General features: G+C 45.3%; 1 protein-coding gene and 1 pseudogene across 2 annotated transcripts; both read right to left on the bottom strand.

Annotated features, from left to right (window-relative positions):
- Nucleotides 1–46425: 46425 nt before the first annotated feature.
- Nucleotides 46426–106780, bottom strand: LOC137346305 (interferon-induced very large GTPase 1-like). 2 transcript variants are annotated; one of them, XM_068009790.1, is made up of 4 exons: nt 106730–106780; nt 89312–89393; nt 73178–73285; nt 46426–55822 (listed from the first exon to the last, which is right to left on the bottom strand). In XM_068009790.1, the coding sequence occupies exons 2-4, from the start codon at nt 89367–89369 to the stop codon at nt 50811–50813; spliced, it is 5178 nt and encodes a 1725-aa protein (XP_067865891.1). In that variant the 5' UTR covers nt 89370–89393; nt 106730–106780; the 3' UTR covers nt 46426–50810. The 2 variants fall into 2 exon arrangements, with proteins under 2 accessions (XP_067865891.1, XP_067865890.1); XM_068009789.1 differs by lacking the exon at nt 106730–106780 and adding an exon at nt 104694–104959.
- Nucleotides 106781–136555: 29775 nt separating this feature from the next.
- Nucleotides 136556–144179, bottom strand: part of LOC137345851 (zinc finger protein 91-like) — a 19649-nt pseudogene continuing 12025 nt past the window's right edge.

Genomic DNA, 144179 nt, shown 5'->3' with positions numbered 1-144179 from the left:
CCCTCTAGGAAAGACAAGACTGAGAGATGACCTGATAGATGTGTAATGTTTGATAGGGTAGAGAAAATGTTTCCACTTGTAGGGTCTGTTGCGATTGGTTAGGGAGGAGGGAGTGGTCTCCCCACAGCCGGGAGTGAGGGTCTGATGTGATGGGGTAGGGAGGAGGGAGTGGTCTCCCCACAGCCGGGAGTGAGGGTCCGATGTGATGGGCAGTGAGGTGGGACTTGTCTTCTCACAGTCGGGAGTGAGGGTCTGATGTGATGGGGTACGGAGGGGGAGTGGTCTCTCCACAGTCGGGAGTGAGGGTCTGATGTGATGGGCAGTGAGGTGGGACTTGTCTTCTCACAGTCGGGAGTGAGGGTCTGATGTGATGGGGTAGGGAGGAGGGAGTGATCTCCCCATAGTCAGGAGTGAGGGTCTGATGTGATGGGGTAGGGAGGAGGGAGTGATCTCCCCACAGTCGGGAGTGAGGGTCTGATGTGATGGGGTAGGGAGGAGGGAGTGATATCCCCACAGCCGGGAGTGAGGGTCTGATGTGATGGGGTAGGGAGGAGGGAGTGATCTCCCCATAGTCAGGAGTGAGGGTCTGATGTGATGGGGTACGGAGGGGGAGTGGTCTCTCCACAGTCGGGAGTGAGGGTCTGATGTGATGGGCAGTGAGGTGGGACTTGTCTTCTCACAGTCGGGAGTGAGGGTCTGATGTGATGGGGTAGGGAGTGGTCTCCCCATAGTCAGGAGTGAGGGTCTGATGTGATGGGGTAGGGAGGAGGGAGTGATCTCCCCACAGTCGGGAGTGAGGGTCTGATGTGATGGGGTAGGGAGGAGGGAGTGATCTCCCCACAGCCGGGAGTGAGGGTCTGATGTGATGGGGTAGGGAGGAGGGAGTGATCTCCCCATAGTCAGGAGTGAGGGTCTGATGTGATGGGGTAGGGAGGGGGAGTGGTCTCTCCACAGTCGGGAGTGAGGGTCTGATGTGATGGGGTAGGGAGGAGGGAGTGATCTCCCCACAGCCGGGAGTGAGGGTCTGATGTGATGGGGTAGGGAGGAGGGAGTGATCTCCCCATAGTCAGGAGTGAGGGTCTGATGTGATGGGGTAGGGAGGGGGAGTGGTCTCTCCACAGTCGGGAGTGAGGGTCTGATGTGATGGGGTAGGGCGGGGGGGAGTGGTCTCCTCACAATCGGGAGTGAGGGTCCGATGTGATGGGGTAGGGAGGGGTGACTAGTCTTCTCACAGTCGGGAGTGAGGGTCTGATTTAGATTAGATTAGATTAGATTAGAGATACAGCACTGAAACAGGCCCTTCGGCCCACCGAGTCTGTGCCGAACATCAACCACCCATTTATACTAATCCTACACTAATCCCATATTCCTACCAAACATCCCCACCTGTCCCTATATTTCCCTACCACCTACCTATACTAGTGACAATTTATAATGGCCAATTTACCTATCAACCTGCAAGTCTTTTGGCTTGTGGAGGGAAACCGGAGCACCCGGAGAAAACCCACGCAGACACAGGGAGAACTTACAAACTCCACACAGGCAGTACCCGGAATCGAACCCGGGTCCCTGGAGCTGTGAGGTTGCGGTGCTAACCACTGCGCCACTGTGCCGCCCTGTGTGATGGGGTAGGGAGTGGTCTCCCCATAGTCAGGAGTGAGGGTCTGATGTGATGGGGTAGGGAGGGGGAGTGGTCTCCTCACAATCGGGAGTGAGGGTCCGATGTGATGGGGTAAGGAGGAGGGAGTGGTCTCCTCACAATCGGGAGTGAGGGTCTGATGTGATGGGGTAGGGAGGAGGGAGTGGTCTCCTCACAATCGGGAGTGAGAGTCCGATGTGATGGGGTAGGGAGGAGGGAGTGGTCTCCCCATAGTCAGGAATGAGGGTCCGATGTGATGGGGTAAGGAGGAGGGACTGGTCTCCTCACAATCGGGAGTGAGGGTGCGATGTGATGGGGTAGGGAGAAGGGAGTGATCTCCCCATAGTCAGGAGTGAGGGTCTGATGTGATGGGGTAGGGAGGAGGGAGTGATCTCCCCATAGTCAGGAGTGAGGGTCTGATGTGATGGGGTAGGGAGGAGGGAGTGATCTCCCCACAGTCGGGAGTGAGGGTCTGATGTGATGGGGTAGGGAGGAGGGAGTGATCTCCCCACAGCCGGGAGTGAGGGTCTGATGTGATGGGGTAGGGAGGAGGGAGTGATCTCCCCATAGTCAGGAGTGAGGGTCTGATGTGATGGGGTACGGAGGGGGAGTGGTCTCTCCACAGTCGGGAGTGAGGGTCTGATGTGATGGGCAGTGAGGTGGGACTTGTCTTCTCACAGTCGGGTGTGAGGGTCTGATGTGATGGGGTAGGGAGTGGTCTCCCCATAGTCAGGAGTGAGGGTCTGATGTGATGGGGTAGGGAGGAGGGAGTGATCTCCCCACAGTCGGGAGTGAGGGTCTGATGTGATGGGGTAGGGAGGAGGGAGTGATCTCCCCACAGCCGGGAGTGAGGGTCTGATGTGATGGGGTAGGGAGGAGGGAGTGATCTCCCCATAGTCAGGAGTGAGGGTCTGATGTGATGGGGTAGGGAGGGGGAGTGGTCACTCCACAGTCGGGAGTGAGGGTCTGATGTGATGGGGTAGGGAGGAGGGAGTGATCTCCCCACAGCCGGGAGTGAGGGTCTGATGTGATGGGGTAGGGAGGAGGGAGTGATCTCCCCATAGTCAGGAGTGAGGGTCTGATGTGATGGGGTAGGGAGGGGGAGTGGTCTCTCCACAGTCGGGAGTGAGGGTCTGATGTGATGGGGTAGGGCGGGGGGGAGTGGTCTCCTCACAATCGGGAGTGAGGGTCCGATGTGATGGGGTAGGGAGGGGTGACTAGTCTTCTCACAGTCGGGAGTGAGGGTCTGATTTAGATTAGATTAGATTAGATTAGAGATACAGCACTGAAACAGGCCCTTCGGCCCACCGAGTCTGTGCCGAACATCAACCACCCATTTATACTAATCCTACACTAATCCCATATTCCTACCAAACATCCCCACCTGTCCCTATATTTCCCTACCACCTACCTATACTAGTGACAATTTATAATGGCCAATTTACCTATCAACCTGCAAGTCTTTTGGCTTGTGGAGGGAAACCGGAGCACCTGGAGAAAACCCACGCAGACACAGGGAGAACTTACAAACTCCACACAGGCAGTACCCGGAATCGAACCCGGGTCCCTGGAGCTGTGAGGTTGCGGTGCTAACCACTGCGCCACTGTGCCGCCCTGTGTGATGGGGTAGGGAGTGGTCTCCCCATAGTCAGGAGTGAGGGTCTGATGTGATGGGGTAGGGAGGGGGAGTGGTCTCCTCACAATCGGGAGTGAGGGTCCGATGTGATGGGGTAGGGAGGAGGGAGTGGTCTCCTCACAATCGGGAGTGAGGGTCTGATGTGATGGGGTAGGGAGGAGGGAGTGGTCTCCTCACAATCGGGAGTGAGGGTCCGATGTGATGGGGTAGGGAGGAGGGAGTGGTCTCCCCATAGTCAGGAATGAGGGTCCGATGTGATGGGGTAAGGAGGAGGGACTGGTCTCCTCACAATCGGGAGTGAGGGTGCGATGTGATGGGGTAGGGAGAAGGGAGTGGTCTCCTCACAATCGGGAGTGAGGGTGCGATGTGATGGGGTAGGGAGGAGGGAGTGGTCTCCCCACAGTCGGAGTGAGGGTCTGATGTGATGGGGTAGGGAGGGGGAGTGGTCTCCCCATAGTCAGGAGTGAGGGTCTGATGTGATGGGGTAGGGAGGGGGAGTGGTCTCCCCACAGTTGGAGTGAGGGTCTGATGTGATGGGGTAGGGAGGAGGAGTGGTCTCCTCACAATCGGGAGTGAGGGTCCGATGTGATGGGGTAAGGAGGAGGGAGTGGTCTCCCCACAGTCGGAGTGAGGGTCTGATGTGATGGGGTAGGGAGGGGGAGTGGTCTCCTCACAATCGGGAGTGAGGGTGCGATGTGATGGGGTAGGGAGGAGGGAGTGGTCTCCCCACAGTCGGAGTGAGGGTCTGATGTGATGGGGTAGGGAGGGGGAGTGGTCTCCTCACAATCGGGAGTGAGGGTGCGATGTGATGGGGTAGGGAGGAGGGAGTGGTCTCCCCATAGTCAGGAGTGAGGGTCTGATGTGATGGGGTAGGGAGGGGGAGTGGTCTCCTCACAATCGGGAGTGAGGGTGCGATGTGATGGGGTAGGGAGGAGGGAGTGGTCTCCCCATAGTCAGGAGTGAGGGTCTGATGTGATGGGGTAGGGAGGGGGAGTGGTCTCCTCACAATCGGGAGTGAGGGTGCGATGTGATGGGGTAGGGAGGAGGGAGTGGTCTCCCCATAGTCAGGAGTGGGGGTCTGATGTGATGGGGTAGGGAGGGGGAGTGGTCTCCCCATAGTCAGGAGTGAGGGTGCGATGTGATGGGGTAGGGAGGAGGGAGTGGTCTCCCCACAGTCGGAGTGAGGGTCTGATGTGATGGGGTAGGGAGGGGGAGTGGTCTCCTCACAATCGGGAGTGAGGGTCCGATGTGATGGGGTAGGGAGGAGTGAGTGGTCTCCCCATAGTCAGGAGTGAGGGTCTGATGTGATGGGGTAGGGTGGGGTAAGGCCATGGAGGGATTTGAAAACAAGGATGAGAGTTTTTAAATCAAGGTGTTGTTTAACTGGGAGCCAGTGTATGTCAGCGAGCAGAGGGGTGATGGGTGAATCTGATTTGATGTGATTTAGGAGACAAGCAGTGGAGTTTTGGATGACCTCAAGTTTACGGAGGGTAGAATGTGGGAGGCCGGCCAAGTCCTAAGTTAACAAAGGCATGAATGAGGGTTCCGGCAGTTGAAGAGCTGAGGCAGGGGTAGAGTCGGGTGATGTTACAGATGTGGTAATAGGCGGGCTTTGTGATGGTGTGGCTATGTGGTTGAAAACTCATCTCAGGTCAGATGTGAGAGTGAGGTTTCAAACAGACTGGCTCAGCCTCAGACGGTTACCAGAGAGAGGGCTAGAGTGGGTGGACAGGGAGCGGAGTTTGTGATGGAGATCAATGAAAATGGCTTCAGCCTTCCCAATATTTAATTGGAGGTACTTTCTGCTCATCCAGTACTGGATGTTGGATAAGCAGTCGGATAACTTAGAGAGAGTGGAGGGGTCGAGAGAGATGGCGGTGAGGTAGAGCTGGGTATGTGAAAACTGACATTCCAAAATACACCGGCAGGTTTGTTAAACACAAACACGAATACAGACAGTTAATGGGAGTGAAATACATAACAGGATCCCCTAACCAACCCCTAAAGCAATCCCCTATTATCAAGGCCTCACTCGATATACTTTTATAACAGGAAATGATTCAGAAGGAAACGTTCATGTCAAATTCTCCAATCAGGCCTGTGATTCAACTTGAAAAATCTTCGAGACTGACCGTAAACCACAGGCAACTTCATTCACTTACCCTCAACTTGTTCTCTGGGTAACCAAAACCCTTTAATCCTCGCTCCCAGTGAAGGCAGAACGGTTCTCCACCCTGGATGTTTGAACTGGATTCTGGAGTCAGTATAAATTTACATTTGATGCACAGCAGTACACTTGGAAATGTTTGCCTCAAGGATTCCACAATTCACCAACAATATTCCACAAAAGGATGGCACAGCTGGGAAGAATATTTCCCATTCTGAGTTTATGTTGCAGTACGTGGGTGATCTGCCCTTCGCAACTGAGACAGGAGATGAACACAAACAGCTCGCATCGGAGCTCCTGCGTCTCACAAGCCACTGGACTGAAAATGAAGCTGAGGAAAGGCTCAGTTGTTCCAGCAGGAAGGCCAGTTCCTGATACTATGGTGTCACCGGAAGGAAGCAGCTCCATTCAGCAGAAAGTCCACATTATTCACCCACTCTCTCTTCCCACATCGAAAACCACTTTGCCATCATTCCTGGGATTGGTGGGATATCAGAGAATGTTCGTCCATCAGTTTGTAGAAATCACCATACCACTGTCTGGTTTATTAACAGTGAAAGGATCGAGAACGAGAGGGCACAGATTTAAAGTAATTGGGAAAAGGAGCAAAAACGACATGAGGAAAAACTTCCTCACGCAGCAAGTTGTTAAGGTCTGGAATGCACTATGTAAGAGTGTGGTGAAGGCAGGTTCAATTGAAGCATTCAAAAGGGAATTAGTCTGTGATAGGAAACGGAAGAATGTGCAGTGTTACGGGGAGATGGCACTAGGTGAAATGCTGTTTCGGAGAGCTAGTGCAAACATGATGGGCCAAATGGCCTCCTTCTGCACTGTAACAATTCTGTGATTCTTCTGTGAGTCGCAGATGATCAAGTAAGACAGTGGTGGAGTCAGGAAGACACAGAAACAATACAGCAACTGAGAATGGGAATAATGCAAACTACATGTCTCATCTCCCCACAACCAGACAAGCTGTTCCACATTGAAGTGGCTGTCACTGATTGAAGTCTTACTGCAGTGTTATGTCGAGAGATCCACGGTCGGCTACAATCAAATGCCTACATGTCACGTACCCTCACTGGTGTCGAAATGAGTTATAATGACAGTGAATGACACATGCTCACTACCTTTTGGGCGATCAAGCATTTTAGGATTCCAAAATGTTACCTGCACTCCACTCACACACTGCTGAATTTGTTATTGAAACCTGGTAACACCATGGTATCCTCGGCCAGGTTAAACCATTGGACTCTCTTAAGACAGGCTGGATATTTAGACGTCACAGCAAAACATACCACACTCCTTCCTGACCATCTATTATACTCAGGAGAACCACATCAATGTACCCTCCCAGTCATTTATATTGACAATACCTTTGTACAGTCTGACGAGATAGTGGGTGGCCCAAATGTCTACATCATACCATGACCAAGGCTGCTCTTACACGGGATTTGCTGTGTGTTTACCTGATCGGGTGGTCTCACATATCCGCTTCATTCTTCCACTGGTCATATGGTTCAGACTCCAAGAACACCGGAGGGTAATCATACGCTAATAATTTACACTTGCTTTCTGCCTTTCTTTCTGCTATATTTTCTGCGATAGCACTTGAGATTTTAGTTTTCTATCCAAAAAAAAAGTGTTTCTATTTTCCAACCTTCAAGCTTTAGGCAGCCGTTGTCTGCTGCCATGTTAAATTCCAGAAAGCTTGTTATTGAAGGATAATTCTGGAGCTTATATTTACTCAGTTTCACATTTATTGTGCAGAATAAAAGGATTACAAACATGTAGCTCCTCACTCAGAACCCATCACGAGTCTCAGTGAGTGTCTGCTTATAAGTGCTCAATTAAAACCACAATTAACATCCTTCACCTGCATGTCATCCAGCCGTTGACACACAATTAACAGATTAACACATGTTCTTTGGAAGCCGGGTTGACTAATCCTTTGTTCCCTTCACTGTCAGGTCAGACTACCTGAAGGCTGAATCAGAGAAAGCTTAAGGCATAGAAAGAGGCCGCTTGGCCCATTGTGTGTGTTGTGAAGGTGCTGGGAATATGATTTGGAGGGGCTGGGGAGTGTGCCAAAAACTGAAAGGGGTGAGCAGCCATGGTGAAACGGAAACTGGTCATTTGGGAGCAGCGCTCCCTCTCCATTGCCAGTAAGAAACTGGTCATCAGGTTCGAGGTGCTCTCAGTATTGCTGTACGTGGCGCAGTTCTGGCCCATACCCCACTCCTGCGCTGTGGCGGTCACCAGAGCCAGCTACCGCTTTATCTGAAAATTGAAAATGGACTGTGTCTGCAGGGATGTGATTTTCAAGCCTCTATATAAAGGAAGAAAAAATGTACCCAATGTCCCCCTCATCCTGATGGCCAACTTTATCGGTGACTGCATCAAGCCGTGCGTAGACCCCCGGTACGCAAAAACTAAGTGTTACTACGTGCTGTGGTTCTATTTGTCCATGGTCTTATGAAGGATGGGTCTGGCCATGTTGCTGCGGAATGCTCCATTGATTTGGACCGTGTCGTACCATCCATCCCTCATGGAAATCTTTGTACTGAAAAACACCTTTGATCACAAGTCCATCAGGCAGTGGTCTGCACGGAACATCCTCAAGACCTTGAGGGAAAAGGAGATGGTGGATCCCGTCGGATGGTTCTCCAAGCAGACTTTCAACCTCATTTGACAGAATGCCTCATTGCCAGAACTTTCAAACAAGCACCAAGACATCGATTGACTGGTGGTGAGAAGGGCCCTCCCTGTAAGATCCTTCCTGCACGACCAGAGTCTCACCACCTCCGCACACTGCCCTCAAGGCGGCTGTGGTGGGGAAGGGACCATGGCCTACCTCCTTCTGGAATATACCTTTGAAAAGCAGGTCTGGAAAGAGATGCGGTGTTTTTTGTCCGGGTTCATCCCGAGCAGCTCCATTATGCAGGACTCAGTGCACTATGGGCTGTTCCCAGGGACTCACACTGAGATAAACATCAACTATAGCTGGAGGATCATCAAGTCAATGAAAAACACACTTTGGTCTGCCGGAAACCTGCTGGTCCTCCAATGCAAAGAGCTGTCCATGACCGAGTGTGGCAGACTGACACATTCCAAGGTCCTGGACTATGTGCTGAGGGACGCACAAAAGCTTGGGGCAGCTGCTGCAAAGGCTCAATGGGAATAGGCCACTGTGTAAGGCCCTGCCACCATAGCATACCGAGGGGATGGAAACTGTGTAAAATCCCTCGGGCTGTATGACCAGGGAATGTTTGACGTGTAATGTAAATGTACATTGTTGAAATACCTGAAATGGCAAGAGAAGTGAGGTACCGCAGGTAGTGTATTGAAAGAAACTGATCTGTATCACACTTAATTTATTGTCAAATTTAAAGTGGTATGTAATATATTTGTATAAATTGTATGAATAAAATATATTTGGGGGGAAAAAAGGTGGTCAAACCTGGGTCCAAGGACTCCGGGGGGTCTGTAAAGACTTTCCAGGGATCTGTGAAATAACTGAGCAGCAGCTGGAGACAGGCTCGTTGTGAGCTGGGAGGCAGGAGTGGAGTGCGACTGCCCCATATGGATTGCTGAGTGGGTTAACTGTCTCATTGAGAAGGGGAATGGGCACTGAGAAGCACTGAGGGCAGCAGAAAGATTGTCAACTAGACCCACAGGTACCAAGGCTGGCGATGGGCATCAGGTGAGTTCAGCCTTGTTCTAGAGAGGGGAACTTTTTAAATATTTTACTACATGCTTTGTAGTGAGAAGCAGGCACACCCAGATCACTGATAACTGTAAACAAATACCTGTTTAATTAGAAGCATTATTAAAACACTCGTTACATGCAGAAAGTTTATATTATGAATATTATATAGTGCCACACATACTGGAAGTGCAATGATACAACAATCATGGACTAACTCTGGAGAGTTATGAAAATGAACCTTTATTTTAAAAAGTGAACAATGGTCCAAAAAGGCCACAGAAGAAAAAAGGGATAAGTGTCAACTGAACCCATCATACACGTATCCTAAAACGTTCCAGAATTGAATGTCTTCCTCTGAAACAAAGGAGCGGGAAGTAGCCACGTCCTGGGCCATTGTGTGATCACCATGGGAAACAGACCAGAGAGTCTGCTAACAGGAGGTGAGAGATAACAGCTTTGCCTTAAAAAAAAGACACGAGAGAGTGAGCAAAAAGTAACATCCTACAAGTTTGTGTTCCGGCCAAGCCAACAAAAGCACATGCCCCGTTGCAGAATCCAACATCTGCATTATACAGCAGTGAGACTGAGAAGTTACCCATCATCTTCAATTGAACTTTTACTCAAGAGAGAAATCTACAATCATCTCAGGTCTGCATCCACTGAGAACTTGATTTTCGAGAGACTTCAAAAGGTATGTCATAACCTTTCCACCCACTAAAAGCTACCTTCCTTTTTCGTGTGTGTGTGTGTGTGTGTGTGTGTGTGTGTGTGTGTGTGTGTGTGTGTGTGTGTGTGTGTGTGTGTGTGTGTGTGTGTGTGTGTGTGTGTGTGTGTGTGTGTGTGTGTGTGTGTGTGTGTGTGTGTATACAAGTGAATGCGTGAGTGGATGTGGTTGTGAGAGTTTTGGGATAAGGCGTATTGATCAATATGTATTTGACTTTATGTTTTTTTAAAACCTGCAAGAAAACCTCTCGCTGTCTATTTGAAAAATAAAACCCCAAGGAGCTAAACTCTAATACAAATACATTTGCTGTGATCAGTTGGGGAGTTGAACAGTGGGAATCACCCACCTCATGCCACATGGTCCTAACAAATTGGGTGCTCGAAGCCAGGAACTGAATCGTCAGATAAACGAGAGATTTGGCAAACGGGAGGAAATCTGACCTCTAAAAATTGGAGTATAAAAATTGGCAAGTCATGCTGCAGCTGTACAGAACCTTAATTAGGTTACACTCAGAATATTGCGTGCAATTCTGGTCGCCACACTACCAGAAGGACGTGGAGGCTTTGGACAGGGTACAGAAGAGGTTTAACAGGATGTTGCCTGGTCTGGAGGGCATTAGTTATGAGGAGAGGTTAGATAAACTTGGATTGTTTTCACTGGAACGACGGAGGTGGAGGGGCGACATGATAGAGGTTGACAAAGTTATGAGCGGCATGGACAGAGTGGATAGTCAGAAGCTTTTTCCCAGGGTGGAAGAGTCAGTTACTAGGGGACATAGGTTTAAGGTGAGAGGGGAAAAGTTTAGAGGGGATGTGCGAGGCAAGTTCTTTACACAGAGGGGGGTGAGTGCCTGGAACTTGCTGTCGGGGGAGGTGGTGGAAGCAGGTACAATAGCGACGTTTAAGAGGCATCTTGACAAATACATGAATAGGATGGGAATAGAGGGATACGGTCCCCAGAAGTGCATAAGGTTTTAGTTTAGGCAAGCATCAAGATCGGCGCAGGCTTGAGGGGCCGAATGGCCTGTTCCTGTGCTGTACTGTTCTTCGTTCTTTGCAAAATTGTGGAAAAATAAACAAACAGGTTTTCTTGTATTCCTCTGTTTTTTCTCTATGGTTCTTGAAGCAAAAGAGATGGCCACATTTAATGCTAAGGAGTTTATAGAGCAGGGATGTCCCATGATAGGATAAACAAACTAAGTGTTGAAGATTTAAAAAGCTTAGCTAAAGCGGTAGAATCACTTTCAGACAAAAAGCAAAGAAACCTGAACTAGTGAAAAGTCTAACCAACCATTTTAAACTTGGACACATGGAAGCAGAGACTTGAAAAAAAATAATTCTAGCTAGAATCCAGTTGCGGATGAAAAAGGAAGAAATACAGTTGCAGAAGGAAAAAGAAGAAAGACAGTTTCAGTTACAAAGTGAAAAAGAGGAAAGAGAGTTTCAGTTACAAAAGGAAAGAAAGGAGGAGGAAATATAATTACGGAGGGTTCAGTTACCGAGATTGCAAACCCAAAATGAAAATGCTACCAGCTACTCAAACTCCAATTCAAAGTAAAACTTTGAGGCACTGAGACACTCAAGGCTGGTGCCAAAATTTAATGAGGAGGAGGCTGAGTCCTATTTTATCTCGAATAGTTACCAGGCTAAAATGGCAGAAAGAATTTTGGCCTCTCCTCTTACAAGGCAATTTCGTGGGCAAGGCTCGTGAAACCTTTTTCTGTTATCAGAAAAAAGTTATGAACAAACTAATATTGCAATTCTAAATGCATATGAGCTTGTACCTGAAGCATATAGACAGAGATTCTGAAAGACCCGGAAAAGACCCACACAGACTTGCATTGAATTTGAAGGAATTAAACATATCGCTTTTGATCTCTGATATGATCTCTCAAGCTAGAACGCTCATATTAAAAATTGAGAGAAGTGATGATACTGGAAGAATTTAAAAATAGCATCCCAAGTAGTATAAGAACCCACATTGCAGAACAAAAAGTCACAAGAGCAAAGGAAGCAGCTAAAATGGCAGATGACTATGAATTAATACACAAATCCCTAACGCCAAATAAATTTGGGTCTAGTAACTCGCAACAGCTAAGGAGAGATAGCAGGGATGCTGAGGAAGCAGAAATGGGTTCGAGAGAAAAGGAGAGCAGGGAAGGAAAACCAGACCAGTCTCCAACTTTTAAAAGAATAAACCGATGGGATAAATCAGTAGGGGTCTGCCCGACATGTTTCCAATGTGGCATATCTGGGCAAGTCCAAGCCAATTGTTGGTATGCCAAAGAAAAACAGCAGGAGGCGCTCTAGCCATGCCTGTATCTGCGGCTTTGAAAGTGGTAAGCCTGTGTTCTAATATAATGAAAGAATAGAGCGTATATAAGAACTTTTTGCACAAAGGATAAATGACTCCTTTTGTGTCCCAGGCACCGGACAAGGAGAGAACCATCCTCAGGAATACCAGTTGTTTTCAAACTCTACAGGCAGGCAAACTGACAGAAATGCCACTGGAAAGCAGAACAAATATCTAGTTGACATCCTTCCATCTATGAAAGATGATGGGCATGTCGCAGACAATTCATTTAGGTGGGGTGTCTTCTCTTGGTGAACCTTTGTTGATGGCTGTGAAGGCCAATTCTTGAGAGGCAGGTTCTGCCACAAGTGCTGCACATGAAGCTGCCAAGTGATGCCATGAGTTGTTGTTTTTGACATTGGCGCCTGTTGCCGAGCTGCTGTAGTAACTGGTCATCGTGGTCGTGCACACCAGCCCACAGGATGTGTCGCCATTTCCCTCTTTCGCCAGCTAGTGACTCCCAGGTGCGATAGTTGATGTTTAGGGCCTTCATGTCATGCTTGCAAGCATCTTTGAAGTGGAGCTTTGGTGCTTCACTGGTCACCTCACCCCGGCTGCCTCACCATACAGAAGGTCCTTGGGTATGTGACTGCCTTCCATCCTGTGGACTTGTCTGATCCACCAAAGCTGCCTCTATTTGATTAGTGCCAACACAACAACTTGGGAATTCTGCCTTTGAGAGGACTGTGAATTTGTGATTTTGTCCTGCCAGGATATACACATAATGTGCCACAGACAGCGAAGATGGAAATTATTGAGCTTCTTGTCCTGGTAGCTGTAAGTCACCCATGTTTCACAGCCATACAGCAAGGTGCTGAGACAACAGGCTTTATAAACCATCAGCTTGGTCCTAAGGGTCAGCTTGATGTTATCCCATGCGCATTTCGCAAGTCGACAAAAGGTGGTAGCTGCTTTCTCTGTGCGAGTATCGAGCTCTGCATCAAGGGACAGATTGTCTGTCACCGTGGATCTAAGGTAGCAGAATTTGCCACTGACATCCAGTGGGATATTATTTAGTGTGGTCAGGGACAGAGATGCAACACCTTATCCCATGTCCACAGTTTTCTTGATGCTTATAGTCAAGGAGAACAAGTTACAGGCACGGGAGAGACAGTCCATGAGTTTTTATAGCTGAGAACGACTAGCACAGCATCATCAGTGTAGAGGAGTTTTCTGATCAGGATGTGATGTGTTTTTGACTTTGATTTCAGCCTTGATAGATTGTAAAGCTGGCCGTCTGACCTAGTGTGCAAGTAGACTCCTTCCATATCTGCAGGGAAGGCGAAGGTCAGGAGAATGGAGAAGAAGATGCCAAACAGAGTGGGGACTAGGACACACCCCTGTTTCACTCCATTCTTCACTCTGAAACTGTACAGTGCAGTGTATGTTGTCATGGAAGGAGCGGATGAGATTGAGGAGCTTTAGTGGACAGCCAATTTTTCCCAAGATCTTGTAGAGCCCTGCTCTGCTGATAGTGTCAAATGCCTTAGTGAGATCTACAAAAGTAAGGTAAAGGGGTATACTCTGTTCCCTCACTTCTCTTGTAGCTGGCAAATGGAGAGGATCATATCCATAGTAGATCTGCAGACATGGAAACCGCACTGCGCTTCCGAGTACACTCGGCCTGCAAGGAAATGGCGTCTTTTAAGTATGACCCTAGCAAAGGCTCCCTGTGACACTGAGAAGTGAGATGCCCCTATAGTTGTTGCGGTCTCCTCTGTTGTCTTTGTTTTGTATATTGTCATGATTTAGGCATTGTGCATCTCATATGGAACACAGCCTACTTTCCAGCAGGGAAGGAGAAGGGCATAAAGGTGTGGCAATAGATGGGACCTTCCATGCTTGATCGGCCGGGATTCCGTCCTTTCCCATCTGTTCGTGAGGCGGTCTATGGCCTTCTCAAGCTCCAATGATGAGGGTTCTTCGTCTAACTCATCCATGACAGGAAGTTGTGGGAGAGCATTGAGTGTAGACTGGGAGTTGTCCGACTCACAGGAGTATAGGTCACAGTAGTGTTCAGCCCAGTCGGACAACTGTTTACTTCTGTCACTGAGTACGTCAACAGCTGCTGACTTCAGGGGAGCAACTTTGGTGATCAAGAACCCTCTTGATCTCTTCATAAGAGCTCGTAGATTTGTTTTGTCACATGCAGTTTTGGATTTCTTGACATAAGCTGCTCAGTGTTTGTTTGCACAAGTATGTCCTTCGCTTTTGCACTGCTGTTTGACTACTTTCAGATCATGCCGTGTCTTAGCTGTTGGTTTTTTGTTGTGCATCAAGGCTCTGTTTTTTGCATCAATGATAGAAAGCAGAACAACTACCACAATATTAGTGAAAAGGCTTATTGGAAAATTCTTGAAGGTTCCCTTCATTAAAATTTACCTACAGAGTAATTTGGTCACTGGGGTTGTGACAGTCGGAATCATTTCGAGCTTACCCATGCAGGGGGTGAGACCTATTGCTGGGCAGTGACTTGGCAGGAAGCACAATATTGTACCCAGAGGGTCCAGAACAGACCATAGAGACTGGAGAAACTGAGGGGAATAAACCAAACTCTGTATAACTGCAAAGGGCTGAGGAGGTCCCAAAAATTCCATAGGGGCCAATACAGTCAGAGGGTCCAGTTAAGTCAAAAAGACTTAAAGGAGCTAAAATAAAAGCTGCAAAAGTTGACGGAAAAGCAACCGAGATATGGTTAGCTGAAACCATTTTTAAAAGATTTAAATAGGGACAAGGAAAGTTCCCAGACAGGAAAGCCAAGAGTGAGGGAGATGCCTCACCTAGTTGAAGTGCCACAGGGGACTGCAGTGGAAGCTGGACTACCACTTGCAAGCAGTAATATCCCAAAGGACATGAGGCAGATAAGGGAAACACCTATCTCTGAAATAAAAGGAATAGAGAAGGTAAAATACCCTAAAGTGAACCACACTTGTGAAAATCACAAGAAAACTGAAAGTGAGGTCAACAAGGATCTACCTCATGATGAATCAAACAATCAGGTTCCAAATCCAAAACTAAGCAAATCCAAACAATTTAGAGTCAGAATTCAGCAAGAACAAGGGGAAGGAAGAAATCCTAGATGCCTCTCAGGGGCTAAAAGACAATGTATCACCCATTATCACCTTAAAATAAGAACTATCAATGTGCCAGAATCTGAATGGTGAACACCATGTCTTGTGGAAGCAGTAGTTAAAGGTTTAAAGTTTGTATAAACAGGGACCCTTACAACAAGCAGTAGTAGAAATTTGCATACTACAAGCTTCACCAACACTCACACAGTCCTGGAGATTAATATCCCTAAAGTAGTACAAACTGATGCGAGAGAAACTACAACCCCATTTGACAACACACTACCCAAAAGAAATGCAATTTTTTGTTGATACCTCATCCAAAGGATGAAAAAAGCTTGAACTTGAACCTCAAATGGCTGCTATATTCAGGGGTGAATGAAATGACTATGTAGAGTTGTGTGACCCTAAACTTTCTTACCGTTTTCTTCCATCTTTCTGAACCCAACAACCAACATAAAAATGAAGTCCAAGGAATTTCATTTTTTCCCCTTTTGGGGGAGGTGTCACCCACACCGGAAGTATGATTATACAACAATCATGGACTTACTCTGAAGAGTTATAAAAAATGGACTTTGTCTTTAAAAAATGAGCCTTTATTTTAAAAAGTAGACGATGGTCTAAAATGGCTGCTGAAGGAAAAAAGGGATTTGCTTTTTGTGTATTTAAACTGTCTGACAAAGGCAAAGGACAAATCTTCAAAGCTAAGAGGTGTCAAATGAACCCATCCTACATCTATCCTACAACATTCCAGAATTGAATGTCTTTCTCTGAAACAAAGAAGATGTGAAATGGCCATGTCCTGGGCCATGTCCAGGGCCATTGCGCAATCACCATGAGGAAGAGACCAGTGCGTCTCCTAACAGGAGGTGAGCGATAACTGCTTTGCCTTAAAACAGACAGCAGAGGGAGAGAGAGAGCAAGCAAGAATCAACGTCAACATCCTACAACTTGTGTACTAGCCAAGACAGAAAAAGCACATGCCCTGCTGCAGAATCCAACATCTACATTATACAACAGTGAGAGCTAAAAGTAACCCACCATCTTACAGTCATAGAGTCATTTACCGCACAAAAGGAGGTCATTTGGCCCATCGAGTCCATGCCAGCTCTCCTAAAAGCTATGTTGTCAGTCCCACTTCTCAGCTCGATCCCTGTAGCCCTGCAAGTCTATTTCTCTCAGGTGGCCATCCAACTTCCTCTTGACATCACTGAGTGTCTCCGCTTCCAGCACCCTTGTGGGCAGTGAGTTCCAGGTCATTACCATCCGCTGCACAAAAAAAAGTACTTCCTCATATTCCCCCTGCATCTTTTGCCCCAAACTTTCAATCTGTCTCCCCTAGTCCTTGTACCATTTGTTAATGGGAACAGCTTTTCCTTCCGTCTTCAACTGAACCTTCAATCAAGAGAGAAAGAGAAATGTACAATCATCTCAGGCCTGCATCTATCAAGAATTGATTTCCAAGAGAATTTAAAAGGTTTTTCGTAACCCTTTCCCCCCTACTAAAAGCCACCTTCCTTATTCCCTTCTCTACCCGTTTCTTCTTGTGTGGGTGTGCGGGTGTGAGAAAGCGAATGTGTGAGCAGATTGTGACAATTTTGGGATAAGGTGCATTGATCAAGAAACAATTGACTTTATGTTTTTTTAAAAAGCAAAAATGACATGAGGAAAAGCTTTTTCGCGCAGTAAGTGGTTAAGGTCTGGACTGCGCTGCCAGAGAAAGTGGTGGAGGCAGGTTCAACTGAAGCATTCCAAAGGGAATTAGACATTTATATGAAAAGGAAGAATTTGCAGGGTTATGGGGAGAAGGCAGGGGAATGGAACTGAGGGAATTGCTCTTTCAAAGAGTCAGTGCGGACACTATGGGTCATAACAATTCTGTTATTCTGTGAAAACCGACAAGAAATCCTATTGCAGTCTGCTTATTTAAAAAATAAAATAACAAGAGGCTAAACTCTAATACAAATACACTTGCTGTGGTCAAGTGGGGAGTTGAACAGTGGGAACCACCCACCTCACACCATGTGGTCATAACAGTAGTGTTACAATTTAGATGGGAGTTTCTGATCACTAATGCATTTGAAAAGAGGCCCTTCAACTGAAACAGTTTGAGAAGCACTGACCTAATTTCGCGGCACAGTGGCGTAGTGGTTAGCACCGCAGCCTCACAGCTCCAGCGACCCGGGTTCAATTCTGGGTCCTGCCTGTGTGGAGTTTGCAAGTTCTCCCTGTGTCTGTGTGGGTTTCCTCCGGGTGCTCCGGTTTCCTCCCACAGCCAAAAGACTTGCAGGTTGATAGGTAAATTGGCCATTATAAATTGTCCCTAGTATAGGTAGGTGGGAGGGGAAATATAGGGACAGGTGAGGATGTGGTAGAAATATGGGATTAGTGTAGGATTAGTATAAATGGGTGGTTAATGGTTGGCACAGACTCGGTGGGCTGAAGGGCCTGTTTCAGTGCTGTATCTCTAAATCTAAAATTTATAATGTTAACATATTTTGATAGGTTAGTTACAGAAAAATGATATGCTCCATTGAACAGCAATGCCAACCTCACTGTCCCATAAATCAGCAGAGAAATCATTTTCAAAATCAAGAGTGTTAAAGCCAGGTGGTAAAGGGTGTGGGTGGTTCCCACTATTCACCTCCCAGCTGACCACAGCATGTGCTTTTGTTACTGGAGTTTTAACCCCTTGTGTTTTATTTGTCAAATAAGCATAGAGTGATGGGATTTCTTGTAGCTTTAAAATAGAAGTTTAACTATTTATTGAGCAATATTCATTCCTGAAATTGTTGCAATCGCACCCAAACATGCATTCACTCTCACACACACACACACACACACACACACACACACAAGAATAAATAGAAAGAGGGGAAAAGGGGTTTGAAGTGAGGCAGGTTTTCAAGGTTTACAGTAAACCTGTTAAATCTTCTTGGAGGACAATTTCTCTTTTAAAGTTGCAGGCCTGGGTCGTTTGTAGATTTCTCTGGTGGTTGAGTCTTCAATCTGGAGATGGGGATTACTTCCAGTTCTCTGCTGAACAAGTTGAAGTAAAGCATTCACAGCAGGCATCTTCTTTGGCTTTTGCTGGATCTCTAAGCTCTTTGCTGGTCAGGCTTTGATGGTGCTGTTCTGATTCTCTCTCTCTCTCTCTTCAGAGAGTTGCTTTTTAAGGTCAAAATGTTGCCATTGTTGGGAGACACAGAGTCCACTCCCTGTGGTGACCCACAATGGACTAGGATGTGGCTACCTCACAGCTTCTTTATTTCAGAAGAACCAATTCAATTCAAAAATGTCTCTTGAATGGTTCAGGATGGATGTAATTGACACCTCTTAGCTTGAAATGTATCCTTTGGTTCTTAACAGACAATGAGACAGTTTGAATATACAGGGCCAAGTTGTTTGACCTTTGGTGGCAATTTTTCAGCACATTGTCCAGTTTTTAAAAGGAAATGTCAATTTTTATAACTCGTCAGTTTGGGTTCTGTATTTTCAGCTACTCCATGTGGGCGTTACAAAAGATTAGTATAAAAATCATGAATTACTATTTTTGTCAAACATGAGCTAATATAGATTGACAGTTGATTTATTATCCTCATTAGTGGCCTATTTAATCTCTAACAGATGACTTAACCTCACAGTTTATCCTTGGGTAGAAATGCAGACCCAGAGTTTGATGCTTAAATATTCTTGATTTGCATGCAGCCCTCTCCCCATTTAATGTTGTTCCAGCTTCCATTGTGTACTAATGGTGAATAACATTCCAATAAGGAATGAAATCGAGCTCCATGCTTTTATATTTGTTTGCTCTGCAGTTTGGGTCACCGGAGAGTGAGCGCTGTGCATTGTCTCATTAGGTTAACATTGATAAAACTGTCTCCCTTATCCTGGCAGCTGATTTATAGATTCAGATTTTTATGGACCCATAATTCTATTGCTGAGATTACAGTCAGATATTTTAAAATGTAAATACAGGAAGTCAAAGTAGGGGGAGGGGAGGGGGCTGACGGGGGAGGGGGAGGGGAAGTGAGTGAGTGGGGGGAGGGGGGTGAGTGAGGGGGATGGAGTGAGCAAGCGGGGAGGGGATGAGCAAGGGGGTGAGAGGGGGCAGGGGGGATGGGGGGGAGGGGACTGAGTGGGGGGAAGGGAGTGAGTGGGGAAGGAGTGAGTGAGTAGGGGGGGAGTGAATGAGCTGAGGGGAATGAACGAGGTGAGGGGAGGGGAGTGAGTTAGTGGGGGGAGTGAGTGGGAGAAGGGGAATGAGTGAGGGAAGGGAGTGAGTGGGGGAGGGGGGTGAATGGGGAGGGGAATGAGTGAGTGAGTGAGGGGAGTGTGAGTGAGGGGGTGAGTGGGGAGGGAAGCGAATGAGGGAGGGGAGCAAGTGAGGGAGAGAGTTAGTGAGGGAGGGGAGTGAGTGAGGGAGTGAGTGAGTGGGGGAGGGAAGCGTGTGAGGGAGTGAGTGAGTGGGGGTGGGGAGAGAGTTTGGGAGTGTGAGTGGGGGAGGGGAGCAAGTGAGTGAGGGAGGGGAGTGAGTGAGTGAGTGAGCGAGGGAGCAAGTGAGTGAGTGAAAGAGGGGAGAGAGTGAATGAGTGGGGGAGGGGACCGAGTGAGTGAGGGAAGGGAGCAAGTAAGTGAGTGAGTGGGAGAGCAAGCAAGTGAGTTTTTTAAATTAATTCATGGGATGTGGGCGTAACTGGCCAGGCCAGCATTTATTGCCCATCCCTAATTGCCCTTGAGAAGGTGGTTGTGAGCTGCCTTCTTGAACTGCTGCAGTCCATGTGAGGTAGGTACACCCACAGTGCTGTTAGGAAGGGAGTTCCAGGATTTTGACCCGGCGACAGTGAAGGAACGGCGATATAGTTCCAAGTCAGGATGGTGTGTGAGTTGGATGGGAACATTGCAGGTGGTGCTGTTCCCATGCATCTACTGCCCTTGTCCTTCAAGGTGGTAGAGGTCGCGGGTTTGGAAGGTGTTGTCTAAGGAGCCATGGTGCATTGCTGCAGTGCATCTTGTAGATGGTACACACTGCTGCCACTGTGCGTCAGTGGTCGAGGGAGTGAATGTTTGTAGATGGGGTGCCAATCAAGCAGGCTGCTTTGTCCTGGATGGTGTCGAGCTTCTTGAGTGTCATTGGAGCTGCACCCATCCAGGCAAGTGGAGAGTATTCCATCACACTCCTGACTTGTGCCTTGTAGATGGTGGACAGGCTTTGGGGAGTCAGGAGGTGAGTCACTCGCTGCAGGATTCCTAGCCTCGGACCTGCTGTTGTAGCCATGGTATTTATATGGCTACTCCAGTTCAGTTTCTGGTCAATGGTAGCCCCTATGATGTTGATAGTGGGGGATTCAGCGATGGTAACGCCATTGAATGTCAAGGGGAGATGGTTAGATTCTCTCTTGTTGGAGATGGTCATTGCCTGGCACTTGTGTGGCACAAATGTTACTTGCCACTTATCAGCCCAAGCCTGGATATTGTCCAAGTCTTGCTGCATTTCTACACAGACTGCTTCTGTATTTGAGGAGTCACGAATGGTGCTGAACATTGTGCAATCATCAGCGAACATCCCCACTTCTGACCCTATGATTTAAGGAAGGTCATTGATGAAGCAGCTGATGATGGTTGGGCCGAGGACACTACCCTGAGGAACTCCTGCAATTATGTCGTGGACCTCAGAGTGAATGGGGGAGGGGAACGAGTGAGTGAGTGAGTGGGGGAGGGGAACGAGTGAGTGGGGGTGGGGAGCGAGTGAGTGAATGAGTGTGGGAGGGGTGCGAGTGAGTAAGTGGGGGAGGGGAGCGAGTGTGTGAGTGGGGGAGGGGAACGAGTGAGTAGGTGAGGGGAGCGAATGAGTGTGGGAGGGGTGTGAGTGAGTGAGTGGAGGATGGGAGCGAGCGAGCGAGTGAGTGGGGGAGGGGAGCGAGTGAGTCTAATCCCCAATTTAAAGGGATAAATTACCCTACTGAGAAATGGCGCACCAATTGCAGGCACGTATTCCACTGGCATCCTACCCAACCAATATGGCATCTACCAGCTCAGGAGATGGATTCTGATCAAGCCCGAGGATGGAGCCACCTATTCCTGTCGGTCTGAGCAGAACGGAAAAGGAGTGGAGACCTGAGACTGGGGTAAGAGGAAAAGTGACTGTTTCTTATCACCTCTCCTCATTCTGTCCTCCAAAATCAATCACCTCACACTTCTCTGCATTAAACTGCATTTGTCATGTTTGCCCATTTCATCAGTCTATGTCCTCCTGAAATCTGTTCCAATCCTTCTCATTGTTTACTGCATTTCTGAGTTTTGTGTCAACTGAAAATTTCTGAAATTATGCTCTTGTGGCCAAGTCCAGCTCATTAATAATAAAACAGGAAGTGCTGGAAAGACTCAGCAGGTCTGGCAGCATCTGTGGAGAGAGGAGCCGAGTTAATGTTTCAGGTCAGTGACCTTTCATCAGAACCCTGAAACGTTAGCTTTGTTTCTCTCTCCACAGATGCTGCCTGATCTGAGTATTTCCAGCACTTTCTGTTTGTTTTTCAGATTTCCTGCATCTGCAGTATTTTGCTTTTATCGAGGTCATTAAAGGCTGTGTTTGCTGACTCGGTCACTCCCTTCCCGCTTGCCTCGCTGCTTCCCCTTGTGCCCACTCACCCGGCTTCACCGCTTCCTCCCTCTCGGAGGCTCTCTCCCCACGTCGCCCCGTCACCCTTCGGCTGCTTGCTTCACCCTTGGTGGCTGGTTCCCCCCCACTTCTCCGGGCGGCACGACCGGGAACCATCAGCCGGGTGGGGTGGGTGTGGTGAATGAGCCGCTGAAGCGGCAAGGCTAAGAGCAAGCAGCCGAGGTGGGGGAAGCAGTGAGGCCAGGAGCGGCGACTGCAGGGGGAAGCAGAGAGGCTGGCAGCAAACAGCCGAGGGGGTGGGGGGTGGGGAGCATTTTGGTGGGGTGGTGGGGGGTGAAGCGACGAGACCAGGAGGGTGCAGCCAAGGGGGTGGTTGTGATGGGGGGGGGGGGGGGGTGGGCGGTGGTGTTGGAATATATTTCAAAGAGATGTAGTGCTCATACCAATCCCTGGGGAACATCCATTGTATTCTTCCCTGCAGACTGAAAAATAATCATTCACCATTCCTCTCTGATTTCTTTCCTGAGCCAATTCCATATCCACTCTGACACCATCCCTCCAATCCCGTTGTCTTCAAATTTACTACAAAGTCTATTTTTGATCAAATGCCTTTTGAAAGCCCATGTACACAACATCACCCACACTTCCCTCATCAACTCTGTCCGCCTATTCATCAGAGAACTTGATCAAGTTTGCCTTTAACAATTCTCTGCTGGCTTTAATTCATTAACCCATATTTTTCCAAGTGACATTTTTTGTCCCGAGCTGTTACATTAATGAGAGGATCTAGGTAAGGGAAAGCAATCAATGGAGACTCCGATGAGAATTGATAAATAAGAAAGGACTTAAAGCTGTAATGGGAGTTGGCTACAGGTGTCCTGATAACAGCTGTGCAGTGGTAAATCTCCTCTGCATCCTCTCAAGGGCCCTCACATTTGCCTGAAATGTGGTGACCAAAACTGGAGGCAGTACTCCAGTTGGGGCCTAACCAGAGCGTTATAAAGGTTCAGCATAACTTCCCTGCTTTTGTACTCTGTACCTCTGTTTATGAAGCCCAAGGTCCCACATGCTTTGCTAACCATTCTCCCAATACGTTCTGCCACCTTCAAAGATCGATACACATGAACCCCAAAGTCCCTCTGTTCCTGCACTCTTTAGAACTGTGCCATTAAATGTCTATTGCCTCATCCTATCCGTTCTGCCAAAATGCATCAACTCGCACTTGTCAGTATTAAATTTCATCTGCCACCACTCTGCCCATTCTACTAGCCTATTTATGACTTGTTGTAGGCAGCTCATACTATCCTCACTGTTTGCCGCACCTCCAAGTTTGATATCATTGGCAAATTTTAAAATTCTACTGTATTCCTAGATCCAAATTATTTATGTTGTTACGAAAGTGCTTCCGTTTAAAACATTTTTGAAGACTCATATTTAAATGATGGAAATGGATTTGATTTTGAAAGGCTGAAGATTTCATAAATGCTGGACTTTGTTCTGTTGTTGACCGTTCACTGAGATGTTGTGTTTGAAAGCAACCTTTACTGTATGTTACATGCCTTACAATAAATAAACAGAAACCTTGGTGACCTGGAGAAGATGTTCACAGAGAAGTGACATGTCAAGATTTATGACGTCAGGAGGTTCTGACTAGTTGGTGTGGTTTCACTTCTGAGCTATTGTTTTGATTCAGTTGGGGTTTGGACTGTGTTTAAAAAGCAGTTTCACCTGTCAAGGAAAAAACAGCCAACTCCTCTCTTTCCTCCTGTCGCTGAAAAACACTGCATATTCAATGTGATAACCAAAGCTCTTGATGCCACATTTCTCCTGAGAAGCCGGAAAAAACCTGTTAGATTAATTCTTGATGCCGCCTGACAAGAACTGCTCCAGAAAAGCTCCCAGTAACCAGTCTATGTCTACTCGGATGCCAGATCAAAAGGGAAACTGACAGCTTCTCATATCTTTTCTGTTCTGTTTGAGAATTACCATGTACTTTGCCAAAGTATTCTTTTTTTTCTTTGTAATGGCTCTGCAGAGAGAATTTCTTGGTTTGGGGGGTTTTTAAAAGAGGGACTTTCATATTTCAATCTGTGTTAATGCTTTGGTCGTTGCTGGATAAGTCTTGTTTTTACAATAAACTGATAATTTTGTTGTTTATTAAAGAAATCTGGTTGGTGTATTTTATTCCGGGATAGAGAGTAGAGCATACAATTGACCGAATCAGTAACTGGGTAAACAGTTAAAAATATATGTTGTGACCTGCGGCCAAGTAGGACTAGAAAAACTGTGCACTCCTCCCACCTTGGTAGTAACAATATATAGCCCAAAAAGCACTGACCCTTGGGGAATACCACTGTCTACCATCATCTAGTCTGAAAAACAACCATTTACTGTGACTCACTGTTTTCTGTACTTCAGCCAATTTTTTTTTATCCAATTGAATGCTGACCCTGTTATATTCCAGAAAGCTTAGTAATGAAGGATTATGCTAGGGCCAATATTTACTCAGTCTTGCATTTATTTCACAAAGTAAAAAGATTACAGCTCTCACTCAAACCTTCACCCAGTTTTAATAAGTGTGTCCATATATATACTCAAGTAAGACCCCAATTAACATCCTCCTCTTGCATATGATTAAACAATTAACAGAACCTCCTATTCCTACCCAGCCTTTTTATGTGGTACTTTATCAGACACTTTCTTAAAATCCATGTAGACAACATCCACTGTATTCCCTTCAGTAACCTTCTGTTACTTCATCAAAAAATTCAATTCGATTAGTCAAGCATAATCTGCCTTTCACAAATCTGTACTGGCTATCCTTAATTATCGCAAATGCTCCAAGTGCCTGTAGATTTTTTTTTTCTCTCTGATCATTGTTTCTAAAACCTTACCTGCCACTGATGTGAAACTAACCGGCCTGTAGTTGCTAGACTGTCCTGACACCCTTTCTTGAATGAGGGTGTCACATTTGCCACTCTCCAATACTCCGGTACCTTCTCCATATGTAGAGAAAATTGGAAAATTATGGCAAGCCTTTCTGCTGTTTCCACCCCCACTTCCTTTAGCAACCTGGGATTTAAGCTATCCGGACCAGGTAACTTATCTACCTGAAGCGTAGCCGACCTTTTCAGTACCTCCTCCCTCTGAAGTTTTACCCGTCCGTTGTCTCTACTCTCTCTGCTTCTACCGATATTTTGTCAGATTCCATTTCCTTAGTAAACACTGATACAAAGTACTCATTAAGTATTCTAGCCTTGCCCTATACCTCTAAGCATATATCACCCTCTTTGTCCCACTGCAGTTCTTACTACTCACTAACTATTTACATGCCGGTAGAAGATCTTTGGGTTCCCTTTTATGTTGACTGCCATTCCAGTCTGGTATTCTGTCTTTGCCAGTCTTATTTTCCTCTCCATCCCCCCCTCTCAGTTTATTGTATATGGCCTGGTTTTCACTTGAAGAATTCACCTGACATGTATCATGCAGCCTCTTTTTTTTTGTTTTATTTCATCATAATCTCTATTTCCCTCGTAATCTAAGGAGACCTGTTTTTGGTTCACCAACCTTCCACCCTTGTTGGAATGTACCTAACCTCCAGCCGTAGCATCTCTTCCTTAAAGATAACTCATTGTTCTGTTACAGTTTTTCCTGTCAGTCTTTGGTTCCATTTTATCATGGCTAGATCCCTTCCTATCACATTAGTCCTCTTCCAATCTAGCCATTCTACCTTGGATTGTTCCTTGCTTTTCTGTATTATGAGTCTAAACCTTCTGATACGATGATCACTCTTACCCAACTGTTCCCCCACAGGAACTTGGTCCACCTCATTTCCCACCACCAGATCCAGCAATGCCTCTTTTTTAGTTGGATCAAGAACAAACTGATCAAGGAAATTCTGAACACATTTCAGAAATTGCTCCCCCTTCTTACCCTTTTCTCTAAAATTATCTCAATCGCTATTTGGGTAATTAAAGTTTCCCACCAATATCACAAAACTATAGTTCTTGCACATCTCTGTCATTTTTCCTGCAGATCCCTCATTCACTCACTCACTCACTTCACTCACTCCTTTTTTCTTCTTAACTCTAACCAAATGGATTCTGTCATTGCCCCCTAAAGGATATCTCTCTTTCCAATACTACAATGTCTTCCTTAATCAGTACTGCCACTGCACCTCCCTTTTATTCCTTCGCTATCTTTTCTGAGCGCTTTGTACCCTTGTATGTTAAGCGCCCAGTCCTCACCATTTTTAAGCCACATTTCTATTGTTGCCACTACTTCATATTCCCATACTGCTTTGTCAAAAGCCTTAATGTCCATATATGCAACATCTACTAAGTGACCTTGATCAACCTTCTCACAGAATTCAATCAAGTTAGTCAGACACGATTTTCCTTTAACAAATCCATGCTAGGTCTCCTTGATTAACCCATGCCTTTTCAAATGAAAGTTTGTTTTGTCCCTGATTACAGTTTTCCAGTAACTTTCCCACCACCAATTATCAGCTGATTGGCCTGTAGTTTCTTGGTTTATCTCCCTCCCCTCTTTCTTGAATAGTGGTATAACATTAGCAACCCTCCACTTGTTCAGTAGTACTCCCGTATCCATTGAGGATTGAAAGATTACACAGGATTATGCAGGGTATACAGCACAGAAATAGGTCATTCAGTTCAACCAGTCCATGCTGCCGTTTATGCTCCACTCTAGCCTCCTCCCATCTGCCCTCAACTAAATCTATCATCATAGCCCTCTATTCCCTTCTCTCTCCTATGCTTGTCTAGCTTCCCCTTAAAATCATCTATACTTTTACCTTCAACCACTCCCTGTGGTAGCGAGTTCTACATTCTTACCACTCTCTGCATAAAGAAGCTTCTTCTGAATTCCCTATTAGATTTCTTAGTGACTATCTTATATTGATGGCCTCTAGTTATGTTCCTCCTCACAAGTGGAAACATTCTGTAACCACTCTGGCAAATCCTTTCAGAATTTTAAAGATCTCCATTAGGTCACCCCTCAGCCGCCTTTATTTCAAGAGAAAAGAGAGCCAGCCTGTTCATCCTTTCCTGATAGGTGCACCCTCGCATTTCATGTATCATGCTTGTAAATTTTGTTGCATAATAAAATCAGAAAGTGCTGGAAATACTCAGCAGGACTGGCAGCATCTGTGGAGAGAGAACTGAATCTGAAGAAGAGTCATATCTACCTGAAATGTCAACTCTGTTTCTCTGTCTCTTTCCACAGATGCTTTTCAATTCTATCCTCTAGAAATGAATCCTAGGGCTTGCTTTGCTTTTTTTTTAATGGGCTTGCTAACGTGTGGAGCAACTTTTAGTGATTGGTGTATTTGTTCTTCTACTGCACCCAGACCCCCATCTTCCAAGTAATGTGACCTTCCTATTCTTTCTACCAAAATGTGCTACCTCACATTTATCTATGTTGAACTTCATTTGCCAATTATTTGACCATTCTGCAAGTTTATTCATGTCCTCCTGTAAGAGGAATTGAAGGAAATTAGCATCAGTAAGAAGGTTCTATTAGAGAAATTAATGGGTCTAAAGGTTGATAAGTTCCTAGGACCTGATATTCTCCATCCTAGAGGTAGCTATGGAGATGGCGGATGCATTGGTGATCATCTTGCAAAATTCTATAGATTCTGTAACGGTTCCTGCAGATTGGAAGATAGAAATGTCACCCCACTATTTAAGAAGGGAGGGAGAGAGAAAAAAGGGAATTACAGACCTATTAGCCTTACACCAGTAGTAGGGAAAATGTGAGAATCTATTCTAAAGGATGTGATAAATGGACACTTGGATAATAATGATCTGATTGGGCATAGTCAACATGGATTTATGAATGGGAAATCAAGTTTGACAAACCTGTTAGAGTTTTTTGAGGATGTTATCAACAGAATTGATAAAGGGGAGTTGGTGGACGTAGTCTACTTAGATTTTCAGAAGGCTTTTGATAAAGTCCCCCACAGGAAATTCATTCATAAAATTAAAGCACATAGGATAGGAGATAATATACTGGCATGGATTAAGGATAGGTTAACAGGCAAAAAACAGAGTAGGAATAAACGTGTCATTTTCGCGTTGGCAGGCTGTGACTAGTGGAGTACTGCGGGGATCAGTGCTTGAGCCCTGGCTGTTCACAATATATATCAATGATTTGGATGTGAGACCAAACGTAGTATTTCCAAGTTCATGGGTGACACAAAACTAGGTGGGAATGTGTGTTGTGGGCGGCTTCAAGAGGATTTGGACAGACTTAGTGAGTGGATAAGAGCATGGCAGATGGAATATAATGTGGAAAAATGTGAGGTTATCCACTTTGGTAGGCGGAATAGATGTGCAGAGTATTTCTTAAATGGTAAGAAATTAGAATGTGTAGATGTACAACGGGACCTGGTTATCCTTGTCAATAAGTCACTGAAAGCTAACACGCAGGTGCAGCACACAATTAGGAAGGCTAATGGTATGTTAGCCTTTATCGCAGGACAATTTGAGTACAGGAGTAGTGAAGTCTTCCTTCAAGTGTATAGAACTTTGGTTAGACCGAAACTGGAGTACTGTGTGCAGTTTTGATTCCTTACCTTAGGAAGGATATTATTGCCATAGAGGGTGTGCAACGAAGGTTCACCAGACTTGTTCATGGGATGGTGGGACTGTCCTATGAAGAGAGACTGAGAAACTGGGCCTGTATTCCCTAGAGTTTCGAAAAATGAGAGGTGATCTCCTTGACACCTGCAGAATACTTAAAGGGATACACAGTGTCATGGTCCTGTAGTTTTTTTTTTCCAGGAATATGCGGTTTGCCTTTAAGTCTTGCAAAAGATCAGTATTGCTTTGAGAACCAGCAAGCCTCAGAAGTTATAGGAAGGTGCATTTTCGTTGCCTTAGAAACAGCCATTTGGACACTGCGATTCAAAGGGTGCATTCTCGTTACCATAGATACAGCCATTGAGAGTGAGTCTTAAGCGATACATTTGTTACAATTCAATTTTGAACTGGCTTTTTAGTTGAAGAGTTTGTTCTAACAGGACACAGAGGACACACGGACACAGACAGCTGGTGTTAGCACCTGGAAAAAGAGCACTCAACCATTTAAATTGAAGGAATTGGATTTTAGTCTGTTGAATTATTACCTCTCAAAATTCTAAAAAAGGTCAAACCAAAACAGAGATCTCCGGTAATTTAAATTGAAGAAAAGGAAGTTAGACTGTAACAATCTTTCATCCCTCAAAAACTCTAAAGTCAGCTTGATTCTATTGAAAGTGTTTTCAAGTTGTTAATTGTTGAAATTCACTGGAGAAGGAAAGCATTACCTACTGTTGGAGTTAGACTGTGGACTGTTCTACTCTGGAAGAACCTTTTTTCCCCATATCAGACAACTTTGAGGACTTCAAGCCACATTCTGTGAGGACTTCAAGCAATGTTGGACTGTAAATTTGCAAGGGCTCTATTTTTTTCTATTTTAAATGTTGTTTATATCTTCATAGTGCTTAAGAATTTAGTTCTTTTAATTAAACAGTTAATTTGTTGATTTAAAGACACCTGGTTTGGTTAGCCTCATTTGGGGGTTAATAGATGGTACAATTTGGCTGGGTCTTTCTTTTATTTTTATTTTTTTTAAAGATACAGCACTGAAACAGGCCATTCGGCCCACCGAGTCTGTGCTGACCAAGAAATACCCATTTACACTAACCCTACAGTAATCCCATATTCCCTACCTACACTAGGGGCAATTTACAATGGCCAATTTACCTATCACCTGCAAGTCTTTGGCAGTGGGAGGAAACCGGAGCACCCGGCGAAAACCCACGCGGTCACAGGGAGAACTTGCAAACTCCGCACAGGCAGTACCCAGAATTGAACCCGGGTCCCTGGAGCTGTGAGGCTGTGGTGCTAACCATTGCGCCACTGTGCTGCCCCTTTAATTTGGAAAGTTTTAAATGATATGTTAGGTGATCTGTGGAGTGACGGGACTGAATTATCAGTGGGTTTCTCCTACCAGAATCAGAATCATATACTTTGATTGGGGGCTTTGACTGGAGCAGTCAGTCATAACATATTTATTGGGGGCTCGTCCAGGGATTTGAATAACATATTAATTGGGGGCTCACTCAAGATTTGAATTACATATTAATTGGGTTTCTCGGGATTTGAATCATATCTTGATTGGGGGCTCATTCGCAGTTCAACCATATTTAATTCGGTGGCTCGCATCTGGGATCAGAATCAGACAAATTTGGAGGGCTTACATTTGGAATCATAGTAATCACTCATCCCTGGGATAACATATTTTAAATGGGGCCTTGCGTTTGGCATCAGATTAATTGATCTTGAGTCTGGGATCTTATTAAATGGAAACTTAATTGTTGGGATCTAAATCTGACACCAATTACAAAGAAATTAAAAGAACCAGGCCTTTTGTATAATAAGGTACAGTCTATACCATTGTTATGGCACTAGCGGTTGTAGCAGAGTTTTTGGGAAAGCAGAATGCTTCCCTGAGTGACTTGATAACTTTAACTAAGAACAAATTAAAAGAATTGGCAACGAAATTGAGGTTGGAATTGAAATCAGATGCCAAAAAAGCAGGGATAATTAGCAAGATAGCCGAACATCTGGAATTAGTAGAAGATGATGATGATGATACAGATGAAGGGCAACACGAGGAACAAGAAAGGGAATATGAGACACATGAAGGTAATAGGTCCAAGACTGATGCAGTGGAATTGGATATGATTCAGTTAGAAATGAAAAATCTGGAGCTTCAGCGGGAAAAAGAATTAAGAAAACTTGAATTGGAAAAAGAGGAAAGGGAGAAAGAGAGAGCATTTCAGAGAGAAAGTGAAAGAGATTAAAGGGAATTTAAGTTAAAAGAGATGGAACTAAGAAAAAGGGTAGTCTTAAATCCAGGGAAAATTCGGGTCAGGAAGAATCTGAGTTTAGATCAGGACCCAGTGAGAAGTTGTTTAAATTTATACAGGCTCTTCCTAAGTTCGAGGAAAGGGACGTAGAGGCATTTTTCATATCTTTTGAAAAAATAACCAAACAGATGAAACGGCCAAAAGAAAGCTGGACATTGCTCATGCAAAGCAGTTTGGTAGGCAGAGCTCATGAAGCTTATACCATGCTTCCGGAAGAGGCTTCTGCAGATTATGAGATGGCAAAAAAGGCTATTCACGCTGCGAATGAGTTAGTCCCTGAAGCTTACCGTCAGAAGTTTAGGAATTTACAGAGATTGACTGGGCAGAAATATTTAGAATTTGAGAGGGTGAAGCAAATGAATTTTGACCATTGGATATGGGCACTGAAGATGGAAACCACATATGAGAACCTTTGAGAATTGATTCTCTTAGAAGAGTTGAAAAACTTCATTCCTTCAGTAGTGAGAACTCATATAGATAACCTGAAAGTTTTGAAAGCTAGGCAAGTAGCGGAGATTGCTAATGATTTTAAGCTTGTGAATAAGCCAACCTATTTTGTCCTTCACCCCCATAAATCCGAGAAGGATAGAAAGTGGGGAAGTGAAAGGAAGGCAGGTAGCCAGGGACAAGAAGGAACAGTTGGGAATGCCCCAGGATCACCTCCTCAGGTCAGAAAGGAAGGTGCTGAGGGTAGAAGTGAGGTTTGCAAGCCAAAGTGTTATCATTGCAACAAAACAGGTCATCTTGGTTCAGAGTGCTGGAAATTGCGAGGTAAACCCATAGGACTTGTTGGGGTACGCAAAGTTAGTGCAGAGGAAAAGACTCTGACTGAGGGTATGAGAGACCAGGCTATAGCTTTAATGACAGCTGTGAATATGAAACCAGATACTAAAACTAAAACGAGTGTAGAGGTTAAGAATCAAATACCTGAGAGTTATAATGATTTTTTTTGTCAAAGGGGAGAATAACTCAGTATCCTGTAAGTGACGCAGGAAAACCTATCATTATACTCAGGGACACAGGAGCGACCCAAATGCTCTTACTGAGGAAAGATATGAGGTTTCCAACAGAGAGCGGCTTGAACACTAAAGTTTTAGTTAATGGAATTGGCGGGGAGTGTATGCCCATACCTTTGTATAAAGTATGCCTAGAGAGTGACTTAATATCTGGGATAGTAACTGCAGGTGTTGTCCACAGTTTACCAGTAAAAGGAATTGATCTACTCCTAGGAAACGATTTGGCTGGATCAAAAACATCAGTTTCTCCTACAGTTACAGAGGAAACATGTGCAATTAGGAAATGGAGCAATTACAGGAGCAAGTTCTGGGAATATTTCCCATGTGTGCAGTTACCCGAGCAATGGCTAAACAGGATCCACTGTCAGAGGTAAAAGGGGCACCACAAATAGATAATCAGGCATCTGAAACCTTATTTAGGGATTTAGATAATCCAGATGAGATGTTTAACAGATTGTCCATCATTGCAGCACAGCAAGCTGATCCAGAGATATACTGAATAGAACAGATGGCTCTGACAGAAGCTGAGATGAAAGGAGTTCTGGAAGGCTATTATATGGTAAATGGGGTTTTGAGGAGGAAATGGAGACTGCCTCATAGACCTGCCGATGAAGACTGGACAGTTGTTGAACAGATAGTGGTACCACCGAAATATCAACAAGAATTATTAAGGTTAGCACATAACATTCATTTTGCAGGACATAGGGGAATTCGGAAGACCAAATCAGACATACGCAAACATTATTACTGGCCAGTTCTTACAAAGGATGTGAGACAATTTTGTAGGGCGTGCCATACCTGTCAAACGGTGGGAAAACCAAAACCAACCATAAAATCAGGGGATGAAGTATTAATGTTGTTACCATCACAGGGAGAACCAGTGAAAGCACAGTTCAGTGGCCAATATAGAGTGATTAAAAGAGTGGGTAATGTAGATTACTTGATTGACAACCCTGATCGCCAGATGAAGAACTGGTTGTGTCACATAAATGTACTCAAACCATGTTACCACAGGGAGGAGGATAAGCCAATGCAGGTATGTCAGGTAATCGGGACTGTTGAGAAGGAAAAGGATAATGAGGATGAGGCAGAAGTAAGCCTAGGAAATTCTCAGATTGAACCTCCAACTATCCCATTAGCGAATGCAGAATGGCTAGGAAAATTAAACAATAGGTTTTTACACTAAGAGGCAAAACAGCGTGAAGTCCTAACCAGGGTTTTCACAACATTTCAAAATGTTTGTAGGGATAAGCCAGGATGTACAACCTTAGCCACAAATGATGTGGGTATTGGGAGAGCCATTCTTTTAAAACAACATCCTTGTTGCTTAGGTCCAGACAGACAGGACCAAGTGGAAGCAGAGGTACAATGCATGCTGAAGGGCAGCTTAGTTGAACCTAGTCAGGACAGCTGGAATTCGCAGATGGTCTTGATATCTAAACTGGTGGGACGGCTCAAACTTGCATAGACTCTAGAAAAGTCACTGTGGTAAAGAACGCCGACTCCTACCCAAATTCGCATTTAAAGGACTGTATGGACAGAGTGGGCAACACAATGTGTCTTAAAGAGACAGATGTGTTGGAGGGATACTGTCAAATTCCTTTGACACCCCAGGGTAAGAAAAAATCAGCTTCTGTTACACTGGACAGGGTTTTTCCAGTGTCAAGTGATGTCACATATTTTAAGGGGTACTCAAGAAACTGCTCAGAGAATAGTGAACCCAGCAGTGTTCAGTACTCCTAGCTGTGCAGTTCACCTGGCTGAGGTGATCGACAATAGGGACACCTGGAAGGAAAGCACAAAACAATTGGAACCATAGCAGAAACATAGGAAATAGGAACAGGAGTAGACCATTCGACCCTTCAAGCCTACTCTGCCATTCATTATAATCATGGCTAATCATCCAACTTAGTCACCTGCTCCCACTATCCCCCCATATCCTTTGATCCCTTTCGCCCCAAGGGCTATATCTAACTCCTTCTTGAAAACATACAATGTCTTGGCCTCAACTGCTTTCTGTGGTAGCGAATTCCACAGGCTCACCACTCTCTGGGTGAAGAAATTTCTCCTCATCTCAGTCCTGAAAGGTTTACCCCGTATCCTTAGACTATGACCCCTGGTTCTGGACTCCTCCACCTGCATCTACCCTGTCAAGTCCTGTTAGAATTTTATAGGTTTCTATAAGATCCCCCCTCATTTGTCTGAACACTAGAGGATATAATCCTAACCGACTCAATCTCACCTCATACATCAGTCCCACCATCCCAGGAATCAGTCTGGTAAACCTTTGCTGCACTCTCTCGAGAGCAAGAATATCCTTCCTCAGATAAGGAGACCAAAACTGCACACAATATTCCAGGTGTGGCCTCACCAAGGTCCTGTATAATTGCAGCAAGACATCCTTGCTACTGTACTCGAATCTTCTCACTATGAAGGCCAACATACCATTTGCCTTTTTTACCGCCTGTCGTACCTGCATGCTTACCTTCAGCGACTTGTGTATGAGAACACCTAGGTCTCATGGCTTTGTGAGGGGCAGGTCATGCCTCACAAGCCTTATTGAATTCTTTGAAGATGTGACAAATCACATTGATGAAGGAAGAGCAGTGGATGTGGTGTACATGGATTTTAGCAAGGCGTTTGATAAGGTTCCCCATGGTAGGCTCATTCAGAAAGTAAGGAGGCATGGGATACAGGGAAAGTTGGCTGTCTGGATACAACATTGGCTGGCCCATAGAAGTCAGAGGGTGGTAGTAGATGGAAAGTATTCAGCATGGAGCTCGGTGACCAGTGGTGTTCCACAAGGATCTGTTCTGGGACCTCTGCTCTTTGTGATTTTTATAAATGACTTGGATGAGGAAGTGGAAGGCTGGGTTAGCAAGTTTGCCGATGACACGAAGGCTGCTGGAGTTGTGGATAGTGTGGAAGGCTGTTGTAGGTTGCAACAGGACATTGACAGGATGCAGAGCTGGGCTGAGAAGTGGCAGATGGAGTTCAACCTGGAAAAGTGTGAAGTGATTCATCTTGGAAGGTCGAATTTGAATGCAGAATACAGGCTTAAAGACAGGGTTCTTGGTAGTGTGGAGGAACAGAGGGATGTTGGGGTCCATGTCCATAGATCGCTCAAAGTTGCCACCCAAGTTGATAGGGTTGTTAAGAAGGCATATGGTGTGTTGGCTTTCATTAACAGGGGGATTGAGTTTAAGAGCCACGAGGTTATGCTGCAGCTCTATAAGGTCCTGGTTCGACCACACTTGGAATATTGTGTTCAGTTCTGGTCGCCTCATTATAGGAAGGATGTGGAAGCTTTAGAGAGGGTGCAGAGGAGATTTACCAGGATGCTGCCTGGACTGGAGGGCATGTCCTACGAAGAAAGATTGAGGGAGCTAGGGCTTTTCTCATTGGAGCGAAGAAGGATGAGAGGTGACTTGATTGAGGGGTACAAGATGATGAGAGGCATAGATAGAGTGGATAGTCAGAGACTTTTTCCCAGGGTGGAAAGGGCTATCACCAGGGGGCATCATTTTAAGGTGATTGGAGGAAGGTTTCGGGGAGATGTCAAAGGTAGGTTCTTTACACAGAGAGTGGTGGGTGCGTGGAATGCGCTGCCAGCGGTGGTAGTAGAAGCAGATACATTAGGGGCATTTAAGCGACTCTTGGATAGGTACATGGATGATAGTAGAATGAAGGGTAGGTAGTTAGTTTGATCTTAGAGTAGGTTAAAGGTTCGGCACAACATCATGGGCCGAAGGGCCTGTACTGTGCTGTACTGTTCTATGTTCTATGTTCATTGCGTATTCCCCTCTCTCAGTTTATAGCTGAACAGATAATAATCTGCCTTCCTGTTTTTGCTACCAAAGTGGATAACCTCACATTTATCCACATTATACTGCATCTGCCATGCATTTGCCCACTCACTCAACTTGTCCAAATCACCCTGAAGCCTCTCTGCATCCTCCTCACAACTTACTCTCCCACCCAGTTTTGTGTCATCTGCAAATCTGGAGATATTACATTTAGTTCCCTCATCTAAATCATGAATATATATTGTGAATAGCTGAGGTCCTAGCACCGATCCCTGCGATACCCCACTAGTCACTGCCTACCATTAGGAAAAAGACCTGTTTATTGCTACTCTTTGTTTCCTGTCTGCCAACCAATTTTCTATCCATCGCAATACACTACCCCCTATCTCATGTGCTTTAATTTTACACGCTAATCTCTTAGGTAGGACTTTGTCGAAAGCCTTCTGAAAGTCCAAATAAACCACATCCACTGGCTGTCCCTCATCAACTCTACTAGTTACATCCTCGAAGAATTCTAGTACATTTGACAAGCATGATTTCCCTTTCGTAAATCCATGCTGACTCCCCGATTCTACCACTGTTCTCCAAGTGCTCTGCTATAAAATCTTTGATAATGGACTCTAGAATTTTCCCCACTACCGACATCAGGCTGACTGGTCTATAATTTCCTGTTTTCTCTCTACCTCCCTTTTTAAATAGTGGGGTTACATTAGCTACCCTCCAATCTGTAGGAACTGTTCCAGAGTCTATAGAATCTTGATAGATGACCACTATTTCTAGGGCCACTTCCTTAAGTATTCTGGGATGTAGATTATCAGGCCCTGGGGATCTATCGGCCTTCAGTCCCATTAATTTCCCTAATACCATTTCTCTACTAATACTGATTTCCTTCAGTTCCTCTCTCTCACTAAACCCTGTGTTCCCCAACATTTCTGGTATGATATTTGTGTCGTCCTTTATGAAGACAGAACCAAAGTATGCATTCAGTTGGTCAGCCATTTCTTTGTTCCCCATAATAAATTCCCCTGTTTCTGATTGTAAGGGACCTACGCTTGTCTTCACCAATCTTTTTCTCTTCACATCCCTATAGAAACTTTTACAGTCAGTTTTTATGTTCCCCGAAAGCTTGCTCTCATACTCTATTTTCCACTTCTTAATCAATCCCTTGGTCCTCATTTGCTGAATTCTAAACTGCTTCCAATCCTCAGGTTTGTTGTTTTTTCTGGCAAATTTATATGCCTCTTCCTTTGATCTAATGCTATCTCTAATTTCCTTTGTAAGCCATGGTTTGGCTACCTTTCCCATTTTACTTTTGCGCCAGACAGGGATAAACAATTGTCGCAGTTCATCCATGCGCTCTTTGAATGTTTGCCATTGTCTATCCACAGTCATCCTTCAGGTAATGTTTCCCAATCCGTCATGGCCAAGTCGTGCCTCATACCTTCGTAGTTTCCTTTATTAAGATTCAGGACCCTAGTCTCAGAATCAACCACGTCACTCTCCATCTTGATGAAGAATTCTATCATATTATGGTCTCTTATCCCCAAGGGGTTTTGCATAACTAGATTGTCAATTATTTCTCTCTCATTACACAATACCCAGTCTATGAGGGCCTGTTCTCTAGTTGGTTCCTCAACGTATTGGTCCAGAAAACCATCCCGTATACACTCCATGAATTCCTCCTCTACGGTATTGTGACTAATTTGATTTGCCCAATCTATATGCAGATTAAATTCACCCATAATTACAGATGTTCCTTTATCGCATGCATCTCTAATTTCCTGTTTAATGCCATTCCGAACATCACCACTACAGTTTGCGGGTCTATATACAACCCCCACTAACGCTTTTTGCCCCTTAGTGTTTCTCAGCTCTACCCATACAGATTCCACATCGTCATAGCTAATATCTTTCCTACCTCAATGGGCCGAATGGCCTCTTTCTGTGCTGTTTTGACTATATGACTCTATCTCTCTGTGTCTTAGTCATAGTCATAGAGATAGAGATACAGCACTGAAACAGGCCCTTCAGCCCACCGAGTCTGTGCTGACCAACAACCACCCATTTATACTAATCCTACATTAATCCCATATTCCCTACCACGTCCTCACCATTCTCCTGCCTACACTAGGGGCAATTTACAATGACCAATTTACCTATCAACCTGCAAGTCTTTGGCTGTGGGAGGAAACCCACGCGGTCAGAGGGAGAACTTGCAAACTCCACACAGGCAGTACCCAGAACTGAACCTGGGTTGCTGGAGCTGTGAGACTGTGGTGCTAACCACTGTGCCACTGTGCCGCCCCCACAGAGTGTCTTGCTCTGTCTCTTTCACACTCTGTGTTTCGTGCGCCCGCTCTGTCATTCACATGCACCATGTCGTAAAGTGACTGTGTGATAGAACTCTTTCCTTTTCATAGCTGCTGAAAGAGTGCAATCATCCTCAAACTCATCAGTCTCGGCCTGAGCTCTGCAGTCACTCACTGCAGTTTAACAGTAGCAGCTGAACAAGCACCAAACTGGTTTATAAGCAGCAGTAACTGTGAGGTCAGGGTATCGGAAGGGACTGTACTGAGTTTCACCACTGGCTCGCTGTGTTTTCACTTGTTTATATAAATTTCTCGCACAGTGTAAGTTGAGTTTCATGAGCCAGTCTGTAAGAGACACAAGCTCCAATGGTAAAGTGACTAACTCTGATAGTCGTGGCCTACCATTGATCAACTCTGGTTTAATACACAGGAGTTCCATCAATATCAGCTGGTTTTGTGACAAGGAGCAGTTTTTTTAACCCACCATCAGTATTGAGCAGGTCCAGGTCTGGTCAGGTAGAATGAAGCTGTCCTCCTCAATTTAACCTCGAGTCACCTCCTTTCATTCTCCTACTGCTCCTCACCATTCATTGCTGCTCTTCCCCATCACAAAGATATACTTGTATATTACAAACCACAGGGAGGCCATTCAGCCTCTCTGGCTCCTCCTTGCTCAGACTGCTATGATTCCTCACACTCCCCCATGTCTAACTGCTGTCCACGTCTCTATCCAGAGACCAGTCTAAGTACTGCTGACTTGTTCTGAACTTGTCTTGTTACTTTGTACCCCTGGTCCTGCACTGATGGTGTAACATGAACCTCCTGGGATTCTCTTGTTCTGTTAAATGTGCCTGACCTGCATCCAGTTCCCTTGAGCCAATGAATTAAACGTACAACTGTTTTGGACCAATGGGAGGTCAATATGTTGGGAAGGGAGCAGGTGATTCCAGGAGTGTGACTGGATTGTGCAGGTTAATATTCCAGGCAGCAAAGACATGAATCACATGGAGAACTGGAACTTTCTAAAGCTGGGCTGGTGAGCAACAAACTTCCGGATGCTGTCAGCTGTTTAGTGAGACACTGCAGCTGTTTAATATACTGGAGGATGGGATCTGTCACCTGGAGAGGGGGAGATAGTTGTGCTGTGTACGTGGGGACAGAGATTAGACTTCATTTTGGAGCCTGGGTCTTAGACTGATAGATTGTGCAGTGAGCCTGGTGATCCTGTGCTGGGACACTCGATCTTCACTGAGATATGGTGCTCCTGGAGAGGTTTCAGGGGATGGATTACGGACTGGGGGCAGGGATTGTGGTCTGGGCTGGGCTGGGCTGGGCTGGGCTGAGCTTGGCTGGGCTGGGCTGTGCTGGGCTGAGCTTGGCTGGAGCTTTGAAGTGTGGGCCCAGCCACATCACTCTTTACTTGTGTCTAAAGGAGGCCTCCCAGTGACCTAACACAGCTGCCATATCATCACCCCAGTACTACAGTGAAAACTAATATTAAAGAATTCTTAGCACTGCACTTGGAAAATCATTGTATGATTAGAACAAGTCAACATGGTTTTACTAAAAGGAGATCCTGTTTGAAAATTTATTGGAGTTTTTTGTGGATGTAACTGGTAGGTTAGGTAAAGAGGAACCAGTCGATGTAGTATACCTGGATTTCCAAAAGGCATTCAATAAGGTGCCACACAAAAGATTAGTTGGCAAGATAAGGGCTCATGGTGTTGGGGGTAATATATTGGTTAACCGACGGGAAGCAGAGAGTTGGCATAAATGGCGCATTTTCAAGTCGTCTGGCGGTGAATAGTGGGGTGCCGCAAGGATCAGTGCTGGGGCCTCAGCTATTTACACTCTAGATTAATGTCTTGGATGAAGAGACAGAGCAATGTATCTTAAGTTTGTTGATGACACACAGCTCGATGGAAAGGTAAGCTGCGGGGAGGACATAGAGAGGCTGCAAAGAGATATAGAACAGGTTAAGCGAGTGGGCAACAAGATGGCAAATGAAGTACAATGTAGGGAAGTGTGAAGTTGTTCACTTCGGTCGTAAAAATAGAAAAGCAGAATTTTGTTTTCAATGTGTGAAACTCTAAGTGTTGATGTTCAGCAAGACTTGGGTGTACTCGTACAAGGAACGCTTAAAGTTAACAAACAGGTGCAGTAGGCTATTCGGAAGACAAATGGCCTTTATTGCAAGGGGATTGGAGTACAGGAATAAAGAAGTCTTACAGGGCTTACAAATTTTACAGGGCTTTGGTGAGGCCGCACCTGGAATACTGTGTGCAGTTTTGGTCTCCACATTTATGAAAGGATATACTTGCACTGGAGGCAGTGCAGCGAAGATTTACTAAATTGGTCCCTGGGATGAGGGGGTTGTTCTATGATGAGAGGCTGAGTAAATTGGGCCTATATTCTCTGGAGTTCAGAAGAATGAGAGGTGATCTAATTGAGACATACAAGATTCTGAAAGGACTTGATAGGAGAGAAGCTGAGAGATTGTTTCCACTGGTCAGGGAATTTAGAACATGGGGACACAGTCTCAGGATAAGGGGTCAATCATTCAGGACTGAGATGAGGAGAAATTACTTCACTCAAAGGGTTGTGATTCTTTGGAATTCTCTACCCCAGAGGGTTGTGGATGCTCCATCATTGAATACATTTAAGGCTGGGATAGATAGATTTTTGGTCTCGCAGAGAATCAAGGGATATGGGGAGCGGGCAGGAAAGTGAAATTGAAGACCAAGATCAGCCATGATGGTATTGAATGGAGCAGGCTCGATGGGCCATCTGGTCTACTTCTGCTCCTATTTCTTGTGTTCTTGTACCAGTGTTCCAACGACATTGTGGAACATATGATAGCACTGTCGAGTCATTGATCGTCAAGTGCCAGCAGACGGGTCAGGATCTGAACATTAACATGCTCCACCTTCGTTCAACTCCACTAAGTTCTACACTTGCGTCTTCAGCTGAACTCATGGTTGGATGTCAGGTTCGTACGGATCTTCCCAGTTTCCACCGATCTGTTTATGCGGAGGTTAGAGGTGTTCTTCTGGAACAACGCAGGAAAATGAAAAAACTGCATGACAGTCATGCTGGGAGTGAACTTCCTAAATTAGCTATTGGTCAGCAAGTTACCATCCAAAACCCTATCACTGGTACATGGATGTAGGGGGAGAAAAAGGACTAGGACAGTGAACAAAGGAGAAGGCCCGGTGAACCACCAGATGTTAGGATGATTTGAACCAGGTAAGGGGCAAGTATGTTCCATGTGTACATGCCTGAGGGTGATCAAAGGAGGAGGCTTGATGTCTCAGGAGATAAGGGTCAACTATGTTTTATGTATACATGCCTTCGGTTGAACAAAGAAGGCTTGATGCTGTCAGGAGTGACAACTCTCTAAGTTTCATGTGTTCGTGTCTTGCTAATGATTGGATAGTATAATCTATACCTGCTTAGAATGTAATAGGGTAACCTAGCTATGTACAAGGAGACACAATTAGATAGAAATAAGAGAGTGTAACCGATTGATTGGTAAATGCAAACGAACTGTTATCTGTAAAATGGTATAAGAATGATGTTTAGTAACCACTGGGGGAGTTGGTACACCATCTTGTATGGGTACGGTCTCCCTTGCATATGCTTGCAATAAACCGCTGAACAAAGAGCTTGAGTCTCATGTGGTCTATGGCGGAATCGGAGGGTGACTGAACTCCCTTTCAGTGGCATAGTCGGCAGGATCCACCTGGCCCTCTGTGAAGGCAAAAACATGATGTGGTGAGTGTTGTTTCATTTGAAAGAAGACTCTCCTGTTGTTTGCATCAGACTAGAACGGAGGTCCACAGGGTGGGTCCGAACATTAGACCTGAGACTCAGGTGGAGGGGGCGGCGGGGGGACTAGGATTCCGGGGGACGACTGCATCCCCGAGTGCACGGGTAAGTTGGGACGAGTGTGTCCCGGGGGACGACTGAATCCTGGATTGAAGGGAGAGTGCGCTCAGAATGGCGACGGCCGAGAAAACGGACCTTGAGTTTGTGGCGGAGCGGGGAGGTGAAGAGACATTGCCCAAAAATTTAGGAAACTGATCAGTATCACAGAATAATACAGTGCTGAAGAGGCCCTTCGGCCCAACGAGTCTGCACCGATGCATTAAAGACACCTGACCGGTCTACCAAATCCCATTTGCCAGCACTTGGCCCATAGCCTTGAATGTTATGACGTGCCAAGTGCTCATCCAGATACCTTTTAAAGGATGTGAGGCAACCCGCCTCTACCACCCTCCCAGGCAGTGCATTCCAGATTGTCACTACCCTCTGGGTAAAAAAGTTCTTCCTCAAATCCCCCTTAAACCTCCCGCCCCTCACCTTAATCTTGTGACCCCTTGTAACTGACCCTTCAACTGAGGGGAACAGCTGCTCCCTATCCACCCTGTCCATGCCCTTCATAATCTTGTATACCTCGATCAGGGCAGTAAATGAAAAAAACAAGGCTGGCAGCCCAGCGATTTGCCACAACGCTCTAAGGAGTGGTGGAAGGCGCAAACAAGTGATAAGACTGAAAAAGGCTATGATACTCATCTTAAGCCAGTACTAACAGCAAGTAAAAATTATCCAAAAGCAAAACGGATGAACAACCCACCTTCAGCCCCAATTGTGGCGGTAGATCAATTCCTTCCAGGAAGCGTAAATACAGCCAAATGGGACGATGGGGAAAAAGGGGACAGACTGCCCCCGTACCACGGGTCCACTGCTTGACCAAACCCGGTACGAATGGCCCCGCATCAAACAATAGGTAAGAGTAGCCGGAACCCCTGGCAAACAGCTAAAGATACAGTAGTAACACGGTTTACCACCACTGAGAGGCATATGTTACTGAAAGAACTACCCACTCCCAAGAGAAGCAGTGGGAACACAGACTTCTGGTTAAAGGTAGACGAGTTAAGGGAAACCCACGCCCTGACCCCAGGAGATTGCCATGTCCTGGTAAAATCAAAAATAGACCGACGGACGTGGGATAACGTATCACCACGGGTGGGAGAGGGAATAGATTTGACCCGAGGTACAGAGTAACGGGAACCCAAGACCGGACGATTGGAAATCACAGATATCAAAGAGGTGAGGCATTGGGGGAGGTGAGACCAAATTGGGGAATTATAATGGGAATAGCACAGACAGAAGGGGAGTCACCATTTGAGTTCAGGAAAAGAAAATGGGAAGACTATAAAGATCATAGCGGGACAAGATTTCCCACCGAGGGTGATTTAGTATTCTTAAATATGGTTAAAGAAGGCTTAGGCGAAGACTATCAGAAAAATCTGGCCACAGGATTGGGGAATGGTCAAGAGGGAATGGGGCCCAAACAACAAGGGGACAAGGAAGGCAGTGAGGGTCGCCAGCAAACAGGATCTGTCAAACTTACAGAAACTCTTACAGCTGAAATAGGGAGCATCGGGCCCCCCGGGAGCTGGAGAGACAGGGATCGGAGGATGTTTATTAACGCGGTGTTGGGGAACCGGCATTGCAGAATGTTAATAGACACAGGGGCATCCATCTCTCTTACAAAGGAGGAAATACCCACGACTAAACAGACCATACTAATACAAGGGGTAGAAGGGGGAAAGAGTGGAGGCAATCCGAAGTGAACGTGTACAGTTAAAAACAGAAGGTATGGAAGTACCAGTAAAAAGTTTAGTTCTGCCCAAATAGTGAGGGGAAGGCTGCATTTGCTGACAAGGCTACCGCGAGGTGGCGCTGCTGTGGCACATGCGCAAATGCAGCATGTGCCACTAAAACGTCACAGTCTGCGACTTTAGGCAGCTGCCAGGGCTAAAGATGGCGCTGCCCAAATAATCACACGGAGGCAACCTAACAAACACATGGCAGCACACAATGGCGGAGTGAGAGAGCAAATGAGCGGGGCCGGGGAGGGGGAGGGGGAGCGGGGGCGGGGAGGGGCGAACGAGCGGGGTCGGGGAGTGGTGCTGGGTGGGTGAGGGGGGAGCGGAACGGGCGGCGAGTGGGTGAGCAAACTGGCTGGTGACAGAGGGAAGCGGTGCAGCCGGAGACAGCAGCGGGGGGGGGGGGGGGGAGGAGTGCGTTTTTCTGCCCATGCGCCATAAACTTGCAACGGCAAAAGACACACCGGCCAATCCCCGCACCCGGCGACACCAAGGTCTTCGGCCGCTCGCTCCTCGCGGCTCTCTACGGCCTCTCGCTTCTGGCCCTCTCCATCCAGCCGTTCCCACCAGCTGCAGATCCCCCATCCAGCCGCTTTCTCCCCTATTTCTCAACTGTACTTCAGGCATTGCAGCTGTCTGGTCCCTGCCTTTTGCATCCCTCTCTTCAGGAACTTCTGAATTTAACTTCCTCCCACTACACCCCCACACCCGTCTCCCCCGATCCCCCTCTACCTCTCCCCCTCCCCCTCCCTCTCTCTACCTCCCACCCCCTACCTCCCCCATCCCCCTTCTCTCCCCAACCCCCTCCCCTCTCTACTTCCCACCCACCCCGTCCTCCCCCCCTTCTCCCCCTCCCACCCCTAACCCCCCACCCCCTCCCCCCCTCCTCTCCTCTCCTCCCCATCCCCCTCCTCCTCCTCCCCATCCCCCTCCCTCCTCCCCATCCCCCTCCCCCTCCTCCCCCCAGCCCCCCTCCCCTCCACCCCCCTTCCCCTTCCCCCCATTCTTAATGTCTGGAATTGCTTTGGGGTTAGCCCATTGAATTGGAAAAACAGTCCATTCCATACTAATGACCTTTATCTGCAGGAATGGAGCTAACAAAGATTTTTGCAGACAGACTGACTCCAAAGCCAGGGCCAAGATAATAGATGTGAAATAAAACCATGATATCGAAATGGACCACTTCAGAGGCCATTATTGTGTCAATAATTCCCATCCTGGAAGATTGTATCAACACCCCGGGTGGGAGGGCGTGTATGTTTGGAGTCACTTGATTAAAACCGAAACCTATGAAGTTTTTACCTTGAAGGAAGGTATTTCTCTCAGGAACAGACAGAAGAAAACAGAAGTCAGAAAGCCAACTCCACTGAGAGAAGCTGTGAGGTCAATCCAGCTTAGGAACAGACCCGGCCTGCAAAACAGCTTTAAACTATCTAAACAACAGAGGCAGAGACCACAAAGGTGACCGAAAAAACTCCCCATCTGTGAAATTGAACTGGGACTTCCAAACCCAACTTCAGATTGAGTTTTAACTAAGGGAGTCTGTGACATTTCATCAATTCCAAGACAAAACACCATGCTTACAACACTTATAAAATTTCCTCCTGGAATAATTCTGAAAGTTTTAAACAACAAATTCTTGTACAGCAATCAAACTTTAATTGCATGGTCCTCTCTTTCTACTCACTATCTTTTCTTGTATATGTGTGTTTGTGTGAATGCATGAGTGGGTGAAGTTGCAGACATATTTGGTGATTGTGTTTAATAAATATTCATCTTTCTGTTTTAACCCACGAGTAAACCTGTCATTTGTCTGTTTATTTGACCCTAAAAACACTCAGGGACCTAAACATCATTTTTTAAAGACCGCAATTGTTGACAACGCGATCGGTAGGTGGCGCTGTTTTGGCACATGTGCAGTTACAGCATGTGCCACGAAAACGTCACAGCCTGCGACTGTTGCAGCTGCCAGGACGAAAGATGGCGCTGCTCAAAAAATCACAGAGATGAAACATGCGCAGGGGGCATGAGACCGTGTGCGCATGTGCGCACCGCGGCGCATCCTGATGACGTTCTCCGATGAAGTAGCGTTGTCATGAATTACTTTGTTTTTAAAAACGCTACCTGCAGTCAGTTGGGAGGTGAAAAATAGAAGACACCCACACCATATTCCCATCTGTCTGAAACAGCACACATCCTCCAGTCACTTATTCTCTTTTTATTTATTTGTTTCATAGGATGTGGGTGTCACTGGCAAAGCCAGCATTTGTTGCCCATCTCTAATTGCCCTTGAGAAGACGGCGATGAGTTGCCTTCTTGAACCGCTGCAGTCCATGTGGTCTGGATACGCCCACAGTGCTGTGAAGAAGGGAATGCCAGGATTTTGACAGTGAAGGAACAGTGATATAGTTCCAAGTCAGGTTGGTATGTAGCTTGGAGGGGAACTTGCAGGTGGTGATGTTCCTATGCATCTGCTGCCCTTGTCCTTCTAGTGTTAGAGGTCGCGGGTTTGGAAGGTGCTGTCGAAGGAGGCTTGGTGATTTACTGCAGTGCATCTTGTAGATGGTGCACACTGATGCCACTGTGTGTTGTTGGTGGAGGGAGTGAATGATGAAGGTGGTGGATGGGGTGCCAATCAAGCGGGCCACTTTGTCCTGGATGGTGTTGAGCTTCCTGAGTGTTGTTGGAGCTGCACTCATCCAGGCAAGCGGAGAGTATTTCATCAAAACCCTGATTTGTACCTTGCAGATGATGGACAAGCATTGGGGAGACAGGAGGTGGGTTACTCACTGCAGAATTCCTCTGACATGCTCTTGTAGCCACAGTATTTATGTGGCTGGTCCAGTTCAGTTCCTGGCCAATGGCAACCTCCTGGACGTTGATAATGGTTGTTAGATACAAAGCTTTGTCCAGGTATTTAATTGTTATTAATGATGACGCTGAGCTGGATTAATTCATTTGTTTTATTGACAAGCAGGTGATAACTGATTAAAGTTTATATGGTTTCAAAGCAAATCACTTGATAAAGTACAGTTGAATAATGGAATAGAGAAACACTTCTTGCAAACTTATAGAAAATTCTATTAAATTGTGGAATTAAAAGTCCAAGCGATTACAATAAAAATTTCAGAATAAAGTCTTGGTATTGTTTTACATTATAGTTTTAAAATTTTGGAAACAGAATAACATTCCCAGGAATCATATATTGTCCAATAATTGAACACAAGCAACATAATTTGTAACCCGCTATTTCATTATTTGAAGAAAACATCTGAAACCATTAAATGATAAGATATAATGATAGGAATAGCCTAGTACAAATGTTAATTTAATGTTTAACCTCTCTGTATTACAGCATTAAGTTCACTGTTAGTGAAACTCGGTAAAATCAATACGGTCAGCTGGAAAATTCCTCAGGGTCGCTCCCGCTCCCACGCCATAACCTAGCAGAAAGGGAAGGGTTTCTGGCAAAGTTAGAGCAGCAGAGCAGGAGTGGCTCCAAGGAATATGCAGCCCACATGGGGCTGACATTCACATCAGATGGTGAAGGGGCTGCTGTGATTGAGGCTCCGGCAGGTGAACTTTGGGTGTCAAACAAGGATCCGGATGCAGCCCATGAAGTAAGACCGGCTGATCTCGGCACCAGCAGAGCCCCGCGGGCCGGTTATCAGAGAAGGAGCAGGTATAGCTGGCAGAGCCCCCAGGATAGGTTCCGGAGCGGGAGCAGGTATGACTGGCAGAACCCTGTGGGTTGGGTGCTCCCTGAAGGAGGGAGGGTTTGTAAAGCAGCATGGGTAGGTATGATCCAGCCCTCTAATTATTTTGTAGACCTCGATCAGGTCATCACCAAGCTGCTCTAAAGTAAACAGGCCAAGCTCCTTGAGCCTATCTATGTAGCTGAGGTTGTTTGCCCTGGGAATCATCCTTGTAGCTCTCCTCTTGGAGAATACAGCAAGGGTATAAGCAGCTGACAAAATAAAGGTAAGTGGAACACCATCTGTTCCATGCACTCAGAAGTGAAAGTCAGTCCCAATGCGTTATCAATTGAGATGCAGTTCTGAAGTGCAAGTTTGTATTTGCATTTCAAGCAGTAATACCGCATCAGAATGTATTAAGTAACAGATCTTGGACATGTCAGGATATGATAGTTATAATGAAACATTCGCTCTACGTCTTGTACTTGGTTGAAGATACCCTCACTGTTATTTCCCTCAGACTGCCATTTCCCAGCTCTCCTTTCACTAACACAGTGGATCTATACTCCATTAAACTTCCCAGGAACTCAGGTCCTCATACAGAGCAGTGCAGGTTGCTATTTTCCGGTTTACTCATGGACCGGTTCCCATAAACCCAAAAATGATGACATTGGAAAATACTCCTGTTGTGAGGAGAACTTCCTCAGATTCCCTTCTCCTGCTCGTTTCTATGGAGTATCACAGGAGCTGCCTGGTGAGCCTATTTAAAAAGACTGAGATCGGTCGAGTTTGGTTGGATATGGGGATTGAGGGATATGGAGCAAAGGCGTGGAAATGTAGCTGAGGTAAAGATCAACCGTAATCTAATTGATTGGTGGAAAACACTGAATGGCCGACTACTATTCCTGTGTATTCTTCCCATTAATTTTCTCCATCTACGACTCAGCAATGACCACCTATTGCAATTGTGTGAAGCGGAATGCAGACTGGTTTCAATCTCACATTGAAGAGCTGGAACCTGTCATAGCCGCTAAGCGCATTGCACTGCTGAACTACAAGAAAGCCCCAACGAGTTAACATCCGTAGCCCTTAAAGCTGCCAGAAGCACTGCACAAAGAACAGCCAGGTGCTGCGCAAATGACTACTGGCAACACCTATGCAGTCATATTCAGCTGGCCTCAGACACCGGAAACATCAGAGGGATGTATGATGGCATTAAGAGAGCTTTTGGGCCAACCGTCAAGAAGATCGCCCCCCCACTCAAATCTAAATCAGGGGACAAAATCACTGACCAACACAAGCAAATGGACCGCTGGGTGGAACACTACCTAGAACTGTCCTCCAGGAAGAATGTTGTCACTGAGACCGCCCTCAATGCAGCCCAGCCCCTGCCAGTCATGGATGAGCTGGACGTACAGCCAACAAAATCGGAACTCAGTGATGCCATTGATTCTCGAGCCAGCGGAAAAGCCCCTGGGAAGGACGGCATTACCCCTGAAATCATCAAGAGTGCTAAGCCTGCTATACTTTCAGCACTGCATGAACTGCTTTGCCTGTGTTGGGATGAGGGAGCAATACCACAGGACATGCACAATGCCAATATCATCACGCTCTATAAAAACAAAGGTGACCGCGGTGACTGCAACAACTACCGTGGAATCTCCCTGCTCAGCATAGTGGAGAAAGTCTTCGCTCGTGTCGCTTTAAACAGACTCTATAAACTGGCTGAGCATGTCTACCCTCTCGAGCAGAGAGATCGACCGTTGACATGCTGTTCTCCCTTCACCAGCTACAGGAGAAATGCCGTGAACAACAGATGCCCCTCTACGTTGCTTTCATTGATCTCACCAAAGCCTTTCACCTCGTCAGCAGATGTGGTCTCTTCAGACTACTAGAAAAGATCGGATGTCCACCAAAACTACTAAGTATCATCACCTCATTCCATGACAACATGAAAGGCACAATTCAGCATAGCGGCGCCTCATCAGACCCCTTTCCTATCCTGAGTGGCGTGAAACAGGGCTGTGTTCTCGCACCTACACTGTTTGGGATCTTCTTCTCCCTGCTGCTCTCACATGCATTCAAGTCTTCAGAAGAAGGAATTTTCCTCCACACAAGATCAGGTGGCAGGTTGTTCAACCTTGCCCGTCTAAAAGCAAAGACCAAAGTACGGAAAGTCCTCATCAGGGAACTCCTCTTTGCTGACGATGCTGCATTAACATCTCACACTGAAGAGTGTCAGCAGAGACTCATCGACAGGATTGCGGCTGCCTGCAATGAATTTGGCCTAACCATCAGCCTCAAGAAAACGAACATCATGGGACAGGATGTCAGAAATGCCCCATCCATCAATATTGGCGACCACGCTCTGGAAGTGGTTCAAAAGTTCACCTACCTAGGCTCAACTATCACCTGTAACCTGTCTCTTGATGCAGAATTAAACAAGTGCATGGGAAAGGCTTCCACTGCTATGTCCAGACTGGCCAAGAGAGTGTGGGAAAATGGCGCACTGACACGGAACACAAAAGTCCAAGTGTATCAAGCCTGTGTCCTCAGTACCTTGCTCTATGGCAGTGAGGCCTGGACAACGTACGTCAGCCAACAGCGACGTCTCAATTCATTCCATCTTCGCTGCCTCCGGAAAATCCTTGGCATCAGGTGGCAGGACCGTATCTCCAACACAGAAGTCCTCGAGGCAGCCAACATCCCCAGCATATACACCCTACTAAGCCAGCGGCGTTTGAGATGGCTTGGCCATGTGAACCGCATGGAAGATGGCAGGATCCCCAAGGACACATTGAACAGCGAGCCAGTCACTGGTATCAGACCCACCGGCCATCCATGGCTCCGCTTTAAAGACGTCTGCAAATGAGACATGAAGTCCTGTGACATTGATCACAAGTCGTGGGAGTCAGTTGCCAGTGATCGCCAGAGCTGGCGGGCAACCATAAAGGCAGGGCTAACGAGTGGCAAGTTGAAGATACTTAGCAGTTGGCAGGAAAAAAGACAGAAGCGCAAGGAGAGAGCCAACTGTGTGACAGCCCCGACAACCAATTTTATCTGTAGCACCCGTGGAAGAGTCTGTCACTCTAGAATTGGCCTTTATAGCCACTCCAGGCGCTGCTCCACAAACCACTGACCACCTCCAGGCGCTTACCCATTGTCTCTCGAGACAAGGAGGCCAAAGAAGAAGAAAACATTCCTGTGTATTCTTCCTATTAGTTTTCGCCCCAAATTGTTCATTATTTATGATGTTTGCAGTATTTACAAAATGACATCCTAACTTGCTGCACCCAAGAGTTGTAAATTCCTTTGATTTAAAAGAGTTTGTGTCTGATCTTTCTCACCCCTTTAGCAGTCTAATTGCTGTTTCTCACCTCAGGCCATTTAAATTCAGGATTATTGCATCTGGTGATATTTAGAAAAGGAGTTTCTCAGGTTATCTGTCTTTGAAGATAACAAGTTAGTGGAACTCGTCAATCTTCACATTGTATTTATCTTCAATGTCTGTTTTAACGTTAGCCCAGGATATCTTCCAACTGGAAATGTCACTTGCTGGTTTTGCTGAGTGTGTTTTAGCGAACTGTTCGTTGTATTTGGACAAAACCCATTTCCAATAGGCTGATGTTTCGATGCTGGTATCGGCAGGAATATTCCAGCAACTGTACTTGTCATTGACAGTTCTGTAGTTCTTGTAAGGAATCCATTTTCCGTCAGTGTCTTTATTCTTGAAACAATCATCACCAGCAATCAGAATTGTACAATTCTCTGATATTAGTTCCTCAGTATTAATGTTTTTGCATCCACTGAGCCCTTGGCTCCGGTGATATTCAGCACTGTGCTGTGAGTGCTCCCTGTTTGTACAGTCACACAGGACACCACAGAAGGGACATTGCTCCCCACAGCCACCTAACATTGTGTACAATTCACTGGATGGATCTGTGGGGAGAGCAGTGATTTTCCCAGCAATATCCTTACCCCAATCATTAACCCTTTCAGTCAGATCATTTTTACTGATAAAACTTTCAATTTCTTGTTTAAAGTTCTGTGGGTTAATTTTATCAGACTGAAAAGTAACTGTTCCCAATGTCTCCTGTGGAATCTGTATCTCATCACCCAGTTTCTCTTTAACTGCCTGAATAAAACCGACCACTGAATTCTCATTATCTGGAGGTGTTATATCCTTGAGAGCTTCCCTCACCCGACTGATAATCCCCTGCAGAATATCCAGTGCGAGAGAGCACAGCAGAGGAACTTGTTTATCATGTGTGGCTGCACAGTGTTGTATAACTTGTTCCTCAAGCCAATCTTTTTCCATTGACACAGTGTCTAGTAAATAATGGTAATACCCAGCAAAACTGTCTACCTCCTTCAATTGGAGCATCAGAGCCACTTGGAAGTTTTTCCGGTATAAGAATTTTCCACCTTTGCAGTGGTATCTCATGTGCTGCACAATCTCCAATCCCAGTTTATTATCAACAGCTTGGATTATGGCCGGGATCAGGCAATTTTTACAGAACAGTTCTGCTCTCTGTTTGGTTTGATCTTTCTCCTGGTAAATATCCTTAAAGCTTTGACAGTAGGCAGCTTTCTCCTTGTCTAACTGTTCCAGGGGATCATTTCTCTTCCTGAACCTTGTGTGCATTTTTTCATATTTTATAACTGCAAATCCACAAATGTGAAGCTTAAAATCTGCACTGAAACATTTCTTAAAAGTGAATGTCTGGTCCTGGTGTTTCTGGATTTTATCATCTATTACTTTCAGGAGTTCTCTGTAATGGTTAGAATCATAATCCTGCTCCCGGTCTGCGGTCTGCTTCACAAACTGTTTACACTCTCTCGCCCACTGATCTACCAGCTGCTGGGCTCTTTCAATTACTTTTTCTTTTCGGTTTGTGAGTACATTAGGAATATATGAATGTGTTAGGCACAGATAATCTTGAATAACTTGGAGATTTTCAACACTCAGGTCACGCAGGGTTTTCTTGTTAAGTTGCTGGTTGAGGAGGTTGTTGTCCACTGACATATTCTGGTATAGAATCAATATCATGTCCTTCATAATATCGGCTCTCTGTGGTGGAGAATATTTAAATGTTGAAATTGTTTTCTGCCACATATTCTCAAATGCATTCTCCAGTTGTGTTTCATTCATTTTCCTATTCTCCTGCCTATACTGTTTCAGAAGTTTATTAACCTGGTCTTCAATCTGACTCTGATACTTGGCCTTAATATCATTCAGTTCCTGCATAGCTCTCCTCCTCTGCACTGCCTCATCACACTTCCTGTCCACATACATTCCACGTTCAATGATCAGAGAGTTCAAGCTGCAGACAAAATCCTCCCTGTATTTTTCAACAAGGTTTGAGTTATTGCTGGTGGAATAATAGGCCTTCAATTGCTGGAGAGCTTTTTCTTTCATTTCATTGAGAAATACAACCCGTTCTCTCTTCAAACTTTGAGCTACACTTTCTGGATCCAGTTCGGTATTAAAAATTCTGTTCTGTGCCCTTACCAGGAAGGAATGTATCTCTTTCCTCAGTTCCCACTCCAGCTCAGTGTATTCGACAGAAAGATCCTTGTAAGCTTCAGCTACCAAACTGTTCCGGAAACTGAAGATGAAATTTTCATATTTCACTGCGTTCCACAGGGATTTAGTCCACTGGATAAACTCAGAGATGGTCGATGTTCTCCCTTTAATTCTCTTCTCTTTCAGATTCTCAAAAAGCCTTTTTTTCAGCTCAAACACCTTGTGACTGTAGCCGGTATTAACAGCTGCCATGGGAGGATTCCCGTGCCACAGGCCTGGGATATTCCAGTTGTTTTCCTTTGCATCGTACTCCAACACATCCGAGAACTTGGTGAACTGTCGATCTTGTTTTTCCATTTTAGCCGCTGCTCGTGTCATCACATCCAGCTGTTCCAGCAGATGTTTGCGGCCTGCGATATTCTGATCATGAGCAGACACATCACTCACATTCTGGTGGACAAAGTAACAAACTGGCCTTTTCCCCACGTCTTTCATTCGTATAAATGCATGGACCGCTATCTGCAGCACATCCTTCATCTCTGTGGAGTTTTCCATGGCTATATTTACTAATGTTACATCACTTAACCCGATCACCAGGGTGGCGAGCTCATTGTCATGTTCATAGCTGTTATCAATGTTTGATAGTTCTGGTGCTTTCAGCCCCTCAGTGTCGATCACCATGATGTACCCACAGCCCAGCTCAGTCTGCAGATCCCCTGTAATCTTAATGAGCTGCACGAAGGCCCCACGAGTACACCGACCACTGCTCACAGCAAACTGTAAACCAAACATGGTGTTGAGAAGAGTGGACTTGCCTGTACTCTGCACACCCAGCACTGTCAGCACAAACACACAGGTTTCTCTGCCAATCCTCTGTTCAACTGCCTCCAGTACAGCAGTGATCCACTGTAAAGGGATGTTGGAAACATCTCCATCAATGAGCTCCAGAGGGAACGCATCCAACATCAGATCAGCAGCAATGTGGGGTAACTTTTGTACAATGGATTTCTCTTCCTCATCACAATTATTCTGGTTTATCAACGTTTCATAGATCAGCCCGATTTCTCGCATGAAATGTTCGAGTCCGAGGGAGCTGGCAGTTATCTGTTGGTCTAATTCCTGTAACCGCTTGTTGGTTGTCGAGTCTTTCTGCTTCTTTGCCTCTTCCTGTGATTTCTGATACAGAGATTTGTAATCTTCACGTAAAACAGAGAGAGTCTCTCTCGATCTGGAATCTAACCCGAATTTCATCCATTTCAGGAAATATTCCCTCTCCTTTCTGTCTGTCAGGGCTGTAATGAATGTTTTCATATCAGCTGATATACCTTTCTCTCGTTGCTCATTTCGCAGTTTTCTCTTCTTTTCCTCAAGTTCATTACAATATGTTTGTATCGACTTTTCATCTCCCTGTTTTGGACGACATTGTTGCTTTTCTATTTTGGAAACCTGTTGCCAAGTGAAACCCTGAAAAGACATATATTCTGATTTGTATTGACTAATGGCCTCTCTTTTAATAGAATTATAAATGTTTTCAGAACTTGCTTTGCATTGTGAACACAGCTTGTCATCCTCATCTATTACAATTCCTATGTGGCTTGCAGTTACTGCCAGTTCCTCCAAACTCTTGGTGTCCTGACCAGTCTTCTGTTGTTGGGTTATTTCCAGGGTTTTTTTCACTGTGGATCGCAGTGTCTCAGTAAACTCTGCATTGTTTCTCATTCCTCGTGATAAGATTTGATTCTTTTTAAACTCTGAGGAATTAATGAAGTCCTTTAAGTGTTCTTTAGTCTCACCGCTCACACTGCTCCCAGTAAGCACTATGAATGTACTCGCTGGAGACTGGCCGAGGGACTTCAGCCTCTTGCTTAAACTGCTGTCAATATTATCAATAAAAATAAAAACAGCTGAAGAGACATTTACCAGAAATTGAAGCTGTGTGTGGAACTCTTTAGCATCACCTCGAAGGTTTAATATAGTTATTGGTTCTGGGAAAAGATCCAGTTCCTCACTCCCACTGGGCAGGTACCAGCACAACTCGACAAGACCAGCAGAAATCTTGCGAGGTAGATTTCCACACTCCATTTGGTGATGGATGAAGATGTTGTGATGTTGCTGGGAGGGACTGAGGACTTCATTTAGAATCATAGATTTAGAGATGGAACAGGAACCGAGTCTAATAAAGGAAAAGGTCGGAATGCTGGCGGTCACCATGTTTGTTTCCTTAAAGCCTGCATTGTCTCGGAGTGAGAGTGGGCGCCATTTCTTGACGATGGAGCGCAGGGCCCACAGTAGGAAGGTGCAGCCCTTGTTACCAACAGGCAGTAATAGAGGCAATGCAAACTGGCACAGAGACATCTTCAACATCAGCTCCTGCTGGAGGAATGGGTCAGCACAAAGGAAAATAGACACAATGATATCCAAGGGATGGTATAAACCTTCACAGTTTTCATCCTGACACAGAAAATCCAACTCATCAGATTCTGACTGATTTTGTGTGTCAGTTGGTTTGTATTTCAAGTTTCTTGCCTCTGAATTGACCATCATTAAATTACGGAGAAAATATCCAGGAATATCCTGAGGTGAATTGGGTGATTTATTTTGAAGTGTTTCTGTGTTTATGTCAAGGACATCGCTCAGGGACAACTTCTTGTTTTCTAACCCCAGTTCGGTTAAGAATTCTACAATATCGTTGTCTGGATTACGTTTAACATCAGGAACATTGTTTGCAGGAATTGCAGTGTCTGTTTGGACTGAACTCTGTTCTTGTACAGTTGTGGTTTTGTTACCGTCCACTGGGTCATGTGGACTTGTTCTGACCTGTGACCCTCTCTGAAAAGGCTCCGTTTTGATCTGTGGGTCGGATTCAGTCGACTCCAGTTCCACTTCATTATCCATGGTTTCCGGGTGATGGAGAGTGAGGTCAGTCTCCTGAGATAGTCGTGCTGAAACTAATGAAAATATTAAACATTTAAACGACATGATATTTGAGAAAAGAGTAACTGTGGATATTAATAAGCCAGTAATTTAAACAGCGGCTGGGATTTTGTGAGCCCCCGAGGCAGGGTCCGAGGCGGGGGAGCACGGAGTATCACGACGGGTGGCGAGGGGTGCGGCTGGGAAGAGGGCCCATCGCTTCCTCATCATCCAGGGATTCTCCTGGGGCGGGCGAGATAGGCCAATGGTGGCGGCCTTCCCACCCAGAGGCCAACTATTAACGGCCATTTTAGGGCCTCTTCCCGCTACCGCTGGGATCTTACCGGGGCAGTGGGGGGCGGCCACCGCTGAGCGTGAAGGACACCTTGTCAAACGAGGCGCATTTCCTGCAGGCTTGGGGGGGTGTGTCCCTCCGTCTTGGGCAATTTGTGCTGCACAGAGGACACCCACAGGAAACAACATTACCCCCTGGGATCCCTCTCTCTCTGGACTGCATGTCTATCCCACACCCCTATCGCTGAGGCCTTCCATACTTACCTTGGGTCTGGGGTTCCACCTTGGGCCTGGGTCCGAGGCTTCTGCAGTAATGGCAGTGGTCAGTGCTCCCGGTGGCGCTGCTGGTACTGCTAAGGTACTGGCCCTCTTATTGGCTTTAAAAGGATTAAAGTCTTTAAAGGGATGGGAATCCTGCCACTTGAAACTGTGTTTAAAAAGAATGGAGGATTACTTTGGGGAGCATGAGGCGGTGTTCCCCCACATTTTTGGCCCAGCACCAGGAGCCCCGTCTCCAGAACAAAATCCAGCCCAGTGTTTTATAAAACTTGGAATCTCACTGCTTTACCCTCCTTTTCGAACATTCATATGGAAAAGTTACTGTGGGTTTCCTGGTTTATCTGTTTCTGAGGAAGAGAGTAAGGAACTTTAATTGCAATAGTTTTTTAACTACATGTTACACACTGAGATGTAACAACTCTGGTCTTTACTGTGGGCCATTCCTGTGTTCAAGCCTTGGGATGTTCCAGTTATTCTCCCCAACCCAAGATCCCCGACGCTTGATCTCTGATCTCCACCCCGGCCCAGAGACCTCAGACCTCCAGACACCTCAACTCCTGACCCTGACCTCTTGCTCTTTCTGGGTCCAAAATGGTCAACCTCCTGGCTCTAAGAACTTGAGATTCTCACACACCCACACATTCCCCACTGGGAACAGTGAGAGGGTAAAGGGAGGATAAACTTCCCAATTCAAGGTATTGAAGTGGATGATCAGCCATCATCGTATTGAATGGTGGAGCAGACTCGATGGGCTGAATGGCCTACTCCTGCTCCTATGTTCCTGTTCCAGTCCCTCCAATCCCCCCATTCTCCTCAGTACCACACTGGGAACAGTGAGGAGTAAACTACCCAATTCAACCCATTTATTTCACTCCATATGTGCACTGTATGGGGTGAATTTTATCTAAACAGACCTGCACATGGCTGGGAGGCTGGCAGTGGGTCAGGAACTCCTTTGTAATTGAACTGTCCTTTGCTGTGGCTCTTTAACACAGCCACAGCATTAGGGCCCCACTTCCAGGTTTCCTAACCAATCACAGATGGTGGTGGGATGACGTGCCGAATCTGTCAAAGGAAGGATTTCCAGTTAAAGGGACTCCAGTTGGGGTCAGAATGGCTGAAGTGTACATTGCAGTAACCACAGGAATGGAGAGGAGACCTGGTAAGTCTGCCAACTGCCCCTTCAACCTCTCCCCCATCCCTGGTCTCTCACTCTTACCTGGAGGTCCTGCTGGAGGATCCGAGGGGCTGTTTCCGCAAATGGGAGGAAGAGAGCAGCCCCTCAACCCAAGCAGGCATGGGTGGAAGTGGCCGAGGTAGTGAAATTCAGGAATGTGGTCTCTTGAACCTGGAGTCTGTGCCCCAAGAGGATCCAGGCCTTTGGGAGGGCAGGCAAGGTGAGTGTTGCCCCATTTTCTGGTGCCACCCCTACACTTTGACTTGCCCAGCATTCTCCTGCACAACACTCCTCAGACTAACATACCTTACAGCTCCACTCATTCCTCTCCCTCAGGCACCTTCTCACATCCCCATCAGCTAACACTAACCCTCATCCTCATCTCATTGACATCTCACACCCATTCTCCCAGTCACACTCTACAAATACTCCATTTCTCACAGTCACAACTCTCTGCTTTCTCTCCTTGCGGGAAGAGAGGGTACAGACCAGGGAGAGGCAGAGAACCCAGGCAGCAGGGTTGGCTGGCTGACTGGGAAAGAGGACTTGCTCCAGGAGGCTGCAGATGTCAACAGTGACCTTCTGTGAGAATCTGAGCCTCCTGCGTCTCTGGTGCTCAGACATATCGAGAGCTGATCCTCTGCCTGTACAGCCTGTGTTGGAAGTCTCGCCTCCTTCGAGCTGCATCTGTGTGCCCATCATCTTGGTCCTGTGGAACGGCATGTGGCTGAGGAGAAGGCAGCTGGTATTGCTACTGGTCCAGCTGCTGGTTTTGCTCCTGGTGCTGCTGCTCCAGCTGCTAGTTTTGCTGGTGCTGCTGCTGGGGCTGCTGGTGTTGCTGGTCCTCTTGTTCCTCATCAGAGGTGCAAGGTAGAGCTGCATAAGCTGCTCCCATGCTGCAGTGAAGGATGACAGCAGGAAGTGCAGATCATAGAGTCATGCAGCACAGAAACAGGCACTTCGGCCCATCGTGTCCATGCCAGCCATCAAGCACCTAACTATTCTAATCCCATTTTCCAGCACTTGGCCAGTAGCCTTGTATGCTGTAGCATTTCAAGTGTTCATCTAAATACTTCTTAAATGTTGTGAGGGTTCCTGCCTCTACCACCTCTTCAGGCAGTGTGTTCCAGATTCCAACCACCCTCTGGGTGAAATTTTTTTTCCTCAAATCCCATCTCAATGTCCTGCCCCTTACCTTAAACCTATGGCCCCGGTTATTGACCCCTCCACTAAGGGAAAAAGTTTCTTCCTAGCTAATCCATCAATGCCCCTCATAATTTTGTCTACCTCAATCAGGTTCCCCCCTCAGCTTTCTCTGCTCTAAGGAAAACAACCCTATCCTATCCAGTCTCTCTTCATAGCTGAAACACTCCAGCCCAGGCAACATCCTGGTGAATCTCCTCTGCACCCTCTCCAGTGCAATCACATCCTTCCTATAGTGTGGTGCCCAGAACTGTACACAGTACTCCAGCTGTGGCCTAACTAGCATTTTATACAACTCCATCATAAGCTCCCTGCTCTTATATTCTATGCCTCGGCTAATAAAGGCAAGTATCCCATATGCCTTCCTAACCACCTAATCTACCTGTGCTGCTGCATTCAGTGATCTATGGACAAGTACACCAAGGTCCCTCTGACCCTCTGTACTTCCTAGGTTCCTACCATCCATTGTATATTCCCTTGCCTTGTTAGTCCTCCCAAAATGCATCACCTCACACTTCTCAGGATTAAATTGCATTTGCCACTGCTCCGCCTATCTGACTAGCCCTGTAATCTAAGGCTTTCCTCCTCACTATTTACGGCACCACCAATTTTCATGTCATCTGTGAACTTACTGATCATACCTCCTATATTCACGTCTAAATCATTAATGTACATTGCAAACAGCAAGGATCCCAGCACCGATCCCTGCAGTACACCACTGGTCACAGGCTTCCACCCACAGAAACAACCCTCGACCATCACCTTCTGCCTCCTGCCACTAAGCCAATTTTGGATCCAATTTGCCAAATTGCCCTGGATCCAATGGGCTCTTACCTTCTTAACCAATCTCCCATTCGGGACCTTATCAAAAGCCTTACTGACGTCCATGTACAATACATCAACTGCTTTACCCTCATCGACACATCTAGTCACCTCCTCGAAAAATTCAATCAAGCTAGTTAAACAGGATGGGTGAAATCCAAGGCAGGTGAACTGACTTCCAAGTGGAAATCACCTGTCAAGCAATGAAATCACACTCTCAGAAGAAGTGCTGTGACAGGAGCCTCTCACCTAGGCAGGGCTGCAGCTGTTTAGTTTCACTGTTTGAAGGTTTCCCAGCCTGTCAGTTTCATTGATCAACGACTCCCCACTGTGCTGCCACCTGGTTGACCCCAGCAAGTTTCACACAGCCTGGGAAACCCACGCACTGACTGTTGAAGACAGAATGCTGGGTTAAATCCTGAGATAATTCCATCTCTGAATATTTTAATTAGTTACCTGACAGCTCCATGGGGTCCCCCACTCGCCTAAAAACCTGCCTGGGTTAAGCACAGAAGTAGCAGGACCATATTGGATTCCTGACACAATACCGCTTTCAAGGGCTTTAACTCCGTGCCTGCACCAAACCTAACTCCCGTTGGCTGCAAAAGGGCACTCTATGTCTCTGTTAGGTTTGTGTGTCTGTGTGACCTGTGAATTTAATTTCTTTCTGTGTGTATATTTAGCCATGCTGTGTGCATCTGTGTATGTTTCATAAAGTCATAGAATAATATGGAACAGAAGGAGACCATTCAGCCCATCATGCCGATACTGGCTCTTTTAAAAGCCCTCTTCCTCTTTCCCCATAGCCCTGCAAATTTTTCCCCTTCAAGTATTTATCCAATTCTCGTTTGAATGTTAGTATTGAATCTGCTTCCACCAGCCTTTCAGACAGTGCATTCCAGAACACAACAACTCACGGTGTAAAATATGTTTCTTCACGTCACCTCTGATTCTTTAGCCAATCACCTTCAATCTGTCTCCTCTGGTTACCAGCCCTTCTGCCACTGGAGACAGTTTCTCTTTATTTACTCAATCAAGAATATTTATGATCTTGAACAGTTCATCAAATCTCCTCTTAATCTTTTCTGCTGGAAAGAGAATGACCGCAGGTTCTCCAGCCTCTCCATGTTCCTCATCCCTGGTACCAGTCTCGTAAATCTGATCTGTATCCTCTCCAAAGTCTTCATGTTCTTCCTAAAGTGTGATGCCCAGAATTGAACACAATACTCCAGCTCTGGCCTAGCCAGTGTTTTTATAAAGGTCTAGCATAACATCCTTGTTTTTGTACACTGTTCCTCCATTAATAAAGCCAAGGATCCTCCGTACTTTTTTAACAGACCTTCCCAACTTGTCCTACAAAGATTTGTGCACATACACCCCCAGGTCTCTCTGTTCCTGCACCCCCTTTAAAATTTTGCCTGTCATTCTTCTGACAAAAATATATCAGTTCCCACACTCAATGTTAAATTTGATCTGCCATGTGTCTGCTCATTTTACCAGTGGGTCTATGTCCTCCTGAAGTCTGTTCCAATCCTCCTCGTTGTTTATTACATTTCTGAGTTTCATATTATCTGCAAACTTTGCAATTATACAATCAAAAAGAACTGGGATCCTAATACAGGCCCCTGGGAAACACCACTGTATACTTCGCTCCAGTCTGGCACACAATCTTTCACCATTGCTCTCTGTTTTCTGTCCCTTCGTCAATTTTGTATCCATGCTGCGACTAATGCATGGGCTTTAATTCTGATGACAAGCTTATTTTGTGGTACTTTATCCAGCACATTATGAAAATCCGCATATACTATATCAACTGCACTACCCTCATCAATCCTCTCTATTGCTTCATCAAAGAACTTGGTCAAGTTAGTCAAAAATAATTTACCTTTAATAAATCTGTGCTGACTTTGATTTATTAGCCCTTACTTTTCCAAATGCCAATAATTTTACCGCAGATTATTGTCCTTAAAAGTTGTTCCTCCACCAATTTTAGGCCGACTGACTTGCAGTTGCTGTGTTTATCCCTCTCCCCTTCTTTAAACATAGGTGTTACATTTGCAACTCTCCAGTCCTCTGGCATCATCCCCATCTTTAAAGAGCATTGGAAGATTGTGGGTGGAGCCTCTGGAATTTCCACCCTTACTTCCCTTGGATGTATCTCATCCAGACTTTCCTACTTTCAGGAGGCAGTGGCACAGTGGTAATATCACTGAGCTTGCAATCCAGAGGCCCAGGCTAATTCTGGGGACACAGGCTCAATTCCCACCATGGCAGCTGGTGGAATTTAAATTCAATTAATAAATCTGGAATTTAAAGCTGGTCTTAATAATGGAAGCCATGAAACTATTGTTGTAAAAACCTATCTGGAAGCATACATAAGGTCTAGGCGGCTGAAGAAAGACGAAGCTTTGAAAGAATATCGGGATTGTAGGACCAATCTGAAAAGAGGAATTAAGAGGGCTAAAAGGGGTCATGAAATATCTTTCGCAACCAGGGTTAAGGAAAATCCCAAAGCCTTTTATTCATATATAAGGAGCAAGAGGGTAACTAGAGAAAGGATTGGCCTACTCAAGGACAAAGGAGGAAAGTTATGCGTGGAGTCAGAGAAAATGGGTGAGATTCCAAAACGAGTACTTTGCATCGGTATTCACCGAGGAGAGGGACATGACGGATGTTGAGGTTAGGGACAGATGTTTGATTACTCTAGGCCAAGTCAGCATAAGGAGGGAGGAAGTGTTGGGTATTCTAAAAGGCATTAAGGTGGACAAGTCCCCAGGTCCGGATGGGATCTATCCCAGGTTACTTAGGGAAGCGAGAGAGGAAATAGCTGGGGCCTTAACAGATATCTTTGCAGCATCCTTAAACACAGGTGAGGTCCCGGAGGACTGGAGAATTGCTAATGTTGTCCCCTTGTTTAAGAAGGGTAGCAGGGATAATCCAGGTAATTATAGACCATTGAGCCTGACGTCAGTGGTAGGGAAGCTGCTGGAGAAGATACTGAGGGATAGGATCTATTCCCATTTGGAAGAAAATGGGCTTATCAGTGATAGGCAACATGGTTTTGTGCAGGGAAGGTCATGTCTTACCAACTTAATAGAATTCTTTGAGGAAGTGACAAAGTTGATTGATGAGGGAAGGGCTGTAGATATCATATACATGGACTTCAGTAAGGCGTTTGATAAGGTTCCCCATGGTAGGCTGATGGAGAAAGTGAAGTCGCATGGTGTCCAGGGTGTACTAGCTAGATGGATAAAGAATTGGCTGGGCAACAGGAGACAGAGAGTAGCAGTGGAAGGGAGTTTCTCAAAATGGAGACGTGTGACCAGTGGTGTTCCACAGGGATCCGTGCTGGGACCACTGTTGTTTGTGATATACATAAATGATTTGGAGGAAAGTATAGGTGGTCTGATTAGCAAGTTTGCAGATGATACTAAGATTGGTGGAGTAGCAGATAGTGAGGGGGAGTGTCAGAGAATACAGCAGAATATAGATAGATTGGAGAGTTGGGCAGAGAAATGGCAGATGGAGTTCAATCCGGGCAAATGCGAGGTGATGCATTTTGGAAGATCCAATTCAAGAGTGAACTATGCAGTAAATGGAAAAGTCCTGGGGAAAATTGATGTACAGAGAGATTTGGGTGTTCAGGTCCATTGTTCCCTGAAGGTGGCAACGCAGGTCAATAGAGTGGTCAAGAAATCATACGGCATGCTTTCCTTCATCGGACGGGGTATTGAGTACAAGAGTTGGCAGGTCATGTTACAGTTTTATAAGACTTTGGTTCGGCCACATTTGGCATACTGCGTGCAGTTCTGGTCGCCACATTACCAAAAGGATGTGGATGCTTTGGAGAGGGTGCAGAGGAGGTTCACCAGGATGTTGCTTGGTATGGAGGGCGCTAGCTATGAAGAGAGGTTGAGTAGATTAGGATTATTTTCATTAGAAAGACGGAGGTTGAGGGGGGACCTGATTGAGGTGTACAAAATCATGAGAGGTATAGACAGGGTGGATAGCAAGAAGCTTTTTCCCAGAGTGGGGGATTCAATTACTAGGGGTCACGAGTTCAAAGTGAGAGGGGAAAAGTTTAGGGGGGATATGCGTGGAAAGTTCTTTATGCAGAGGGTGCCTGGAACGCGTTGCCAGCGGAGGTGGTAGACGCGGGCACGATAGCGTCTTTTAAGATGTATCTAGACAGATACATGAATGGGCAGGAATCAAAGAGATACAGACCCTTAGAAAATAGGCGACAGGTTTAGATAGAGGATCTGGATCGGCGCAGGCTTGGAGGGGCGGAGGGCCTGTTCCTGTGCTGTAATTTTCTTTGTTCTTGCCAGTGATGTCCACATCTCATTAAAGAATAAAAAAAGACTTCCAACTTTTATGGTTACCCCCCCCCCCCCCCAATCTATTTTTAACCTATTGAATATCACTACTGCCCCCTACTTTATTGCTACATTGGCAGCACCCTCTTCCCTAGTGAAGACAGACACAAAATACTCATGCAGTACCTCAGCCTTGCCCACTGCCTCCACAAGAAGGTCTCCTTTTTGATCCTAAATCTGCCCTCCCATCCTTTGACTAAACTTTTACTATTGATCTGTTTATACAGACTTTTGGGTTCCCTTTTATGTTAGCCACAAATCGATTTTAATACTCTCTATTTGTCCCTCTTATTCCCTTTTTAAATCTCCTCTATAGTCTCTACATTCAGTTTTATTCTCTACTCTAATATGAACCATACATTGATTATTAGCTTCCTTTTTCTATCTCATTTTAACCTCTATATCTTTAGTTCACCAGGGAGCTCTAGCTTTGGATGCCCCCCTTTCCCCTTCATGGGAATGTGTCTATTCTGTACCGGAACCATCTCCTCTTTGAAGAGTTCCCATTGTTCAGTTACTGTTTTGCCTAGCAATTTTGTATTCTAATCCACCTGGATCCAATCCTTTTGCAACTCATTGAAGTTAGCCCAGTTAAGTACTTTAAACTGGATTGTACCTTATCTTTTCCCATAATTATTGTAAGCCTGTGATATTGTGATCACTGTTCCCTAAATGCACCCCCCACTGAAACTTGCTCCATTTCCCTCCCTTCAGTCCCTAGAACTAGATCCAGCACTTCTTCCTCTTTGAGCTGGAAACACACTGATCAAGAAAGTTCTCTTGTACACATTTCACAAATTCCTCTCCCTCTTTATCTTTTACACTGTTACTATCCCAGTCTGTATTAGAATAATTGAAGTCCCCCATTATCACCACTCTTGTTTTTGCATCTTTATCTAATTTGCCTGAAAATTTGCTGCTCCATCTCCTTCCCATTATTGGGTGGCTTACAATATAAACCCAGCAGTGTAATAGCTCCTCTTGTTTTTTTTAAACTCTAATCAAATAAACTCTTTTTGTGCATTGGTTTCTGTCTGTTTGTGTGAGTATGTATCTTTGTATATGTTCATGTGTGCTGTAAGTGTTTGTGTGAGTATGTTTCTATTATCTGTGTTTATATTTGTGAGTGCTCTTTGTGTATGTTTGTGTGTATATGTTTTCTTACTCTATGTATATTTGTTTCTGTGAGTTTGTGTGAGCTGTGTGTCTGTGTGTCAGATTGTTTAAGCTGCATTTGATTTTGTGGACATGTTTGTGTGTGCGCATGTTTCTTTGTGTATGTTTCCATGAGCTTTATCTGTATGTTTGAGTGAGTATGTTTGTGTCAGTTATATGTGTTTGTCTGAACATAGGAACAGGAGTAGGCCATTCAGCCCCTCAAGATTGTTCCACCATTCAGATTTATATTTTAGCTCCATCCACCTGCTTTGGCTCTATATCCTTTCATACCATTGGCTAGCAAAAATTGATCGATCTCAGATTGAAAATTATTCTTTGAGAGAATTGTTTTTTGTGGGAGAGCGATCCACACTTCTACCACGTTTTCCATGGAAACGTTTTTCCTAACTTCTCTCCTGAATCGCCTGTCCTTGTTCTAGACTGCGGCACCAATGGAAAATATTTCTCTCTATCTACCCAATCAACATCTTTCAAAATTCGAGAAACCTCCAGTAAATCAGCCAATATTCTACTACATTCCACAAAATACAAGTCTAATTTATATAATCTCTCTGCATAACGTAACCCTTGGAACCCTGGTAATATTCTGGTGAATATGCACTGCATTCCATCCAAAGCCAATGTATCCTTTCGAAAGTGTAATGCTCAGAGTAATCAATATACTCCAGATGTGGTCTAACCAGGGTTTTTTATAGTTGTGGACAAAATTCCTCCCCTTTATATTCTAGACTTGTGGTTATAAAGGAAAAAATTCCATTCGTCTTTTTTTGTTTGCCAGTCTACTATCTATTAGTTATCTGTGTACAAAGAGCCCTAAATCTCTTTGGACCTCCTCTGTTCCTAGTTTTTAAGTAATACTCAAATGTATCCTTTATTTGGTCCAAAATGGCTGACCTCAGAAATACCTGCATTGAATTCCACCTGCCACAGCTTTGCCCACTCACTTAATCTATCAATGTCGCTTTGTAATTTGATACCCGTCTCCATGGTTTACTATACCACCAATATTTGGGTCATTGACATATTTGGATATATGGCTTGCAATGTTTTATCTAAATCATTAAAAAAAATGAATTATTGAGGTCCAAGCACAGATTCTTGTGGGTTATCACTCGTCACTTCTTTCCAATTGGAGTACATACTCTTTAACCCCAATGTCTGTCTTCTACTGACAAACCATTCTTCTAATCAGTCAATAATTTACTTTTAATTCCATGAGATTTAATTTTAGCCAACATTGTTTTTCTGGAACCTTATCGAATGCTTTCCAGACGTCCATATAAACTACACCGATAGATATTCTTTGGAAGATTATGGCTAAAGTAGCTGCAATTTCCTCACCTACTTCCTTTAAAACACTGGGGTGAAAACCAGGTCCTGGGCATTTAGGAACATAGGACCATCGGAGCAGGAGTAGGCCATTCAGCCCATCAAGCCTGCCCCGCCATTTAATATGAGCATGCCTGATCATCCACTTCAATGCCTTTTTCCCACACTATCCTCATATCCCCTTATGTCACTTGTATTTAGTAATCTGTCAATCTCTGCTTTAAACATGCTCGATGTGCATCCACAGCCCTCTGGGGTAGAGAATTCCAAAGATTCACAACCCTCTGAGTAAAGAATTTCTCCTCATCTCTGTCCTAAGTGGCTTCCCCCTTATTTTGAAATTGTGTCCCCTGGTTCTAGACTCCCCAACCAGGGGAAACATCTGAGCTGCATCTACCCTGTCTATCCCTTTAAGTATTTTGTAGGTTTCAGTGAGATCACCTCTCATTCTTCGAAACTCTAGAGAATTCAGGCCCAGTTTCCCCAATCTCTCTTCATAGGACAGTCCTGCCATCCCGGGAACAAGTCTGGTGAACCTTCATTGCACTCCCTCGATGGCAATCATATCCTTCCGAAGGTAGGGGGACCAAAACTGCACACAATACTCCAGGTGCAGTCTAACCAAGGTTGTTTACACTTGAAGCAAGACTTCACGACTCTTGTACTCAAATCCTCTTGTGATAAAGGCTAACATACCATTATCCTTTCTAATTGCTTGTTTGCTTTCAGTGACTTGTTGACAAGGACACCCAGGTCCCTTTGTACATCTACACTTTCTAATCTCTTACCATTTAAAAAATACTCTGCACATCTATTCTGCCTACCAAAGTGGATAACCTCACATTTTTTCCATATTATATTCCATTTTCCACAATCTTGCCCACTCATTAGCCGGAATTTTACAGTGGACGGACGGGAGCCAGACTCCGACATAAATGTCGGTGACGAACCCGCTTCCGCCCAGCCTGGGAATCCATCCCGTATTTTACGGGTCCCCAGGCTTTAATTGTCCCGAGACGGGACTTCCACCCACTTGAGGGAAGAGGTCCTGCCTCAGTGAGCTGCCAGCCAATCAGTGGGCCAGCAGCTCTTCGTCTCAGCAGCGCCATCGGGAGCGGTGGCCACTGCTGGGACTGCAGACCAGCCGACGCCATGGACCAGAGAGAGTGGGTAAGTTTGGGTTGCCTCACCAGGGGGATCGGTCGTGCCCTGGTGGTCATTTGGGGGGAGGGGGTGCGTCTTGGATCCGGGGGTGGGTTGGGAGGTTGGAGGGGCATGGCAGTCGGGCACAGGCAGCTGCTGCTGGGCGGCCTTTCACGTCCCCAATACACCCACTTGCCACGGGTAAAATACCCGTGGATGAGGGTGAGGGCCCTTAAGGGGCCACTTAAGGGTCGTGATTGTCCTCGGGTGGACGGGCCATTTCCCACCTGACTTCCGTAAACTTGTCTGGAGGTGTAATTGGGGTGGGTAGGCCTCCCGGAGCCTGCCACTCAATTTTACGCCGCCCCCACGCAACCATCCGACCCGATGGGGCGGTGTAAAATTCCGGCCACTAATTCTGTCCAAATCTCCTTGAAGCCGCTTTGCATCTTCCTCACAACACACATTCCCACCTAGTTTTGTGTCTTCTGCAAATTTGGAAATACTACATTTGGTCCCCACGTCCAAATCATCAATATATATTGTGAACAGTTAGGGCCCAAGCATTGATCCATGTGGTACCCCATTAGTCACAACCTGCCCAATGTGATAATGACCCATTTATTCCTACTCTGTTTTCTGCCTGTTACCAATCCTTAATTCATGTTAGTATATTACCTCCAACCCATGTGCTTTAATTTTGCGAACCAACCTCCTGTGGAGGACTTTATCAAAAGCCTTCTGAAAATCCAAGTATACCATGTCCACCAACTCCCCTTTATCAATGTTGTTAGTTACATCCTCAAGAAATTCCAATCGGTTTGTCAAACATGATTTCCCATTCATAAATCCATGTCGACTATTCCCCATCAGATCATTATTATCCAAGTATCCATTTATCCCATCCTTGAGAATAGATTCTAGCATTTTCCCAATGACTGATGTAAGGCTAGCAGGTCTGTAATTCCCTGGTTTATCTCTCCCTCCCTTCTTAAATAGTGGGGTGACATTTGCAACCTTCCAATCTGCAGGAACTGCTCCAGAATCTATAGAATTTTGGAAGATGATCACCAATGCATCCACTATCTCCATAGCTACCACTGTCAACACTCTGGGATGTAGAATATCAGGTCCTGGGGAGATATTAAGCTTCAGCCCCATTCATTTCTCCAATACAACCTTCTTACTAATACTAATTTCTTTCAATTACTCATTCCCCCGAATCGCTTGGATCTCTAATTCTGGGAGATTTCTTGTATCTTCCTCAGTGAAGATAGACACAAAGTAATCATTTAGCTTCTCTGCCATTTCTCTATTCCCCATTATAAATTCTCCTGACGCTGTCTGTAATGGATCCACATTTGTCTTAGCCAAACGTTTCCTTTTTACATACCTGTAGAAGTTTTTACAATCCGCTTTTAGGCCTTTCTCAATACATAATACTAGATCTAAAATAGCCTGTTCTCTAGTTGATTCCCGAACATACTGCTCTAGAAAACCATCCCTAACACACTCCAGAAACTCGTCCTCCACAGCATTAGTGCTCATTAGGTTTACCCAGTCTATATGCAGATTGAAGTCACCCATGATTACTGTATTACCCATGCCAGATCCTTCTCTAATCTCCCGATTAATACCTTTCCCCAAGCTACCACTACTGTTTGGTGGCCTATAAACAACTGCTGCCCCTTGCTATTACTTAGGTCCATCCAAACAGGTTCCACATTTTGTTTTTCCGATCTGAGATCTTTCCTTACTAATGTACTGATCCCATCCCTTATTATGAGCACAACAGCACCTCCTTTTTTTTTTGCCTATCTTTCCAAAATGTTGAGTACCCTTGAATATTTGGAAGCTCTAATACAGGTGGGAAGTATACAGTAAATGGCAGAACCCTGAGGAGTATTGACAGGCAAAGAGATCTGGGAGTACAGGTCCACAGGTCACTGAAAGTGGCAACGCAGGTGGATAAGGTAGTCAAGAAGGCATACAGCATGCTTGCCTTCATCGGTCGGGGCATAGAGTATAAAAATTGGCAAGTCATGCTGCAGCTGTACAGAACCTTAGTTAGGCCACACTTGGAATATTGCGTGCAATTCTGGTTGCCACACTACCAGAAGGACATGGAGGCTTTGGAGAGGGTACAGAAGAAGTTTACCAGGATGTTGCCTGGCCTGGAGGGCATTAGCTTTGAGGAGAGGTTGGATAAACTCGGATTGTTTTCACTGGAACGACGGAGGTGGAGGGGCGACAAGATAGAGGTTTACAAAGTTATGAGTGGCATGGACAGAGTGGATAGTCAGAAGCTTTTTCCCAGGGTGGAAGAGTCAGTTACTAGGGGACATAGGTTGAAGGTGCGAGGGACAAAGTTTAGAGGGGATGTGCGAGGCAAGTTCTTTACACAGAGGGTGGTGAGTGCCTGGAACTTGCCGGCGGGGGAGCTGGTGGAGGCAGGTACGATGGTGATGTTTAAGAGGCGTCATGACAAATACATGAATGGGATGGGAATAGAGGAATACGGTCCCCGGAAGTGCAGGAGGTTTTAGTTTAGGCAGGCATCAAGATCGGCGCAGGCTTGGAGGGCCGAATGGCCTTTTCCTGTGCTGTTCTCTTCTTTGTTCTTTGTTCAGTTCCCAGTCTTAGTCACCTTGTAGCCATGTTTCCATTATGGCAATTAGATCAGACCTATTTGCCTCAATCAACAACCCTAATGCGAATGCTGCATGCATTCAGGCCGAGTGCCCTTACCTTGTCTCCTTTACATCATTCTGCATTCTAAGCCTAGCTGATGCTCATCTTTGTTTCACCTGCCTTCTAATATCACTTGCTACTTTTCTACCTCCTGCTACCAGCTTTACTTCCTTCCAATTTGAGCTACCCTCAGGTTTCCATCCCCTTGACAAGCTAGTTTAAACCCTCCACAACAGCACTAACAACTCTCCCTGCGAGGATATTAGTTCTGGTCCTGTTAAGGTGCAGCTTGTCCATCTTGTACAGGTCTCACCTACCCCGGAACTGGTCCCAATGCCTCAGAAATATGATGCCCTCCCTCCTACGCCAATTCTCCAGCCACGTGTTCAATCGATCAATCCTCCTATTCCTCTGCATCCTCCTATTCCTCTGCTCACTAGCACCTGGCATTGGGAGGAATCCTGAGATTACTGCTTTGGAGGTCCTGCCTTTTAATTTCTCTCCTTACTCCCTAAAATCTGCTTTCAGGACCTCATCCCTCTTTTTACCTAGGTCATGTGTGTCATTTCCGTATCTCCTTATTTTCATTTGCAATATTACTCTCATATGTTTTAAAAGGGCCCATATTAACCCTGACTATAATTTTTCTTTAATGCAATTGCTGTTACGGACAGGTAGGAGATGATGGCCGTAATTTCTACTTTTCATCTCTCAATTGATCATAGTGTTTTTTTTTTAAATAGTGTTTTAGTCCCTGAGTTTTTAAGGGTCAAATAGACAGACGAACGATAGGTTTCCTCATAGGTTAAACTATTTATTAAACAATACCCGAAAATGTTCACAACCTTACCCACTCACACCTGCACACACACGAGAAAAGATCGAGATTAGAGAATAGCCTGCATTTTAATTCCAACTGTTGTAAAAGGAGTTCACTTTGGAACCTTCTTTGTTCTCCTGGAGGGGTTCTTAACAGGCCTGATGTTCCTTTTCTTGGTTTGCTGAATATTGCAGACTCCTTTGATCAAGGCATAGTCAAAACTGCTGGACAATCTTATTAAAATTTCTCAGATGGGGAGTTTTAAAGATCACCTTTGCAGTTACTGCCTTGATGGTTTCAGGATAATGCAGGCAGGGTCCTCTTCTTGGATGGAATGGATTTCTCAGCTGCTGGCTTTCTGTCTCTCTCTCTCTGTCTGTCTTTCAGAGAGATTTTTTTTAAAAAGAAAAATCCTTATCAGGTTTAGTTTCAGTCAGGTGACCATGGATGGTCTCCCCTGGGGTGTTCATACAATGTCTTTGAACGTGTGGCCATTGTTACACAATGGGGTTTGACTGTGGCTTGTCTTGGTAAAGTGGTGTTCATTTCCAACCATTATCTTGGCTTTGAATTCGGAGGTCTTTGTCAACCCAATTCTTGAAGATAATAGCCATTTAGCATCGAATGGCCTGTTTAACATTTTAATGGGCCTTCCCCAGGACTAGTCCAGGCGGATGATGGGTGTTGTCTCCAACAGTTGCTATGTATTTTTCAGTGCGGGGTGGGGGGGGGGGGGTCACCTGCCCTCTTACTCCATCTTGTCTACAGAAAAATGTGTCCATTTTTTGGAGTTTCATTCATCAGTTATTTTTAGAGTTCATAATTGCTCCTGTTCACTTTATAGTTCATAACTGACCCTTGCATGAGCGTGACATTGTAAGTATAATTGTAAAATCATTTTGTATTAATCTTGATTTCCTTCACATTTCTTTTCATATTTCCTGTTTACAGTTCTCAATATCATTTTGTCTTCCTTTGCTATTCTTTACATCTCTCCCAATCCCCTGGATCTACACTATTCTTAGCATGTTGAAACACCCTTTCCTTTAGTTTTATCTGATCTTTCACCTATTTTGTTGACCATGGTTGTTTTATTTGGTAAGTGGATCTCTTGTCCATTAGGAATATATATGGGTCCTATATTAAGCTAATTTTTGAACCCGTCCTACTGTTCATTTGTAGTTTTATCTGAAAACTGTTTTGAACAGTTTATTGTCATCAGTTCTTTGTCTCATCCTGTTAAAGATAGGCTCACCAAAATTTAAAATCTTAGTATCTGTGTTGCTTTTCTCCTTTTTAAACCTAACATTGATTTGATCATGCAAAAGCAAATGACTGCAGATGCTGAAAATCTGAAATAAAGCTCAAACATCGCTAACAGTGGCTTCTTTTTCCACTCCCATACCTTCACCCTCAGAGTTCCCCAAGAGTCTATGCTTGGCCCTCTCCTCTTCCTCATTGGTATTCTGCCGATTGGTGTGATTTCCACAGCCTCTTCTGCAATTCTACATTGACGTCTGTGCAAAACATCTTCCCTCCTTTCAGGTACATCTTTTAGACCAAGCTTTTATTAACTCTTCCAAACAACACTTCCTTCATGCTTGATGTCAGCTTTTTGATGATGTCTCTGTGAAGCACTTTGGGATGCTAAAGACACAACATAAATGCAAGTTGTTGAGAAAGTTTGGTGCTAACCTTGGCAAGGTGGAGAAATGGGCAGCAGTGATTTAACTGCCGGTTTTACCCCCATTCCTTACATTCAATAGGAGGGCTACTCAGGCAGGCTGTATAATGGATGGCTGATCTGCAACCACCACCAGCACCCCCCTGCCACACACCCCCCACTGCACCATTCCCATTCCGGGGCATGGAAGAGATTATGATATAGGGGGGTATGTCAAGAGGACTGGGAGCTGTGTGCAATCTAGATAAGAGGTCATGTGGAATCGATCTTGTGGACAGCTGGAGATAAGTTGAAAGATGTCAGATTTTGGGTGAAGGGAAAAGAGCCCAGGGAACCTGCAACTGATAGAAAGTGAGTGCAATTAATTTGGTAATTGAATCTGTTCCATACCATTAGATTGAAGGTAGAGCCAGATCAAAATCAGCAGAGCACCAACTGTGATGGAAAGAATCACTGGAAGAAAGATTGTCGAAACTCTGAGCCAACAAAGAAATCGATCTGTAAATGACAGGAAACAATTCACATTAATCCTGGGAGAAACATCATCGTAATGAGAGAACATTTTCACAGGATATTGTTTGAAGCAAATTCATTAACATTCCAAAGGAAGAAATCGTCCCGCTGTGTTTAGACTTTTTTTTGTTATTCGTTTCATGGGATGTGGGCGTCGCTGGTCAGGCCAGCATTTATTGCCCATCATTAAGTGCCCATCAGAAGTTGATGGTGAACTCCCTTCTTGAACCGCTGCAGTCCATGTGAGGTAGGTACACCCACAGTGCTGTTAGGAAGGGAGTTCCAGGATTTTGTCCCAGCGACAGTGAGGGAATGGCGATATAGTTCCAAGTCAGGTTGGTGGTTTGGAGGGGAACTTGCAGGTAGTGGTGTTCCCATGCATCTTGTCCTTTCAGGTGGTAGAGGTTGCGGTTTTGGAAGATGCTGTCTAAGGAGTCTTGGTGCGTTTCTGCAGTGCATCTCGGAGATGGTACACACTGCTGCCATTGTATGTGCAGGGAGTGAATGTGGGTGCCAATAAATTGGGCTGCTTTGTCCTGGATGGTGTCGAGCTTCTTGAGTGTTGTTGGAGCTGCACCCATCCAGGCAAGTGGAGAGTACTCCATCACACTCCTGAGCAATCCAGGGTAAGAATAATTAACTGGGGGAAAGCCAACTGGGGGTAAGAATGGAGCTGGGGCGAATAAATTGGAGGCACAAATTGTCAGGAAAACTAACAGATGAACAATGGGCTACCTACAAAGAAGAGATAGTGCGGGCACAGTCAAGGTATGTTCCCTCAAAGGGGAAAAGTAGAGCAAACAAATCCAGAGCTCCCTGGTGACAAAAGAGATAGAGATTAAGATAAAGAAGCAAAAGTGTGCTTATGACAGATGCCAGGTAGAAAATACTATTGAGAATCAGGCTGAATATAAAAGTTCCAGAGGTGAAGTGATAAAGCAAATAAGTGAAGCAAAGAGAGAGCATGAGAAGAGACTGGCGACTAGCATTACAGGAAATCCCAAGGTTTTCTATAAATAGTAAAAGGGTGGTAAAAGGAGGAGTGGGGCCAATTAGGGACCAGAAATGGGATTTACACATGGAGACAGAGGGCATAGCTGAGGTATGAAATGAATACTTTGCATCTATTTTTATCAAGGAAGAAGATGGAACCCAGGTAATGTTGAAAGAGGAAGTAAGTCAGACACAAAAGGGGTCTAAAATTGATAAAGAAGTAGTATTAGATTGGCTGTCTGTATTTAAAGTGGATAAAGAAGCAGGGCCGGATGAGATGCATCCAAGGATACTGAGGGAAGAGAGAGTGGATATCGCAGAGGCACTGGCCATAATTTTCCAGTCTTCCTTATACTTGAGGGTGGTGCCAGAGGACTGGAGAATTGCAAACATTACACCCTTGTTTAAAAAAGGGTCCAAAGATAGGCCCAGCAACTACAGGCCAGTCAGCTTAACTTTGGAGGTGAGATAACCTACAGAAAAAATAATTCAGGACAAAATCAATAGTCACACGGACAAATGCAAGTTAATTAAAGGAAAGCCAGCATGGATTTCTTAAGGGAAAATCATGTTTAACTAATTAGCTGGAGTTTTTTGAGGAAAAAACCAAGAAGTTGCAGCAGCTTTTTCAGAAGCGGAGAGTGCAGAGCGAACTGTCAGCTGGGAGGTCAGTTTCAGTTTAAAGTTAAAGTTAATTCCCTTTTGTTTCGGAGGACCAGGGGACTGCTGGGTAAGTCAAAACCTATATATTTGGCCAGTGGCTGAACCCGAGACACTACACGTGCAGTGTCTCCCACCCGCCCTCCTCCTCTAACCAAAAAAAAAAGGACTCTGGTGTGGTGATAAGGTAAGCTTTTTATTTTATTTCTTCTGTATCGTGTGATTGGTAAAAATGTACTTTCTTCTTTTACTTTTTTGACTTATCTATTAATTGGTTATTTGAAAAAGACCACAGCAGAGAAGAATCAAAGTATTTAGCTCATAAATTTATATAAATTAATAAAGTAATTAACTAAGTAGAGATGGCTGGGCAGGTGATGTGCTGTAGCTGTATGATGTGGGAGCTGGCTAATCCCATTGTGAGCGGCAGGGACTGCATCTGCGGGAAGTGCACCCAACTCCAGCTCCTCGAGAACCGCGTTAGGGAACTGGAGCAGGATGAACTTCGTATCATTCGGGAGGCGGAGGGGGTTATTGAGAGGAGTTATAGGGAGGTAGTCACACCTCAGGTAAAAGAAGTAGGTCGATGGGTTACCGTCAGGGGAAGGAGAGGGAACCAGCAGGCAGTGCAGGGATCCCCTGTGGCCGTTTCCCTCAACAACAGGTATACCGTTTTGGATACTGTTGGGGGGGGACGACTTACCAGGGGTAAGCAATGGGGTACAGGTCTCTGGCACAGAGTCTGTCCCTGTTGCTCAGAAGGGAAGGGGGAAGAGGAGCAGAGCATTAGTCATTGGGGACTCCATAGTTAGGGGAACAGATAGGAGGTTCTGTGGGAACGAGAGAGACTCACGGTTGGTGTGTTGCCTCCCAGGTGCCAGGGTTCGTGATGTCTCGGATCGTGTTTTTGGGATCCTTAAGGGGGAGGGGGAGCAGCCGCAAGTCGTGGTCCACATCGGCACCAACGACATAGGTAGGAAGAGAGATGGGGATTTAAGGCAGAAATTCAGGGAGCTAGGGTGGAAGCTGAGAGCGAGAACAAACAGAGTTGTTATTTCTGGGTTGTTGCCCGTGCCACGTGCTAGCGAAGAGAGGAATAGGGAGAGAGAGGAGTTGAACACGTGGCTGCAGGGATGGTGTAGCAGGGAGGGTTTTGGTTTCCTGGATAATTGGAGTTCTTTCTGGGGTAGGTGGGACCTCTACAAACAGGATGGTCTTCACCTGAACCAGAGGGGTACCAATATCCTGGGGGGGAAGATTTGCTAGTGCTCTTCGGGGGGGTTTAAACTAATTCAGCAGGGGGATGGGAACCTAAATTGTAGTTCCAGTGTACAGGATGTTGAGAGTAGTGAGGTCAGGGATAAGGTTACAAGGACGCAAGAGGGCACTGGCAAGCAAGAACTTGGTTTAAAGTGAGTCTACTTCAATGCCAGGAGCATCCGGAATAAGGTGGGTGAGCTTGCAGCATGGGTTGGTACCTGGGATCTCGATGTTGTGGCCATTTCAGAGACATGGGTAGAGCAGGGACAGGAATGGATGTTGCAGGTTCCGGGATTTAGATGTTCCAGTAAGAACAGAGAAGATGGTAAAAGAAGGGGGGGTGTGGCATTGTTAATCAAGGAGAGTATTACAGCGACAGAAAGGACGTTTGAGGACTCGTCTACTGAGGTAGTATGGGCCGAGGTTAGAAACAGGAGAGGAGAGGTCACCCTGTTGGGAGTCTTCTATAGACCTCCGAATAGTTCCAGAGATGTAGAGGAAAGGATACTGAAGATGATTCTCGACAGGAGCGAGTGTAACGGGGTAGTTGTTATGGGGGACTTTAACTTTCCAAATATTGACTGGAAATACTATAGTTCGAGTACTTTAGATGGGTCTGTTTTTGTCCAGTGTGTGCAGGAGGGTTTTCTGACACAGTATGTAGACAGGCCAACCAGGGGCGATGCCACATTGGATTTGGTACTGGGTAATGAACCCGGACAGGTGTTAGATTTAGATGTAGATGAGCACTTTGGTGATAGTGATCACAATTTGGTTAGGTTTACCTTAGCGATGGGCAGGGACAGGTATATACAGCAGGGCAAGAATTATAGCTGGGGGAAAGGAAATTATGATGCGATTAGGCAAGATTTAGGATGCGTAGGATGGGGAAGGAAACTGCAGGGGATGGGAACAATCGAAATGTGGAGCTTATTCAGGGAGCAGCTACTGAGTGTCCTTGATAAGTATGTACCTGTCAGGCAGGGAGGAAGTTGTCGAGTGAGGGAGCCGTGGTTTACTAAAGAAGTTGAAGAGCTTGTCAAGAGGAAGAAGGCGGCTTATGTTAGGATGAGACGTGAAGGCTCAGTTAGGGCGCTTGAGAGTTACAAGCTAGCCAGGAAGGATCTAAAGGGAAAGCTAAGAAGAGCGAGGAGAGGACACAAGAAGTCATTGGCGGATAGGATCAAGGAAAACCCTAAGGCTTTCTATAGGTCTATCAGGAATAAAAGAATGACTAGAGTTAGATTAGGGCCAATCAAGGATAGTAGTGGGAAGTTGTGTGTGGAATCAGAGGAGATCGGGGAAGTGTTAAATTAATATTTTGCGTCAGTATTTACAGTGGAGAAAGAAAATGTTGTCGAGGAGAATACTGAGATATAGACTACTAGGCTAGATGGGATTGCAGTTCACAAGGAGGAGGTGTTATCTATTTTCACACTTTCCAAAATTGCTAAGTCCCCCGGTGCCAGATGGGATTTATCCTAGGATTCTCTGGGAAGCCAGGGAGGAGATTGCAGAGCCTTTGTCCTTGATCTTTATGTCGTCATTGTCGACAGGAATAGTGCCGGAAGACTGGAGGATAGCAAATGTTGTCCTCTTGTTCAAGAAGGGGAGTAGAGACAGCCCTGGTAATTATAGACCTGTGAGCCTTACTTCGGTTGTGGGTAAAATGTTGGAAAAGGTTATAAGAGACAGGATTTATAATCATCTAGAAAAGAATAAGTTCATTAGAGATAGTCAGCACGGTTTTGTGAAGGGTAGGTCGTGCCTCACAAACCTTATTGAGTTTTTCGAGAAGGTGACCAAACAGGTGGATGAGGGTAAAACAGTGGATGTGGTGTATATGGATTTCAGTAAGGCGTTTGATAAGGTTCCCCACGGTCGGCTATTGCAGAAAATACGGAAGTATGGGATTGAAGGTGATTTAGAGCTTTGGATCAGAAATTGGCTCGCTGAAAGAAGACAGAGGGTGGTGGTTGATGGCAAATGTTCATCCTGGAGTTTAGTTACTAGTGGTGTACCGCAAGGATCTGTTTTGGGGCCACTGCTGTTTGTCATTTTTATAAATACCTGGAAGAGGGTGTAGAAGGGTAGGTTAGTAAATTTGCGGATGACACGAAGGTCGGTGGAGTTGTGGATAGTGCCGAAGGATGTTGTAGGGTACAGAGGGACATAGATAGGCTGCAGAGCTGGGCAGAAAGATGGCAAATGGAGTTTAATGCGGAAAAGTGTGAGGTGATTCACTTTGGAAGGAGTCACAGGAATGCAGAGTACTGGGCTAATGGGAAGATTCTTGGTAGTGTCGATGAGCAAAGAGATCTTGGTGTCCAGGTACATAAATCCCTGAAAGTTGCCACCCAGGTTAATAGGGCTGTTAAGAAGGCATATGGTGTGTTAGCTTTTATTAGTAAGGGGATCGAGTTTCGGAGCCACGAGGCCATGCTGCAGCTGTACAAAACTCTGGTGCGGCCGCACCTGGAGTGTTGCGTGCAGTTCTGGTCACCGCATTATAGGAAGGATGTGGAAGCTTTGGAAAGGGTGCAGAGGAGATTTACAAGGATGTTGCCTGGTATGGAGGGAAGGTCTTACGAGGAAAGGCTGAGGGACTTGAGGTTGTTTTCGTTAGAGTGAAGGAGGAGGAGAGGTGACTTAATAGAGACATAAGATAATCAGAGGGTTAGATAGGGTGGATAGTGAGAGTCTTTTTCCTCGGATGGTGATGGCAAACACGAGGGGACATAGCTTTAAGTTGAGGGGTGATAGATATAGGACAGATGTCAGAGGTAGTTTCTTTACTCAGAGAGTAGTAGGGGCATGGAACGCCCTGCCTGCAACAGTAGTAGACTCGCCAACTTTAAGGGCATTTAAGTGGTCATTGGATAGACATATGGATGAAAATGGAATAGTGTAGGTCAGATGGTTTCACAAGTCGGCGCAACATCGAGGGCCGAAGGGCCTGTACTGCGCTGTAATGTTCTATATTCTAGGATTAATGAGGGCAATGCTGTTGATGTGGTGTACATGGACTTTCAAAAGGCATTTGATACAGTGCCACACAACAGACTTGTGAGCAAACTTGTAGCTCATGGAATAAAGGGGACAGTAGAAACATGGATATGAAATTGGCTGAATGACAGGAAACAAAGAGTAGCGGTTAATGGATGTTTTTCAGACTGGAGGAAGGTTTGTAGTGGAGTTTCCCAGGGATCAGTGTTGGGACCCTTGCTTTTCCTGATATATATTAATGACCTAGACTTGGTGTACAGGGCAAAATTTCAAAGTTTGCAGATGATACGAAACTTTGAAGCATTGTGAACTGTGAGGAGGATAGTGTAGGACTTCAAAAAGGACACAGACAAGTTGGTGCAGTGGGCAGACAGGTGGCAGATGAAGTTCAATGTGAAGAACCATTAAGTGATTCATCTTGGTAGGAAGAACATGGAAAGACAATATAGAATAAAGGGTACAATTCTAAAGAGGGTGCAGGAACAGAGGGGCCTAGGTGTATATGTGCATAAGTCATTGAAGGTGGCAGGACAGGTTGAGAGAGCAGTGAATAAAGTATACAGTATCCTGGGCTTTATTAATAGAAACATAGAGTACAAGAGCAATGAAGATGTGTTGAACTTGTATAAGGCACTAGTTCGGCCTCAGCTGGAGCATTGCGTTCAATTCCGGGCGTCGCACTTGAGGAAAGATGTGAGGGTATTGGATAGAGTACAGAAAAGATTCATGTGAATGGTTCCAGGGATGAGGAATTTCAGTTATGAAGATAGATTGGAGAAGACTATTAAGACTGTTTTCCTTGGAGAAGAGAAGGCTGAGAGATGGTTTGTTAGAGATATTCAAAATCATGATGGGTCTGGACAGAGTAGATGGAGAGAAACTGTTCCCACTTGTGAAAGGATCGAGAACAAAAGGGCAAAGATTTAAAGTATTTGGTAAGAAAAGCAAAAGTGACATGAGGAAAAACTTTTTCACGCAGCAAGTGGTTAAGGTCTGGAATGCACTGCCTGAGAACATGGTGGAGGCAGGTTCGATTGAAGCATTCAAAAGGAAATTTGACAGTTATATGAAAGGGAAGAATGAACAGGGATATAAGAAGGCAGGGGAATGGAACTGAGGGAGTTTGCTCTTTGAGAGCCAGTGCGGACACGATGGGCCAAATGGCCTCCTTCTGTGCTGTAACAATTCTGTGATTCTGTGACTTGTGCCTTATCGATGGTGGACAGGCTTTGAGGAGTCAGGAGGGGAATTACTTCCCGCAGGATTCCTAACCTCTGACCTGCTGTTGTCGCCACGGTATTTATATGGCTACTCCAGTTCAGTTTCTGGTCAATGGTAACCCCCAGGATGTTGATAGTGGGGGATTCAGCAATTGTAATGCCACTGAATGTCAATGAGAGATGTTTAGATTCTCTCTTGTTGGAGATGGTCATTGCCTGGCATTTGTGTGGCACGAATGTTACTTGCCATTTATCAGCCCAAGCCTGGATATTGTCCAGGTCTTGCTGCATTTCTACACAGACTGCTTCAGTATCTGACAAGTTACGAATGGTGCTGAACATTGTGCAATCATTAGCGAACATCCCCACTTCTGACCTTATGAATGAAGGAAGGTCATTGATGAAGCAGCTGAAGATGGTTGGGCCCAGGACACTACCCTGAGGAACTCCTGCAGTGATATCCTGGAACTGAGATGATTGACCTCAAACAGCCACAACCATCTTCCTTTTTGCGAGGTATGACTCCAGCCAGCGGAGTTTTTTCCCCTAATTCCCATTGACCTCGGTTTTGCTAGGGCTCCTTGATGCCGTACTCAGTCAAATGCTGCCTTGATATCAAGGGCAGTCACTCTCACCTCACCTCTTGAGTTCAGCTGTTTTGTCCATGTTTGAACCAAGGCTGTAATGAGGTCAGCAGCTGAGTGGCCCTGGCGGAACCCAAACGGAGCGTCACTGAGCAGGTTATTGCTAAGCAAGTGCTGCTTGATGGCACTGTTGATGACACCTTCCATCACTTTACTGATGATTGAGAGTAGGCTGATGGGGCGGTAATTGGCCAGGCTGGACTTGTCCTGCTTTTTGTGTATAGGACATACCTGGGCAAATTTTCACATTGCCGGGTAGATGCCAGTGTTGTAGCTATACTGGAACAGCTTAGCTAGGGGCGTGGCAAGTTCTGGAGCACAGGTCTTCAGTACTATTGCCGGAATATTGTCAGGGCCCATAGCCTTTGCAGTATCCAGTGCCTTGAGTCGTTTCTGGATATCACGCGGAGTGAATCAAATTGGCTGAAGTCTGGCATCTGTGATGCTGGGGACTTCAGGAGGAGGCCGAGATGGATCATCAACTCGGCACTTCTGGCTGAAGATTGTTACAAATGCTTCAGCCTTATCTTTTACAGTGATGTGCCGGGCTCCCCCATCATTGAGGATGGGGATATTTGTGGAGCCACCTCCTCCTTTTAGTTGTTTAATTGTTCACCACCATTCAAGACTGGATGTGGCAGGACTGCAGAGCTTAGATCTGATCCATTAGTTATGGGATCACTTAGCTCTGTCTATCGCATGCTGCTTACGCTGTTTGGCACGCAAGTAGTCCTGGGTTGTAGCTTCACCAGGTTGACACCTCATTTTGAGGTATGCCTGGTGCTGCTCCTGGCATGCCCTCCTGCATTCTTCATTGAACCAGGGTTGGTCTCCTGGCTTGATGGTAATGGTAGAGTGGGGGATATGCCGTGTCATGAGGTTACAGATTGTGGTTGAGTACAATTCTGCTGCTGATGGCCCTCGGTGCCTCATGGATGCCTAGTTTTGCATTGCTAGATCTGTTCAAAATCTATCCCATTTAGCACAGTGGTAGTGCCACACAACACGATGGAGGGTATCCTCATTGTGACGATGGGATTTCATAAGGACTGTGCAGTGGTTACTGCTACCAACACTGCAATGGACAGCTGCATCTGCGGCAGGCAGATTGGCGAGGATGAGGTCAAGTATATTTTCCCCTCTTGTTGATTCTCTCACCACCTGCCACAGACCCAATCTAGCAGCTATGTTCTTCAGGACCCGGCCAGCTCGGTCAGTAGTGGTGCTACCGAGCCACTCATGGTGATGGACATTGAAGTTCCCCCACCCAGAGCACATTCTGCACCCTTGCCACTCTCAGTGCTTCCTCCAAGTGGTGCTCAACATGGTGGAGTACTGATTCATTAGCTGAGGCAGGGGGTGGGGGAGCAGGAGGTGGTAATCCTCAAGAGGTTTCCTTGCCCATATTTGTCCTGCTACCATGAGACATCATGAGGTCTGGAGTCGATGTTGAGGAATCCCAGGGCAACTCCGCCCCAACTGTATACCACTGTGCCATCAACTCTGCTGGGTTTGTCCTGCCGGTGGGACAGGACATAGCCAGGGATGGTGATAGAAACATAGAAAATAGGACCAGGAGTAGGCATTCCGCCCTTTGGGCCTGCTCCGCCATTCAAAAAAGTTCATGGCTGATTATCTAATTCAGTACCCTGTTCCCACTTTCTCCCCATATCCCTTGATTCTTTTGGCATTAAGAAATATATCTATCTCCTTCTTGAATATATTTACTGACTTGGCCTCCACTGTGTTCTGTGGTAGAGAATTCCCCAGCTTCACCGCCCTCTGGAGTGAAGAAATTTCTCCTCATCTCGTTTCTAAATGGCATACCCTGTATCCTAAGACTGTGACCCCTGGTTCTGGACTCCCCAGCCATCGAGAACATCCTCCCTGCAGCTAGCCTGTCCAGTCCTGTTAGAATTTTATAGGTTTCTATGAGATCCCCTCTCATTCTTCTAAACTCTCGTGAATATACCTGGGTTGCCTCCCAGGTGCCAGGGTACGTGATATCTCGGATCGTGTTTTTGGGATCCTTAAGGGGGAGGGGGAGCAGCCCCAAGTCGTGGTACACATAGGCACCAACGACATAGGTAGGAAGAGAGATGGGGATTTAAGGCAGAAATTCAGGGAGCTAGGGTGGAAGCTCAGAGCGAGAACAAACAGTTGTTATCTCTGGGTTGTTGCCCGTGCCACGTGCTAGCGAAGCGAGGAATAGGGAGAGAGAGGAGTTGAGCACGTGGCTGCAGGGGTGGTGTAGGAGGGAGGGTTTTGGTTTCCTGGATAATTGGGGCTCTTCCTGGGGTAGGTGGGACCTCTACAAATAGGATGGTCTTCACCTGAACCAGAGGGGTACCAATATCCTGGGGGGGAGATTTGCTAGTGCTCTTCGGGGGGGTTTAAACTAATTCAGCAGGGGGATGGGAACCTAAATTGTAGTTCCAGTGTGCAGGATGTTGAGAGTAGTGAGGTCAGGGATAAGGTTATAAGGACACAAGAGGGCACTGGCAAGCAAGAGCTTGGTTTAAAATGTGTCTACTTCAACGCCAGGAGCATCCAGAATAAGGTGGGTGAGCTTGCAGCATGGGTTGGTACCTGGGATCTCGATGTTGTGGCCATTTCAGAGACATGGGTAGAGCAGGGACAGGAATGGATGTAGTGGGTTCCAGGATTTAGATGTTTCACTAAGAACAGAGAAGATGGTAAAAGAGGGAGGGGTGTGGCATTGTTAATCAAGGAAAGTATTACAGCGGCAGAAAGGACGTTTGAGGACTCGTCTACTGAGGTAGTCTGGGCCGAGGTTAGAAACAGGAGAGGAGAGGTCACCCTGTTGGGAGTTTTCTATAGACCTCCAAATAGTTCCAGAGATGTAGAGGAAAGGATAGCAAAGATGATTCTTGACAGGAGCGAGTGTAACAGGGTAGTGGTTATGGGGGACTTTAACTTTCCAAATATTGACTGGAAATGCTATAGTTCGAGTACTTTAGATGGGTCAGTTTTTGTCCAGTGTGTGCAGGAGGGTTTTCTGACACAGTATGTAGACAGGCCAACCAGGGGCGATGCCACATTGGATTTGGTACTGGGTAATGAACCCGGCCAGGTGTTAGATTTAGAAGTTGGTGAGCACTTTGGTGATAGTGATCACAATTCGGTTAGGTTTACCTTAGCGATGGGCAGGGGCAGGTATATACAGCAGGGCAAGAATTATAGCTGGGGGAAAGGAAATTATGATGTGATTAGGCAAGATTTAGGATGCGTAGGATGGGGAAGGAAACTGCAGGGGATGGGCACAATCGAAATGTGGAGCTTATTCAGGGAGCAGCTACTGAGTGTCCTTGATAAGTATGTACCTGTCAGGCAGGGAGGAAGTTGTCGAGCGAGGGAGCCGTGGTTTACTAAAGAGGTTGAAGAGCTTGTCAAGAGGAAGAAGAAGGCTCATGTTCGGATGAGACGTGAAGGCTCAGTTAGGGCGCTTGAGAGTTACAAGCTAGCCAGGAAGGATCTAAAGGGAGATATAAGAAGAGCAAGGAGAGGACACGAGAAGTCATTGGCGGATAGGATCAAGGAAAGCCCTAAGGCTTTCTATAGGTATATCAGGAATACAAGAATGACTAGAGATAGGTTAGGGCCAATCAAGGATAGTAGTGGGAAGTTGTGTGTGGAATCGGAGGAGATAGGGGAAGTGTTAAATGAATATTTATCGTCAGTATTTACAGTGGAGAAAGAAAATGTTGTCGAGGAGAATACGGAGATACAGACTAGTAGGCTGGATGGGATTGAGGTTCACAAGGAGGAGGTGTTAGCAATTTTGGAAAGTGTGAAAATAGATAAGTCCCCTGGGCCAGATGGGATTTATCCTAGGATTCTCTGGGAAGCCAGGGAGGAGATTGCAGAGCCTTTGTCCTTGATTTTTATGTCGTCATTGTCGACAGGAATAGTGCCGGAAGACTGGAGGATAGCAAATGTTGTCCCCTTGTTCAAGAAGGGGAGTAGAGACAGGCCTGGTAATTATAGACCTGTGAGCCTTACTTCGGTTGTGGGTAAAATGTTGGAAAAGGTTATCAGAGATAGGATTTATAATCATCTTGAAAAGAATAAGTTCATTAGAGATAGTCAGCACGGTTTTGTGAAGGGTAGGTCGTGCCTCACAAACCTTATTGAGTTTTTTGACAAGGTGACCTAACAGGTGGATGAGGGTAAAGCCGTGGATGTGGTCTATATGGATTTCAGTAAGGCGTTTGATAAAGTTCCCCACGGTAGGCTATTGCAGAAAATACAGAAGTATGGGATTGAAGGTGAATTAGTGCTTTGGATCAGAAATTGGCTAGCTGAAAGAAGACAGAGGGTGGTGGTTGATGGTAAATGTTCATCCTGGAGTATAGTTTCTAGTGGTGTACCGCAAGGATCTGTTTTGGGGCCACTGCTGTTTGTCATTTTTATAAATGACCTGGATGAGGGTGTAGAAGGGTGGGTTAGTAAATTTGCGGATGACATGAAGGTCGGTGGAGTTGTGGATAGTGCCGAAGGATGTTGTAGGTTACAGAGGGACATAGATAGGCTGCAGAGCTGGGCTGAGAGATGGCAAATGGAGTTTAATGCAGAAAAGTGTGAGGTGATTCACTTCGGAAGGAGTAACAGGATTGCAGAATACTGGGCTAATGGGAAGATTCTTGGTAGTGTAGATGAGCAGAGAGATCTTGGTGTCCAGCTACATAAATCCCTGAAAGTTGCCACCCAGGTTAATAGAGCTGTTAAGAAGGCATATGGTGTGTTAGCTTTTATTAGTAGGGGGATCGAGTTTAGGAGCCACGAGGTCATGCTGCAGCTGTACAGAACTCTGGTGCGGCCGCACCTGGAGTATTGTGTGCAGTTCTGGTCACCACATTATAGGAAGGATGTGGAAGCTTTGGAAAAGGTGCAGAGGAGATTTACTAGGATGTTGCCTGGTATGGAGGGAAGGTCTTACGAGGAAAGGCTGAGGGACTTGAGGTTGTTTTCGTTAGAGAGAAGGAGGAGAAGAGGTGACTTAATAGAGACATATAAGATAATCAGAGGGTTGGACAGGGTGGATAGTGAGAGCCTTTTTCCTCGGATGGTGATGGCAAACACGAGGGGACATAGCTTTAAGTTGAGGGGTGATAGATATAGGACAGATGTCAGAGGTAGTTTCTTTACTCAGAGAGTAGTAGGGGCGTGGAACGCCCTGCCTGCAACAGTAGTGGACTCGCCAACTTTAAGGGCATTTAAGTGGTCATTGGCTAGACATATGGATGAAAATGGAATAGTGTAGGTCAGATGGTTTCACAGGTCGGCGCAACATCGAGGGCTGAAGGGCCTGTACTGCGCTGTAATGTTCTATATTCTATGTTCAACCCAATCTCTCCTGATACTTCAATCCTGCCATCCCAGGAATCAGCCTAATAAATCTTCTTTGCACTCCCTCCATGGCAAGAACATCCTTCCTCAGATAAGGAGACCAAAACTGCACACAATACTCCAGATGTGGTCTCACCAAGCCCTTGTATAACTGCATTAAGACATCCTTGCTCCTCTACTCAAATCCTCTTGCAATGAAGGCCATCTGTCTTCCTAAGTGCTTGCTGCACCTGAATGCTTGCTTTCAGCGACTGGTGTACAAGGACACCCAGGTCTCATTGCACCTCCCCCTTTCCCAATCTATCACCATTCAGATAATAATCTGCCTTTCTGTTTTTACAACCAAACTGGATAACCTCACATTTATCCACGTTATACTGCATCTGCCATGCATTTGCCCACTCACTCAACTTGTCCAAATCACATTGGAGCCTCTTCGCATCCTCCTCATAGCTCACATTCCCCCCCCTCCCAGCTTTGTGTCATCTGCAAACTTGGAAATGTTACATTTTGTTCCCTCACCCAAGTCATTAATATATATTGTGAATAACTGGGGCCCAAGCACTGGTCCCTGAGGTACCCCACTAGTCACTCCCTGCCACCGGATAAAAGACCTGTTTTTTCCTACTCTGTTTCCTATCTGTCAACCACTTCTCAATCCATGCCAGTATATTACTCCCAATCCCATGTGCTTTAATTTTACATACTAACCTCTCATATGGGACCTTATCAAAAGCCTTCTGTAAATACAAATACACCACATCCACTGGTTCTCCCTTATCTATTCTACTAGTTACATCCTCAAAAGACTCCAGTAGATTTGTTAAGCGTGATTTCCCTTTCGTAAACCCATGCTGACTTTGTCCAATCCGGTTTATGCTTTCCAGGTATTCTGCTATCACATCCTTTATAATAGACTCTAGCATTTTCCCCACTACTGATTTGAAGCTAACTGGTCTGTAGTTCCCTATTTTCTCTCTCCCTCCTTTTTTAAATAGTGGGGTTACATTTGCCACCCTCCGATCTGTAGAAACTGCTCAAGAGTCTGTAGAATTTTGGAAGATGACCACCAATACATCCACTATTTCTTGGGCCACTTCCTTAAGTACTCTGGGATGTAGATTATCAGGCCCTGGGGATTTGTCAGTCTTTAACCCCCATTGATTTCCCCAACACCATTTGTTTACTAATACTGATTTCCTTCAGTTCCTCCCTCTCGTTAGACCCTTGGTTCCAGTGTCCTCCTTTGTGAAGACAGAACCAAAGTATGTGTTTAATTGTTCTGCCATTTCTTTGTTCCACATTATAATTTCCCCCCTTTCTAACTGTCAGGGACCTACATTTGTCTTCAATAATCTTTTCCTCTTCACATATTTATAGAAGCTTTTACATTCAGTTTTTATGTTCCCCGCAAGTTTACTCTCATACTCTATTTTAGTTTAGAGATACAGCACTGAAACAGGCCCTTCGGCCCAGCGAGTCTGTGCCGACCATCAACCACCCATTTATACTAATCCTACACTAATCCCATATTCCTACCACATCCCCACCTGTCCCTATATATTTCCCTACCACCTACCTATACTAGGGGCAATTTATAATGGCCAATTAACCTATCAACCTGCAAGTCTTTGGCATGTGGGAGGAAACCGGAGCACCCGGAGGAAACCCACGCAGACACAGGGAGAACTTGCAAACTCCGCACAGGCAGTACCCAGAATCGAACCCGGGTCCCTAGAGCTGTGAGGCTGCGGTGCTAACCACTGCGCCACTGTACACAGTGCCGCCCCTGCTTAATCAATCTCTTTGTCCTCCTTTGCTGAATTCTAAACTGTTCCCAATTCTCAGACTTGCTGCTTTTTCTGGCAGTTTTATATGTCTCCTCTTTGGATCTAATACTATCCCCAATATCTTTTGTAAACCACAGTTGAGCCACCTTTCCGGTTTTATTTTACACCAGACAGGAATGAATAATTGTTGTGATGGTCTTGTCTGGGACATTGTCTGTAAGGTATGATTTGGTGAGTATGACTATGTCAGGCTGTGCTTGACTAGTCTGTGGGACAGCTCTCCCAACCTTGGCACAAGTCCCCAGAAGTTAGTAAGGAGACTTTGCAGGGTCAACAGAGCTGGGTTTGCTGTTGTCATTTCTGGTGCCTAGGTTGATGCCGGGTCGTCCGTCCAGTTTCATTCCTTATCAACTTTATAGCGGTTAGGTATAACTGAGTGGCTTGCTAGGCCATTTCAGAGGGCATTTTAAGAATCAACCACAGTGCTGTGGGTCTGGAGTTAAATGTAGGCCAGATCAGATAAGGACAGCAGATTTCCTTCCCTGAAGGACATGAGTGAACCAGATGGATTTTTGCAACAATCGACAATGGTTTCATGGCCATCATTAGACTAGCTTTTTAATTCCAGACTTTTATTAATTGAATTCAAATTCCACCTTCTGCTGTGGTGGGATTCGAACCCATGACCCCAGAGGAACACCCTGAGTCTCTGGGTAATTAGTTCAGTGACACTGACACACACAAACCTACCTCTCACCCGATTCATTTTGACCCATTCACTGCACAGAGATCTCCACTGACCCCACATGTAACTATTGAGCTGGATGTCATTGTGACAGTTCCATGTCTCCCTCCATGGGTGCTGCAGGGATGGTCAGTCTGAGGACTCACATGGGGAACCAGTGAAAAGCACCCTGACTCTTTTCAATCAATTATTGGAACTGAAACAAATACTGACAAGTTATTGCAATATCTAGAGCAGTATCTATAACACCCAGACTTAATATTAATCAAACTTTGCAATCATCCTCAAACAGAAGTTAGATATTGTATTTAAACTCTCCTCACCAGAGGCTGCAGTCGGAGACAGCAACAGCAGAAAGCTGTAGAACACTTTCCAATCCATTCTTCAACCTCCAGAAGTCCGCTCCTAAACACAAAACATGAAAAACAATGCTTTACTCCAAATTGGCAACAGTGACTGAATAGCTTCGTGGAGAGCCGGCATGGACTGAATGGGCTGAATAGCCGCTTGTGTCGTAAAAACTCTAAGAAAACAAAAGCAAAATACTGCAGATGCTGGAAATCTGAAATAAAAACAAGAAATGCCAGAAGTACTCAGCAGGTCTGGCAGCATCTGTGGAGGGAGAAGCAGAGTTAATGTTTCAGCTCAAGACCCTTCTTCAGAACACTCTAAGGATCTTTGATTAAATAGCTCTCACATCAGCACATTGATGTGTCAGTGTGGGACAGTAAGTAGCAGACTTGCGTTTAAATCATTCAGCTGTGGATTTAATCCCTACTCCAGAGTTTGGACTGTACGGACAAACATTGTCTCATGCTCACACTTGTGCACACAAGCATTCTCTCTGCTGCATGCAGACAAATTATACAACTCAAGCATTGGCGCCAAGATTTATTGGGGACGTGGTGTAGTGTGTTGTTGGGGAGGTGGGGAGGGGGTGCTGGGGCAGCAGAGGGGAGAATCCTAGGGATGCGGAGGTTCAGTCCAATTTAACTATTATTTTATAATCCATTTTCCACCTGGAGACATTGGTTGCCCTTGGCAATTGGAGCCTGGGATTGGGGGCTGCACGGTGGGGAGGGGTGGATGGGGTTCAGAATCCAGAGCTTGAGGGTAAGGTGGGGATGTTTAATTGCGGGCAAGGCCTGAGATGGAGGGTTGGTGGGCCAGGAGGGTGGCCCTCAAATCAGAGCAGTGAGGAGAGACTGTAATCAGCAAACAGGCAGCTGAAGATTTGCTTGAGGGACCCAGGGGAATCAGTCCTACTCCTCTGGCCCACTGGGAGTGCAGGAGGCAGTCACACCCCATAGGATAGGGTCTTCTGATTTGGTCAGTAATCAGGAATAGGATGGTGTGACTGCATGTGAGGCAGGTAAAGGGGATCAAGAAGGCAGAAGTGGAGGAGCCTCAGCCCTTGCAATTGTCCAACAGGTTTGAAGTTATTTCAGCTTGTATGGATGAGAGCGAGGGCTGCAGGGTGGATGAGCAAACTGAACATGGCACCGTGGTACAGGAAACCATTCATGTGGGGGAGTAAATAAGAATGTAGTGGTCGGGGACAATATCGTCAGGTGAACAGACACCGTCCTCTGCAGTCAAGAGAGAAAATCCAGAAGGCTGTGTTTCCTGCCCGGCACCAGGATTCGGGACACCTGCTCAGGGCTGGAGCGGAATGTGTAATGGGAGGGGGAGGATCCAGTTGTCATGGCCCACATGGGTACCAATGACATAGATAGGACTAGGAAATAGGGTCTGCATAGGGTCGATGAGTAGCTAGGGGCTAACTTAAAAATTAGAACCTCAAAAGGTAATAATCTCTGGATTATTACCTGAGCCACAAGCAAATTGGAGCTGTGGGGTTTCTCCACAGACCTGGATCCAGTGCAGGAAGAGAGTCAATGAGCTCCTTCCTTCCACCAAGGTGACTCCTCCGTATGCACCTCCTCCTTGGGACTCGTATGTGGCTACATGGGAGGTAGTGCAACATGAGAAGGGAGTAACAAAGGCAATGGCAAGGGGGTGACTCAAACCCATATTCTGCCAGATGCATGGCTGCATCTTGTGGATAGCCGCCTTCTTTCAGAGGTCACCCCCACTACATCACCTGAGAGTGGATGTGAAGGGGATCTTTTTAGGAGACCCTATCAGGATGAGGGGCTGCCACTAACATAAATGTTTTGCTGTTCGTGCAAGGTCTTTGTGTGCCCCTCTTTCCACTTGCAAGAGAAACAGGACTATTACCCCAGCGAGACATCAAGGACTGGCGGCAGGCTTCCTGATGTGTCCTCTGCTGCCTGCAGAAGAGGAGGCTCCGGAGCCAGCGAGAGCCCAGGGTGTCCGTGCAATTGCGGTTGGAGAGACTGGGCGTCCACACAAGAGAGTGGGATTGTGTTCACGTCCTCCACCACACTTCTGGTGATCCACATCACACATGGGGCTGGATTTCAAAGCCCTTCTGCCATTGGGAATGTTAGTGGGGTTGGGGAAGCAATGACGATCGGTACAGCGGACGCCCATCACCGTCCCAATGGTGACTGGCCCCATGCCGATCTCGGCGACGGTCGCGAGGCCTCGTAGTGGCCACCCCGCCACTCAGCAACGTGATCGTGGGGGTAGGCACTGTGGTCATGCAAATCTCGGAAGCTCTATGAGGCGGTGCCCATGCGGGTGGGGGCATTTTTTTTTTTCCTTCGGCGGCGTTCTCTTAAAATGCAGCCCATGGTAGGCCTGACAAGATCTGAGCAAGCTAACCCACGCATGTTTGTATTCCCTCATACAGGTCATATTTTGGAGGCAAGCACAGATGCTGCAACTGGGGGCCTACCGTTGACCTCTGAGGAGAGGGAGAGCAGTCAGAGAATGCACCAACACATCATTCTCCTGCACCTTCCACCAGCATAGATACTCTCACGTTGGAGGGTATGTGCTCAGGCTTACAATCAGGGTCAGAAGCTGGTGAGAATACCATGCACACGCCGGGTTTGTGTCCAGGCCCATGCTGAACCCCAGGCGGACGAGGAGCCTCTGGTGTTGACGGAACAGGGCATTCTGGAGTTGGAGAGAACTAAGGGAACATCTGGCGGAGATGCCAGAGGCCATGTGCAGCCTTGAGCAGTTCATCTATGCCATAAGTGCTGCCACGTCTCAGGCGTGTGTGATCATGGCTTCCTCCATTGAGAGGTTGGCGACCCTCATGGAGAGCGAGATTCCACAGACATGCACAGACCTGCACACCATCGCCTTAGCCATGAGCTCAGTGCAGCAGTGGCAAGGAGAGAGAAGGATGAGGTGCCTGCAGTCTCCTCCAGCTCCTCGTCCTTCTCTGGTCAGCAGGGAGGTTCAGCTGAGCCTTGAAAGGAGGAGAGGCGGCCTTCACATCTGGGGCTCCCTCCAGGGTGCGTTGAGTGCGGACAGCAGCTCCTCGGCCCCTCTGCCAGCAATCGCAGCTCCGGCAGCCATGACACCCGAGGAGGTTCCTGCACCTGTACGGAATCCCTCAGGCAGCCAGCGGATGCCCATTATCAATCCAGGCGAAGGGACATCTTGATCAGCAGTCTGCCTCCATCTGTGCTGCCAGCTCAGGGGTTGCACTGCATGGAAGCAGACGAAAACATATAATGAGTAGCCAGCACACTTGGGGCTTCATGGGTGTATTAATTGCATTTTTTATATTGGTTCCTCCAATTGTGCTAATAAGTAGAGGTCAGATTCATTGCTGTAAGTGGCTCATGCTTTCATTGCTGAATTGTGAGAGGCAACCTTGACCCTTACTTCCTCAATGGGCTACCAGGCCGCATTTGGTCAGTATCTCAGATGTTTGAGCATGTTGTGAAGCTGGGTGCTAGGCACTGGAGTGCAGTAGGAAGAGGCAACAGGTGGAATCCAGTGAGGTGAGTCTTTACTGAGTTCACTTTGAGAGGCCATCACGGTGGCTGGAAGTGGATAAGTCCGATTGTCTCTGGCCTCCCTTACCGTCTCTCAATGGCCTCTGCCTCGGGTGCAAGGGGTTCAAGATCCAGTGCTGCCTGCTGATTAGACTCTTCCACGCCCTTCTTGTGGGTGAGGACTGGCGATCAATCATGTCCTTTTCATGCAAGGCCTCCACCCTCTGCAGGGCTAGATTGTGCAGAGCACAGCAGACCACCATGACATGTGTGACCTTCACTGGAGTTTACTGCAGGGCTCCACTGGATCGATGGTGGAGACATGGCAATTGTTCCTCTGCTGCAGTGCAAGGGGCCCTCTCATGTATCAGTAACAATGTCTTCAATGGGTAGCCATTGTTCCTGAGGATCCATCTCTGAAGGTGAGCAGTGGCAGTCGGGGGGGGGTGGGGGGGGTTATTAAAAGCTGTGGTACTTGGCACTTTCAAAGTATGTAGGCATCATGGCTGCTTCCCGGGAAGCAGGCACACACCTACGGGAATGTTTCTGGTGATCGCAGACCAATTAGACATTGATGGAATGGAAGCCCATCCTGTTGATGAAGACCACTGGATACGCTGTGTGAGCCTTGATGACCGTATGTGTGCAGTCAATGACACCCTGCACCTGGGGGAATCCAGTAATGGCCCCGGAGCCAATGGCCCTCTCTGCCTGACTGTCAGGGTCAGTCCAGCACTGCACATAGTTGCTGGCCTTCCTGAACAAGGCATTGGTCACCTCCTTGGTGCAGCGGTGGGCTGCTGCCCGAGAGACCCCACACATGTTTCCATCGGATCCCGGGGAAGAGCCAATGTAGGAATTGAGTGTCATGGTGATATTCAGAGCTACGGGCAGTGGGTGTCCACTGAAGCCCATGGGTCACAGCTCATTCTGTGGCATGGTGTATAAGTCAGTGACGGCCTCCCTGGAGAGCCGTAGTCTTCACTGACACTGCCACTCAGATATTTGCAGGTATTTGAGGCGAGTCCGATAGACTGTTTGGCAGGGATAGGTCCTTCTTGGCATAGTTGGCTGCTGCTGCTCTCCTATTGGAGCTCCACGGGCAGACCCAGCTGGATCCTGGCCCTCCTTCACTCTGAGCCACTGCTGCATGGCATGGGGGTCCACAAAGACTGGATATGAGACCCATGCCAGCTGATCTCTGCCCCTCCCGTGAGTTGTCCTTGCAGAGACGAACGTGCCTTGGGACATTACTTTGCTACTCCTCTCTGAACATGTGTTAATGTCCCTCAGTGCCCAACCTTGCAGGGAGCCCAGCACCCAGGTCTGTGCCTAGCCTTGCACCCAAGACTGAGCTCACCCTTGCAGAGAGCTCGGCATCGCAGGCAAACATGACCTCTGCTCCCCTCTCTTCCCTTATCCAGTGCTGCTTTTCCACAGCATCACTGAAGCCTCACCTCAAGTGCCACCACATTTAAACAGTCGGTGATCTAAAGGCATGTGATCCCTGCGCGCCATTGACTAAATTTGAAACCCCCCATACAACCATAGAAAAATTAGGGCACAGAAGGAGGCCATTCAGCCCGTCGTGTCATGCCGGCTGAAAAAACTAGCTGCCCAATCTAATTCCCCCTTCCAGCACCTGGTCCGTAGCCTTGCAGGTTACGGCACTTCAGGTGCATGTCCAGGTACCTGTTAAATGAATTGAGGGTTTCTGCCTTCACCACCATTCCGGGCAGCGAACTTCAGATACCCACCACCCTCTGGGTGAAAACATTTTTCCTTATGTCCCCTGCAATCCTTCTACCAATCGCCTTAAATCTGTGCCCCCGGTAATTGACCTCTCCGCTAGGGGAAACAGGTCCTTCCTGTATTTCGGCTCCTCAATTTTCTACACCTCAGTTAAGTCACCCCTCAGCCTCCTCTGTTCTAAGGAAAACAACCCTAGCCTATCCCATCTTTCCTCATAGCTGCAACTTTCAAGGCCTGGCAACATTCTTGTAAATCTCCCCTGTACTCTCTCCAGTGTAACTATGTCCTTTCTGTAATATGGTGACCAGATCTGTACGCAATACTCCAGCTGTGGCCTAACCAGTGTTTTATACAGTTCCAGTATCACATCCCTGCTTTTGTATGCTATACCTTGGCCAATAAAGGAAAGCATACGAATTAGGAGCAAGAGTAGGCCACTCGGCCCTTCAAGCCTGCTCCGTCATTCAATAAGTTCATGGCTGAACTGATTACTCCACATTTCCACCTGCCACCCGATAACCTTCCACCCCCTTGCTTATCAAGAATCTATCTACCTCTGCCTTAAAAATATTCAAAGACTCTGCTTCCACTGCCTTTTGAGGAACAGAATTCCAAAGACTCACGACCCTCTGAATGAAAACATTTCTCCTTATCTCGGTCTTAAATGGGCAACCCTTTATCTTTAAACAGTGACCCCTAGTTTTAGATTGTCCTACAAGAGGAAACATCCTTTCCACATCCACCTTGCCAAGGCCCCTTCAGATCTTATATCTTTCAATCACGTCACCTCTTACTCTTCTAAATTCTAGTGGATACAACCTAGCCTGTCCAATCCTTCCTCGTAAGACAGCCTGCCCATTCCATTTATTAGTCTAGTACACCTTCTCTGTACTGCCTCCAATGCATTTACATCTTTCCTTAAATAAAGGAGCCCAGTACTGTGCACAGTCCTCCAGATGTGGTCTCACCAATGCTGAAGCATAACCTCCCTACTTTTGTATTCAATTTCCCTCACAATAAACGATAACATTCTATTAGCTTTCCTAATTATGTGCTGTACCTGCATACTGACATTTTGTGATTCATGCACTAGGACACCCAGATCCCGCTGCATCTCAGAGCTCTGCAATCTCTCACCATTTAGATAATATGCTTTTTTTTTTTAAATTCTTCCTGCCAAAGTGGACAATTTCACACTTTGCCACATTATACTCCATTTGCCAGGTATTTGCCCGCTCACTTAACCTATCTATATCCTTTGTAGCCTCCTAATGTCCTCTTCACAACTTACTTTCCTACCTATCTTTGTGTCATCAGTAAATTTAGCAACCAAACCTTAGGTCCCTTCATTTAAGTCATTTATATAAATTGTAAAAAGTTGAAGCCCCAGCACAGATCCCTGTAGCACACCACTGGTTACATCTTGCCAACCAGAAAATGACCCATTTATGCCTACTGTTTCCAGTTAGCTAGCCAATCTTCTATCCATGCCAATATGTTATCCCCTACACCATGAGCTTTTCTTTTCTGCAATAACCTTTGATTTGGCACCTTATCAAATGCTTTCTGGAACCAAGTACAATGCATCCACTGGTTCACCTTTATCCACAGCACATGTAACTCCCTCAAAGAACTCCAATAACTTGGTTAAACATGATTTCTCTTCACAAAACCATGTTGACTCTGCCTGATCACCTTGAATTTTTCTAAATGCCCTGCTATAACGTCTTTAATAATAGCTTCTAACATTTTCCCGAAGGCAGATGTTAAGCTAACTGGCCTGTAGTTTCCTGCTTTCAGCCTCCCTCCCTTTTTGAATAAATGAGTTACATTCACTATTTTCCAATCTAATGGAACCTTCCCCAAATCTAGGGAATTTTGGAAAATTAAAACTAACACATCAACTATCTTACTAGCCACTTCTTTTAACACCCTAGGATGAAGTCCATCAGGACCCAGGGACTTGTCAGCCCGCAGCTCCAACAATTTGCTCAGTGCCACTTCCCTGGTGATTGTAATTTTCTTGAGTTCCTCCCTCCCTTCCATTTCCTGACTTACAGCTAATACTGGGATGTTACTTGTATCCTCAATAGTGAACACCGATGCAAAATGTCTGTTCAATTCATCTGCCATCTCCTTATTATCCATTATTAATTCCCCAGACTCACTTTCCAAAGGACCAACGCTCACTTTGTTCACTCTTTTCTTTTTTAAATGTCTATAGAAACTCTTACTATCTGTCTTTATATTTCTAGTTAGCTTTCTCTCATACCCTAATTTTATCTTCCTTATCAACCTTTTAGTCATTCTTTGCTTTTTTTAATCTTCTGTCCAATCTTCTGACCTGCCTTCCATCTTTGCACAATTATAGGCTTTTTCTTTAAGTTTAATACTATCTTTAACTGTTTTAGTTAACCACAGATGGTGGGTCCCACCCTTGGAATTTTTCTCTCTTGTTGAAATGTGCCTATTTCATGTATTCTGAAAAATCCCCTTAAATGTCTGCCACTGCATCTCTATTGACCTATCCCTTAACCTAATTTGCCAGTTCACTTTAGCTAGCTCTGCTTACATGCCTTCATAATCAGCCTTATTTAAGTTTTAAATACTAGTCTTGGACCCACTCTTCTCTCCCTCAAACTGAATATAAAATTCAATCATATTATGATCGCTGCTACCTAGGGGTGCCTTAACTATGAGGTCATTAACTAATCCTATCTCATTGCACAATACCAGGTCTAGTATAGCCTGCTCTCTGGTTGGCTCCAGAACGTATTGTTCTAAGAAATCCCGATAACATTCTACGTGCTCCTCATCTAGGCTACCTCTGCCCATCTGATTTTTCCAGTCTATATGTAGCTGAAAATCCCACATGATTATCACTGTACCTTTCTGACAGCTGCCATTATTTCTTCCTTTATACCCGGTCCTACAGTGTGGTTAACGTTAGGTGACCTGTACACCAATCCCACAAGTGATTTCTTGCCTTTATGATTTCTCATCTCTACCCAAACTGCTTCTGCATCCTGGTCTCCTGAACTTAGGTCATCTCTCTGTATTGTGCTAATAGCATCATTAATTAACAGAGCTTCCTGTCCTTCCTAAATGCAGTGTACCCTTCAATATTCAGGTCCCAATCTATGTCAGTCCTGCAGCCATGTCTGTAATGATCATTGGATCATATTTATTTCTATTTGCACGCTTAGTTCAGCTGTTTTGTTTTGAATGCTTCATGCATTCAGATACAGAGCCTTTAGTTTTGTCCTTTTATTATTAATGTAATTATCTGTTAATTTACTCTTAGATTTGTATGCTCTGTCAATTCCTGTCACAATCTGTTTATCATTTCCCATATTAATACCTTTCTCTTGCCTTGTCTCTACTCCTTGATTTAATATATCTTCCCAGATTTGATCCCTTGCCCCCACTATTCAGTCTAAAACTCTCTACTTGCCTAGTTATGCGGCTCACTAGAACACTGGCTTCAGCATGGTTCAGGTGTAGACTGTCCCAAAGGTTCAGTTCTGAAGGGTCACTGACCTGAAACGTTAACTCTGCTTCTCTCTCCACAGATGCTGCCAGACATGCAGAGTATTTCCAGCATTTCCTGTTTTTATCCCAAAGGTACAGCCGCCACTTTCCCCAGTACTGGTGCCAGTGCCCCACGAACCAGAACCAACTTACCACACCAGTCATTGAGCCACGTATTAATTTCTCTCATATTATTTGCCCTATGTCAATTTGTGCGTGGCTCAAGTAATAATCCAGAGATTATTACCTTTGAGGTTTGCTTCTTAATTTGGTGCCTAGTTCCTCATACTGACTATGCAGAACCTCTTTCCTTGACCTGCCTATGTCACTGGTACCAACATGGACCATGATGACTGGATCCTGCCCCTCCCACTGTAAGTTCCTCTCCAGCCCTGAGCAGATGTCCTAAACCTTGGAACCGGGCAAGCAACACAGCCATCTGGACTCTCGCTCTTCGCTGCAGAGAACAGTGGCAATCCCCCTAAGTATACTGTCCCCTCCTACCACTACATTCTTTTTTCCTCCCTCTGCTTGAATGGCTTCCTTTACCATGGTGCCATGGTCAGGTTGTTCATCCACCCTGCAGCCCCCACTCTCATCCAAACAAGCTGAAAGACCCTCAAACCTGTTGGACAATCGCAAAGGCTAAGGCTCCTGCACTCCTGCCCTCTGGGTCCCCTTACTTGTCTCAGCTGCAGCCACACTCTCCTGTCCCTGACCACTGACCAAATCAGAAGACCCTATCCTAAAGCATTCCATATGCCTTCTTCACCACTCTATCCATCTGTCCTGCCACCTTCAGGGACCTGTGGACATGCACTCCAAAGTCTTCTACCCCTATCAATATCCTCCTGTTTATTGTGTATTCTCTTGCTTTATTTGCCATCCCCAAGTGCATTACCTCGCACTTCTCTGGATTGAATTCCATTTGCCACTTCTCTGCAGACTCAACCAAACCATTGATATCATTCTGGAGTCTACAGCCATCCAAGTCACTATCAACTACACAGCCAATTTTGTGTCATCAGTAAATTTCCCAATCATGCCTCCCACATGAAAGTCCAATTCATTAATATATACCACATACAGCAAGGGTCCCAACACTGAGCCCTATAGAACGCCACTGGAAACTGCTTTCCATTCACAAAAATATCCGTCAACTACTACCCTTTATTTCCTGCCACTAAGCCAATTCTGGATCCAACCTGCCACATTCCCCTATATCCGATGGGCTTTAATTTTACTGACCAGTCTGCCATGCGGGACCTTGTCAAATGCCTTACTAAAATCCATGTAGATCACATCCACTACATTACCCTCATCAATCCTCCTTGTTACTTCCTCAAAAAACTCAATCAAGTTAGTAAGCCATGACCTACATTTAACAAATCCATTCTAACTATCCCTGATTAATCCGTGCCTTTCTAAGTGGCAGTTTATCCTGTCTCTCAGAATTGATTCTAATAATTTACCCACCACCAAGGTCAGACTGATCGGCCTATAATTTGACCTGTCGCTCACACCCTTTGTAAACAATGGTATAACGTTCACAGACCTCCAATCATCTGGTACCTCACCTGTACCTTGAGGATTTAAAGATGATCCTCAGCACATCTGCTATTTCCTCCCCGGCTTCCTTTAACAACCTGGGATGCAATCCATCCAGCCCTGGCGATTTATCTATTTTCAATGATGTCAGACCCTCTACTACTTCCTCTCTCATTATGCTTATCGTATCTAATATTTCACACTCCTCCTTTTTAACTACAATGTCTGCATCGACCCTCTCTATTGTGAAGACAGAGAAAAAAAACTCATTAAGAACCCTACCCACATCTTCTGCATCCACGCATAAGTTTTCTTGTACATCTGATAGGCCCTACCCTTTTCTTAGTTATCCTCTTGCTTTTAATATATTGATAAAGCATCTTTGGGTTTTCCTTGATTTTACCTGCCAATAATTTTTCATGTCCTCTTTGCTTTTCTAATTTTCTTTACTTCATCCCCGCACTTTCTATATTTGTCTAGGCTTTCTAAGTATTAAGATTTTTGTGTTCATAAGCTTTATTTTTCTGCTTTAACTTATCCTGTAAGCTTCTAGATAGCCAGGGGGCTCTAGATTTGGCAGTACCCTCTATCTTTGTGGGGACATGCCTACACTGTGCCTGTAGTATCTCGCTTTTGAATGCCTCCCACTGGTTTGCCATTGATTTTCCTTCAAGTAACTGTATCAAGTCCACTTTCGCCAGGTCACCTCAGTTTCAGAAAATTTGCTGTCCCCCAATTTAGAACTTTTACTCCTGTTTTATCTTTGTCCTTTTCCATGATTATGCTAAAACTAACTATTATGGTCACTATCTCCAAAATGGTCACCCACTGCTACTTAATCCACTTGCCCAGCTTAATTACTGAAGACTAAATGTAGAATTGCACCCCCTCTTCTTGGGCTTGTTACGTGCTGGCTAAAAAAGTTCACTTGAAAGCAATTCAAGAATTTTGTGCCCTCTATTATTCACACTGTTAGTATCCCAGTTGATATTAGGGTAGTTGAAATCACCAACTATTATTGCCCTATAGTTTTTCCACTCAGAAATTTGCCTACATATTTGCTCTTCTATCTCCCTCCCTACTATTTGGGGGTCCATAGTACACTCCTCAGTGTGGCTGCCCCTGTTTAATTTCTGAGCTCCACCCATGTGGCCTCATTTGATGATTCATTTAGCATATCATCCCTCTTCAGAGCTGTTATTTATTCCTTCACTAATAATGCTACACCCCTTCCTTTTTTTTATCTCTCTCTCTCTATCCTGCCTAAAAACTCTAACCAGGGATGTTGAGCTGCCATTCTTGCCCCTTTAAGCCAAAATTTGCTAACATTTTCAATGAAAATGTATTCTAACTAAATGTTCACCAATTCAAAAACTTTTATTTTCATTATTCCACAAACATTCATTCCCTCCATCACTGATGCACAGTGGCAGCAGTGTGTACCATCTACAAGATGCACCGCAACAACTCACCAAGGCTTCTTTGACCCCACCTTGCAAACCTGTGACCTCGCCCATCTAGAAGGGCAAGGGCAGCAAATGCACTGGAACATCACCACCTGCAAGTTCCCCTCCAAGTCACACACCATCCTGACTTGGAACTATATCGCCGTTCCTTCACTGTCGCTGGGTCGAAATCCTGGAAATTCCTTTCTAACAGCACTGTGGGTATACCTACCCCACATGGACTGCAGCGGTTCAAGAAGGCAACTCACCACCACCTTCTCAAGGGCAATTAGGGATGGGCAATAAATACTGGCCTAACCAGCAATGCCCACATTCCATGAATTAATAAAAAAAACCTGCCACTGCTTTGTAGCAGCAACGTCGCCTTGGAGCTTCCCACCCCAGACAAAATCCACAACAGTCGTCATGACTTCAGATTTCCAGGCAAATGTGTCCACTGATTTTTCAACCCCCCCACTCCTACACTCTGACTCCAGCTGGCCGGACAAAATCCATCACATTTTCCCACACATGCACAGTTCTTGTCCCACACACATTGTCAAATACTCACACATACACAATCACAAACCCACATTGTCTCAAATACACACACATGCACAGGCAGTCATGCATTGGGAGGAAGCAGACATAGTCGAGATTACTGAGTCATGACTACAGAAAAATCAGGACTGGGAATTAAACATATTTAGAGAAGGTAGGGAGGGAAAAAGGGGAGGTGGAGTAGATGTGCTTAGTAGGAATGACATAATGGCAGTAGGAAAAAGGGATACAGCTATCAACAAGACAAAAATAGAATCCATATGAATAGAGATAGAAGATAACAAAGGATCAATCACACTAATGTGTGTAGTCTACAGACCACCCAACAGCAGAAGGGAGGTGACACTTGGGGCAAACTTTCCCTTTCCTGAATCAGCTTGTTCAGCCGTCAAAAGAAATGCAGTAGATGATCTCATCTGACCTCAGCAAAGTTCCGAGGCTGCATTTCCATCATCTCTCACAGATGGAAGGATGCGAATCACAGACTACCTAACAGCAGAAGGGAGGTGGAGGAAGAAATGTGCAGACAAATTAGTGAACTGAGTAAAAAAAACATAGAATAATAATCATGGGAGATTTCAACTACTCTGATATTAATTGGACAGAAGCAATCAATGAAGGGGATAAAAGGAATGGAACTTTTACAATGTGTACAAGACTCCTTTCTAATCCACTAAGTAAAACGCCCAAGGTAAAATTTGCTATTGGATCATATATTGAGAGGGAAAAGTAGGGGAACATCAAAGCAATAGTAACAATAATATAATACACTTTAAAATGATCATAGAGAAGGACATAAGCATGATGAAAACCAGGTTAATAGATTGGAGAAAAGCTGATTTTGAGGGGCTAAGAGGAGAACTCGGGAAAATAAAATTGGACAACAATATTGACAAGTAACAATCTAGTACAACAATGGGAAACAATTAAAACAGTGTTCAACAAAGTGCAGGATAATATATTCTGCTAAAAAGAACTAAAAAAAGTCTAAATACACCAACCACTAAAACTTGTGCCACAGGTTAGCGACAACAGACAAAAACCAAACCAAGCACTCGGGTTTATTTCCAAAGGGATAGAAATGAAAAGTAGGGAAACCTTGGATTAGATCACAGATAGTACTGTGTGCAGTTCTGGGCACCATATTCTTTCTTTTTTCTTCTTCTTCTTCTTTGGCCTCCTTATCTCGGGAGACAATGGGTAAGTGCCTGGAGGTGGTCAGGTTTGTGGAGCAGCGCCTGGAGTGGCTATATAGGCCAATTCTAGAGTGACAGACTCTTCCATAGGTGCTGCAGAAAGATTTGTTTGTCGGGGCTGTTACACAGTTGGCTCTCCCCTTGCGCTTTTGTCTTTTTTTCCTGCCAACTGATAAGTCTCTTCGACTCGCCACACTTTAGCCCCGCCTTTATGGCTGCCCGCCAGCTCTGGCGAACGCTGGCAACTGACTCCCACGACTTGTGATCAATGTCACAGGATTTCATGTCGCGTTTGCAGATGTCTTTAAAGCGGAGACATGGACGGCCGGTAGATCTGATACCAGTGACGAGCTCGCTGTACAATGTGTCTTTGGGGATCCTGCCATCTTCCATGCGGCTCACATATTATAAATAAACCATAATATAAAAAGGATATCGAGGCATTGGAGTAGGTGCAGAGGAGCTTTACAAGGATAATACCAGAAATGCCTGGGTATACATATCAGAATAGGATGAACAGGCCCCCACCAAGCTGAACTGAGGGGCTGGATCCATGGGAAACCCCTCGAACTGTATCGGGAAAATTTTCATTTGCTGTAAAATGTAAAAATGTAATTGGCACGACAAATGTGAAATGGAAGGGTTGTGAGGCAACTCATGATTGTAATGAAGCAAACAGACCTCCTTTGCACTGTTTGTATTTTTGACTTGGTGCTGTTTGAAACTGATAATGTAATATTTGCAGATTTTTATGAATAAAGTTTATTTTGGAAATAAAAATTTTAAAAAAGGAACAGGCTGGGTCTCTTTTCTGTTGCAAAAAAAGTCTGAGGGGTGATCTAACAGAGGTCTTTAAAATTACGGAAGTTTTTGACAGAGTGAATTGAGAGAGAATGTTTCCACTTGTGGGGAAGAGATAACAAGAAGATATAAATATAAGATTGTCACTGAGAAATTAATACGGAATTCAGGGCAAAGGTCTTCACCCAACGTGTGGTGAGAATATGGAACTTGCTACCACAGTGGGTGGTTGAAGCAAATTGTATAGATGCATTTAGGGGAGGCTGAATAAGCATATGAGAGAGAAGAGAATAGAAGGTTAAACTAATAGATTTAGAAGAGGAAAGACAGGATTAAGCTTGAGTGGAGTATAAACACAGCATGGACTATTTGAGCTGAATGCCCTGTTTCTGTGCCATATATCCTACATACTCTGATGTAACATAAGCACACATTGTGTCACTCTCTCACACACACAGTACCACATACACTGCCCCAGTCCCTCTCATGCACACAAACATTGCCCCTCCTACACACACATTGCTCCCCATCCCCATCAACACAAACGACACCCGACCACCACAACACACACATATATTGTCACACACAAGCATGGTTAAAGTCATTCACGTAATGTGGGCGTTGTTGGTAAGGTCAGCCATTATTGCCCCTCCCTAATTGCCCTCGAGAAGATGGCGGTGAGATTGTTTGTTGAATCGATGCACTTTATGTGGTGTAGGTACACCCACGATGCTGTTAGGGGTGGAGCTCCAGTGACAGTGGGGTCAGGATCGCACACGCACGCACACAATCATGCTCTCACACTAATGTGATACATTCACACGCAACTGAATGGTGTCTCACTCTCAACTACTATTACACTCACACTACCATTGTCACACTCACCCACACTCTCATTGTCTAACACTAATACACAAGCACATTCTCACTCATACAGATAAACAGGTAGCCTCACTCTCACACTATAGATGAAATTATTTCACTGACCAGTACATGAAGTGTCTGTTATCCAGTTGAGGGAGAATTGCTGTCGTAACACGATGGGACTAGTGCTTTCACTGAGATTTCACCTCCAAGAAAACTGGGTCAGACTCTCCTGACTGGTGAGAGATGAAGTCAGGCTCCGAGTGTTTCAGTGATTAAACGTCTCGTGTCGAACAGTTTTGGATTTGCAGTAATGGTGCTGTCAGATCCAGAAAAGGATTCTTTACAATAGACACTGATGCATCCGACTGTGTTTGCAGATAACTACATTCTGAACTTGTACAGGAAATGCTGCAGGTTTCTCGGAAAGACTCAGAGGTGGAGTCGTGACAGATTTACTTTCAGTTTGTTTATCAGTTTTTCTCCACAATGAAACCATTTCCCAGAAATGGCAACATTTGAGAGTGTGAGGCTACCTGTTTATGTGTATGAGTGTGAGGGTGTGCTTGTGTATTAGTGTTATAATGTGGGTAAGTGTGACAATGGTTGTGCGAGGTTAATAGTAGTTGTGAGAGTGTGAGACATCATTCAGTTGTATGTGAATTTATCACATTAGGGTGAGGCAATGTTTGTGTCCATGTGTTTAAGTGCGAGAGCATGAAGGCATACTTGTGTGCAGATGAGTGTGAGATAATGCTTGTATGTGTGAGATACAATAGTGGCGTGTGTGTGTATAACATCATGTTTGCAAGTGTGAGAGTGCTAGAGTCCCATTCCTGCTGGTTTGATAAAATCCAGCAAATTTTCCCACGTATACACAGACACTGTCCCACACACATTATCACACACACTATTCCACAGACACACTTTGTGCCACACATACACATACATGTACACACATATATTGTCAGACACACACACATAATTAGCGAGAGACAGCATGGTTTTGTGAAGGGGAGGTCATGTCTTACTAATTTGATTGAGTTTTTTGAGGAAGTGACAAAGATGATTGATGAAGGAAGGGCAGTGGATGTTATCTATACGGACTTTAGTAAAGCCTTTGACAAGGTCCCACATGGCAGACTGGTACAAAAGGTGAAGTCACACGGGATCAGAGGTGAGCTGGCAAGATGGATACAGAACTTGCTCGGTCATAGAAGAAAGAGGGTAGCAGTGGAAGGGTGCTTTTCTGAATGGAGGGATGTGACTAGCAGTGTTCCGCAGGGATCAGTGCTGGGACCTTTGCCATTTGTAGTATATATATATATATATATATAAATGATTTGGAGGAAAATGTAGCTGGTCTGATTAGTAAGTTTGCAGACGACAAAGGTTCGTGGAGTTGTGGATAATGATGAGGATTGTCAGAGGATACAGATCGGTTGGAGACTTGGGCGGAGAAATGGCAGATGGAATTTAATCCGGACAAATGTGAGGTATAGGGGAACTCTTGGGTGAAAGTAAAAGTCAAATGGGGAGTGGTTGATTGAAATTTTAAGTTTAAAGTCTAAGACTTTACATTCAGTTGAGATTTTAGCTTTAAAATATAAGTGATTACAAATTGTAGTAAGTTAGTAGTGTTTGTTTTAACTCTTGTGCAATAAAGTTTTTCTCATTTAAAACATGAAATGTTGTGGCATCATTCTTTCAGGAATAACTGGGAGTGCAATTTTTTTTAAAATGGCTGGTCTCTATCCAGATGATAACAATATTCTCCTAAATTCTGCATAATAATACTCCTTTTAATAAAGCAAAATACTGCAGAATCTGGAAATCTGAAATTAAAACAAAATGCTGGAAATACTCATGATGAAAGGTCATCGAGCTGAAACATTAACTCTCTTTCTCTGCCCACAGATGCTGCCAGACCTGCTGAGTATTTCAGCATTTTCTGTTTCTATTTCTAGTTTACTTCCTTATCTCTACCTCTTTGTTCTAGCAGGTTGGACGAGCTGGTCTAAAAGGAAAAAGTAATTCACTTGGCTCCAACCATTAAAGTTAAACTAACCAAATAGAATCATCCAAAACATAGTCTTGTACACCAGAGCTAAATTTCAATAATAGTAACTGAAAGTATAAACAAATCTATATATACTTACTGGTAGGATATTCCTCAGCGATTGCTAACTACTGGCAGATCCACCAAGTCCTCAGCATAGAATACCAAATCATAACTGAAAGTAAGCCTATTTATACACCTTGAAGGCAGTCTAGAAGCAATTTCTGAACCTATCAATTCATAGATTATTGTCACATGATCTTTATATGCTACACCTGCCATTCTTATTAAACTACTGTAGTATTTTGGGGTAGAAATTGCGATATGTGGCCAAGGTGGTCATCCATAGGTCTAGACTGGACAGGGTCATTGGGGTGTTTGCAGGGCTGCTGTCTCTCTTCTGTGGATACCTTCACGTTTGGGTGTCCCGGTTGAGGGAGGTCACAGTGTCTCTCAGTACACTTGAGGCTTCCATGAACAGTGGGCACTGGGAGGGACTGGCGTATGTAGCATATTCAGGGAATAACATTATGATTTAATTTGATAAGCTTTCTTTGCTTTCATTTATAATTTGAAAAAGGGAACACATTTTGTTAATTTGACTTTTGATTGGTGGGGCCCAGGCGTACCCTGCTTGAGCAATCAGAGAAGACTGGAAATTGCAATGTATAACAACATATTTTTCCGAGGCGGCACAGCTCTTCAGAATAAAAATCAATTTAAAGGAAACTGAAGTCCAGCACCAGCCAGCACCCCAGGAAGACTATAGACCACCAAGCATTGTCATCGATGGAACCCGAGCTGAATGCCATCAAGCATTATTTGGGGAGCGTCTTCTTGTGTGATGCCACCATAGACAAGGAAGTGGACAAGGAATAGGCTCTCAAAAGCGAACAGTACATTCGGCAGACTCTACAAACGTGTGTGGAGCATCCACAGCCTCAGAGCACAGACCAAATTCGAAGTATACAAAGCCATAGTCCTCACCACCATTCTGTACGGCGCGGAGTCATGGATCCTATATCACCGTCATGTACCTTCTAGAACACTTCCATCAGCACTGCCTCCGCAGCATCCTCAAGATCCACTGGCAGGACCACATCACAAACATTGAAGACCTGGAAACAGCCAACATCACCAGCATCGAGGCCATCCTCCTGCAAAGCCAACTGCGTTGGGCGGGTCACATTGCCCGGATGGACGACAGTCGCCTGCCCAAGATCGTGTTGTATGGAGAGCTGACCACGGGTAAAAGGAACAGAGGGGCCCCATGCAAACGTTTCAAGGACTCCCTGAAGAAGTCCCTCTCTCTGTGCTCCATTGACCATCACCAGTGGGAAGTGCAGGCCATAGATCCTGATGCCTGGAGATGCTACATCAGGAGGGTTACAGACACCTTTGAGACTGAGCGAAGAACCAGCAGGAAAGAGAAAAGGAGGAGAAGGATAGATCCAATTGTCCCCAGCAGTGACTACACCTTCACTTGTACCCGCTATGGGAGAATCTGCTGGTCGCGGATAGGCCTGACTAGCCACCAGCGGGCCTGCAACCGATGAGTACAACCTTCCCAAAATCCTTGTCCACGAAGAAACGCAAAGAGAGAAATTGCGATAATAAAAAGAGAAATTGTTGGAAAACTCAACTTTGTTTCTTTCTCGACAGATGCTGTTAGCGGGAATGAATCTAGAAGAATCACTCGACACTCAGGTCTGCTCCAATGTCAAACAGTTTAATTAGTTACGCCAGCGGGGAGCAGGTCACTGGGCTGTCCAGATGCCTCTCCACCGAACAAAGGAAAATCATCCATACTTACACATTTTCAAACAGTTACTCCGCCCACCCCGGCCGGACATGGTCCAATCACAACGAATATCGATTATATACATTGATTATTAGAGCCAATAGAAGCGGTTACTCGGCTTAAAGGAGCTGCATGACCGGCCCATACACAGATAGGGGATTACTCATGATGTTTTCCATACCCCCTTATCTTCACCTCGTTACTGGCCCATACACAGATAGGGGATTACTCATGGTGTTTTCACCTCGCTACAGGCTACCACCTTTGTCAGCATTCCACAAGGGTGTCTGCTTTTCATTTTAATTAGCCTTTTGTTTGAGATTGGATTACTCAGCTCCTGTGGAATTAGCCTGAGGAACTCCATAACATCATTAGCAGCATCCCCAATCCCGAACACCTGTTCCTGCTGGGGGACTTTAATGCCAGGGTTGGGGCCGACCATGACTCATGGCCCTCCTGCCTTGGGCGCTTTGGCGTTGGAAGGATGAATGAGAACAGGCAGAGACTGCTTGAGTTGTGTACCTATCATAACCTCTGCATCACCAACTCGTTCTTTCACACTAAACCCTGTCACCAGGTTTCATGGAGGCACCCAAGATCGCGTCGTTGGCACCAGCTGGACCTCATCATCACAAGGCGAGCCTCTTTAAACAGTGTTCAAATCACACGCAGCTTCCACAGTGCGGACTGCGACACCAACCACTCCCTGGTGTGCAGCAAGGTTAGACTCAGACCAAAGAAGTTGCATCATATCAAGCAAAAGGGCCACCCACGCATCAACACGAGCAGAATTTCTCACCCACAGCTGTTACAAAAATTTCTAAATTCACTTGTAACAGCCCTTCAAAACACTCCCACAGGGGATGCTGAGACCAAGTGGGCCCACATCAGAGACGCCATCTATGAGTCAGCTTTGACCACCTACGGCAAAAGTGCGAAGAGAAATGCAGACTGGTTTCAATCTCATAATGAAGAGCTGGAACCTGTCATAGCCGCTAAGCGCATTGCACTGCTGAACTACAAGAAAGGCCCCAGCGATTTAACATCCGCAGCACTTAAAGCAGCCAGAAGCACTGCACAAAGAACAGCCAGGCGCTGCGCAAACGACTACTGGCAACACCTATGCAGTCATATTCAGCTGGCCTCAGACACCGGAAACATCAGAGGAATGTATGATGGCATTAAGAGAGCTCTTGGGCCAACCATCAAGAAGATCGCCCCCCTCAAATCTAAATCAGGGGATATAATCACTGCCCAACGCAAACAAATGGACCGCTGGGTTGAGCACTACCTAGAACTGTACTCCAGAGAGAATGTTGTCACTGAGACTGCCCTCAATGCAGCCCAGCCTCTACCAGTCATGGATGAGCTGGACATACAGCCAACCAAATCAGAACTCAGTGATGCCATTGATTCTCTAGCCAGCGGAAAAGCCCTGGGAAAAGACAGCATTACCCCTGAAATAATCAAGAGTGCCAAGCCTGCTATACTCTCAGCACTACATGAACTGCTATGCCTGTGCTGGGACGAGGGAGCAGTACCCCAGGACATGCGCGATGCCAATATCATCACCCTTTATAAAAACAAAGGTGACCGCGGTGACTGCAACAACTACCGTGGAATCTCCCTGCTCAGCATAGTGGGGAAAGTCTTTGCTCGAGTTGCTCTAAACAGGCTCCAGAAGCTGGCCGAGCGCGTCTACCCTGAGGCACAGTGTGGTTTTCGTGCAGAGAGATCGACCATTGACGTGCTGTTCTCCCTTCGTCAGATACAGGAGAAATGCCGTGAACAACAGATGCCCCTCTACATTGCTTTCATTGATCTCACCAAAGCCTTTGACCTCGTCAGCAGACGTGGTCTCTTCAGACTACGAGAAAAGATTGGATGCCCACCAAAGCTACTGAGTATCATCACCTCATTCCATGACAATATGAAAGGCACAATTCAACATGGCAGCACCTCATCAGAGCCCTTTCCTATCCTGAGTGGCGTGAAACAGGGCTGTGTTCTCGCACCCACACTTTTTGGGATTTTCTTCTCCCTGCTGCTTTCACATGCGTTCAAGTCCTCTGAAGAAGGAATTTTCCTCCACACAAGATCAGGGGGCAGGTTGTTCAACCTTGCCCGTCTAAGAGCGCAGTCCAAAGTACGGAAAGTCCTCATCAGGGAACTCCTCTTTGCTGATGATGCTGCTTTAACATCTCACTCTGAAGAGTGTCTGCAGAGTCTCATTGACAGGTTTGCGGCTGCCTGCAACGAATTTGGCCTTACCGTCAGCCTCAAGAAAACGTACATCATGGGGCAGGACGTCAGAAATGCTCCATCCATCAATATTGGCGACCACGCTCTGGAGGTGGTTCAAGAGTTCACCTACCTAGGCTCAACTATCACCAGTAACCTGTCTCTAGATGCAGAAATCAACAAGCGCATGGGAAAGGCTTCCACTGCTATGTCCAGACTGGCCAAGAGAGTGTGGGAAAATGGCGCACTGACACGGAACACAAAAGTCCGAGTGTATCAGGCCTGTGTTCTCAGTAACTTGCTCTATGGCAGCGAGGCCCGGACAACGTATGTCAGCCAAGAGTGACGTCTCAATTCATTCCAACTTCGCTGCCTCCGGAGAATCCTTGGCATCAGCTGGCAGGACCGTATCTCCAACACAGAAGTCCTCGAGGCGGCCAACATCCCCAGCTTATACACACTACTGAGTCAGCGGCGCTTGAGATGGCTTGGCCATGTGAGCCGCATGGAAGATGGCAGGATCCCCAAAGACACATTGTACAGCGAGCTTGCCACTGGTATCAGACCCACCGGCCGTCCATGTCTCCGCTATAAAGACATCTGCAAACGCGACATGAAATCCTGTGATATTGATCATAAGTCGTGGGAGTCAGTTGCCAGCGTTCACCAGAGCTGGCGGGCAGCCATAAAGACGGGGCTAAAGTGTGGCAAGTCGAAGAGACTTAGTAGTTGGCAGGAAAAAAGACAGAGGCGCAAGGGGAGAGCCAACTGTGCAACAGCCCCGACAAACAAATTTCTCTGTCACACCTATGGAAGAGCCTGTCACTCTAAAATTGGCCTTTATAGCCACTCCAGGCGCTGCTTCACAAACCACTGACCACCTCCAGGCGCTTACCCATTGTCTCTCGAGATAAGGAGGCCAAAGAAGAAAGGATTACTCAGCTCCTGTGGAATGTGGTCAAGTTCACTGAACCCCATGGTGCTTTGCAACCTCCTCACTGTTCACTAATATTATATGTTACTGGTTACTCAATTAATATTTAAACAGTATGATATTTACTGCAGGCGCCTCTGTGCTTGGGACTACCCAACAACAGATGCTAATGTCTCTGTGACCTTTCATCAGTACTGGAGCAAGTTAGAAATGTAACAGGTTTTAAGCAAGTGAAAGGGGGGATGGTGAGAAAAAAAGGTCTGTGACAGGAAGGCAGGCAGGAGATAGGAAATAAAAAGAGTTGGTATTGCGGGGCCAAAGGGAGTGGTATAAGACAAATCAAGAAACAAAAGGTTAGTCTAGAGGAAGTGTGAATGGCGTAATGATGGACTGCTGCTGTCCAAAAGCAAAAACACAGGAAAACGAAACTGAAACCTACAAAGTAAAAGAAAACAAAATCCGGCAGAGGTTACAGCTGAAATTGTTGAACTCAATGTTGTTTTAATCTTTCCAATTTGTTGATGTTATCAATATCTGATCAGTCAGGGTAGCTGGTGGAATTTAAATTCAATTAATTAATAAATCTGGAACAAAAAGCTATTCTTAGTAATGGTGACCACAAACTAGTAGATAGTGATAAAAAACCCATCTGGTTCACTAATGTCCTTTAGAGATAGAAATCCCCTGTCCTTATCTAGTCAGGCCTACATGTGACTCCAGACCCACAGCAATGTAGTTGTCTTTTAAGTGCCCTCTGAAACGGCCTAGCATGTTACTCAGTTGTATCAAACCACTACAGAAAAGTTGAAAAGGAATGAAACTACTGGCATTGACCTAGGCACCGGAAACGACAAAGGCACACCCTGCAAAGTCCGCCTCACTGGGGGCTTCTGTCAAAATTGGGAGAGCTGTCCCACAGATGAGTAAAGCAACAACCTAACATAGTCATACTCACCGAATCATACCTTACAGGCAATATTCCAGACACCACCATCACCATCCCTTGGTGTGCCCTGTTTCACCGACAGGACAGATTCACCAGAGGTGGTGGCACAGTGGTATACAGTTGGGAGTTCTCAACATTGACTTGGGACCCCTGAAGTCTTATGGCATCAGGTCAAACCATGGGCAAGGAAACCTCCTGCTTATTACCATCTACCGCTCTCCCTCAGCTGCTCCTCCATGTTGAACATTAAGGGTGGCAAGAGTCATAGAGTTATATAGCACAGAAACAGGCCCTTTGGCCCATTGTGTCTGTGCCAGCCATTAAGTACCTAACTATTCTAATCCCATTTTCAAGCACTTGGCCCGCAGCCTTGTCTGCATGGCATTTCAAGTGCTCATCTAAATACTTCTGAAATGTTGTGAGGGTTCCTATCTCTGCCACCTCTTCAGGCAGTGCGTTCCAGATTCCAACTACCCTCTGGGTGAAAAATGTTTTCCTCAAATCCCCTCTGCCCTCCTGCACCTTGCCATAAATCTATGCCCCCTGGTTATTGACCCCTCTGTTAAGGGAAAATGTTTCTTCCTATCTAACCTATCAATGCCCCTCACACTTTTGTAAACCTCAATCAAGTACTCCCCTACTCCAAGAAAACAACCCAAGCCTTTTCAGTCTCTCTTGATAGCTGAAACACTCCAGCCCAGGCAATGTCCTGGTGAATCTCCTCTGCACCCTCTCCAGTGCAATCACATCCTTCCTATAGTGTGGTGACCAGAACTGTACACAGTACTCTAGCCGTGGCCTAACTAGTGTTTTATACAGCTCCATCATAACCTCCCTGCTCTTATATTCTATGCCTCAGCTAATAAAGGCAAGTATCCCATATGCCTTCCTAACCACCTTATCTACCTGTCCTGCTGCCTTCAGTGATCTATGGACAAGTACACCAAGATCCCTCTGACCCTCTGTACTTCCTAGGTTCCTAACAACCATTGCATATTCCCTTGCCTTGTTAGTCCTCCCAAAATGCATCACCTCACATTTCTCAGGATTAAATTCCATTTTAGATTAGATTAGATTAGATTAGAGATACAGCACTGAAACAGGCCCTTCGGCCCACCGAGTCTGTGCCGAACATCAACCACCCATTTATACTAATCCTACACTAATCCCATATTCCTACCAAACATCCCCACCTGTCCCTATATTTCCCTACCACCTACCTATACTAGTGACAATTTATAATGGCCAATTTACCTATCAACCTGCAAGTCTTTTGGCTTGTGGGAGGAAATCGGAGCACCCGGAGAAAACCCACGCAGACACAGGGAGAACTTGCAAACTCCACACAGGCAGTACCCGGAATCGAACCCGGGTCCCTGGAGCTGTGAGGCTGCGGTGCTAACCACTGCGCCACTGTGCCGCCCTGTGCAGCTCTGCCCATCTTACCAGCCCATCTATATCGTCCTGTACTCTGGGTGGCAGACTTCAATGCCCAGCACCAAGAGTGGCTCAGTAGCACCACTACTGACCAAGCAGACCGAGTCCTGAAGGACGTAGCTGCTAGACTGGACCTACGGCAGGGGGTGAGAGACCCAACATGAGGGAAAAACCTACTTGAACTCATCCTTACAAATCTACCAGTTGCAGAAGCAGCTCTCCATGACAGTATTGGTAGGATTGACCCGGCGCAGTCCTTGTGGAGACAAAGTTCTATCTTCATATCTTCACATTGAGGATACCCGCCATCATGTTGTCTGGCATTATCATCGTGCTAAATGGGATAGATTTCGAACAGATCTAACAATGCATAACTGGGCGTCCATGAGGCGCTGTGGGCCATCAGCAGCAGCAGTATTGTATTCCACCATAATCTGTAACCTGATGGCCCGGCATATCCCCCCCTCTACCATTACCATCAAGCCAGTGGATCAACCTTGGCTCAATGAGAAGTGCAAGAGAGTATGCCAGGAGCAGCAGCAGGTGCACCTAAAAATGAGGACCCAACCTGGTGAAGCCACAACACAGAGTGATAGAAGGAGGTGATCAGAGATGGCCTATCTGTGATTGACATGATGGGCGATGCAAGTAGTGAGGCCCTGGTAGATGGCAAGGCCAAGAGGGTGGCCATGAATATGGGTTGGAGTGTTTACATGCAGGGAGAGATTAAGGGATAATAAGAGGGCAGTGAACTCAGAGGAGGGAGAGCATGAGAAGCTGGAGCTTTTCTCCCTGGAGCAAACTTACAGGGCTATGGAGATTGAGCGGGGGAGTGGGACTGATTGGATTGCTCTACAGAGAGCCAGCATGGACTCGACGGGCTGAATGGGCTCCTTCCATGCAGTAATGACTCTATGACTTTATGATGAGAGACAGCATACCAGCAAGAACAGGGAGGTATTGTGAACTGAAATATTCAACAGGCATGTTGCTGAACCTATCAGGTCGCCAATCTGTTAAAGGAAGGAAAAGGTTTCACATTATCAATCAGATCAATGTACATTATGTCTGACAGTCTTGGGCAAGTCACTTTAACAGGATACTGGTGCACGTTACATTCAGCAATGTAAATGTGCAAAGAGTTTATACTGTAATTTAGATGGCATTCCATGATCACTAATCTCGTTGAAAAGGGACCTTTCAACCAAAAACAATAGAGAACCACTGGAATAGGGGAATGAAAGGGAGAGAGTGAAAGAGAGAGAGTGAAAGAGAGGGGCGAAACAGAGAGATTGAAAGAGAGGAGCATTGTGTGCAGTTTTGGTCTCCTTATCTGAAGAAGGTTGTTCGTGCTATGGAGGGAGTGCAAAGAAGATTTACTGGGCTGATTCCTGGGATGGCAGGATTGATGTATGAGGAGAGATTGGGTCGACTAGGCCTCTATTCACTAGAGTTTAGAAGAATGAGAGGGGGATCTCATAGAAACCTAGAAAATTCTAACAAGACGAGACAGACTAGATGCAGGGAGGATGTCCCCAATGGCGGGGGACTCCAGAAGCAGGGGTCACAGTCTCAGGATACGGGGTATGCCATTTACAACAGAGATGAGGAGAAATTTCTTCACTCAGAGGATGGTGAACCTGTGGAATTATCTACCGCAGAAGGCAGTGGAGGCCAAATCATTAAGCATATTCAAGAAGGAGATAGGTATATTTCTTAATGCCAAAGGGATCAAGGGACATGGGGAGAAAGCGGGAACAAGATACTGAATTAGACGATCAGCCATGATCTTTTTTGAATGGCAGAGCAGGCCCGAAGGGCTGAATGGCCTGCTCCTGCTCCTATTTTCTATATTTCTATTAGAAAAACAGAGACTGAAAGAGAGGAGTGAAAGAGAGAATGAAAGGGCAACCCCTAATTTTAAAACCGTGTCCCCTAGTTCTGGACTGCCCCACAAGAGGAAACATCCTCTCCACATCCACCTTGTCATGTCTGTCCAACCTTTCCTCAAGTTTATAGTATTATAATTTAAAGGAGGGAGCCGTGATTACTAATCAGTTTTAAAAAGGGTCCATCAACAAAAGTGTTTAGGAACCACTGAAATAGTGGAATGAAACAAAGAGGGAAAGAGGGGAATGAAACAGTGAGAGTGAAAGAGAGAAATGAAGCAGGGCCAGAATGAAAAGGAGAAAAGTGAATCAGAGGCATCGGGCTGAATTTAGTGAGCCTGTCGGCAGCAGACCCAGAAGTGAGTGTCGTCGCTGCATGTCACGTGCGTGGCTGGACAATCTCAATCACACAGAGGACAGCCACTTAACATAATGGAGACGTGGGGGCCCGTCCAATTGCACAAGGCGGGGGGCTCCGAGGTTTTGATTGTGGTGTCAGAGGACTCCAACGCAGGTGTTGGTGCTATTCTTAAAGCACTGCTTGTATTGCTGCCTTTCGATGGTGTTTTCAGCTCCTGGACCTCCCTGCACCACTGCTGTAGCTGTCTGCTGGGACTGTAGCTGTTTGCTGGGACTGTAGCAACTGCACCCTCCTGCACCACTGCTGTAGTTGTTTGCTGGGACTGCAGCTCCTGGACCCTCCATTGTTTACATCTAGCAATTAATTGAAATACCTGTTTCAGTTAAGAGGTAAGTTTGGTTTGGGTATACTAACATGCTGAGAGTAGCTGTAGCTAGTTAATTAGGTAGCTAGCTTCAACATATTTCTGAGCTTTAGCAGAGCTCAAGCAGAGCTGACACTGCATTGTTTTCAGAGTCTAAATTCAGGGGACTCTCAGTGCTGCTTGTCTGCACTCGGTGCTGCTGGAGGGCACAGAGTGAAGAATGGTGTTTGGTAATTGAGGGAGTTCGGTAAGGAAGGGAACTATAAATTAAGAAGAAAATAAATATGAGTGCACAGAGTATAAAGTGGGAGTTTGGTGTGTGAGGGAGGGCTTCCTTCCGTCCTTCCTTCCTCCCTCCCTCCCTCCCTCCCTCCCTCCTTCCCTCTGGTACAGGGGATGAAGCTGATTGGTGAGTAACTGGTAAGATATTTTACTTCTCATTGTAATAAAAAGTTTTTAAAGTTACGTTATGGCAGGTCAGTTCGGCGAGTGGAATGTATGTCCTGCGGTATGTGAGAAGTCATGGACGCACCATCTGTCCCAGACAAACACAGCTGCAGGAAGTTTTTCCAGCTGCAGAAGCTTGAGCTCCAGGTTTTGGAACACGAGCGGCAGCTGGAGTCACTGTGGTGCAACAGTGAGGTAGAGGACTACGTGGATAGCATGTTTAGGGAGGTGGTCACACCGCAGGTTAGGAGCATGGAGGTAGAGAGGGAATGGGTGACCGCCAGTCTAAGGGAACCCAGGCAGGTAGTGCAGAAGTCCCCTGAGTCTATCTCGCTTGCTAATCGGTTTCCCATTTTGGATACTGGTGAGAGCAATGGTTCCTCAGGGCAGTGCAGTCAGAGCAAAGTCTGTGGCACTTTGGGCGGCTCAGCTGCACAGGATGGGAGGAAGAAGAGTGGAAGAGCAATAGTGATAGGGGATTTGATAGTCAGAGGATCAGACCGATGTTTCTGCAGCAGTACACGTGACTCCAAGATGGTGTGTTGCCTCCCTGGTTCCAGGGTCAAGGATGTCACAGAGTGGCTGCAGGACATCCTTCTGGGGGAGGATGAACAGTAGGAGGTCGTGGTCCACATTGGTACCAATGACATAGGTATGAAGCAGGATGAGGTCCTGAAAGCAGATTTTAGGGAGTTAGGAAGAAAATTAAAAAGCAGGACCTCCAAAGCAGTAATCTCAGGATTCCTCCCAGTGCCACATGCGAGTGAGCACAGGAATAGGAGGATTGATTGATTGAACACGTGGCTGGAGAATTGGTGTAGGAGGGAGGGCATCAGATTCCTGAGGCATTGGGACCGGTTCTGGGGCAGGTGGGACCTGTACAAGATGGACGAGCTGCACCTTAACAGGACTGAGGCTAATATCCTCACAGGGAGATTTGCTACTGTTGTTGGGGAGGGTTTAAACTAGTATTTCAGGGGGATGGGAACCTGAGAGGTAGCTCAAATTGGAAGGAAGTAAAGCTGGTAACAGGAGGTAGAAAAGTAGCAAGTAATATTAGAAGGCAGGCGAAACAAAGGCGAGCATCAACTAGGCTTAGAATGCAGAATGTCAAGAAGATAAGGTTAAGGGCAATCTACCTGAATGCATGCAACATTCACAACAAGGTAGATGACTTAAAGACCCAAAAAGAGGTAAATGGGTATGATCTAATTGCCATACAGAAACATGGCTACTGGGTGACCAAGACTGGGAACTGAATATTCAAGGATGTTCGACAGGCAAAAAGGAAAAGGAGGTGGTGTTGCACTAATAATAAGGGATGAGATGAGTACATTAGTAAGGGAGGATCTCAGATCAGAAGAACAAAATGTGGAATCTGTTTGGGTGGTGCTAAGAAATAGCAAGGGGCAGAAAACATTGGTAGGAGTTGTTTATAGGCCTCCAAACAGTAGTGGTAGTGTGGTGCATGGAATTAATCAGAAGATTAGAGAAGCATGTAGCATGGGTAATAAAGTACTCTTGGGTGACTTCAATCTGCATACAGACTGGGTAAACCTAATGAGCACTAATCCTGTGGAGGACAAGTTTCTGGAGCGTATTAGCGATGGTTTTCAGGAGCAGTATGTTAATGAACCAACTAGAGGACAGGCTATTTTAGATCTAATATTATGTAATGAGAAAGGGCTAATTAATAATCTTGTTGTAAAAGAACCTTTTAGGGATGAGTGACCATAATATGATAGAATTTTACATCATGTTTGGAAGTGAGGTCGTTCAATTTGAAGCCAGGGTGTTAAATTTGAACAAAGGAAATTATGAAGGTATGAGGGGCAAATTGGCTGAAGTGGATTGGGAAAATACATTAAAAGGTATGACAGTACATAGGCAATGGATAGTCTTTAAATAATTATTACATAGTTTACAGCAACCATACATTCCTCAAGGCACAAAAACCCCAAAAGTAAAGGCAGTCAACCGTGGCTAACAAAGGAAGTTAAGGATTGTATAAGATTAAAAGAAAAAGCCTATAAAGTTGCCAGAAATAGTAGTAAACCTGAGGATTGGGAGGATTTTAGAATATGGTAAAGGAGGACAAAGAAACTGATAAAGAAAGGGAGAATAGAATATGAATGTAAGCTAGCAAAAAACATATAAAAACAGACTGTAAAAGCTTTGATAGGTATGTAAAAAGGAAACGTTTGGCTAAGACAAATGTGGGTCCATTACAGATAGAGTCAGGAGAATTTATCATGGGAAATAGAGAAATGGCAGAGAAGCTAAATGCTTTGTGTCTGTCTTCACTGAAGAAGATACAAGAAATCTCCCAGAATTAGAGATCCAAGGGATTAGGGAAAATGAGGAATTGAAGGAAATTAGTATTAGTACAAAGGTTGTATTGGAGAAATTAATGGGCCTGAAGGTTGATAAGTCCCAGGACCTGATATTCTACATCCCAGAGAGTTGATAGAGGTCGCTATGGAGATAGTGGATGCATTGGTGATCATCTTCCAAAATTCTATAGATTCTGGAGCAGTTCCTGCAGATTGGAAGGTCACAAACGTCACCCCAATATTTAAGAAGGGAGGGAGCGAGAAAACAGGGAATTACAGACCTGTTAGCCTTACATCAGTCGTTGGGAAAATACTAGAATCAATTCTAAAGGATGTGATAAATGGACACTTGGATAATAATGATCTGATTGGGCATAGTCAACATGGATTTATGAATGGGAAATCATGTTTGACGAACCTGTTGGAGTTTTTTGAGGATGTTACTAACAGAATTGATAAAGAGGAGTCGGTGGACGTGGTATACTTGGATTTTCAAAAGGCTTTTGATAAAGTCCCCCACAGGAGGTTGGTTAGCAAAATTAAAGCACATGGGATAGGAGGTAATATAAAGGCATGGATTAAGGATTGGTTAGCAAGCAGAAAGCAGAGAATAGGAATAAACAAGTCATTCTTGCATTGACAGGCTGTGATTAGTAGGGTACCGCAGGGATAAGTGCTTGGGCCCCAGCTGTTCACAATACATATCAATGATTTGAATGTGGGGACCAAATGTAGTATTTCCAAGTTTGCAGATGAAACAAAACTAGGTGGGAATTTGTGATATGAGGAAGATGCAAAGTGGCTTCAAGGGCATTTGGAAAGACTTAGTGAGTGGGCAAGAATGTGGCAGATGAAATATAATATGGGAAAATGTGAGGTTATCCACTTTGGTAGGTGGAATAGATGTGCAGAGTAATTCTTAAATGGTAAGAAATTAGAAAGTGTAGATGTACAAAGGGACCTGGGTGTTCTTGTCAATAAGTCACTGTAAGCTAACATGTAGGTGCAACAAGCAATTAGGAAGGTTCATGGTATGTTAGCCTTTATCACAAGAGGATTTGAGTACAGGACTAGTGAAGTCTTGCTTCAATTGTATAAAACCTTGGTTAGACTGCATCTGGAGTACTGTGTGAAATATTGGTTCCCTTACCTTAGGAAGGATATGATTGTCTAGAGGGAGTGCAACGAAGGTTCACCAGACTTGTTCCCAGGATGGCAGGACTGTCATATGAAGAGAGATTGGGGAAACTGGGCCTGTATTCTCTAGAGTTTCAAAAAATGAGAGGTGATCTCATTGAAACCTACAAAATACTTAAAGGGATAGACAGTGTTGATGCAGCTATGATGTTTCCCCTGGTTGGGAAGTCTAGAACCAGGGGACACAATTTCAAAATAAGGGGGAAGGCCACTTAGAACAGAGATGAGGAGAAAAGTCTTTATTCAGAGGGTTGTGAATCTTTGGAATTCTCTACCCCAGAGGGCTGTGGAAGCTCAGTCATTGGGTATGTTTAAGACAGAGATTGATAGATTTCTAAATACAAGTGACATAGGGGGACATGAGGATAGTGTGGGAAAAAGCCATTGAAGTGGATGATCAGCCATGATCATTTTGAATGGCGGGTCAGGCTCGATGGGCTGAATGGCCTGCTCCTATGTTCCTATGTTCCTCCTGCACCACTGCTGTAGCTGTCTGCTGGGGCTGTAGCTGTTTGCTGGGGCTGTAGCTCCTGCACCCTCCTGCGCCACTGCTGTAGCTGTTTTCTGGGACTGCAGCTGTTTGCTGGGACTGTAGCTCCTGCACCACTGCTGTAGCTACTTGCTGCTACTGCAGCTCCTGGCTCCCCCCTGCACCAGGATTGCTGACCATCAGGATGAAGCTTGAGTGAACTGGGACCATGTCCGAGGCAAGACACTGGATGGCCCCATGGTTTAGTGATGCCTCCAGGCTGCAAGGGAAAAGTGGGAGACCCTCTTTCCAAGGGGTGGCAGGAAGAGTCCTCCTGCCTGACTAAGCAAGCCTGGATGGAGATCGCAGAGGAGGTCAGCAGCCGTGGGGTCACAGCATCCAGAAAAATCGTGATTTGTTAGTCCCACCCTTTTTCTTTAAGGGATCAGACTTGCTCTGAATCCTATCTCCTCCTGAATGCCTCCCACTGCCCTAACACTGATTTGCCTTCAAGTAGCTGTTTCCAGTCCACTTTCGTGAAATCACATCTCAATAAAATTCTCTCTCCCCTCTCATTAAACCTCCATTTCTTTTCTCACTAAATCTCTTTCCCTTCTCACTAAATTTCCTTCCCATTCTTGCTATCTCTTTTCCTTTGCACAGAATAGATTAGATTTTTTTTTAGATTAGAGATACAGCACTGAAACAGGCCCTTCGGCCCACCGAGTCTGTGCCGAACATCAACCACCCATCTATACTAATCCTACACTAATCCCATATTCCTCCCAAACATCCCCACCTGTCCCTATATTTCCCTACCACCTACCTATACTAGTGACAATTTATAATGGCCAATTTACCTATCAACCTGCAAGTCTTTTGGCTTGTGGGAGGAAACCGGAGCACCCGGAGAAAACCCACGCAGACACAGGGAGAACTTGCAAACTCCACACAGGCAGTACCCGGAATCGAACCCGGGTCCCTGGAGCTGTGAGGTTGCGGTGCTAACCACTGCACCACTGTGCCGCCCTTCCTTGTCTCAGTAAATCTCCTTTATTTTTCCTAAATAGAAAAATTACAGCACAGAAGGAGGCCACTCAGCCTGTCGTGTCTGTGCTGGCCGGAAAATAAAAGCTGCCCAATCTAATTCCCCCTTCCAGCACCTGGTCCGTAGCCTTGCAGGTTACAGTACTTCAGGTGCATGTCCAGGTACCTTTTTAAATATGTTGAGGGTTTCTGTCTCCACCACCATTCCTGGCAGTGAATTCCAGACACCTACCACCCTCTGGGTGAAAAGGTTTGTCCTCATGTCACCTCTAATCCTTCTACCAATCACATTAAGTCTGTGCCCCTGGTAATTGACCTCTCCGCTAGGGGAAACAGGTCCTTCCTGGCTACTCTATCTAGGCCCATCATAATGTTGTACACATCTATTAAGTCACCCCTCAGCCTCCTCTGTTCTAAGGAAAACAACCCTAGCCAATCCAATTGTTCCTCAAAGCTGCAACTTTCAACCCCTTGTAAATCTCCTCTGTACTCTCTCCAGTGCAATTATATCCTTCCTGTAAAGTGGTGACCAGAACTGTAAGCAATACCCCAGCTGTGGCCTAACCAGCGTTTTATACAGTTCTAGCATTACATCCCTGCTTCTGTATTCTATACCTCGGCCAATAAAGGAAAGCATTCCATTTGCCTTCTTCAGCACTCTATCTACCTGTCCTGTCACCTTCAGGGACCTGTGGACATGCACTCCAAGGTCTTTCTTCTACCCCTCTCAATATCCTCCCCTTTATTATGTATTCCCTCGCTTTATTTGCCCGCCCAAAATGCATTACCTCACATTTCTCTGGATTGAATTCCATTTGCCACTTTTACGCCCACTCAACCAAACCATCGATATCACTCTGGAGTCTACAGCTATCCCCTTCACGGACTAGATGGCCAATTTTTGTGTCATCAGCAAATTTACCAATGATGCCTCCCACATTTAAGTCCAAATGCCCTGCTCCAATTTTCCTGAAGATCTCTGTGAGGAATTCTGGCTACAAGAGTAGGGGGTGTTCTCTTTTGTAGACTGTTACAGATGGCTTTCCTCTCGCTCTGTCTTCTGCTGTGTCTCAGTCTGTGTGTGTCTGTCTCTCTCACTGTGCAGGTGTCACTGTTTCTGTCTCTCCATGTCTCTGTGACCCTCTCAGTCTCACTCACATTTTCTCTCTCACCTTGCCTGTCTTCCCCTGTCTCTATCGGTCACTATCTCTCCCTTTGTCGCTTTCTCTCTTTATCTCAATCTCACTGTTTGTCTATTTTTCTCACTGTCTCTCTGTGTCACCCTGTTTCATTTTGTCTCTTACTATTTCTTTCTCTCTCTTTGCCCCTGTGTCAGTCTTTGTCTTGTGTGTCTCTGTCTCTTGCTCTCTGTCTTTCCTGCTGTCTCTTTCATGGTCACACTCCCTTTCCCTCTCACTCTCATTCTCAATGTCTCTCTCCCTGCCTCTCTCTGTCTTTCCCTTTGACTCTCTTTGACATTCTTTCTATCTCTCCGTCTCTGCATGTCTCTCTCTACCTCTTTTTCTCTAACACTCTCTCTGTTTGCCACTCTCTCTCTTTCTGTCTCCCTCTCCCTGTCTGTCTGTTTTCTGTCTCTTTCCTTCTCTTTTGGGTTGTATCCCTTACTTTGTCTTGGTATTTGTCTGTCTCCCACTCTCACTTTCTCACTGTCTCTATATCTGTCACTATCTCTCCATTACTCTTACTCTCTGCTGTCCCTGACTTGCTCCCTCTTTCTCACTCTCTTCCTGTCTCTCTCATTTTGTCTTCCTCTATCTCTGTCTTCCTCTGATTATGTCTTTGTGTCTCTCAATCTCTCTCTCAGCCTCTGCACCTCTCAACTCTCTCAACCTCTGAACTTAACCTAGGTGACTTCAACCTCCATCTCAACTCATCATGCTCTGTCTCCTCTAAGTTCACTGACCTCTTATCCCTTATTCTCTCCCTCCATGTAAATTTCCCAACTCATATTCATGGCCGCCCCTTCATCTGTCATCTCACGTGGCCTCGCTACTCCCATCATATCAATCACATGTAAGGCCATCTCTGATCACTTCTTTTTATCACTCTGCGCCTACATCCCCACCCGCCACCCCCAGACCTACTTCCTTCTGTATCTGCCTCTGGGGGAAAAAAAACTCTCCCCAATTCACTTGCAACTGCACTTTCAAAATCCCAAGTATCCAGCCTTTGTCTTTCAGTTTACCACAACATTTCTGCAGCTATCGATTTGCTTAACTGCACCCTCATCTCCACCTTCAATGCCTAGCCCCAATAAAACCATTACTCTCTCTCACCCTGGCCTTTCCCCCGGTACAGCCCTCATCTCTACTCCCTTCAATCCAAGAGACGTGGACTTGAATGGATATGGCAGACAACTGGTTTAGCCATTCAACACCAGATCTGGCTGGACCACATCTGTCTAAAGCACCTTTGGGTCTTGTACTCATTGGCTAAAATTGCTCACTAACACAGGATTATCCTGGAATGCAAAGATAATGCCGGACTTCTTTTTTCTTACTGCAAACCTTCCACACCCAACAATAATTAGAGTCATAGAGTTATACAGCACAGAAACAGGCCCTTCGGCCCATCGTGTCCATGCCAGCCATCAAGCACCTAACTATTCTAATCCCATTTTCCAGCACTTGGCCTGTAGCCTTGTATGCGATGGCATTTCAAATGCTCATCTAAATACTTCTTAAATGTTATGAGGGTTCCTGCCTCTACCATCCCTTCAGGCAGTGAGTTCCAGATTCTAACCACCCTCTGGGTGAAAAAATTTCTCCTCAAATCCCCTCTAAACCTCCTGCCCCTTACCTTAAATCTATGCCCCCTGATTATTGACCCCTCCACTAAGGGTAAAAGTCTCTTCCTATCTAACCTATCAATACCCCTCATAATTTTGTATGCCTCAATCATGTCCCACCTCAGCCTTCTCTGCTTCAAGGAAAACAACCCTAGCCTTTTCAGTCTCTCTTCATAGCTGAAATGCTCCAGCCCAGGCAACATCCTGGTGAATCTCCTCTGCACCCTCTCCAGTGCAATCACATCCTTCCTATAGTGTGGTGCCCAGAACTGTACACAGTACTCCAGCTGTGGCCTAACTAACATTTTATACAGCAATTCTATGCCTCGGCTAATAAAGGCAAGCATCCCATATGCCTTTCTAATCTCCTTATCTACCTATGCTGCTGCCTTCAGTGATCTATGGACAAGGTCCCTCTGACCCTCTGTACTTCCTAGGTTCCTACCATCCATTGTATATTCCATTGCCTTGTTAGTCCTCCCAAAATGCATCACCTCACACTTCTCAGGATTAAATTCCATTTGCCACAGCTCCGCCCATCTTAGCAGTCCATCTATATCGTCCTGTAATCTAAGGCTTTCCTCCTCACTATTTATGACACCACCAATTCTCGTGTCATCTGCAAACTTACTGATCATACATCCTACATTCACGTCTAAATCAATTGTGAGGAGCTCAGGGACTTCTTTGCCATGAGGATCAAGACCATCCAATCAGCTGCCGTGCCACGACCCTCCCTTTCGCCTGTTCACTGGGTCCAACTTACTCTAAAGCTCCCTCCTGCTCCCTGAACTCGCACCTTTCTCTGGTTTCTCTCCTATCTCCCCTCATGCCCTCTTCAAGCTCATCTTGTCGATGAGACCCACCTCCTGCTCTCTCAAGCCTAATCCCATTAAACTGCTGTACACACAACTTCCCTTCCTCATCCCCAAGTTAGCTAATATTGTTGACGGTTCCCTCTCTTCAGGTACTATCCCTATCTCCTTTAAATCTGTGATCACGCCCCCTCTCCTCAAAAACGCCAACCCTTGGCCCCATCATCCTTACAAACTCCACCCTTCCTTTCCTCACCAAACCCTTGATCTCGATGGAGATCAACAAACCAAAAGAACCAAATGTACTTGAATGACCCCAATTAAAAAAAAAAGACAAGATTTCTCTTTTATTACTTTTACTTTAACAATCGAACCAAAATTAACATAAATTAAACATGAATTATCAGACAGATCACATTCAATATATATACTACAAATTACACATTAACTATCAGATACAACAAAGATCGAACTGATGGATTTACTGGGAAGTCCATTTAGCATGCAGGACACCAATTACAGCAAAAAATGTTCTTCAAAGCTCTGAATTTCCTCAGGTAGATCTCCAGCTCCTTTCTTCCAAGATGCAGTCACCGTTTCTCATTCGATAGCAGTTCCCCTTCAACCCGGACTCCACAGGTACAGACTTCACCAAAATGGTGCACTGTGCCAGAACCTCCTCAACTCTGCTCACAACAGTCTTGATGGCTTGGATCCACCTGTATTACCTTTATCCGAGTCCTTCAGTGACAGCCCTATGCATTGTATGGCCGGGTTTGGTTAATCAATTACTTTAAGTAACAGTAACAGTTCCTGGATCCAGCCTTCACCCTCTTCAGCCTGCTGGCACTCCACTCCTGTGTGATGTGAGCTTGGGTGGCTCTGTGCCCTTTTTATCTGGTTCCAAACAGTTTCGCTTTCCCTAGAAACCTGAAGTTTTGGTCTCAGTTTCTGTTTCAGTTTTTGCTTTCTTTTCAGTTAGGTTCTGGCTCCAAAAAAAACAAGCTTTGAAACCAGGTTCAGTGCAGCTAACAGAACATTCAACAAGTCATCTATTCAGACCACAGCTCGCACACACGTTCTCCCACTGGTCCCAAAAACCGCAGAGTCTATCTTACTTGAATGTGTTGTCATCTCCCAGATCCCTGCCCATATCATAGAATCATAAATCATAGAATGATTACATCACAGAAGGAGGCCATTCAACCTTTCGTGTTCATGTTGGCTCTCTGCAAAAGCAACTCTCCTAATCTCACTTCCCCGCCTTTTCCTGTAGCCCTGCAAATTTTTCTCTTCAGATAATTATCCAATTCTTGTTTGAAACCTTTGATTGAATCTGCCTCCACCACACTCTCTGGCAGATCCTAACTACTTGCTGCATAAAAATGTTTTTCCTCATGTTGCCATTGCTGCTTTTATTTATTTAGAGATACAGCACTGAAACAGGCCCTTCGGCCCACCGAGTCTGTGCCATCAACCACCCATTTTATACTAATCCTACATTAATCCCATATTCCCTACCACGTCCCCACAATTCTCCTACCACCTACCGACACTAGGGGCAATTTACAATGGCTAATTTACCTATCAACCTGCAAGTCTTTGGCTGCGGGAGGAAACTGGAGCACCCGGCGGAAACCCACGCGGTCACAGGGAGAACTTTCAAACACAGGCAGTACTCAGAATCGAACCCGGGTCGCTGGAGCTGTGAGGCTGCGGTGCTAACCACTGCACCGCTCTGCTGCCCAATCACCTTAAATCGCTGTTCTCTGGTTCTCTTCCATCAATGAGAACAATTTCTCTCTATCTACTCTGCACAGACTCCTCATGATTTTGAACACCTCTATCAAATCTCCTGTTCATCTTCTCTTCTGCATGAAGGGCACCAGCCTCTTCAACCTATCCACATAACTGAAGTCCCTCATCCCTGAAACCATTCTCGTGAATCTTTTCTGCACCCCCTCTAATAACTGAACATCCTTGCTAAAGTGTAGTGCCCAGAACTGAACACAATAATCCAGTTGAAGCCAAACTAATGCTGTATACAGGTTTATCATAATTTCCTTGTTCTTGTACTCTATGCCCTTATTTATAAAGCCCAGAATCCCATATACTTTATTAATTGCTTTCTCAAGCTGCCCTGCAACCTTCAATGATTTGTGCACATATACCCCCAGGACCTTCTGCTCCTGCACCCCTTTTAGAATTGTACCCTTTTTTTATGTTGCCTGTCCTCATTCTTCCTGCAAAAATGAATCACTTCACACTTCTCTGCATTAAATTCCACCTGCCACATGTCTGCACATTCCACCAGCCTGCACATGTCCTTTTGAAGTTTATCACTGTACTGCTCACAGTTCACAACACTGCCAAGTTTTGTGTCATCTGTAAATTTTGAAATTGTGCCCTGTCCACCTAAATCGAGGTCATTAATATATGTAAAGAAAAGGAGGAGTCCTAACACTGACCCCTGGGGAAATCCACTATATACCTTCCTCCAGTCTGAAAAACAACCGTTCAAAACCACACTCTTTCCTGTCACTCAGCCAATTTCCTATCTATGCTGCTACTGTCCTGTTTATTCCATGGGCTCTAACTTTGCTGATAAGCCTGTTATGTGGCAGTTGATCAAATGCCTTTTGGAAGCCCACATACACCATCAACTGCATTACTCTCATCAACCCTCTCTGTTATCTCACCAAAAAACACAAGTAAGTTAGTTAAACACGATTTTCTCTTAACAAATCCATGCTGGCTTTCCTTAAATAATCCACATTTGTCCAAGAGACTATTATTTTTGTCCCGAATTATCTTTCCTAAAAGATTTCCCACCACTGATTGAGAGAAAGTTTTGTCACACACCTCGACTTTGAACAGTTTCTCTCCTGTGTGGGTGTGTTGGTGTTTCAGGAGGTATGATAACCGTACGAAGGTCTTCTCACACACTTCACACTAGAACCACCTCTCCTCTGTGTTGGTGGATTGGGGATTCACAGGGCCTGATGAACTTGCAGAGACTCTGTCAAATTGTCCACATTCAATTGCTTTCTCTGCCATGTAGCTGCCCTCGTGTTACAGGAGACACAATGGTATCACTAAGACTGTCTACACTCTCACCGTCTGTGGATGAGGAGGTCCAACAATCATATAAAGCCCTCAGCAAACGTCAGACACCTGTCAGGATCTGCCAATGCTTCACAAGGTATAATGAACACTCAAAGTCCTCCTCACACTCGAAGCAGTCCTTACGTCCCTCACTGTGAATGACCTTTCACCTGAGTGGATGTTCCAGTGTTTCAGGAACACCAATGACTGTGTGAAAACCACTGCTTATGGAACCTGAGAGACTTCTTTCCAATCTCACCCGTTACACTCCCTCCATCTCCTGGACTGACTGATATCCCACAGCCAAACTGATGGAAGCTTTGGTTTTGATTGGACGCTGGACACTGGTCAATTTCACTTCTCCTGACCAATCAGATTTATTGGAGATGCTTTTTCTGTGGAATTGTCCCTGGGGTGATGTCCTCAGGTCTTGACTGGGTGTGGTGTCTATTCACTCTCTATTCTCTGATTTAATACGGTGAGATACTCCTGCAACACAATAAAATAATGAATGAGTTTCCTCCGATTCTCTCCTGTCTCTGAAGGTGCTGACCCCTCACTGGGAGACTGGTGTCCAGGGAGGGTCAACAGGTTACTGAACTGTGGGGACAGTAAATGTGGATCAATGGATTTTGCCTGGATTGCCTGTGTTGGATTTTTTTTTAACTTAAAAAAGAACTTGCATTTATATAGCACCTATCATGACCACCAGATGTCCTAAAACACCTCACAACCAATGATGTAATATTGAAGTGCAGTCACTGTGATAATGTAGGAAATGCAGCAGTCAATTTGTACACAGCAAGATCCCACAAACAGCAATGTGATAATGACCAGCTAATCTGTTTTTGTGATGTTGATTGAGGGATAAATATTGACCAGGATCCCGGGGATAACTCCCCTGCTCTTCTTTGAAATAGTGCCCTGTGATCTTTTATGTCCACCTGAGTGGACAGAGGGAGCCTCAGTTTAACACCCTCAGTACTGCACTGGAGTGTCAGCCTCAGTGCTCAAATCTCTGGAATGGGCCTTGAACCCACAACCTTCTGACTCCGAGGTGAGAGTGTTAACTAAACCACGGCTGACAATAACTTAGAATATTTCTGTTGTACTAGATTCAGTTTCTAAGGGGTTAAGTCCCAAGGCTGTGGACAGAATGCTTTTCCCACTCGAAGCTGCAGCCTGGAAGTTTGATTTGATTTAAAGTGGTAACTAGTTAGAGCTGCAGGTGTCAGTGTTGTCTTTGTGTCTGGGGTCCTGAAGCTGTGAAACATGGTAAAGACTGTATTAAAAAGTTTTTCTTCATGTCCAAGTTGCTTCTTCTATCAATCACCTTAAATCAATGTCCTCTGGTTCTCGACTCTTCCACCAATGAGAACAGTTTCTCTCTATCGACTCTGTCTAGACTGCTCATGATTTTGAACATCTCTACCAAATCTCCTCTCAAACTTCTCTTCCCTGTGGGAACAGCTTCTCCAGTCTATCCATGTAACTGAAGTCCCTCATCCCTGGAACCAATCTCATAAATCTTTTCTACGTTCTCTCTAATGCCTTCACATCTTTCCTGTGGTGTGGTGTCAGAATTGGCTTGAATGAGCTTGTACCAATCCCAACATCAAGCTGTACCATCTGTGTACTCAACACCGACTCTCTCCCCCTTCCTCAGCCCTCGAGTCCCAGTTCTCTCTCTCCCACTGGGCCCCTGCTCTCTTCCTCTGTTGCTTGCACTCTCTGTCTCTGGATCCCTGCTCTCTCTCCCCTGACTCCCTGCTCTTTTTCTCCCTCTCCCAAGGTGCATGGACTCTCTATTTCTCTTCCTCCCTCCCACTGGATTCCTACTCTCTCTCTGCCAGGCTCTGCTCTCTTACTCACTGGATATTCAGTCCTGAACATTAGTGTGGATATTATGGGATACAATCTGTACAAACTCTGCTGCTACTCTTGCAGCCAATCAGCTACTGAATGAAATCCCAACCACTGACAAAATGTCACTGTGCTCAGCCATTCAGAGACTGAGGTTCACTGAAACTCTGCCCTCTATCGGACTGTCAATCAATGTGTTGAGCCAATCAGAGACTGAATTACATTGAGACCCCCCTTGTGGGATTGTCAATCATTGTGCTCATCCAATCAGCGCGATGAATGTGGGTGTTGCTCTTGTTCCTGTGAGGCTGTGTTAATTGAAAGCAGTCAATGAGAGAGGCAGCAGCAGAGTTACTGTTCACTCATTGACAGCTTTGGAGATGGAGGAGCTGCTGGAACAGCTTCAGTGTCACCCAGGTGACAGCTGCTGATTCACTTTCCCAGTGACTGACTCCTGGTCCTGACACACATTGAGGGAAATCTGAAGACCCAAAAAAACACTGGCTTCCCACTGGCTGACTGCATGGGGTTAAAGTGCTCATTGTGTCTTTGTGAATAAAAGCTCAGCTGTTACTGCTTCTGTCTCAGTCCCCACCACCCCGGCTGATATAATGCAGAGATTTCCAGTGGGGCTACAGCATTTTTCACACTCGGACCCTTTCAGACTGACAACATCAGCGTGGGCATGGGTTTGCTGCCTCAGTTGTGATTGACAGCAGATAGGAAGAGTCTCAGAATTCAAAGCAGCGATGACCTGCTGGGCTGGGACCAGCACATGCAGAGGAGGGAGGAGCAGAGGAGGGAGGGGTGCAGGAGGGAGAGGCAAAAGAGGGAGGTGTGCAGCAGGGAGAGGCAGAGGAGGGAGGGATACAGGAGGAAGGCAAAGGAAGGAGAGATGCAGGAGGGAGAGGCGCAGGAGGCACTGCTGGACCTAGGTCTAGGGAATGAGGTGGGCCAATTGGATCAAATATCAGTCGGAGAACATTTAGGGGATAGTGATCCTTGTATCATAAGGTTTAGATAGGCTATGAAAATGGATGAAGAAAAACTTAGGGTAGCCAACTTCAATGGGGTAAGATGGGTCTGGGCCAAATAAATTGGAATCAAAGGTTGGCAGGAAAATCAGTAGCTGAACAAAGAGATAGTCGAGCACAGTCAAGTTATATTCCCACAAAGGGGAAAAGTTGGGCAAACAAAACTAAAGCTCCCTGGATGACAAAAGTGATAGAAATGAAGACGAAGAAGAAAAAGGGTGCTTATGACAGATGTCAGGTGGATAATACAATGGAGAACCAGCCTGAATATAGAGGTTCAGAGGTGACATGACAAGGCAAATAAGAGAAGCAAAGAGGGAGTATGAAAAGAGACTGTCAGCCAACATAAAAGAGAATTCCAATGTCTTCTATAGGCATATAAATAGTAAAAGGATGGTAAAAGGAGAAGAGGGGCCAAATCGGGACCAAAAAGGGAGATTTACACATGGAGGTGGGGCAATAGCTGAGGTGCTAAATGAATACTTTGCTCCTGTCTTTACCAAGGAAGAAGATGCTACCCATGTTATGGTGAAAGAGGAGGTAATTAATACACGAGAAGAATTTAAAATTGATAAGGAGGAGGTATTAGATAGACTGACTACACCAAAATAAGAGAAAAATGCTGCAGATGCTGGAACTCTGAAATGAGAATAGAAAGTGCCGGAAATACTCAGCAGGTCTGGCAACATCTGTGTAGAGAGAAACAGAATTAACATTTCAGCTCTGTAACCCTTCATCAGAACTGGCAAAAGTTAGAAATGTAACAGTCTTTGAGCAAGTGAAAGGGGGGAGGTAGGGAAGAAGAACAAGAAGGAAGGGCTGTGATAGGACGGAGGGGGGAGAGATTAAATGACAGAGATATCATGGAACAGAATGCAAATGGAGTGTTAAATAGTTCACCACCTTGTTCTCATGCCCATATTTCTGTCCTTGGCTTACTGCAGTGTTCCAGTGAACAACAACGCAATTTCAAGGAACAGCACCTCGCCTTCCAGTCAGGCCCTGTATTGCCTTCTGGAATCAATATTGAGTTTGAAGTTGGACCATTCGAAGCCGTGGTTATTGAATTGAGTGTGCTTGATGATAGCTGACTTGTCCCATTCACTGTGTTTGAAGCAGGCTTGGTGTTCCTTGAGTCTGGCGTGTAGGCTGTGGCCTGTTTCTCCGATGTAGATGAATCCACAGTCACATGGTATGCTGTAAATTATGATTTGTTGTGAGATTGTTTCTTGTCTTTGTGGGTAAGAAGGATGGAGTGCAGATTCTTGGATGACTTATGTTGGACCTCCATGTCCGCTGACTAGAGTATGCAATTGTAGTCTCTTTGAGGTGGAGCTGATGTATGGGAGGCTGACTCTTGTCTTAGTCTTCGTAATTGCTCCAGTGTGAATAACACGTGGATGTGTATTAATCTTGTGGGAAGGAAATCCATTAAGTAGAAGTGTACACTTGATATGGAAAAGTTCTTGTCGTAGATGTTTTTTTATCGCTAATGGAATAGGCTGTTTGGATGAGGGTGTTGGAGACCAATTGAAGTGTAGAGGAATGATGAAAGGAATGGTAGTTCAGGTATCTATCAGTATGAATGGACCTGTGGTAGACCTGGTATGCTGGTGTTTGTTATAAGACTGGGTAACAAGAACAGCAAGGACTGGTATGGAAATTTGTTGTTCCGTCTCCGGGGTGAAATTGATGTTCATATGTTGGTTAGGATGCTGTAGAAAACCATTCAGATCTCTCCTATCATGTTCCCTTATGACAAAAGTGTCATCAACATATGGGACCCAGAGTTTAGATTGAAGAGTAGCTGATTGAAGTGCTGCTTGTTCAAAGTCTTCCATGAAAATGTTGGTGAAGATTGGTGACAGTGGAAATCCCATAGCAGCTTCATTTGATTGTTTGAAATAGGAAACTCCCATTGAAATGATATTGAGTTGAGGCACATCAGTGGATGATTGTAAATGTAGTCCAGTAACATCGCAGTTCTGTTAGGTAAGGAACAGTCGACTTCTAAGCATTGTTTCATAATAAGACAGGCTTTCAGGACAGGTACACTGCTAAACTGCGACTCAACATCAAAACTGATCATTGTATCAGTCAGGTTGATTGTGGTTTGCTGTATATTCTGCCAAGAATGAGGCATATTAATTTGACCACATGAACATTGATTTTAAACTGTTACTGGAGTAAAGAAAGAACTTGCTTTTTTAAAAAAAAAAACACCATACCCTTGACCGGAAAGATATTTGCATATTTACAAACCGTTCTCAAAAGGGACAAAAGACCCTTCCCTGACACATTCAGTCCACAATGGACTTTTGATTACCCAGACGTTGTAGGTGGACGAGCTAGCATTCCGGGTTGACTGCTACAAACGGCCATGGTCACACCAGCACTCTCTCCCACTCTCAATAAAGACCCATGTAGAGGAGCAGTGGGTCCAGAGAGCCCAGCAAGCGGCCGTTCTGGCTGATGGGTTTGCTTTAATTTATAAGTTGTTTTCCCAGGGGAGAACCTTTCCTGATCACCACCACAAATCCGAAAAGGACAAAGGGTGGGAAGGTGATCGAAGCCCAGGCAGTCCTGGGAGAGAAAGGAAAGCAGGAGCACAGGGGGCCCTCCTCCAGCCAAAAAGGAAAGTGCTGTGAGCAAGAGTGAGACCTGGAGACCTGTGTGCTTCCATTGTAATAAAGCAGGGCAATTAAGAGCTGACTGCTGGAAACTAAAGGGAAAACCTGTAGGATTAATCTGGGCACACCCACTCAGTGAAGACGGGACCCTGATGGAAAGCACCGCAGAACAAGCTGTGGCTTTAACCGCAGTAAGAGTGCAACCCAGGAAGTTTACTATGGCCAGTGCAGGAAAAGTTAATAGGATTCCTGAAGGTTATCAAGGTTTTGTGTTCGAAGGGAAAGTAACCCCATACCTCTCGACTGGGCCAAGCAAGTCCATAGTGCTTCTCAGCACACACAAACTCACACACACACTGATAAAAGTACAGAAATTCTCTCGGCAAAGGTCTGTTGCAAAGAAATGACTAAAAAGAATACTTTGGCCAAATATATGATAATTCTTGAAGACAAATAGAAGATATGGAAAGATGTCAGTTGTCCCTTTTTTGGTCTGGCATCCCAAATACACATAGATGGCTGTCACTGGTATCTTTCTAGAGCAGTTCTTTTCTGGTTACATTAAGGATCAGTTTGGCAGGCTTTTCAGGAGAAATGCATCATCAGTTTCTCGATTTCTTACACTTGATTCTCAGGAAGTTCTCAAAGAGATGGAAGAGGGTGCGCTGCTGGTGGCTGCTCTCTTGGCTCATTTTCTCCAACGGTCTTAAAAACAGTTCACACCCCAACACACTGTCCAAGGCAAAATCAGAAACAATATTTCAAGGATCAAGCCTCCTAACCCCTATAAATCTTGACCTGCCACTTCTCTGTTAGCATCTCTCCAGGTCACCAAGGTTTCTGTTGTTTATTGCGTAAAGCACATGACTTCCAGCAAGGTTGTTTTTAAACAACATCTCAGTGTCCTTTCAATGAACTGTCAACAACAAAGCAAAGTCCAGCTTCTATTAAATCTTCAGCCTTCCAATGAATTCAACTCCATAATATAAATACAAGTCCTCAAAAACATATACTTAACAAAAAATATAGAAGCACTTCCATAACAATCTTGGGTTGTCTGAATAAAATTGGACAGGAAGAAGTATTTGTTGCAGAAAGGCTTGTGGAGAGCATTGTCCTAGTGTGGAGAGAGACATTTGCTGTTGATCTTCCTCTCAATGGCTAGGGAAGGGTCCCTGGGCAGTTACTTGGATGTGTCTGTGTTGCGGAGTTATTGAATCTTGTTTTTATATTCATCTCAGCCCATGATGACACTGGCATTTACCTTGTCGGCAATGAGTATATGAATTGAAGGGTCTGAATAAAGGTTGCTAACTGCTGCTTTCTCTATTTTTTGAAATTGGATTTGGATGCTATCACTGCGGAGAGGGCTTGATTAACTTAGAGTCGTCTGCTATCTGCTGTTGCTCAGTTGAGTTTCCTGTGACTTGCTTCAATCTGTTGGATAATTTCCTCAGTTGGAATTTGCTTGGAGGTACAGCAAAGTTTAAGCCAAGTGCTGGAACCTGCTTTTCACTTGGTGTGAAAACTACACCAGCAGAAGAGTTCTCTCTCCACAGCTGCTGCCTGACCTGCTGAGGATTTCCAGCATTTTCTGTTTTTATTCCAGATTTCCAGCATCTGCAGTACTTTGCTTTTGTACAGACTGTGGCCACTGGTTAACCCCTAGTGCTCTGCTCGAGGGGGCATTCATCATGTGTAGACCAAGAGAGTGAATGTTGCAAGACAATGGAGAATGTCATGGCCGAGACATGTTCTGTCCTCCTGCTAACTTACCAGCTGGGATCGCTGATGAGGATTGGGACCGCTGGCTGATTCAGCCCTCCATAGAGCAGAGATGCTAAGACTAATTGAAGTACCTCCATTACTACCCTAGGAATGGCTCTTCCCCCTGTGTGCTTATGTTGGATGATCAGAAGCTGAAGCCTTGATAAGTGCTGAGTGTCTGATTGTCTTGGCGAGACTGAGAGTCAGTGAATGACTTGCACCTGATGCTGTACTGAAAGGATGCTGAGCTTATATAGGAGCCTCTGATTATGATATTTGGAGATCTGGTCAGAGGTCAAATTGGCCTTCTTGAAACTATTGGACTGATAGTGGGGGAGAGGTTAGAGACATTCCAGGGACAGACACTGCTGAGACAGACAGTGCTTTGGAATAACAGCTCCCCTGAACAAGCACTGAAGGGAAATCAACACAAACAACTAACAGTGACCTGGCTCCAATTCTGTGTGCAGACATCGATGTATGTCGAGAGAGGAAGAGTAGGTGAAACATTCCTGGCACACATCACACTGGAAGGGTTTGTCTCCTGTGTGGGTTCGTTGATGTTCCAGTAGGTCTGAAAACTGTGTGAAGGCTTTGTTACAGAACTCACACCGGTAGGGTTTCTCTCCTGTGTGAGTGCGTTGATGGACCAGGAGATATGCTGACTGTGTAAAGGCTTTGTTACAGAACTCACACCTGAAGGGTTTCTCACCTGTGTGGATCCTTTGGTGCTTCAGCAGATAGGATGACTGTGTGAAAGCCTTGTCACAAACATCGCACCTGAAGGGCTTTTCCCCCGTGTGAATCCGTTGGTGCTCCAAGAGGGTCGAAGATCTCAGGAAAGCCTTATCGCAAACCTTACACTTGAAAGGTTTCTCTCCTGTGTGGATCCTCTGATGGACTCGGAGATACGATGACTGTGTAAAGGTTTTGTCACACACCTCACATTTAAATGGCCTCTCCCCTGTGTGAATGCGTTGGTGTACCCGGAGGTATGATGACTGCGAGAATGATGCGTTGCAAGTCTCGCAAGTGAATGGTTTCTCACCAGTGTGAACGCGTCGGTGATTCACCAGACCCGTTAATTGTGCAAAACCCTTGTTACACACCTCACACTTGAATGGCTTCTCCCCAGTGTGGATACGTCGGTGATTCACGAGTGTTGATGACTGTGCGAAGGCTCGGTTGCACACCTCACACTTGAATGGTTTCTCTTCCATGTGGCTGTCCTTGTGTCACAGGTGGTAAAACAAATGCACCTTCTGTGTTGGGAGGTCTTTTGACCCCTCCTCACACTTGAACAGCCTCTCACCTGTTGGAATGTTTCAGTGGTTCATGAGGCTCAATGAACAATTGAAACTCTCCTCACACTCGGAGCCCACTCACGCTTATTCAAGCCTCACCCTGATCAATCCCCCATGACCAAACCTGTAGAACGATCGGTTCTGGTGAAAGGCTCCACACCACTGAATAGTTTCAGATCTGAGGATATGTCAAAGCTCTCCTGACCCAGCCGATTTCTGGATGATGGTTTAACTGCCCAACCCTTCTCCGTACTGAGCCACACTGTGAAAGGGCTGGATGTCTTCCCACGGTTGACAATGTGCAGTTTTTCCTTGGGCGATGGTCAGGATCTATCTGTGGTGTCTATTCTCTCTGTATTATCTGGTGTAGTACGGAGCAAATATTCTGTAAAACAGTAAAGAAAAGCATGATTTCCTCCAACTGACTCTCCTCCTTTGCTAAAGGTGCTACCCCTCAGTTAGAGACTGTTCCACTGTGAATGTCAGTCTGCTATTCCCCTGAGGTAGGCATCAGATGCACGCCCTCTCTTTTTCCTCCTTTGACTGTCACTCATCCCCTGTTTCCAGCAGGAACACTGGATAGTGACCAGGAGCAGACACTTTGGCCACATTCTTTCCTCTGCCTACTCGCCATCTTCCCAGGCACCAAGAGGGCAATGGAAAAGGCAGTCGGAGAAGGGTAAAACAGGCTGTCAATTCACTATGAGCTCGTTTTGTGCTTCTGACAATTTCACCCTCTCTGCATTTAATATAAAAAGCACTCGACAGAAATGTAAATTCAATGGAGATTTTGAAATTTCTCCCCTGGTTCTGAGCAGGAAGTGCTAGAAGCGGAGGAAAAGATTGCCTCAGTGTAGCTGATTGACAGGTACTAGTTTATCCTGGGAAATTAGACAAAGCGCACTCGCTCAGACTGCACTTTTCAAACTCAGCTATCAGTCCCAGTGCTGGGCAAAACTATCAAATCCAAGCCCAGGCTTAAGGGAAAGGCTGTGGTTATGGCAGGCAATTTGCTATGTTACTGGATTAACAATCCAGAGTTCAAATCCAACCAAGAAAAGTTACACATGTGGAAATACAGCACAGAAACAAGCCTATCAGCACAATTGGTATTTGCTGGTGTTTATGCTCCAGAAGAGTTTCCTCCCACCCTTGTCATCTCACTCTATCAGCATATCCTTCTACTCCATTCACTCTCATGTGCTTATCTAGTTTCCCTTAAAAGCATCTATGATATTTGTCTCAATCACTCTGAAACTGAATTTAATCAATTATGGAATTTGTGGAATTGAATCAAAATAAACACATGAAAACTTTCATATTGATATTATGGGATACAATCTGTACAAACTCTTCCCCATCACTCACTGGATATTCAGTTCTAAACATTAGTGTGGATATTATAGGATGCAATCTGTACAAACCCTTCTCCTTTACTCATTGTCCACAGCTGTTCTATTCCTTTGTCAATATTATTTTCCAGTTTATTTTCCCTGGTCCCATTCTCACCCCCTCATAATTATCTTTTTACCCATCTATTACTTTGGCCTTTTTCCTACTATTTTCCTTTTCAATCTGCATCTCAAACATGATGATGTTGTGATCGCTGTTGCTTGATGTTGCTCTACACATACTTCTCTGCTAAATTTCACTTCCCAGTCATAGATCCAGCCGTGATTCCTCCCTAGTTGGGCTTCTTATATATGGTGGAAGAAAGGAGTTCAGTACACAACATTGTTGCAACCGAGGTGGGAGGAGTGCACTGTTTATTCTAGTTCCACTTCTGAGCGGGTCACAACATATATTTAAATTTTTTCCCACTTACCCATGCAATCAATTGTATACTCTATTTTTATCCCAGAATAAAACACACCAACCAGGTTTCTTTACTAAACAACAAAATTATCAGTTTATTATAAAGCAAATCTTTAGCAGTAATTAAATAAAATATAAACACACAGATTGAAATATTAAAGTTCCCTTTTTACCTTAGCCCCTCACACTCACACACATACACAGAGTAACCAGAAAAGTCAAGGGATTTTTGTTTTTATAGCTCTATTACAGACAAAACAACACGTGCCGAATACTTGCTCATTCTTGAAGAAACAGCAGATGAGATATATTGTATTCCAAAACTGGCATACATTCTGGTCTCTGAGTACACATAGCTGGGTCACTGTGATCTTTTCGAACAGTTCTTTTCAGGCAGCATTGTGAACTAATTTAGCCAGCTTTTCTTCAAAGACAGGAGACAAGATGAGTTAACACAGTGGAGTTCTCAGGATCTTTTAGAGAGGTGCTGGAAAGCTGAGCTAGGTTGTGGTCTTCTCTCCTTCGTTGGGAATTCTCTTCTCTCCTTGGAAGTTCTCTCCCTTTTTGATACTGTTCACCCCAACTCAAAACAATTCAAATGCAAAACTGACAGAGAAGGTCAACCTTTTGACTTCCATCAATCTTGACCTGTCACTTCTTTGTAAACAATTTCTCCAAGTGTCCAAAGTTCTCTGTTGTTTATTGAGCTACGAGTCAGGTCGTTTCCCAGAAAGGCTTGTTGTTGTTGCTGGAAGTCAAGTGGTTTTCCGGATATGCGTGTTTTCCTCACAAGACCTCCCAGTGTCCCTTTTAAAAAACATTTCCAGGGACTGTTTTTCAAAGTCAAGTGGCCTTTCCATGATCTCCTCTGAAAACCCCAAAGTTTAACATTTCTTCAATCTTTTAAAAATGAATCCTGAAAAAATTTATTTAACAAAACACAGAGGCACTTTCATAAAAATATCCAAAGTCCATTCCCTTTTTCCCGTTACCACCACCTATTCTTGCCAGTCTATTTGGACAGAGCTGAAATCTCACATGAATGTTATCTACATCCTTTACTCATTTTATTGTTTATTCATTTCTTCCTCTAGTTCTCTTCCTTAAAGAAGATACTCTTTAAAATACTCGTCAGCATGAGTGATTCCTTCTTATCCTTTATCTCAATTGTCATGATCCTGTTTTCCTTAACCTCATCGGACCCTGGAAGATTGCGAGTGGACTTTGAATCAGAGCACTGTTCATCAGGAAGTGTAAATCTGCAAGTACTCTACTGTTATTTCTATTTTTAAATAATTTTCTCTTAGTAGTGTTTAAGATTTTTAGTTTTTTCTAATAAACAGTTAATTTGTTGATATCTAAAGATACCTGGTTTGGTTCACCTCATTCGGGGATTACTAGATTATTCAACTCGGCTGTGGCTTTCTTTGATGGGAAAGCTTAAAGAGATATGGTATGCAACCTGTGGAGTGATGGGACTGAATTGACAGTGCGTTGCTCCCACTGCAATCAGAATCACATATTTTGATTGGGGACTTTGTCTTCAGCGGTCGTGTCATAACATACTAATTGGGGGCTGGCCCGCGATCGAATCATATTTTTAATTAAGCAGCTCGCGTTTGCAATCAGAATCACATTAATTTGCAGGGCTCGCATTTGGGACCATATTAAATACTCGTCTCTGGAATAACATTTAAATTGCGGTCAATTGGAAACTTGATTGTAATTGGCATTTGATTTAGATTCCAACAAAGAAATAAAAAGATCCAGGTCTCTTTTATAATAAGGTATAGTCTATACCATTGTAATGGCATTAGCGGTTGCAGCAGAGATTTTGGGAAAGCAGAGTGTTTCCCTGAGTGACTTCATAACTTTAACTAAGAAAAAACTAAAAGAATTGGCAGCAAAATTGGGGTTAAAATTGAAATCAGGTGCCAAAAAAGCAGAGATAATTGACATAATAGCTTAGCATCTGGAATTAGAAAATGATGACGATGAAGAGGAATCCGAGGAACAAGAAAGTAGTAGGTCTGAGAGTAATGCTAGGATTCCGGTAGAAACAAAAACAAACTTGGGGCTGAAAAAGAATTAAGAAAACTTGAACTGGAAAAAGAGGAAAGGGAAAAAGAAAAAGAAATAGCAATAAGAAAACTAGAACAAGAGAACGAAACAGCAATAGCATTGGAAAGATTTAAGCTTGAATTCCAGAATGAGGAAAGGGAGATAGAGAGGGAATTTAAGTTAAAAGAGATGGAAGTAAGACAGTCTTAAATCCAGGGAAAATTCAGGTCAGGAAGAATCTGAATTTAGCTCAGGACCGAGCAAAAAGTTGTTTAGATTTAAACAGGCTCTTTCTAAGTTCGAGGAAAGGGACGTAGAGGCATTTTTCATATCTTTTGAAATAATAGCCAAACAGATTAAATGGCCGAAAGAAAATTGAACACTGCTTATCCAGGGCAGGTTGGTAAGCAGAGCTCATGAAGTTTGTGCCATGCTTCCTGTAGAGGCTTCTGCGGATTATAAGATGGCAGAAAAGGCAATGCTCATTGCGTATGAGTTAGTCCCTGAAGCTTACCGTCAGAAGTTTAAGAACCTATGGAGATTGGCTGGGCAGGCATATTTAGAACTTGAGAGGGTGAAGCAAAGCTTTTGACCATTGGATATGGGCATTAAAGATAGAAACCACATATGAGAATCCGTGAGAATTGATTCTCTTAGAAAAGTTTAAAAACTCAATTCCTTCAGTAGTGAGAACTCACATGGATAACCTGAAAGTTTTGAAAGCTAGGCAAGCAGCGGAAATTGCTGATGATTTTGAGCTTGTGAATAAGCCAACCTATTTTGTCCATCACCCCCATAAACCTCAGAAGGATAGACAGTGGGAGAGTGAAAGGAAGGCAAGTAGCCGGGGACAAGAAGGAACAGCTGGGAATGCCCCAGGATCACATCCTCATGTCAGAAAGGAAGGTGCTGAGGGTAGAATTGAGGTTCGCAAGCCGAAGAGTTATCATTGCCACAAAAGGGGTGTTAGGACCTGGTCAGGAGGGTGTCTTGGGGTCCCTCTCAGCCTTCATCTGGTCTTACCGTAACAGGGTTTAATATTAAACACACTGTGTTTTTAGCTCCCCCTTCGTGAATCGTTGTTCACCGCTTTCCAATTGTAAGGCAAAGAAACCAGTTTAAAGAAGAAAAGTTCAATTTTAATAAATTTCAACTTAAACTCTAATTCGTTTGACGCCTACAATACACGATGTGCCCATGTTAGCATGCATACGCGATACACACATGCAAATAGAGACAGAAAAGAGCAAAAGGAAAATAAACTGGAAAAACTTGAGGCAATATCTGAAGAGTTTTTGTTACAGTTCTTCGAGCTCACTGTAGAGTCCTTGATTGTAGGTAGATCTTGCTTTTTGTTGGGACCCAGTATTCTTCTTAAACCTTGTTCACTGTAGGAGACTTTTCTCTCTTGGGGTTCCTGTGATTTCAGTGGATTCAGAGGCTTGTGAGAAAGAGATGGGAGCAGGCAGGTGAGATCTTCTCAGTTCAGGAGCAAACAGTCTTTCTGAGTTCAAACTGTCTGTGGCTAGTTCAAAAGACCCCTGGAACAGCCAGTTAGTCATGTGACCAGCTGCTCCAACCAGTCCTGGTCCCTGTGGATTGCATCATCCCAGCAGGCCCTGGAATGCGCTTCCCCACCTCCTCACTGTCAATAGCCATAGTGGGTTGAATGTGTCAGGGAATGGTCCTTTGTCTACACAAGCACCGTCTATTAATATGCAAATGTCTTTTCCAGCCACAGCAGATCTGTTTAATAAGTCATGTCCTTGCTCCAGTAAGAGTTTCAAATCAATGTTCATGATAAAATTAATGTGCCTCATTCTTGGCAGGTGGGCGCCTTGCATGACAGGGGTCATCTTCATTCAGAGTGCTGGAATTTGCGAGGTAAACCCATAGGACTTGTTGAGGTATACAAAGCTAGTGCAGAGGAAAAGACTGTCTGAGAGTATATCAGACCAGGTAAATAGCTTTAAAGACAGCTGTGAAATCAGATACTAAAAGAAGTGTAGCGGTTAAGAATAAAATATCTGAGAGTTATAATGAATTTCTGTCAAAGGGGAGAGTAACTCCGTAAGTGAGGCAGGAAAACCTATTATAGTTAGGGACAAAGGAGCAACCCAAACACTCTTGTTGGGGAAAGATATAAGGTTTCCACCAAAGAGCGCTTTGAAAACTAAAGATTTAGTTAATGGAATTGGCGGGGAATACATACCCATACCTTTGATTAAAGTATGCCTAGAGAGTGACTTAATATCTGGGATAGTAACTGTAGGATTTGTCCACAGTTTTCCAGTAAAGGGAATTGATCTACTCTGCGGAAATGATTTGGCTGGATCAAAATATCAGTTTCTCCTATAATTACAGAGGAACCAAGTGAAATTAAGGAAACAGAGCAATTACAGGAATAACTTCTGGGAATATTTCCTGCGTGTCTAGTCACCCGAGCAATGGCTAAACAGGATCCATTGTCGGAGGTAAAAGAGGCATCACAAATAGATAGCCAAGTATCGGAAACCTTATTTGGGCATTTAGGTAATCCAAATGAGATGTTTAACAGATTGTCTATCATTTCAGCATAGCAAGTTGATCCAGAGATATACCGAAGGGCACAGACGGCTCTGTCAGAAGCTGAGGCGAAAGGAGTTCTAGAAGGCTATTATATGGTAAATGGGGTTTTGAGGAGGAAATGGAGACTGCCTCATAGACCTGCCGATGAAGACTGGACAGTTGTTGAACAGATAGTGGTGCCACCTAAATATCGCCAAGGATTATTCAGGTTAGCACACAACATTCCTTTTGCAGGACATAGGGGAATTCGGAAGACCAAATCACGCATAAACAAACATTATTACTGGCCAGGTCTTACAAAGGATGTAAGACA

The sequence above is a fragment of the Heterodontus francisci genome, chromosome 29 (genome assembly GCF_036365525.1).
Source record: "Heterodontus francisci isolate sHetFra1 chromosome 29, sHetFra1.hap1, whole genome shotgun sequence".
Classification (NCBI taxonomy): Eukaryota; Metazoa; Chordata; class Chondrichthyes; order Heterodontiformes; family Heterodontidae; genus Heterodontus; species Heterodontus francisci.
This window is presented reverse-complemented; position numbering and strand designations above follow the sequence as displayed.

Bases quoted from the DNA above. Each gene is read 5' to 3' on its own strand.
- LOC137346305 (XM_068009790.1), bottom strand. From the start codon at position 89,369: ATGGATTGGAAAGTGTTCTACAGCTTTCTGCTGTTGCTGTCTCCGACT. The intron at 73,286-89,311 runs GTGAGGAGAGTT...TGTCATTTACAG, and splicing joins GTCTCCGACTGCAGCCTCTG to ATCGATTTCTTTGTTGGCTC. The intron at 55,823-73,177 runs GTATGGAACAGA...TATTTTCATTAG, and splicing joins GCTCTACCTTCAATCTAATG to TTTCAGCACGACTATCTCAG.